Raw genomic sequence first — 144,179 nt, 5'->3', positions numbered from 1 at the left:
ATATGGTGCGTTTTTGTCCTGTGCCTTTTTTCGAGTGACAGTCCCTACAGTTTCCCCTTGTTAACATGTAGGAACAAATTTTGTTATTCTGATTATATGTTTATGCTTTGCATACTCTCCTGTGGCCCCTCCTGTACATATGTTTTCATGGTTGTGAGCCCCTTTTGCTTCTGTTGTTTTTATTCTTAATTGTATTACTTTATTTTTCAATTCTTTTCTTATTTTTTCTTAATTTTTCCTCTTTGTGCATACATAGTTCTTTTTTCTGTGGACCCTATATTTATTGTGAAGCCCGCTTCCTATGATATCCTCCCTCCCGCTGATAAAAATCGGAGATAAGGAAATGGACGGATTACTGACATCTTCGGATACTGTTCTCAGATTGCCTTTATGTCATGGACACTTCTACCTCCTCCCTTTTTATATATGCATCTATTATTCCCATGTATTTCAATTGGTATAATTGTATTCATCTATATATGCTTTATGTGACATCGCTCACACTTGAAGAGGATGTCATTATGGATATGTGGACATGGACATTTTGGTATACATATCTGATCTTACTGCCTGGCGGTGCGCATGCTCGGGGCTACTCACCTTCCTGGCTTCCCAGGCGTCTGTCTCCATGGTGTCGGCGCTACCCCGGACTTTGCTCTTCAGCACTTCCGGGTTCGTGCCGACGTCATGACGGGCGTTTTGGGGGCGGGACGGCCTGACGATCCCCGCGCATGCGCCGTTCACGCCTTCCGGTTGGCGGCCATCTCCTTCCGGCCAAAGCGTTCACATGTGATCCCTTTTTGGGGGGATATTTAAAAAGACGCCGGTGCTATCACTGCTATGCCTCTTGATAAAGCAAACCTGCGAAACGCGCGTCGAGGCCCGCAGGTCCCACATTGGTTTGCTCCTGCTGTGTTCCCTGACCCCCTCCTTTAGCGCCCCTTGGTGGCCTTATTGGTGAGTGCATTCTGTAATATGGTCTTTATCTATTCTGCCCCCATTTGGGGGAAATATGGGACACATACCCACCATTATTTAATGCTTGACATCCTCCTATAGATGCCTCTCCTATCTTGTCACTTTGTGCATATGTTGCCTTGGGTCGCCCCTTCCCCCCTCCCCTTATTCTCTCTTATACCATTCTACCATATTGGCTAGCTGTGGTTAGCTGCTATGTGCCCCCGTGGTTCTGTACTGTCTCCCTCTTGTATTTATTCACTATATATAGGGCTACAGATACTCACTGTGCTGTTTGGTGACATGGTGTGTACCACACTCAACATGGACCAGAGGAATCAAAGGAAAGAGTTGTCTCAGGAGATTAGAAAGAAAATTATAGACAAGCATGTTAAAGGTAAAGGTTATAAGACCATCTCCAAGCAGTTTGATGTTCCTCTGACTACAGTTGCACATTTATTCAGAAATAGTCAACCTCCCTGGACGTGGTCCATGACAACATCCGGGTCACCAGACAGCAGGAAGATATTTTGGTCATGCGCAGTGCATAACCAAAGTATCTTCCACATCTGCAGCCCTGAAAGTCTGTATAGCTGTAGCATCGGCGTCTCTGCCCCATTCCAGGCAGAGACGCCGTCCCTCTCACCTCCCCGCTCCTGGCGCGGCGTCCTCCAGCGCTGCTCTCCCCGCTGCTTCCGGCGCGCGCTCCTTCCCCGGCAGTGTGCTTAGGGCGCGCGCGCGCGCGCTCCCCCTCTCTTAAAGGGACCGCGCGCGCCGTCCTAAGGAGTCCCCGGCCAATTGCCGGAGGACCTCCCATATAAAAGGCACCTCCTCCAAAATGGAGGTGCCCGAGCAATGTTGTAGCACAGTTCACTACTCTGCTTCAGCCCTCAGGTCCCGTTGCCAGTTTCCTGCCAGATTCCTGCCAGCCTGCTGTCTAACTCCTGCTTGATTTTCCTGCTACCTGCCTGCCAGCCTGAGGTCCGACGGTCTGCCTTCCAAACTCCTGTCAGTCTGTCTAAGGACCAGCTTGCCCGCTCACCTGGGAGCGCACATCTTCTACCTGCCTGCTTACCTGAGGTCCGACGGTCTGCCTACCAACTCCTGTCAGTCTGTCTAAGGACCAGCCTGCCCGCTCACCTGAGAGCGCACCCCTGTTACCTGCCTGCTAGCCTACCCGGAGGCTCCGTCGTCACGTGCTGTGACCACCTGCCATTCCAGAGACTCCTGCCCGCTCACCTGGGAGCGCACACCTGGTACCTGCCCGCTAGCCTACCTGGAGGCTCCGCCGTCACGAGCTGTGACCACCTGCCATTCCAGAGACTCTCGCTTGCTCACCTGGGAGCACACATCAACCATCTGCCTGCTAGCCTACCTGGAGGCTCTGCCATCACAGGTCGTACCTAACCTTCATCCAGAGACTGCCCCGGTCACTTGCCGTGACCTCCTGCCCGTTCTTCCAGAGACTGCCCCGGTCACTTGCCGTGACCTCCAACCCGTTCACTCAGAGACTGTCCCGGTCACCTGCTGTGACTACCTGCCCGTCCTCCCTGGTCGCCACCCGCTCCCTTACAAGGACCGCCCCCTTGTATAGTAGCTCAGAGGTTCCGCCTCCCAGACCCGTTACAATAGCACAGGGATGGTGCTTCATCCCTGTGCTATACAGGCGATCAGAATAAAAAAAAGTGAAAGTCTCATAGTGGGACACAGAATAAAAGTCCAAAAAGTGTTAAAAAATGAAAAAAAATTGTAAAAATATAAAAAAAAATAAATAAATAATCCACCAAAAATAAAAATATAATGTACCCATCAATAAATATTATTATGAAAAAAAACAAAACAAAACAATAAAAAAAAAAATATTTGGTATCGCCGCGTCTGGAACGACCTAACCTATAAAACTGTCCCACTAGTTAACTCCTTTAGTGAACACGGTAAAAAAAATAAAAAAAAACGAAGCAAAAAACAATGCTTTATCATCATACTGCTAAACAAAAAATGGAATAACACGCGATCAAAAAGACGAATATAAATAAAAATGGTACCGCTGAAAACGTCATCTTGTCCCACAAAAAACAAGCCACGATACAGCTCCATCAGCTGAAAAATAAAAAAGTTATAGCTCTCTGAATAAAGCGATGCAAAAAAATATTTTAAAGCTACCTTATCAATTTTACCACACGCGGTACAACATAAAAAAAAAAAAAAACGGAATTCCTTGGTTTTGTTTATTCTGCCTCCCAAAAATCGGAATAGAAAGCGATCAAAAAATGTCAAGTGCCTGAAAATGGCAACAATAAAAACGTCAACTCATCGCGCAAAATACAAGCTGTCACATGACTCTGTGGGCCAAAATATGGAAAAATTATAGCTCTCAAAATATGGAGATGCAAAAACTAGATTTTACAAAAAAATGCATCTTTCAGTGTGTGACAGCTGTCAATCATAAAAACAGGATATGATTCTGGTATCGCTGTAATCGCACAGACCCGAAGAATAAAGTTGTCTAGTCACTTATACCGCACAAGGAACGGCGTAGAAAATAAACTCTAGGGTTAGGGTTAGGGTTGGGGTTAGGGTTGGGGTTGGGCTAGGGTTAGGGTTGGGGTTGGGATTTTTTTCAAAAGTAAAAAAAAAAAAAAGATGACAATATGGCGACCAGTGTTGAGTGCAAGTGCTCGCTACTTGAGTTTGCATCGGGTGCTCGGGTATGCACTGAGTATCGCGGGTGCTCGAGTGACATGCTTGAGTCTCCGCCCCATATGCTTCATAGCCAAAAAAACATTGCTGGGATTGCCTGCCATGCACGAGCGATCCCCGCATGTTTTTTTTGGGTGTCTAATAACCGTGGAACATGCGAGTGGGGACTCGAGCAAGTCACTCGAGCACCCGCGATACATGGTGCATACCCGAGTACCTGATGCAAACTCAAGTAGCGAGCACTCAAGACTAATGACGACTTATTCAATATGATGACCTAATGTTATCAAATTTTGTGTCGTACCTCTGTGTTCAAAATGTTCACTATACCCCTTGATAAAATCCCTGAGGGGTGTGCTTTCCAAAATGGGGTCACTTGTAGGGGGTTTCCACTATTTAGGCACATCAGGGGATCTCCAAACGTGACATGGCATCCGCTCTCATTTCCAGCCAATTTTACGTTTAAAAGGTCACACAGTGCTCCTTCCCTTTTGAACTCTGCCGTGCGCCCAAACACTGTATTTTCCCCACATATGGGGTATTGGCGTACTCAGGAGAAATTGCACAACAGTTTTTGGGGTCCATTTTCTCCTCTTACTCTTGTGAAAATAAAAAAAAATTGGGCTACAACATCATTTTTGTGGAAAAAGTTAGATTTTTTTTATTTTCACGGCTCCATGTTATAAACTTCTGTAAAGCACTTGGGGGTTCAGGGTGCTCATCACACATCAAGATAAGTTCCCTGAGGAGTCTAGTTTCCAAAATGGTGTCACTTGTGGGGGTTTTCCACTGTTTAGGCACATCAGGGGCACATTCACTAATTATTCAAGCAAATTTTACATTCAAAAAGTCAAATGGCGCTCATTCCCTTCTGAACCCTGCCGTGCGCCCAAACAGTGGTTTTCCCCCACATATGGGGTATCATCTTACTCAGGAAAAATTGCACAACAAACTGCATGGTGCAATTTCTCCCGTTACCCTTATAAAAATGCAAAATTGGAGGCTGAAAAACATTTTTGTTGCAAAAATGTGAAAATTTTATTTTTACAGCTCAATGTTCTAAACTTCTGTGAAGCACCTGGAGGTTCAAGGTGCTCACCACACATCTAGATAAGTTCCCTGAGGGGTATAGTTTCCAAAATGGGGTCACTTGTGGGGGTTTCCACTGCTTAGGCACATCAGGGGCTCTCCAAATGCAACGCTAATTATTCAAGCAAATTTTACAATCAAAAAGTCAAATGGCACTCCTTCCCTTCCGAACCCTGCCGTGCGCCCAAACAGTGGTTCCCCCCCCCCCACATATGGGGTATCTGCGTGCTCAGGGGAAATTGCACACCAAATTTTGGGGTCCATTTTTTCCTGTTACCCCTGCAAAAATAAAAAAAAATTGGGTCTAAAGTAACATTTTTGTGAAAAAAGTTAAATGTTATTTTTTTTCTTCCATATTCCAAAAATTCCTGTGAAGCACCTGAAGGGTTAATAAAGTTCTTGAATGTGGTTTTGAGCACGTTGAGGGGTGCAGTTTTAAGAATGGTGTTACTTTTGGGTATTTTCTGTCATAAAGACCCCTCAAAGTGACTTTAAATGTGATGTGGACCCTAACAAAATGGTTTTGTAAATTTTGTTGGAAAAATGAGAAATCACTGGTCAACTTTTAACCCTTATAGCTCCCTAATACAAAAAAAAATTTGGTTCAAAAATTGTGCTGATGTAAAGTAGACATGTGGGAAATGTTATTTATTAACTATTTGGGTGACATATCTCTCTGATCTAAGGGCATAAAAATAAAAATTTTAAAAATTGCAAAATTTTCGCCAAATTTCCGTTTTTTTCGCAAATAAACGCAAGTGATATTGAAGAAATTTTACCACAATCATGAAGTACAATATGTCACGAAAAAACAATCTCAGAATCAGGGGGATCCATTGAAGCGTTCCAGGGTAATTACCTCATAAAGTGACAGTGGTCAGAATTGTAAAAATTGGCCTGGTCATAAACGTGCAAACCACCCTCGGGGGTAAAGGCGTTAATGGAGTATACTCTAGTTAATGCGTTTTTTTCCACGTTTTTTTTTTTTTATACCATAGGCATCTAAATAGGATTTAAAAAGGTAGGAATAACATGTTTACAAAAGGACACTGAATAATGTTAGTAAAATCATTGTTACAAAGTTACATAGGTTGAAAAAAGACCTAGGGCCATCAAGTTCAATCTTCCTCCACCAATTGTACATTTTGTCACTAAATTATTTATAACCCACAATGTTATGTTTTCTGAGGAAATCATCTAGCCCTTTTTTTAAAAGCTGTTATAGTGTAAAAAGCATTTTTATGCAAATGCCAGAAAGTGGCATTATAAGAAAGGTACCTAAGGGTTACACCCCTCCGAACAACTTTAGACTTGAAATTAAGTTATTAAACTTGTACTGAAAGTGTGTTATGCAACATATTAGATAACTCACTATGTGTTTCACAACATATTAATTATGAGAAATTACATCAATTACAAGAAACATCCTAAACCTTTAAATAAGATCAATAGCGCATGTCACAGCTTAAACAGGAAGCGGCATTAATGAGTAAAAAGAACATCAGTTCCAGGGAATGTACTATGACTTCAGTTCCACAAAAACAGAATTCAGATCTCTCAGGTGAAATTTAGGATACACATTAGTCATATTTTATACATCTGTATTCAAATATAGCTGGCAATAACCATAAGGCAAACTATTTATGGACAGCTGTGCCCTTTTTTCAAGTGTTGAAAATGGGGTGTGCTTATGATTTTTACACTAGGTCACTAAAGTGGTTATCTGGGGGCGGGGGAATTTGTGTCTGATGGGGTTAAGAACTTGCCGTCAAGTAGTTGAGAACAACCTGACGGTTCTGCCTTGTGATCATCTGTTCAGGTTTAGAGTGGTCACAGACCTCTCCTGCCGGCGATTCTTAGGCTTCTGGTGGGTGACATCACGTTGACAGAGCAACTCCTTCTCTTTCGCTCTGCTCTGTCAACAGGGCCTTATTGCCGATGTTATGCTGATTGACAGCTGGCTTCTTGCTGCCTAAGTGCAGGAAGACAGTCAATCCACATGGCGTCGGCAAGAATGACCGTCAACAGAGCAGAGAAAGAGCTGCTCTGTTGATGTGAGCTCAAATGAAGCCAGAGAATTGCCACCTGAGCTGGGAGAGATGTCACAGGGCAGAACAGGAAGGTAATGAGCAACTACCTGTAAATTCTTCGCCCCATCGCAAAAAAAAAAAGGTCCCAGTTAACCCCTTGAGGTGAACTGTAGAATAAAATACAGCGCTCCACTAAGGTAATATTGTATGGAAATGGAAAGTTGCTTAATAGGTTTCTACTGCTGGGTATCAATTTTCGGCGGAGTTTGACCCACAGTTGGTAGAAATGTACCGATTCCTACTTCAACTTCAAAATATTTAATATTATATGAAGTTAAAGTATTTGGATCACAAGAAACTTGTAAAGCTTGCTGAACAGAAAAAGATTCACCTGTACTCATAGGAAACAACGTAAGTACATTGTCACATCGTTTTTTAATCACACTATAAAGAATAGAACAACTTAATCGTTCATCAAAACGAAGGAAATGTTCAAACCACTGCAAATTTTCCAGTGTTGATTTTGACATAGATCTGTGACAAATGTAAATTAAACTAGGTATCAAAATCTGCATGTACAAATCGTACTCCATCGTAATCGTAATCGTACTCCAATAAAAATTATTTGTATTCCATTAGTAGCCCGATGATTTAAGTGATGGTGATGGAACCTAATGTTTGGATTTTCCCATAGTAAATTGATTATTATCAATTATTAAACACAGGCTATCTATGGAGAAGCTACAGTTGGAGAAAGAATAGAATCAGTCAAAAATGTAGTTTGCCAGCTGCAAGGCCCTGGAGCCAGCTGACCTGTTCTTATCACTTCTGGCCACAATAACTGAAGATTCTATCTGTATGAGAGTCTGCCAGAACAGTCAACGTGAAGGGTTATGTTCTGCATCTGCAGTTCCCTGTCATTTGAGCTGGTTGCATGTCGTAGCTCTATATTCCACTTCTGCTGGCATCAATGTACATTGGCAGGTAACATTTAACCTGCACGTTGGCAGGTTGTGTTGTTCCTTGTAGTGTCCCATAGAATATTAACCCTAGAGTCAAACTGCATGACTAGCTATAGATATAGCAGGCTCTATACTTGTAATATACTGAATTGAATTTAAAGGGAATCTGTCAGTAGATTTTTGCTATTTAATCCGAAAGCACTATAATGTAGGGACAGAGAGTCTGATTCCAGCATTTTGTCACTTATTAGGCTGTGTGCTGTAGTTTCAATCTAATCAGTGGTTTATGAGCAGGAGGTTATACACAGCTCACCATTCCGACAACTGCTACATTAGAAGGGAAAACAGGGATTCTATCACAAGTACAGCAAGCAGTCCAGTAAGTAACACATAGCCGGAATCAGGGTCTTTGCCCCTACATCATGCTGCTCTTAAATTATATAGCAAAAACTTGATGACAGAGTCCCTGTAACAAACCCTCTGTTTTCACCTTTATACCCTCTCAGGATTACAAGTATTAGTTGAGAAAATAACAGCTTTCTAAGCCCTAAAATTAAGACTTGACTAGATATGCACAATTATTACTGCAGAACTGGGCAAACTTGCCAATCTGGGTGAGCTAAGAAAAAACTGGAGGTGTAATGGCAGTCACACTTACTGGGCATCACCCTGATTTCTCAGAAACAGCTCTAACTAAATCCCATTTACATGTAACAATAATTGTTATGGTTCCAGGTAATCAGACCTATTAATGCATAGTGTAGATGAATATATTATTGTTTATTGCTATTCTTAATAGTATCAATAAGTGTTATTTATTCAACATGAATGATACATAGATGATAGATAGAATGCTATGATAAAGCTTGCCTCCCATATATTACTCAACATTACAATACCAAAAAGGACAAGCTTTAAAGTTATGCAAAACGAGGACATGAAGTTTCGCTAAGATCTGCAAATGATCAAAATTTGAAGCACATATCTCCAATTTGTGGCATATGGGAGGGACATATAGCCATATTGAAATCAATTTTTTAGACACATGAAATCACAAAAATCAGATCAAGTCTTGTGGGATAACTGTGCTTTGCCTCTTGTTCGTTGACGTGCCAGTTATCACCACTTATCACAAACTGAAATCCTTGAACTGGTTGACCCTGGTTTATTATTCAGCAAGATCGCAAAGGGCATAGGCTGAAATGTCAGCACTGTTCAATGTTGAGCGACCCAGTGGATGGGAGAACAACTACAAACTGGAATGACAGTAAGAGGTGCACAGAATTGAACCTGTGCAAGGACGCTTTGTCAAATTAGAATCGTGCGTAGTGATCCATTCTGTCCTGCAAGTGTTATTGGACATCACATATCAAGTCGAAGGCATCAAAAATGTCTACACAAGCCATCAAAAGGCATTTATATAAAATTGGCCTATGAGCATGATGTCTGGCTATAAGAGTTCCATTGACCTCACACCATTGTTCTTGTAAGCTATTATGGTGCAGAGCAAGACGGCAATGGAAGTCTATCCACTTTAGCCATGAATCCCATGAGTTCCGCCTTTGTCTTGGATGCAATTATAGCCAAATATTGGTCTGGAAACCACGTGGGCAACACCATGAAGAGGACTTCAAGAGGGAACGTTACACTGGTTCTACTCCCAGGATTTTGGTGTTGGGGTGGCAATGTATGGTAGCCTGACTCCTTTATTCTTCATTACAGGTGCACTAATAGCTTGGTGTTACATTGATTTGGTCATGAAACCAGTGATACAGCCTAATCTCCATAGTATCCCAGTAGCTGTTTTTCAACACCACAATACCAGGCCACATGTTGCTCATGCTACTGAGTACAGCTTGCATGCACTAAAAGTGCTGCCATGGACAACAGCATCTCTAAACTTGTCTCCAAGCGAGCATACCTAGGATGTCATTTGTAGGAAATTGGAAAGGGAGCTGCCAGCAGCGGATCTTAATGACTTGTATGTTGAAGTGCATTCAGCGGGTCAGAACATTCTTTAGACAACCAGTAATAACCTCATTAATAGCATGCCAAAGCACATAAATGTGTGTATTTCTGAGCATGGAGCTCATACTGATTGAAATATTTTGAAAATGTTTTTCCTATTTTTTATCATTTGCATATAATTAGTATGTCTATTGCTCCTGTGATATCCATAATTCCAAGACTTTTCTTTCTTGGTGTCGTAATTTCAACATTGAGTGTATGTATTATAGCAAATCCAGGTAGAACTAGATTAAATCCTAGCATTGCAGGATATGACTAGATGCACCTGCCTAGCTTTTCATTAGAAGCAGGGCCTGTGGTCACTAGGTGTGTCAGGCTGCTGAATGAAGCAGAGTCGAGTGTGCTGCTGGGGAGTGACCAGCCAAAATGTGAGCTGTAGCTGGGAGAGAGAAAAGCCATGAATGGAGACTGCATGGGTAAGCTTGGAAAGTTGAGCAGTCTGTATGTTGGAGCCTGTTCAGTGTGGACTATGCCCGCAGTTGAATACTTCTGTTTGGCTCCAGGCTGAAGGGGATATTGAGACTGGTGGGATGGGGCCTCTTCTGTGTATGAAGTTTGCTCTGGAAGAAAGGACTGTAATCTGTTCGGGGGGAGCCTGCGTTAACATTTGTGCCCTGCTAAATAAACTGTTTATTTTCTGTGATACCTTTGTGCCCAAAAAAGGCTGTTTTTGATTTTGAATTCCTTGGAGTTTTATAAAAGCAATAAAAGTGCACTTGTTTGGACCAAACCACATTGACTGTGTGAATGTTACCTAATGCCTACTTGACAGAGTGAATCCCTACAGTATGATGAATATATTGATCAAGATTTTTGAAGATACATATCATTCAATGCTGGTTTGAAATTTTGTCATATGTACCCTTGAACTCTAGGGCAACAGCTCCAAATCACCTGCAGAGGCATATTGCTGGGATGTGTCACCACTATATCATATGGGACCCACACCGATCCTGAGAATGAAAGGGATACAGCACCAGTTTAGCAAGGTGCTACCTTTAAGTTTTTACTTACATAGCACCCCTCTGGGTATCTGGCTGTGAATGGAACTGAAGTCGTCCCTATTCACTTGAAGAGCGTTGCTTTGCAGTTCCTATTGTACAAGGAAAAACAATGAAGAGATAGCAGCACAAGCAGTGCTGAGTTCCCATGATTAAGTAAGGGTTATAGAGGACAGATCTCAACAAATTATAAAGTGATGGCATATACCAGTTATATAAAACCATTAAAAAATTACAATAACACTGCCTGTAGTCACCAGCACAGATAGTTTATATAATAATAACAATTTTTATTTTCATAGCGCCAACATATTCCGCAGCACTTACTGCATTAAAGGGAATCTGTCACCCCCCTGGGTGATATCAGACCTCTACTATGGCCATAGAGGGTATTTAAAAGTAAATCTATACATACCTGTATGGCCCATAGCAGAGGTCTGATTGCAGAGAAAAGCGCTTTAATCAGTTCTTTTTTCCACATCCTTTAATCATTTTATGGTTCCCAGGACGGCTTCAGCTCTGCTACATTGACAAGACAGGCTGGATCACAGCAGAATGCTGCCATCCAGCTTGCCATGCCGCAGACACTGAGAAGCTCCTCAGTGTCTCGCTGTGACGGCATCCAGATGAGCCGAGTGCAGGCATTGCGCTCCGCAGTGTCTCTGAAGGATGACAAGCTGGATGGCAGCGTTCTGCTACCATCCAGGCTGCCATCTCAATGCCATCCCAGAGTGGGAGAATTCTCCTGCTCACGCGGTGACGTCATTTGCCGGCACCGCATGCGCAGGAGAATTCTCCCACGCTGTCAGTGACGTGCATGAGGTGAGCTGAGTTCATTGGACATGAACTCGGCTCATCTGGACGCCGTCACAGCCAGACACTGAGGAGCTTCTCAGTGTCTGCGGCATGGCAAGCTGGATGGCAGCGTTCTGCTGCGATCCAGCCTGTCATGTCAACGTAGCAGAGCTGAAGCTGTCCTGGGAACCATGGAAAGGTAAGGATGAGGTTGGTTTATTATTTTACTTTTATTGCAGAAGACATTGGCTTCAGCTGGAATGGGCGATACGGTAAGTAGAGTTTAATTTAGAACATTAAAGGAATGTGTGTTTATTTCAATTAAAGGATTTTATTCTGGCTGTTTGTGTTTTTTTTCACTTTCACTATGGGGTTAGTAATGGGGGCGTCTTATAGAGGCCTCTCCATTACTAACCTGGGCTTGATGTCAGCTGGCATTATAAGCTGACATCAACTCCAGCCCTATTACCCCACTGCCACCGCTACAGGGCAGTGGGAAGAGCGAGGCTAAGTGCCAGAATTGGCGCATCCTATGGATGCGCCATTTCTGGGGCGGCTGACGGCTGGTGTTTGTAGCCTGGGAGGGGGCCAATATTCATGGCACCCTTCCTGGGCTATTAATATCAGCCCCCAGCTGTCTGCCTAGCCTTTGCTAGCTATTAAAATAGGGGGACCCCACGTCATTTTTTTGGGTCCCCCATTTTAATAGCTAGTAAAGGCTAGGTATTCAGCTGGGGGCTGATATTAGTAGCCTGGGAAGCTCCGTGGGTATTACCCCCTTTCCAGGCTTCATACATCTGCCCCAGCCGTCTGCTTAACCTCCGCTAGAGACTAAAATTACGGGGGATCCCACGCCAATTTTTTTTTTAATAAATCCTTTATTTTAACACTAAATGACAAGTACAGTAACCAACACTGTCACTGTACTTATTATATATGTGACTGACTTGTTTCTATCTATCTAATCTATGTGTGATGCTCTATTCTTTCTGTTCTAAATTGTCGGGTACCGGTGTATGCCGCTGATGAATTGCCGGCCGGCTTTTTTAAAGAGACGGGTGCATGAAAATCGGAGGGCACTAGTGTGTTCCAAGTGCCCTGCTATGTTTTTCATGCACCCTCCTATATACCCTGCCTGTCTGCCTACAGTGGTGGCCAAAAGTATTGGCACCCCTGCAATTCTGTCAGATAATACTCAGTTTCTTCCTGAAAATGATTGCAATCACAAATTCTTTGGTCTTATTATCTTCATTTAATTTGCTTGCAAGGAAAAAACACAAAAGAGAATGAAGCAAAAATCAAATCATTAATCATTTCACACAAAACTCCAAAAATGGGCCAGACAAAAGTATTGGCACCCTCAGCCTAATACTTTGTTGCACAACCTTTAGCCAAAATAACTAAGAACAACCGCTTCCGGTAACCATCAATGAGTTTCTTACAATGCTCTGCTGGAATTGTAGACCATTCTTCTTTGGTAAACTGCTCCAGGTCCCTGATATTTGAAGGGTGCCTTCTCCAAACTGCCATTTTGAGATCTCTCCACAGGTGTTCTATGGGATTCAGGTCTGGACTCATTGCTGGCCACCTTAGAAGTCTCCAGTGCTTTCTCTCAAACCATTTTATAGTGCTTTTGAAAGTGTGTTTTGGGTCATTGTCCTGCTGGAAGACCCATGACCTCTGAGGGAGACCCAGCTTTCTCACACTGGGCCCTACATTATGCTGCAAAATTTGTTGGTAGTCTTCAGACTTCATAACGTCATGCACACGGTCAAGCAGTCCAGTGCCAGAGGCAGCAAAGCAACCCCAAAACATCAGGGAACCTCCGCCATGTTTGACTGTAGGGACCGTGTTCTTTTCTTTGAATGCCTCTTCTTTTTTCCTGTACACTCTATGTTGATGCTTTTTCCCAAAAAGCTCTACTTTTGTCTCATCTGACCAGAGAACATTCTTCCAAAACGTTTTAGGCTTTCTCAGGTAAGTTTTGGCAAACTCCAGCCTGGCTTTTTTATGTCTCGGGGTAAGAAGTGGGGTCTTCCTGGGTATCCTACCATACAGTCCCTTTTCATTCAGATGCCGACGGATAGTACAGGCTGACACTGTTGTACCCTCGAACTGCAGGGCAGCTTGAACTTGTTTGGATGTTAGTCGAGGTTCTTTATCCACCATCCGCACAATCTTGCGTTGAAATCTCTCGTCAATTTTTCTTTTCCGTCCACATCTAGGGAGGTTAGCCACAGTGCCATGGGCTTTAAACTTCTTGATGACACATGGAAGACACAGGAACATTCAGGTCTTTGGAGATGGACTTGTAGCCTTGAGATTGCTCATGCTTCCTCACAATTTGGTTTCTCAAGTCCTCAGACAGTTATTTGGTCTTCTTTCTTTTCTCCATGCTCAATGTAGTACACACAAGGACACAGGACAGAGGTTGAGTCAACTTTAATCCATGTTAACAGGCTGCAAGTGTGATTTAGTTATTGCCAACATCTGTTAGGTGCCACAGGTAAGTTACAGGTGCTGTTAATTACATGAATTAGAGAAGCATCACATGATTTTTCAAACAGTGCCAATACTTTTGTCCACCCACTTTTTTAGGTTTGGTGTGGAATTATATCCAATTTGGCTTTAGGACAATTCTTTTTGTGTTTTTTCATTGAAGAAAAATTAAATGAAGATAATAATACCAAAGAATTTGTGATTGCAATCATTTTCAGGAAGAAACTGAGTATTATTTGACAGAATTGCAGGGGTGCCAATACTTTTGGCCACCACTGTATATAATCTGCCTGCCTGACGTTTAATTGAGCACTGTTCCCATCGATTTGGGCAATTTTTGACCTTCTGCAGACCACCAGGGGGGACTGCAAAAAAAATGCTCGAGTTTCCCATAGACTTACATTGGGCTCCTTGCTCGGATCGAGCACCCGAGTATTCCAATGTGCTCAACCCGAGCTTCGAGCACCCGAGCATTTTAGTGCTCGCTCATCACTACTCAGCTACATCTCTGGTAGAGATTCTCTACCAGAGATGTAGCTGAGCTGTGCGGCCGTGGGAAAGTTGATGTGAGTTCATGCAGTCAAGCATGAACTCACATGAACCCTCTGAGGGCACCGCGGCTACTTCAAATGAACAGCTGATCAGCATCAGCTGATACCTCAGCTGTTCATTTGAAATAACCGGCGGGAAAGCCGGCATTTAAAAGACTTCACCGCCGGCTTTCCCGTTTGGTGCTGCGCTCCCCGCTCCCTGATGTACGCTCCCCGCCGCCTCCCATCCCGATCCTAAGTTAGGACCAGGTGGGGAGCGAAGCACCAGGGAGCGGGGAGCGTACATTAGGGAGCGGGGAGAGCAGCACCGAACGGGAAAGCCGGCGGTGAAGTCTTTTCACTGCCGGCTTCCCCACCCGGGTCCTTTGCGCCCCACTCCTAACTTAGGATCGGGATGGGAGGCGGCGGGGGAGTGAAGGATCGGGATGGGAGGCTGCGGGGAAGCGAGTATGGGGCTGAGTGATTGTTTAAAAGCTGGTGGCTTTTTACGGCCGGCTTTTAAACAATCATGCACCCATTTCAGCCTTTTCCTCAGCCCCCAGACCGCTTTATAGGTTCCAGCAGACAATTACTCGGCTTATTCACTTTTCCCATTGACTTACATTGGACTCGCAACTTGTAACGAGTACCCGAGTATTGGGACCTACTCGTTACGAGTATAGCAAGTCCGATTATTTCACTACTCGCTCATCCCTATCTTTAACCATTAAAAAGATAGCTTACATGGTTTCCATGTTTATGCAAACAAAGCTAACAGATCAGATTCACTGTGGGTCATTATCATAAGAAAAAAACATTGCAAAGCACCAAACAAGCATTAAAAGCTGCTGTCTTTACTATGAAAATGACACATTGATATAAGCGCACCCTCCACCACCACCAACAACATTGTTGTTAGAAATTGGGCATGCTAGTCTCCCAAGGCTTTATAATTCTGTTACTGTAACCACCCAGCTCTTCAAAAGATAGCAGGCCCTTCCAGGTAACTAGCACAGGGGTGTAATGGAACATGCCTTCTGAAAGTAACACCATCAGTATTATTAACACACTGTGCAAGATCAAAGGGGTCAATTGTAGACAGATAGAAAATCCAGACTTCTTGGGAGAGATTGAAAAGATAATCAGTGAATCCTCTGTAGATTACAGTTTGATTCATTTACAAAGTGAAGACTAATTGACAGTCAGACTAAATAATTGTTGCAGTGCTCTCTTGTACCAAACTCTGTGACTCTGACCACGCAAAAGTCCAGCTGTTATCTGAGAAAACAAGATATATGCTGTTACCTTTTGCCCTTTTTAGGTCTTTTAAGGTCATGCATGACTGCCTCTGTTATTCTGACATATACAGTTATATACACTTGTTCTCTTCTCAAAATAGGACACTAGTCCCCCAAGAAAAGACCTAAAGCGAGTATTTCAACCATAAAATCCATATTTATTGACACATTTTAAAAATGCAGTGAAATAAAACAAATCACAGTGCTTCAAAAATACGAATGGGCAGACATTGGTATTAAATCCTACTGATACTCAAGGTATACTGTGTTCCGGTTTATGGCATAAGGCTCACAATCGTTGCCTATTGCTATCCCCTCATAGTGAAATGTGTAATGATAATCAATATTACTTATAGCATATTTCTGTCCCCACATATTATAATAAATTGTGCAGTGATAATCACTATTGATATAACGAAGATGCTATTAATTACACACATGGAGGGGCTGCTGTGGTTAAGGTTATGAACCCATGGGGAAGTGTCCCGAAAGAATAAAGCATGGAAACCAACTATCCGCAACCAAGCAGCATAAAATGGAGCCAAAAGTAAGAAGGAACCGAATAAAGTACCTGAGTCAGAGTAATAATGCTGTCGCCCATCCGTGACCCCGACGTACGTTTCAAATATTCTTCTTCAGGGAGTTGAGGTTTATCGGTCGCGTGGTGGTATATATATATAGGCCAATCTCAGGTAAATGTGTGCGTTGCTGTTTCCGGTCCTCTTTGACCTCAAATGACGCATGCGCATAAGTGACAACCTCCTTAATGGAACTTCCGTTATCGGCCGGTGAGACGCAAGCTGAAGGTTGCCACGCAACACTTACACGCTCGCGGGCACGGAGGCCAGGTCAGGAAGAAACCAGGAAGTGGCCCTCATGCGCATGCGTACCGGTCCAGAACAGGGTAGGTGTATACGGAGTTCTCAATGGGGTGCTTTGGGCAATTGAATAAGTAAAGCCTGAACAAATGGGAGGTGCGAACATGGTGTGTGTGGTGTGTTGGAAAGGATAATATCGAGACAAAACTGAAATTGTGTGATGTGTGTAATGTATAACGTGACAAGTGTAATACGAGTCTGAGATAAAAAGAAGAAGTGTGTGAGTTTGGAAATGGGGATTTTCTCTATGGTGTTATGTGAAAGGTAGGTTGTGTGCAAGTGAAAAGGATTAATAATGTGAGTGTATGTATGCACGACAGATGTGGTCCAAATGAGATTGTGAGATGAAAGAGGAGTGTATAAGTGTGAGAATAAGGAAAGTGTTGTGTGAAAGGTGCATTGTGTGCAAGTGAAAAAAGTTGAAAATGTGAGTGTGTGATATGTGAAATGTGCGTAAAGAGTGTTGGAACAGGATATATAAGAAGGTTAAATTGATATGAGTGATGCTTGATGCATGTGTGCTGGATAAATATGTGATATAACTCACGATATCCATGGTACCAGATTATATATTAAACGGTGAAATAAAATCCTAGTGTCACGTGATTTCATACCACTAATAAATGTGTAATAAGCACATATATATATTGGACTCACAATATTATGATAAAAAATTACATATACAACATTAGATATTAGATATGAAGTACAAATGAAATTTTCATGATAAAAATTTTTAAATATTAAATATCAAAATATTAAATATTAGATATTGAAATCCAGTCCAAACATCATCGACTTGAATATTGTACCAATAATGGGTGCTTGTCAGCTCAGAACTGCCATACACCGACATAGATGTTCCTGAAGGTTGATTTGAATGAAGCTTCATGAATATCAACAGCGTCACAGTCTGTGATGGGTTCCCACCAATCGTATGTGATCAAATATATGTACATCTGTGTGAAACAAACTGAAGTTAAAAACACATAAAAACAGAAAACGACAATAAAAACATAACTCAGAACGGTGAATTGTAGAAACCAATACCAAGCTTCACAGAAAAGAACTAAATCCAAAGTTCTCGTTTAGTCCGTATGGGGAAATAGTATTAAGGCGATATATCCACCTGCTTTCTACCTGTGCCAAAGTCCTGAATAAGTCACCTCCTCTGATACCCAACGATACTCTGTCAATAGCTTTCATCTTAAGCCCTGTTGTATCAGAGTCGTGAAATGCTTTGAAATGCCGCGGAAGGGTTTTAAGATGTTCAATGTCTACGGCATTTTTGGACTTTTCGATATCCCGTACATGTTCTCGCACTCTAACGCGAAACTCTCTAGTAGTCATGCCCACGTAAATCTTATTACATGGGCATTCCGCTATGTATATCACTCCTCTAGTGGAACATGTAAGGAATTGTCTAATTAGAAATTCACGATCTCTTGCTGCATTGTGAAACACCTTACTTCTAACCGTGTTAGTGCAGGCCTTGCACTGTCCACACGGACAAAAACCCTTTATTTGATCCCTAAAGGATGCTGTTTTGTTTATTGTTGGTTTGTATTGGCTCCTCACCAGGAAATCTTTCAAGTTCTTAGATCTTTTTGCTGTGATACATGGTTTTGATGGTAAAATTTTACCAAGGATAAGATCCGTGTGGAGAATATTCCAATGCTTATGAATAATTTGCTGGAATTTATTCCATTGGCTATTATATGGGGTGATTAATCTGATCTGATTATTCCCCTGATTATATTCAGATTTCTTGTTGGGATAAAGTGTCTGATCTCTATTCAGAGCTTTGGCTCTCTTGTAACCCCGTCTAATCTGCCTATGTCCATAACCGCGTTCTCTAAAACGGCTATATAGGTCAGTGGCCTGCCTTTCAAAGGCTTCTTCGGTTGAGCATATCCTCCTTGCTCTTAGATATTGGCCAGTGGGTATACCCCGTATAGTGGAAGGTAGATGCGAAGAATCGGCTCTCAAAATGGAATTCGTAGCCGTCGGTTTACGGAATATATCAGTTTTGATCATTCCGTCCGGTGTAATCTCAATATCAATGTCAAGAAAATTGACTCTGCGCCCATGTTGGTAGGTCAATTTGATATTTAAATTGTTATTGTTGACATTGTGCATAAATTCATGAAGCTCCAATTCCGAACCCTCCCATACAAAAAGGATGTCATCAATATATCTTATCCAATTGTGGGCTTTCTCAATACCCTCAATTGGAGAGCATTGGAAGATGTCCCTCTCCCATGCTCCCAGAAATAAGTTCGCATACGATGGGGCACAAGCTGCACCCATGGCAGTTCCCTGCATTTGTAAAAACACCTGATCCTTAAAAAGGAAGCAATTGTGAGATAGGACAAATTCCAAAAGTAACACCAGTAATTCAGTGAGGTCATGATCAAGATTACTGTTCTTGAGGAACCACTCTACGGCCCTCAAACCATGTCTATGCGCAATGGAAGTGTAAAGTGCCTCTACGTCTGCGGTAACCAAAACCATGTTGGAATCAAGATGCAATTGATCTAAGCATCTCAATGCTGCCGCAGTGTCTTGAATATGTGAGGGGAGCGTGGCTACAATAGGTTTTAAGTAGTAATCGATTAATAGACAAATAGTTTCACATAGCCCACCATTTCCTGAAATGATAGGTCTACCGGGGGGGTCCAGCGGATTTTTGTGAATTTTAGGAATGAGGTATAGGGTTGGCATGCGTGGCTTAAGTTTTATAATATAATCCAAAAATTTTTTAGGTATTGTTCCCTTTTCATGCGCAACTTGCAAAATATCAATGAGCTCCGATTGAAAGCTCAAGGTCGGATTATTAGTAAGTTTTTTATAACATTTTTGATCGGATAAAAGTTTGAATGCCTGTATTTCATATAACGTATTGGGCCAGATAACCAAATTGCCCCCCTTGTCTGCCATTTTTAGGACACAATCGTCCCATTCAGAGATTTCTTCAATTATTTTCTTAAATTGATTCTTGCCATAGTGTCTGTGAGTGTCCAATTTCAATTGTTCAATATCTTTAGTCACCATTTTCACAAAAACATCAACAGCCGGACAGGTGTTGATATTCGGAAATTTTTTTGATTTATCAATCAATTGCATTGGAAATGTACTCACCACTGTGGTAGGTTCATCTTCAGCCAAGGATTCAAGAATAGCCAAAGTGGCTTTTTCTTCATCTGAGTCTAGAGTAAGACCCAGATTAGATTTTTCATGGAACCTTTTAAGTATTAATTTTCTGGCGAAAAGATGAACGTCTTTCACTGCCGTGAAGGAATCTATGGGTTGGGGAGGAGAAAACGTTAAACCTTTCTCCAAAAGATTCTTTTGTTGTTCTGTTAGTTCGTGTAAGGATAAATTGATTACCTTAGGGTTATCAGTACGTTTAGAACCATGAGTGGAAGTATAATCATGGTGCCTTCTTCCACGCCCTCCATACCTAGTTCTGATGTATTGGTTTGGAACAGGTTCATTCTCCAAATCAGAGGTAGTTCCACTGGAGAGGGATGATACTGATAAGACGGACCTAGTGCGCTTTGAGATGGTAGAATCCTTGTCCTTTTTATATTGCCATCGATATATCTTTTTATTCTCATAATCTCCTACATCCCTTACATATTTTTTCATTTTTGTTTGGCTGATAGACTCCTCCCATTTTTCCACTTCCTTATTCATGTCCTGGAAAATTTTTTCAAGTGATTGAGAAGACATCTCTTGCGACATCTGCCTGTGAGTAGTTTCCAATTCTTGATCAATCTCACTCAGTATATTAGCATTTCTCTCATTAATGATATCCATGAATGTTAAAGAGCAGGTAGATGCTGCCACCTCCCATTTTTTGCTTAATTCACCATCATCAAGTCCAAATGTGGGATATAATTGGATCCTTAAACCCCTTGGAACAATTTTCTGTTGCACATAGTTCTCTAGTGAAGCTTTGGTCCACCAGATTTTAGTCTTTTTATGCAATAAATTCTTATATTTCATACACATTTCTTTATGTTCGTTCTGAGAATTATTAAAACCACCTGAAGCACTTGATTTAAATAAATTGGAAGCTTTATCCTGCCAGGACTGCATCCTGGCTTTGAGGTCCATATTTCAGGAATTAAATCTGTTATAAAGAACAGGACATTAATGTTACCAACACAGTTCCACAAATGGAATCCTGAAAAATATTATCGGTAGTTAAACTCATATACCATATACACTTGTTCTCTTCTCAAAATAGGACACTAGTCCCCCAAGAAAAGACCTAAAGCGAGTATTTCAACCATAAAATCCATATTTATTGACACATTTTAAAAATGCAGTGAAATAAAACAAATCACAGTGCTTCAAAAATACGAATGGGCAGACATTGGTATTAAATCCTACTGATACTCAAGGTATACTGTGTTCCGGTTTATGGCATAAGGCTCACAATCGTTGCCTATTGCTATCCCCTCATAGTGAAATGTGTAATGATAATCAATATTACTTATAGCATATTTCTGTCCCCACATATTATAATAAATTGTGCAGTGATAATCACTATTGATATAACGAAGATGCTATTAATTACACACATGGAGGGGCTGCTGTGGTTAAGGTTATGAACCCATGGGGAAGTGTCCCGAAAGAATAAAGCATGGAAACCAACTATCCGCAACCAAGCAGCATAAAATGGAGCCAAAAGTAAGAAGGAACCGAATAAAGTACCTGAGTCAGAGTAATAATGCTGTCGCCCATCCGTGACCCCGACGTACGTTTCAAATATTCTTCTTCAGGGAGTTGAGGTTTATCGGTCGCGTGGTGGTATATATATATATAGGCCAATCTCAGGTAAATGTGTGCGTTGCTGTTTCCGGTCCTCTTTGACCTCAAATGACGCATGCGCATAAGTGACAACCTCCTTAATGGAACTTCCATTATCGGCCGGTGAGACGCAAGCTGAAGGTTGCCACGCAACACTTACACGCTCGCGGGCACGGAGGCCGGGTCAGGAAGAAACCAGGAAGTGGCCCTCATGCGCATGCGTACCGGTCCAGAACAGGGTAGGTGTATACGGAGTTCTCAATGGGGTGCTTTGGGCAATTGAATAAGTAAAGCCTGAACAAATGGGAGGTGCGAACATGGTGTGTGTGGTGTGTTGGAAAGGATAATATCGAGACAAAACTGAAATTGTGTGATGTGTGTAATGTATAACGTGACAAGTGTAATACGAGTCTGAGATAAAAAGAAGAAGTGTGTGAGTTTGGAAACGTGAATTTGGAAACGTGACAAGTATAATACGAGTCTGAGATAAAAAGAAGAAGTGTGTGAGTTTGGAAATGGGGATTTTCTATGGTGTTATGTGAAAGGTAGGTTGTGTGCAAGTGAAAAGGATTAATAATGTGAGTGTATGTATGCACGACAGATGTGGTCCAAATGAGATTGTGAGATGAAAGAGGAGTGTATAAGTGTGAGAATAAGGAAAGTGTTGTGTGAAAGGTGCATTGTGTGCAAGTGAAAAAAGTTGAAAATGTGAGTGTGTGATATGTGAAATGTGCGTAAAGAGTGTTGGAACAGGATATATAAGAAGGTTAAATTGATATGAGTGATGCTTGATGCATGTGTGCTGGATAAATATGTGATATAACTCACGATATCCATGGTACCAGATTATATATTAAACGGTGAAATAAAATCCTAGTGTCACGTGATTTCATACCACTAATAAATGTGTAATAAGCACATATATATATTGGACTCACAATATTATGATAAAAAATTACATATACAACATTAGATATTAGATATGAAGTACAAATGAAATTTTCATGATAAAAAATTTTAAATATTAAATATCAAAATATTAAATATTAGATATTGAAATCCAGTCCAAACATCATCGACTTGAATATTGTACCAATAATGGGTGCTTGTCAGCTCAGAACTGCCATACACCGACATAGATGTTCCTGAAGGTTGATTTGAATGAAGCTTCATGAATATCAACAGCGTCACAGTCTGTGATGGGTTCCCACCAATCGTATGTGATCAAATATATGTACATCTGTGTGAAACAAACTGAAGTTAAAAACACATAAAAACAGAAAACGACAATAAAAACATAACTCAGAACGGTGAATTGTAGAAACCAATACCAAGCTTCACAGAAAAGAACTAAATCCAAAGTTCTCGTTTAGTCCGTATGGGGAAATAGTATTAAGGCGATATATCCACCTGCTTTCTACCTGTGCCAAAGTCCTGAATAAGTCACCTCCTCTGATACCCAACGATACTCTGTCAATAGCTTTCATCTTAAGCCCTGTTGTATCAGAGTCGTGAAATGCTTTGAAATGCCGCGGAAGGGTTTTAAGATGTTCAATGTCTACGGCATTTTTGGACTTTTCGATATCCCGTACATGTTCTCGCACTCTAACGCGAAACTCTCTAGTGGTCATGCCCACGTAAATCTTATTACATGGGCATTCCGCTATGTATATCACTCCTCTAGTGGAACATGTAAGGAATTGTCTAATTAGAAATTCACGATCTCTTGCTGCATTGTGACAAGCACCCATTATTGGTACAATATTCAAGTCGATGATGTTTGGACTGGATTTCAATATCTAATATTTAATATTTTGATATTTAATATTTAAAAGTTTTTATCATGAAAATTTCATTTGTACTTCATATCTAATATCTAATGTTGTATATGTAATTTTTTATCATAATATTGTGAGTCCAATATATATATGTGCTTATTACACATTTATTAGTGGTATGAAATCACGTGACACTAGGATTTTATTTCACCGTTTAATATATAATCTGGTACCATGGATATCGTGAGTTATATCACATATTTATCCAGCACACATGCATCAAGCATCACTCATATCAATTTAACCTTCTTATATATCCTGTTCCAACACTCTTTACGCACATTTCACATATCACACACTCACATTTTCAACTTTTTTCACTTGCACACAATGCACCTTTCACACAACACTTTCCTTATTCTCACACTTATACACTCCTCTTTCATCTCACAATCTCATTTGGACCACATCTGTCGTGCATACATACACTCACATTATTAATCCTTTTCACTTGCACACAACCTACCTTTCACATAACACCATAGAGAAAATCCCCATTTCCAAACTCACACACTTCTTCTTTTTATCTCAGACTCGTATTATACTTGTCACGTTTCCAAATTCACGTTTCCAAACTCACACACTTCTTCTTTTTATCTCAGACTCGTATTACACTTGTCACGTTATACATTACACACATCACACAATTTCAGTTTTGTCTCGATATTATCCTTTCCAACACACCACACACACCATGTTCGCACCTCCCATTTGTTCAGGCTTTACTTATTCAATTGCCCAAAGCACCCCATTGAGAACTCCGTATACACCTACCCTGTTCTGGACCGGTACGCATGCGCATGAGGGCCACTTCCTGGTTTCTTCCTGACCCGGCCTCCGTGCCCGCGAGCGTGTAAGTGTTGCGTGGCAACCTTCAGCTTGCGTCTCACCGGCTGATAACGGAAGTTCCATTAAGGAGGTTGTCACTTATGCGCATGCGTCATTTGAGGTCAAAGAGGACCGGAAACAGCAACGCACACATTTACCTGAGATTGGCCTATATATATATATACCACCACGCGACCGATAAACCTCAACTCCCTGAAGAAGAATATTTGAAACGTACGTCGGGGTCACGGATGGGCGACAGCATTATTACTCTGACTCAGGTACTTTATTCGGTTCCTTCTTACTTTTGGCTCCATTTTATGCTGCTTGGTTGCGGATAGTTGGTTTCCATGCTTTATTCTTTCGGGACACTTCCCCATGGGTTCATAACCTTAACCACAGCAGCCCCTCCATGTGTGTAATTAATAGCATCTTCGTTATATCAATAGTGATTATCACTGCACAATTTATTATAATATGTGGGGACAGAAATATGCTATAAGTAATATTGATTATCATTACACATTTCACTATGAGGGGATAGCAATAGGCAACGATTGTGAGCCTTATGCCATAAACCGGAACACAGTATACCTTGAGTATCAGTAGGATTTAATACCAATGTCTGCCCATTCGTATTTTTGAAGCACTGTGATTTGTTTTATTTCACTGCATTTTTAAAATGTGTCAATAAATATGGATTTTATGGTTGAAATACTCGCTTTAGGTCTTTTCTTGGGGGACTAGTGTCCTATTTTGAGAAGAGAACAAGTGTATATGGTATATGAGTTTAACTACCGATAATATTTTTCAGGATTCCATTTGTGGAACTGTGTTGGTAACATTAATGTCCTGTTCTTTATAACAGATTTAATTCCTGAAATATGGACCTCAAAGCCAGGATGCAGTCCTGGCAGGATAAAGCTTCCAATTTATTTAAATCAAGTGCTTCAGGTGGTTTTAATAATTCTCAGAACGAACATAAAGAAATGTGTATGAAATATAAGAATTTATTGCATAAAAAGACTAAAATCTGGTGGACCAAAGCTTCACTAGAGAACTATGTGCAACAGAAAATTGTTCCAAGGGGTTTAAGGATCCAATTATATCCCACATTTGGACTTGATGATGGTGAATTAAGCAAAAAATGGGAGGTGGCAGCATCTACCTGCTCTTTAACATTCATGGATATCATTAATGAGAGAAATGCTAATATACTGAGTGAGATTGATCAAGAATTGGAAACTACTCACAGGCAGATGTCGCAAGAGATGTCTTCTCAATCACTTGAAAAATTTTTCCAGGACATGAATAAGGAAGTGGAAAAATGGGAGGAGTCTATCAGCCAAACAAAAATGAAAAAATATGTAAGGGATGTAGGAGATTATGAGAATAAAAAGATATATCGATGGCAATATAAAAAGGACAAGGATTCTACCATCTCAAAGCGCACTAGGTCCGTCTTATCAGTATCATCCCTCTCCAGTGGAACTACCTCTGATTTGGAGAATGAACCTGTTCCAAACCAATACATCAGAACTAGGTATGGAGGGCGTGGAAGAAGGCACCATGATTATACTTCCACTCATGGTTCTAAACGTACTGATAACCCTAAGGTAATCAATTTATCCTTACACGAACTAACAGAACAACAAAAGAATCTTTTGGAGAAAGGTTTAACGTTTTCTCCTCCCCAACCCATAGATTCCTTCACGGCAGTGAAAGACGTTCATCTTTTCGCCAGAAAATTAATACTTAAAAGGTTCCATGAAAAATCTAATCTGGGTCTTACTCTAGACTCAGATGAAGAAAAAGCCGCTTTGGCTATTCTTGAATCCTTGGCTGAAGATGAACCTACCACAGTGGTGAGTACATTTCCAATGCAATTGATTGATAAATCAAAAAAATTTCCGAATATCAACACCTGTCCGGCTGTTGATGTTTTTGTGAAAATGGTGACTAAAGATATTGAACAATTGAAATTGGACACTCACAGACACTATGGCAAGAATCAATTTAAGAAAATAATTGAAGAAATCTCTGAATGGGACGATTGTGTCCTAAAAATGGCAGACAAGGGGGGCAATTTGGTTATCTGGCCCAATACGTTATATGAAATACAGGCATTCAAACTTTTATCCGATCAAAAATGTTATAAAAAACTTACTAATAATCCGACCTTGAGCTTTCAATCGGAGCTCATTGATATTTTGCAAGTTGCGCATGAAAAGGGAACAATACCTAAAAAATTTTTGGATTATATTATAAAACTTAAGCCACGCATGCCAACCCTATACCTCATTCCTAAAATTCACAAAAATCCGCTGGACCCCCCCGGTAGACCTATCATTTCAGGAAATGGTGGGCTATGTGAAACTATTTGTCTATTAATCGATTACTACTTAAAACCTATTGTAGCCACGCTCCCCTCACATATTCAAGACACTGCGGCAGCATTGAGATGCTTAGATCAATTGCATCTTGATTCCAACATGGTTTTGGTTACCGCAGACGTAGAGGCACTTTACACTTCCATTGCGCATAGACATGGTTTGAGGGCCGTAGAGTGGTTCCTCAAGAACAGTAATCTTGATCATGACCTCACTGAATTACTGGTGTTACTTTTGGAATTTGTCCTATCTCACAATTGCTTCCTTTTTAAGGATCAGGTGTTTTTACAAATGCAGGGAACTGCCATGGGTGCAGCTTGTGCCCCATCGTATGCGAACTTATTTCTGGGAGCATGGGAGAGGGACATCTTCCAATGCTCTCCAATTGAGGGTATTGAGAAAGCCCACAATTGGATAAGATATATTGATGACATCCTTTTTGTATGGGAGGGTTCGGAATTGGAGCTTCATGAATTTATGCACAATGTCAACAATAACAATTTAAATATCAAATTGACCTACCAACATGGGCGCAGAGTCAATTTTCTTGACATTGATATTGAGATTACACCGGACGGAATGATCAAAACTGATATATTCCGTAAACCGACGGCTACGAATTCCATTTTGAGAGCCGATTCTTCGCATCTACCTTCCACTATACGGGGTATACCCACTGGCCAATATCTAAGAGCAAGGAGGATATGCTCAACCGAAGAAGCCTTTGAAAGGCAGGCCACTGACCTATATAGCCGTTTTAGAGAACGCGGTTATGGACATAGGCAGATTAGACGGGGTTACAAGAGAGCCAAAGCTCTGAATAGAGATCAGACACTTTATCCCAACAAGAAATCTGAATATAATCAGGGGAATAATCAGATCAGATTAATCACCCCATATAATAGCCAATGGAATAAATTCCAGCAAATTATTCATAAGCATTGGAATATTCTCCACACGGATCTTATCCTTGGTAAAATTTTACCATCAAAACCATGTATCACAGCAAAAAGATCTAAGAACTTGAAAGATTTCCTGGTGAGGAGCCAATACAAACCAACAATAAACAAAACAGCATCCTTTAGGGATCAAATAAAGGGTTTTTGTCCGTGTGGACAGTGCAAGGCCTGCACTAACACGGTTAGAAGTAAGGTGTTTCACAATGCAGCAAGAGATCGTGAATTTCTAATTAGACAATTCCTTACATGTTCCACTAGAGGAGTGATATACATAGCGGAATGCCCATGTAATAAGATTTACGTGGGCATGACCACTAGAGAGTTTCGCGTTAGAGTGCGAGAACATGTACGGGATATCGAAAAGTCCAAAAATGCCGTAGACATTGAACATCTTAAAACCCTTCCGCGGCATTTCAAAGCATTTCACGACTCTGATACAACAGGGCTTAAGATGAAAGCTATTGACAGAGTATCGTTGGGTATCAGAGGAGGTGACTTATTCAGGACTTTGGCACAGGTAGAAAGCAGGTGGATATATCGCCTTAATACTATTTCCCCATACGGACTAAACGAGAACTTTGGATTTAGTTCTTTTCTGTGAAGCTTGGTATTGGTTTCTACAATTCACCGTTCTGAGTTATGTTTTTATTGTCGTTTTCTGTTTTTATGTGTTTTTAACTTCAGTTTGTTTCACACAGATGTACATATATTTGATCACATACGATTGGTGGGAACCCATCACAGACTGTGACGCTGTTGATATTCATGAAGCTTCATTCAAATCAACCTTCAGGAACATCTATGTCGGTGTATGGCAGTTCTGAGCTGACAAGCACCCATTATTGGTACAATATTCAAGTCGATGATGTTTGGACTGGATTTCAATATCTAATATTTAATATTTTGATATTTAATATTTAAAATTTTTTATCATGAAAATTTCATTTGTACTTCATATCTAATATCTAATGTTGTATATGTAATTTTTTATCATAATATTGTGAGTCCAATATATATATGTGCTTATTACACATTTATTAGTGGTATGAAATCACGTGACACTAGGATTTTATTTCACCGTTTAATATATAATCTGGTACCATGGATATCGTGAGTTATATCACATATTTATCCAGCACACATGCATCAAGCATCACTCATATCAATTTAACCTTCTTATATATCCTGTTCCAACACTCTTTACGCACATTTCACATATCACACACTCACATTTTCAACTTTTTTCACTTGCACACAATGCACCTTTCACACAACACTTTCCTTATTCTCACACTTATACACTCCTCTTTCATCTCACAATCTCATTTGGACCACATCTGTCGTGCATACATACACTCATATTATTAATCCTTTTCACTTGCACACAACCTACCTTTCACATAACACCATAGAGAAAATCCCCATTTCCAAACTCACACACTTCTTCTTTTTATCTCAGACTCGTATTACACTTGTCACGTTATACATTACACACATCACACAATTTCAGTTTTGTCTCGATATTATCCTTTCCAACACACCACACACACCATGTTCGCACCTCCCATTTGTTCAGGCTTTACTTATTCAATTGCCCAAAGCACCCCATTGAGAACTCCGTATACACCTACCCTGTTCTGGACCGGTACGCATGCGCATGAGGGCCACTTCCTGGTTTCTTCCTGACCCGGCCTCCGTGCCCGCGAGCGTGTAAGTGTTGCGTGGCAACCTTCAGCTTGCGTCTCACCGGCCGATAACGGAAGTTCCATTAAGGAGGTTGTCACTTATGCGCATGCGTCATTTGAGGTCAAAGAGGACCGGAAACAGCAACGCACACATTTACCTGAGATTGGCCTATATATATATACCACCACGCGACCGATAAACCTCAACTCCCTGAAGAAGAATATTTGAAACGTACGTCGGGGTCACGGATGGGCGACAGCATTATTACTCTGACTCAGGTACTTTATTCGGTTCCTTCTTACTTTTGGCTCCATTTTATGCTGCTTGGTTGCGGATAGTTGGTTTCCATGCTTTATTCTTTCGGGACACTTCCCCATGGGTTCATAACCTTAACCACAGCAGCCCCTCCATGTGTGTAATTAATAGCATCTTCGTTATATCAATAGTGATTATCACTGCACAATTTATTATAATATGTGGGGACAGAAATATGCTATAAGTAATATTGATTATCATTACACATTTCACTATGAGGGGATAGCAATAGGCAACGATTGTGAGCCTTATGCCATAAACCGGAACACAGTATACCTTGAGTATCAGTAGGATTTAATACCAATGTCTGCCCATTCGTATTTTTGAAGCACTGTGATTTGTTTTATTTCACTGCATTTTTAAAATGTGTCAATAAATATGGATTTTATGGTTGAAATACTCGCTTTAGGTCTTTTCTTGGGGGACTAGTGTCCTATTTTGAGAAGAGAACAAGTGTATATGGTATATGAGTTTAACTACCGATAATATTTTTCAGGATTCCATTTGTGGAACTGTGTTGGTAATATACAGTTATATGAAAAAGTTTGGGCACCCCTATTAATCTTAAGCTTAATGTTTTATAAAAATTGGTGTTTTTGCAACAGCTATTTCAGTTTGATATATGTAATAACTGTTGGACACAGTAATGTTTCTGCCTTGAAATGAGGTTTATTGTACTAACAGAAAATGTGCAATCTGCATTCAAACAAAATTTGACAGGTGCATAAGTATGGGCACCTCGCCAGAAAAGTGACATTAATATTTAGTAGATCCTCCTTTTGCAAAAATAACAGCCTCTAGTCGCTTCCTGTAGCTTTTAATGAGTTCCTGGATCCTGGATGAAGGTATTTTTGACCATTCCTCTTTACAAAACAATTCCAGTTCAGTTAAGTTTGATGGTCGCCGAGCATGGACAGCCCTCTTCAAATGATCCCACAGATGTTCAATGATATTCAGGTCTGGGGACTGGGATGGCCATTCCAGAACATTGTAATTGTTCCTCTGCATGAATGCCTGAGTAGATTTGGAGCGGTGTTTTGGATCATTGTCTTGCTGAAAGATCCATCCCCTGCGTAACTTCAACTTTATCATTGATTCTTGAACATTATTGTTAAGAATCTGCTGATATTGAGTGGAATCCATGCGTCCCTCAACTTTAGCAAGATTCCCGATGCCGGCATTGGCCACACAGCCCCAAAGCATGATGGAACCTCCACCAAATTTTACTGTGGGTAGCAAGTGTTTTTCTTGGAATGCTGTGTTTTTTTGCCGCCATGCATAGCGCCTTTTTGTATGACCAAACAACTCAATCTTGGTTTCATCAGTCCACAGGACCTTCTTCCAAAAAGAAATTGGCTTCTCCAAATGTGCTTTTGCATACCTCAGCCGACTCTGTTTGTGGCGTGCTTGCAGAAATGGCTTCTTTCGCATCACTCTCCCATACAGCTTCTCCTTGTGCAAAGTGCGTTGTATAGTTGACCGATGCACAGTGACACCATCTGCAGCAAGTTGATGCTGCAGCTCTCTGGAGGTGGTCTGAGGATTGTCCTTGACTGATCTCACCATTCTTCTTCTCTGCCTTTCTGATGTTTTTCTTGGCCTGCCACTTCTGGCCTTAACAAGAACTGTCCCTGTGTTCTTCCATTTCCTTACTATGTTCCTCACAGTGGAAACTGACAGGTTAAATCTCTGAGACAGCTTTTTGTATCCTTCCCCTGAACAACTATGTTGAATAATCTTTGTTTTAAGATCATTTGACAGTTGTTTTGAGGAGCCCATGATGCCACTCTTCAGAGGAGATTCAAACAGGAGAACAACTTGCAAGTGGCCACTTTAAGTAGCTTTTCTCATGATTGCATATACCTGGCTATGAAGTTCAAAGCTCAATGAGCTTACAAAACCAAAAAAAGTGCTTTAGTACGTCAGTAAAAAGTAGGTAGGAGTATTTAAAACAAGAAAATGATAAGGGTGCCCATACTTATGCACCTGTCAAATTTTGTTTGAATGCAGATTGCACATTTTCTGTTAGTACAATAAACCTCATTTCAAGGCAGAAACATTACTGTGTCCAACAGTTATTACATATATCAAACTGAAATAGCTGTTGCAAAAACAACAATTTTTATAAAACATTAAGCTTAAGATTAATAGGGGTGCCCAAACTTTTTCATATAACTGTATATTACTGATCAGTCAAAGGTAGACATGGATTTTTATCTGAAAGTTTAAAAGAATGTTAAATCACAAGTGAAGATCACAAACATACCTTTACTTACCAAAAATATTAACAATACTATTAAAAAATTGTTGATCCCCAAAACTAAAAAAAATCTATACATATTCTTTAATAATAAGTTATATTCGTTACTAATATGATTAAAAAAGGTTAAGTGCCTCAATCATCTGCTGGCAACGACATCCTCCGCTTCGCTTTCCAGTCCTGAGATTGTTTCCTGTGATGGCATGTGACTTTTAAGCAGTGAGTGAATGGGGCTGGCAGACTGCTTATTTCTACAGCTAACCCAGCCCGTATCTCTGGCCTAGCTGATGCATAGAGAAAGAAGGGTGCTGACTTAAAAGGGTTCACTACTAGGACAACCCCTTCTCTATCAAAATGTTTGGCCTCGATAAAATAAAAAACTATACTCACGTCCCGTGCTGGCGCTGTTCCCACGGTGTCAGCACTCACTCTACCGGGGCTGCCGTGCTGTTGTTGTGACACATGACGCCGGCGCCCAATCAGCATAGGCATCACTGTCTCTGCCTTAGGGCAAACTGAACATGAAGAGGAAGTTCGGGCACCAGCTGATCCTGGACTTCCTCTTCATGTTCAATTCGACAGGAGGCGGGGACAGTGATGCCAGCGCTGATTGGGCGCCAGTCTCACGTGTCACAACAACAGCACAGGAGCCCCGGGACTGCGAGTGCCGACACCGTGGGAACAGTGCCAGCATGGGAGGTGAGTATAGTTTTTTATTTTATGGAGGTCAAGCATGGGGTATGAACAGAGGTTGTCCAAGTAGTGGACAACCCCTTTAAAAATAACCAGTCAGCCAGCCCCCTTCGTATGCTGCTTTGGTCATTTTTCTACACTAGAAATACTGTGCCAAAAACATGACTGAAAGAGAAGAGGCCAGAGCTTGGTCTTGAGCGGCTACCAGAGGACCAGAGCACTTGGCCAAATTGAATTATATTAGTAGGATGAAAAAACATACTATACTAAAGGAATGTTCTCAAGTTTAATCTTTGGGAGCACACTGCTCCCAGCCTCTTTGTGGAGGGCGGTGTGCTCTTGAAGATTGACAGTTTGGACCAGTGGCATAGTTGTGTCGCCGTACACCGGGTCAGTAAATCTGGCCAGATCATGTGCTCCGATGATCCAGACAGCATTATATCAGTGCTTACAGGGTTATATTGAAAGGAGCAAGTAAGAACTGCACATGCTCGGCCACTCTCCTACACTGTGGCAGTGGTCAGTAACCTACACGAATAACATTAAACAATAGAATTAATAATTCGTTCTTGAGCATAGAGAGGATTTTTCATATGATTAAAATTGCAAAATTGCCTTTTTTTTACAAGCATTTTGCAATTTTAACCATCGTTGATGGTTTAAGTTTATCAACTTTTTAGCTTCTTTTTTGGCTGCAAAATCCCTATAATACCATGTTTTACTATTTGTATAACATCAACATGTTTCACAGTGCTGTCAAAAGAATGAATTCAGATGTATCCTTATGGCCAGTTGGACTCTGAATCTAATTTTCTTATCACACATGCATGGGACAATTTCATAGGAGGAAACCTATGCAAATACTAGTGGAGTATGCAAAACCCATGCAGATGTTGCCCTGGTCGGACTTCAGGTAGCATTGAGCCACTGTTATGGGTTATTAGTAGTGTTGAGCGATACCTTCCGATATCGGGAAATATCGGATCGGATTGGATCGGACCGATACCCAAAAATTATCGGATATCGCCGATTCCGATACCGGAAACCAATGCAAGTCAATGGGACACAAATATCGGAATAAAAATAAACCCTTTCTTTCCTTGTAGGTTAATTCTACATGAAGGAAAACAACTAAGAATAATGTAGAATGTATTACATGAAAAGCCGGCAATTCAGCAGCGGCATACAGCGGTACCCGACAATTTAGAACAGAAAGAATAGAACATCACACATAGATTAGAAAGATAGAAACATGTCAGTCACATATATATGAAGTACAGTGACAGTGTTGCTTACTGTACTTGTCATTTAGTGTAAAGGATTTATTCAAAAAAATAACAGTGTTTTCATGCACCGTCTCTTTAAAAAAGCCGGCCGGCAATTCAGCAGCAGTACCCGACAATTTATAACAGAAAGAATAGAGCATCACACATAGATTAGATACATAGAAACATGTCAGTCACATATATAAAAGTACAGTGATAGTGTTGATTATTGTACTTGTCATTTAGTGTTAAAATAAAGGATTTATTAAAAAAAAAATTGGCGTGGGGTTCCCTGTAATTTTAGTCTCTAGCGGAGGTTAAGCGGACGGCTGGGGCAGATATTTGAAGCCTGGGAAGGGGGTAATACCCACGGAGCTTCCCAGACTACTAATATCAGCCCCCAGCGGAATACCTAGCCTTTACTAGCTATTAAAATGGGGGACCCCCAAAAAAATGACGTGGGGTCCCCCCTATTTTAATAGCTAGCAAAGGCTAGGCAGACAGCTGGGGGCTGATATTAATAGCCCAGGAAGGGTGCCATGAATATTGGCCCCCTCCCAGGCTAGAAACACCAGCCGTCAGCCGCCCCAGAAATGGCGCATCCAAAGGTTTGTTTTATCCTTTTCCAGCGCCTTATCCAGTTTCTAGAGCCCCACTGACCACTTCAATTTGCACACATTGACATGACAGGCTGGACCGCAGCAGAACGCTGCCATCCAGCTTGCCATGCCGCACACACTGAGAAGCGCAGGCATGCTTGCACTCCTCAGTGTCTCGCTGTGACGGCATAAAGATGAGCTGAGGTCATGTCCAATGAACTCGGCTCACCACATGCACATCACTGACAGCGTGGGAAAATTCTCCTGCACTCAGCGCTTCAGCAGGAGAATTCTCCCACGCTGGGATGGCATTGAGATGACAGGCTGGATCGCAGGCTAAGTGATGGATCTTTCAGCAAGACAATGATCCAAAACACCGCTCCAAATCTACTCAGGCATTCATGCAGAGGAACAATTACAATGTTCTGGAATGGCCATCCCAGTCCCCAGACCTGAATATCATTGAACATCTGTGGGATCATTTGAAGAGGGCTGTCCATGCTCGGCGACCATCAAACTTAACTGAACTGGAATTGTTTTGTAAAGAGGAATGGTCAAAAATACCTTCATCCAGGATCCAGGAAATCATTAAAAGCTACAGGAAGCGACTAGAGGCTGTTATTTTTGAAAAAGGAGGATCTACTAAATATTAATGTCACTTTTCTGGTGAGGTGCCCATACTTATGCACCTGTCAAATTTTGTTTGAATGCAGATTGCACATTTTCTGCTAGTACAATAAACCTCATTTCAAGGCAGAAACATTACTGTGTCCAGCAGTTATTACATATATCAAACTGAAATAGCTGTTGCAAAAACACCAATTTTTATAAAACATTAAGCTTAAGATTAATAGGGGTGCCCAAACTTTTCATATAACTGTAACTCTTCAGGTGCTTCACAGGAATGTTTGCCATGTGGAAGAAAAAAATTAACATTTAACTTTTTTCACAAAAATGATACTTTAGACCCAATTTTTTTTATTTTCGCAGGGGTAACAGGAAAAAATGGACCCCTAAATGTGTTGTGCAATTTCCCCTGAGCAAGCAGATACCCCATATGTGGGGAAAAACCACTGTTTGGGCGCACGGCAGGGTTCGGAAGTGAAGGAGCGCCATTTGACTTTTTCAATGTAAAATTTGCATGTATAATTAGCGGACGCCATGTGGCGTTTGGGGAGCCCCTGATGTGCCTAAACAGTGGAAACCCCCCACAAGTGACACCATTTTGGAAACTAGACCCCTCAGGGAACTTATCTAGATGTGTGGTGAGCACATTGAACCCCCAGGTGCTTCACAGAACTTTATAACATAGAGCCATAAAAATCTAATTTTCACATTTTTCCCACAAAAATGTTTTTCAGCCTCCAATTTTACATTTTCATGAGGGTAATAGGAGAAATTGTACCATGCAATTTGTTGTGCAATTCCTCCTGAGCACGCCGATGCCCCATACATGGGGGAAAACCACTGTTTGGGCGCACGACAGGGCTCGGAAGGGAAGGAGCGCCATTTGACTTTTTGAATGTAAAATTTGCTTGAATAATTAACGGACGCTATGTTGAGTTTGGAGAGCCCCTGATGTGCCTAAACAGTGGAAACCCCCCACAAGTGACACGATTTTAGAAACTAGACCCCTCAGGGAACTTATCTAGATGTGTGGTGAGCACCTTGAACCTCCAGGTGCTTCACAGAAGTTTAGAACATTGAGCCGTAAAAATAAAATTTTCACATTCTTGCAACAAAAAATGTTTTTTAGCCTCCAATTTTGCATTTTCATAAGGGTAACAGGAGAAATTGCAACATGCAATTTGTTGTGCAATTCCTCTTGAGTAAGCAGATACCCCATATGTGGGAGAAAACCACTGCTTGGGCATACGGCAGGGTTCGGAAGGGAAGAAACATAATTTGACTTTTTGAATGTAAAATTTGCTTGAATAATTAGCGCATGTGCCCCTGATGTGCCTAGACAGTGGAAAACCCCCACAAGTGACACCATTTTGAAAACTAGACCCCTCAGGGAACTTATCTAGATGTGTGGTGAGCACCCTGAACCCCCAAGTGCTTTACAGAAGTTTATAACATGGAGCCGTGAAAATAAAAAAATCTAACTTTTTCCACAAAAATGATGTTTTAGCCCCAATTTTTTTTATTTTCACAAGAGTAAGAGGAGAAAATGGACCCCAAAAACATTTGTGCAATGACTCCTGAGTATGCCTATACCCCATATGTGGGGAAAATACAGTGTTTGGGCGCACGGCAGAGTTCAGAAGGAAAGGAGCACTGTGTGACTTTTTGAACTCAAAATTGGCTGGAATTGAGAGCGGACGCCATGTCGCGTTTGGAGAGCCCCTGATGTGCCTAAATAGTGGAAACCCCCACAAGTGACCCTATTTTGGAAAGTACACCCCTCAAGGATTTTATCAAGGGGTATAGTGAACATTTTGAACCCAGAGGTAAGACACAGAAATTTGATAACATTAGGTCATCATATTGAGTAAGTTGTCATTAGTCTTGAGCGCAAGTGCTCGCTACTTGAGTTTGCATCGGGTACTCAGGTATGCACCAAGTATCGCACGTGCTCGAGTGACATGCTCGAGTCCCCGCCTGCATGTTTCACGGTTATTAGACACCCAAAAAAAAACATGCAGGGATCGCTCGTGCATGGCAGGCAATCCCTGCGAGGTTTTTTTGGCAGCGAAGAATGTCACTCGAGCACCCGTGATACTCAGTGCATACCCGAGTACCCGATGCAAACTCAAGTAGCGAGCACTTGTGCTAAACACTAGTCGCCATATCGTCATCTTTTTTTTTTTACTTTTGAAAAAAATCCCAACCCTAATACAACCCCAACCCTAACCATAGCCTAACCCTAACCCTAGCCCAACCCTAACCCCAACCCTAGCCTAACCCTAGCCCAACCCTAACCCTAACCCCAACCCTAACCCAACTCTAACCCCCACCCTTACCTTAGCCCAACCCTAACCCCAACCCTAACCCCAGCCCAACCCTAACGCTAACCCAACCCTAACCCTAACCCCAACTCCAACCCTAACCCTAGCCCAACCCATTCCTAGCCCAACCCTAACCCTATCCCCAACCCTAACGCTAGAGTTTATTTTTTACGCCGTTCCTCGTGCGGTATAAGTGATTAGACCTCTTTATTCTTCGGGTCGGTGCGATTACAGCGATACCAGAATCATATCGGGTTTTTATGATTGACAGCTGTCACACACTAAAAGATGCATTTATTGTAAAATCTAGTTTTTGCATCGCCATATTTTGAGAGCTATAATTTTTCCATATTTTGGCCGACAGTCATGTGACGGCTTGTTTTTTGCGGGATGAGTTGACGTTTTTATTGGTACCATTTTCAGGCACGTGACATTTTTGATCGCTTTCTATTCTGATTTTTGGGAGGCAGAATAAACAAAAACCAACAATTCAGGAATTGTTTTTTTTTTTTATTTTTTTTATGCTGTTCCGCGTGTGGTAAAATTGATAAGGTAGCTTTATTCTTCGGGTCAGTACGTTTACAGCGGTATCACATTTATATCGTTTTTCTATGTTTTGGCGCTTTTACACAATAAAAGCTATTTTATAGAAAGAAATATTTTTTTCCATCGCTTTATTCTGAGAGCTATAACTTATTTATTTTTCGGCTGATGGAGCTGTATGGCAGCTTGTTTTTTGCGGGACAAGATGACATTTTCAGCGGTACCATTTTTATTTATATTCGTCTTTTTGATCGCGTGTTATTCCATTTTTGTTTGGCGGTATGATGATAAAGCATTGTTTTTTGCTTCGTTTTTTTTTTTTACCGTGTTTACTAAAGGGGTTAACTAATGGGACAGTTTTATAGGTCAGGTCGTTCTGGATGCAGCGATACCAAATATATCTACTTTTATTGTTTTTTTTATAATAATATTTATTGATGGGTACATTATATTTTTATTTTTGGTGGATTATTATTATTTTTTTTAAATATTTTCTAAAAAAATTTTTTTTTCATTTTTTAACACTTTTTTTTTTACTTTTATACTTTGTCCCACTATGGGACTTTCACTTTTTTTACTCTGATCACCTGTATAGCATAGGGATGGAGAACCATCCCTGTGCTGTACAGGCTGTCAGCACTGCAGATGCAGAAGATACTTTGGTCATGCACTGCGCATGACCAAAGTATCTTCCTGCTGTCTGGTAACCCATCGAGTCGTCATGGCAACATCCGTGAAGCTGTGGCAGACAGCGTTGGACGCCGGCAGGAAAGGTGAGCATTGCGATCACCTCCCCTTGCCCCCGCAATGCTGCGATCGACTTCAATCGCAGCATTGCGGGGGTTAATGTGCCGGAAGCAGTGCGGGACCATTCCCAGCACATAGCACCGGGTGTCAGCTGTGACAATCAGCTAACACCCGGCGGCGATCACGCCTGCACAACCTGTGTGGGGGCGAAATCTACAGGGCGTACTAATACATACCTGGCTCTTAAAGCCCAGGTACGTATTAGTACGCCTTGGGCTTTTAAAGGGTTAAGGGGGGCAAACTGTGAAATTGCTTAAGGCCCCCACTCTCTTAGGGGCTTCAAGCTTTTTTATTTTGAGGTTAAGACTGCTTAAGGGCCTTTGGTGACATCACAGTCATGTGACCATGATGTCACCAAAGGTCCTTTAACTGTGGGAGTCTAGAGAAACTGAAGAGGAGACAGGCTGGTATGCAGGGCTGGCGTTAGAGGAAGGGAAAGAAAACTGGGCAATTTCTATTCCGAGGTTAAGGCAACTTAATGACCTTTGGTGACATTACGGTCATGTGACCTTGATGTCACCAAAGGTGCTTTAACTGCAGGAATCAAGAGGAACTGAGGAGGAGATGGGCTGGTATCTACTGTATTTGCAGTGTGTACATGTGTATGTATGTGTACATGTGTATGTATGTGCAGTGTGTGTGTATATGCATGTGTATGTGCAGTGTATTTATGTGCGTATACATGTGTATGTGCAGTGTATGTATGTATGTGCGTATACATGTGTATGTGCAGTGTGTGTATGTATGTGCGTATACATGTGTATGTGCAGTGTGTATGTATGTGTTGTGAGGCAGTGACCGGGATCATATACGAGGGACGTTATATATCCCCAAGAATATGTACAGAGACCTATTAAATCCATTGGAGTGCATTGCAGTCACAGACACAGCTGCTGCTGCAATGCAGGAATGAAGGTGAGCAATGACCTGGTCAGACTACCTGGCTAAGGCAGATTAAGTAAAACCCGGCATGGCCTTCATTTCTTGGAGGAGGTCACAGGAGGCAGTGGGGCGGCCTCCTCCCTCCAACCCGGGTTTTCCAGTGGCTTTTGCCACAGGTCCTTTAAAATCCCTGCACTAAGGATTAGTGGTGTTCTATGTTGGAACCTGCTTGAGCACACAGCGGAGCGGGAAAACCTACCGACCAGCCAGTGGGCAGAAGTGGTGGCTCCGTTTCTGGTTGGCGATGCCCAAAAGGCCTACTTCGACCTAAGTCGAGAGGACGCCCAGGACTACCAGAGGCTCAAAGGTGAGATCCTTCCCCGGCTGGGGGTCAATACATACGTGAGGGCTCAGGGTGTGTTTTCGTGGGCCTATGTGGAGACCCGACCCGCCCGGTCTCAGGCTTATGACCTCCTGCAGCTGGTAAAGAGGTGGCTCCAGCCTGAGACTTTGTCTCCAGCCCAGATGGTGGAGAGGGTGGTGGTTGACCGGCTGGTGGGGACTCTGCCAGCCGCTATCCAACGTGCTGAGCGGCGTGTGCGTGTGATTCCACTGGACCGTGCCGGAGAGTGAATGCCTGGAGGGGCGTAACTAGGTATTCACCCGATCCGACCAGGGTCGCACGACGGCATACGACGCCAGTCCACCAAGGAGGAACCGAGCAGAGGGACCAGGTGCTACTCCAGGACAGACCCCGGACACGGCTGTTGACCCACACAGGGGAATACAGGAACAGACTGGTTAGGCTGGCACACAGACTGGTGGGAATAGGCAGGCACGACTGGTATGCAGGCAGGTGGGTATGCAGGCAGGGGGGTACAGGCAAGCACGGCTAGAGTGCAGACAGGAAGGCACTAGAAGGTAGGAACACAGGCGGGATAGGACCCAGTACACACTGGGACTCAGGAACAGAACCACAGATGTGGCGGACAAACACAGCAGAGTGAGGCCGCCCAGAGAGGTGAGCGAGAGCAGGGCAGGACGAGACCGCCCGGAGCGGTGAGCAAGAGCAGGGCAGGACGAGACCGCCTGGAGCGGTGAGCAAGAGCAGGGCAGGACGAGACCGCCTGGAGCGGTGAGCAAGAGCAGGGCAGGACGAGGCCACCTGGAGCGGTGAGCAAGAGCAGAGCAGGACGAGACTGCCTGGAGCGGTGAGCAAGAGCAGAGCAGGACGAGACCGCCTGGAGCGGTGAGCAAGAGCAGAGCAGGACGAGACCGCCTGGAGCAGTGAGCAAGAGCAGAGCAGGACGAGACCGCCTGGAGCGGTGAGCAAGAGCAGAGCAGGACGAGACCGCCAGGAGCGGTGAGCAAGAGCAGAGCAGGACGAGACCGCCTGGAGCGGTGAGCAAGAGCAGAGCAGGACGAGACCGCCTGGAGCGGTGAGCAAGAGCAGAGATGGACGAGACCGCCTGGAGCGGTGAGCAAGAGCAGAGCAGGACGAGACCGCCTGGAGCGGTGAGCAAGAGCAGAGCAGGACGAGACCGCCTGGAGCGGTGAGCAAGAGCAGAGCAGGACGAGATCGCCTGGAGCGGTGAGCAAGAGCAGAGCAGGACGAGACCGCCTGGAGCGGTGAGCAAGAGCAGAGCAGGACGGACAGGGCTCTGTTCACACGGAACCGACAGGAAGGGAAAGGCAGAGCCAGATACCCACAGGGTACTTGCAGTGAAGTAGCGAGTGGACCACAAACTCACAAACGGGAGTACAGAGACAACAAGCAGGAGTTAGGTACGAGTTCAGACTCTGCAGAAAAAGGAAAGGAACGGACATAGAGGCAAAACAGGTAAAGGATAGGAGAGAGTTCAGACTGGAACTGAGTGTACGGAAGAGACCGACACTGCAGCGGGATACAGGAGCGGGTCTGGGAATACGGCCCCCAGAGAGGCGGGACGAACAGGCAAGGAGCGTGTTCAGACAGGACAGACAAGATACAGGAGCGGGTCTAAGTAATCGGCCCCTAGAAGGCGGGAGGAACAGGCTAGGAGCGTGTTCAGACAGGACAGACAAGATACAGGAGCGGGTCTAGGTAATCGGCCCCTAGAAGGCGGGAGGAACAGGCTAGGAGCGTGATCAGACAGGACAGACAAGATACAGGAGCGGGTCTAGGTAATCGGCCCCTAGAAGGCGGGAGGAACAGGCTAGGAGCGTGTTCAGACAGGCCTGGAAATACAGCCTCCAGGATAGGCAGACAAGAGAACACAGAACGGGACCTGGCACCTTCAGAGTGCAAGCACACACTGAATGAAACACAATGCTCAGGCAGGGATTGATTGGAGCAGCTGGGTTATATACCAGGTGACAGACAGCAATAGGCTGAGGACGCACAAGGGGTGTGACCCACAGCAGGTACAAAAAGCAGGAAGTGATCGGGCGCCGCCCTTAAGCAGCAGAAACAGACACAAACAGACAGCATGGAGGGAAGCCAGAGAGACATTCTGGACTGGAGATCAAGTGCGCGCTCTTGCACAGTGGGAGATGGACCACCATGCAAGGGCGCCGCCAGGTATGTTACAATATGTCTTATATTCTAGGTTCTTCAAAGTAGCCACTTTTTGCTTTGATGACTGCTTTGCACACTCTTGGCATTCTCTTGATGAGCTTCAAGAGGTAGACACCGGAAATGGTCTTCCAACAAACTTGAAGGAGTTCCCAGAGATGCTTAGCACTTGTTGGCCCTTTTGCCTTCACTCTGCGGTCCAGCTCACCCCAAACCATCTCGATTGGGTTCAGGTTTGGTGACTGTGGAGGCCAGGTCATCTGGCGTAGCACCCCATCACTCTCCCTCTTGGTCAAATAGCCCTTACACAGCCTGGAGGTGTGTTTGGGGTCATTGTCTTGCAGAAAAATAAATGATGGTCCAACTAAACGCAAACCGGATGGAATAGCATGCCGCTGCAAGATGCTGTGGTAGCCATGCTGGTTCAGTATGCCATCAATTTTGAATAAATCGCCAACAGTGTCACCAGCAAAGCATCCCTACACCATCACACCTCCTCCTCCATGCTTCACGGTGGGAACCAGGCATGTAGAGTCCATCCGTTCACCTTTTCTGCGTCGCACAAAGACACGGTGGTTGGAACCAAAGATCTCAAATTTGGACTCATAAGACCAAAGCACAGATTTCCACTGTTCTAATGTCCACTCCTTGTGTTCTTTAGCCCAAACAAGTCTCTTCTGCTTGTTGCCTGTCCTTAGCAGTGGTTTACTAGCAGCTATTTTACCATGAAGGCCTGATGCGCAAAGTCTCCTCTTAACAGTTGTTGTAGAGATGTGTCTGCTGCTAGAACTCTGTGTGGCATTGACCTGGTCTCTAATCTGAGCTGCTGTTAACCTGCGATTTCTGAGGCTGGTGACTCGGACAAACTTATCATCAGAAGCAGAGGTGACTCTTGGTCTTCCTTTCCTGGGGCGGTCCTCATGTGAGCCAGTTTCTTTGTAGCGCTTGATGGTTTTTGCAACTGCACTTGGGGACACTTTCAAAGTCTGCCCAATTTTTCAGACTGACTGACCTTCATTTCTTAAAGTAATGATGGCCACTCGTTTATCTTTACTTAGCTGATTTTTTCTTGCCATAATACAAATTCTAACAGTCTATTCAGTAGGACTATCAGCTGTGTATCACCTGACTTCTGCACAACATAACTGATGGTCCCAACCCCATTTATAAGGCAAGAAATCCCACTTACTAAACCTGACAGGGCACACCTGTGAAGTGAGAACCATTTCCGGTGACTACCTCTTGAAGCTCATGAAGAGAATGCCAAGAGTGTGCAAAGCAGTCATCAAAGCAAAAGGTGGCTACTTTGAAGAACCTAGAATATAAGACATATTTTCAGTTGTTTCACACTTTTTTGTTAAGTATATAATTCCACATGTGTTAATTCATAGTTTTGATGCTTTCAGTGTGAAGGTACAATTTTCAAAGTCATGAAAATACAGAAAAATCTTTAAATGAGAAGGTGTGTCCAAACTTTTGGTCTGTACTGTATGTGTATGTGTAGTGTGTGTGTGAAGAAATGATTATATTTGAATAAATGTTGATTTTTTTGTTCAAGATTAAATGTGGATTCTTGTTCATAAAAAAAGTAAAACATGCCCTGTAAACAAGCGAACCCATCTTTTGATGCAAAAAATAATCTATAACACTATCTTCAGTATTTTAATTTATGGGTTATCATATAGAAAGCACAAAATATAGTATACATAATAATCATACACTATAGGATCACAGAACATTTTCAAAAGATAATTATTATACATTTTGATAGGACCTTACTGCTTTATTATTGAGTTTAAGGCTGCGTGCCCACTATGCGTTTCTCATGCGTTTTTGCCACGGAATTTCCGTAGCGAAAACGCTTAAAATACGCTTGATAATACGTGCCCCATGGTCTCCAATGATAACCCGCAGCATGTCCATTAATTTTGCGGACACGCAGCATAATTGCCGCCATTGACTTGCATTGAAACGCTTCATATCTGCATCACTACATGTGCACATGCGGATATGAAGCGATTCAATGTGTGGATGGTACCCGGGTCTGAAGAAGAGGAGACTCTCATCCAGACATGGTTACCATAGTACTTGTAAAAAAAATAATTTAAAATAAAAAATAAAGATTATACTTACCTTCCAATGGCCCCCGGTCTCCTCAGCGATGCTTGCGGTGTGTTGGGCGGCTCGCGGTGGTGTGAGGACCTGACATGACGTCATTGAGTCATGTGACAGGTCACGCGACCGCTGACGTCGGTGGTCGCGTGACCAGTCACATGACTCAATGACGTCATGGCAGGTCCTTTTATACAACCGCGAGACACGGGGAGACCAGACGGAGCGGAGAAGGAGACCGGGGGCCATCGGAAGGTGAGTATAATGTTTATTTTTTATTTTTCACCATTCTTATTCTTTTTTTTAACTATTACCTGCTCACACTATATAAAGCCATGCCGGTTGCATGGATTTATATAGTGTGACCAAGTTGTCAAGCACTTTTCCAAGTGATGCTAAAATCGCTTGGAAAAGCGCTTGATAACCCGCATGCAGAAATGCATGCAAAAACGCTTGACAAACGCTTCTACCTGGCAGGAAAAACTCATGTAAAATCTGCATGCATTTTTCCTGTCCGGGAGAAGCGGAAAAAATATGCAGCATTTCTGCATCGTGGGCACTTAGCCAAAAGCAATAGTTGCCTACAGTAAGGTGCTCCTGAGCCCTCCCTAGTGGTTACTGCTGGCAGGCAGAATAGTTTTGTTTATCTCTATTTCCATGCAGGAGCTTTGGAGCTCTGTGTCAGAAAAGCGGACTGCTAATAAGATATAATGAGACATTAATCAACATTGAAAGTAACTTGTACTGTGTAAGTGCCAAAGTAACCCCAAACTCCCACACACAGTATGTGAACATGAAGCGTAAAAACTAAGCTGAAGAACGGCCTTAAAAATCCTCATTAAAACACAATGAAATCCCCAGGAGGAAAATCTGAATGTTATTTTTTGATTTTGGTACAAAATTTAGGCAGAGTATCACTTATTGCATTGAAGTGATAGGAAAATTCAAAACATTTCTGTAGCAGATAAGTAATTCTGCGCACTGTATAGCCGGTCTGTCTGGAAGCTCTCCTCATATAGAGCTCTCCTCATATAGCGCTCTCCTCATATAGCACTCTCCTCATATAGCGCTCTCCTCATATAGAGCTCTCCTCATATAGAGCTCTCCTCATATAGAGCTCTCCTCATATAGCGCTCTCCTCATATAGAGCTCTCCTCATATAGAGCTCTCCTCATATAGAGCTCTCCTCATATAGCGCTCTCCTCATATAGAGCTCTCCTCATATAGCGCTCTCCTCATATAGAGCTCTCCTCATATAGAGCTCTCCTCATATAGAGCTCTCCTCATATAGCGCTCTCCTCATAGAGAGCTCTCCTCATATAGCGCTCTCCTCATATAGCGCTCTCCTCATATAGCGCTCTCCTCATATAGAGCTTTCCTCATATAGAGCTCTCCTCATATAGAGCTTTCCTCATATAGAGCTCTCCTCATATAGAGCTTTCCTCATATAGAGCTCTCCTCATATAGAGCTCTCCTCATATAGCGCTCTCCTCATATAGAGCTCTCCTCATATAGAGCTCTCCTCATATAGAGCTCTCCTCATATAGAGCTCTCCTCACATAGCGCTCTCCTCATATAGAGCTCTCCTCATATAGCGCTCTCCTCATATAGAGCACTCCTCATATAGCGCTCTCCTCATATAGAGCTCTCCTCATATAGAGCTCTCCTCATATAGCGCTCTCCTCATATAGCGCTCTCCTCATATAGAGCTCTCCTCATATAGAGCTCTCCTCATATAGCGCTCTCCTCATATAGCGCTCTCCTCATATAGAGCTCTCCTCATATAGCGCTCTCCTCATATAGAGCTCTCCTCATATAGCGCTCTCCTCACATAGCGCTCTCCTCACATAGCGCTCTCCTCACATAGAGCTCTCCTCACATAGAGCTCTCCTCATAGAGAGCTCTCCTCAAATAGAGCTTTCCTCATATACAGCTCTCCTCATATAGAGCTTTCCTCATATAGAGCTCTCCTCATATAGCGCTCTCCTCATACAGCGCTCTCCTCATATAGAGCTCTCCTCATATAGCGCTCTCCTCATATAGAGCTCTCCTCAAATAGAGCTCTCCTCATATAGAGCTCTCCTCATATAGAGCTCTCCTCATATAGCGCTCTCCTCATATAGAGCTCTCCTCATATAGAGCTTTCCTCATATAGAGCTCTCCTCATATAGCGCTCTCCTCATACATCGCTCTCCTCATATAGAGCTCTCCTCATATAGCGCTCTCCTCATATAGAGCTCTCCTCATAGAGAGCTCTCCTCATATAGAGCTCTCCTCATATAGCGCTCTCCTCATATAACGCTCTCCTCATATAGAGCTCTCCTCATATAGCGCACTCCTCATATAGCGCTCTCCTCATATAGAGCTCTCCTCATATAGAGCTCTCCTCATATAGCGCTCTCCTCATATAGCGCTCTCCTCATATAGAGCTCTCCTCATATAGAGCTTTCCTCATATAGAGCTCTCCTCATATAGCGCTCTCCTCATATAGTGCTCTCCTCATATAGCGCTCTCCTCATATAGAGCTTTCCTCATATAGAGCTCTCCTCATATAGCGCTCTCCTCATATAGCGCTCTCCTCATATAGCGCTCTCCTCATATAGAGCTCTCCTCATATAGCGCTCTCCTCATATAGCGCTCTCCTCATACATAGCTCTCCTCATACAGACCTCTCCTCATATAGCGCTCTCCTCATATAGCGCTCTCCTCATACAGAGCTCTCATCATACATAGCTCTCCTCATATAGAACTCTCCTCATATAGAACTCTCCTCATATAGAGCTCTCCACATATAGCGTTCTCCTCATATAGCGCTCTCCTCATACATAGCTCTCCTCATACAGACCTCTCCTCATATAGCGCTCTCCTCATATAGCGCTCTCCTCATATAGCGCTCTCCTCATATAGAGCTCTCCTCATATAGCGCTCTCCTCACATAGCGCTCTCCTCACATAGCGCTCTCCTCACATAGAGCTCTCCTCACATAGAGCTCTCCTCATAGAGAGCTCTCCTCAAATAGAGCTTTCCTCATATACAGCTCTCCTCATATAGAGCTTTCCTCATATAGAGCTCTCCTCATATAGCGCTCTCCTCATACAGCGCTCTCCTCATATAGAGCTCTCCTCATATAGCGCTCTCCTCATATAGAGCTCTCCTCAAATAGAGCTCTCCTCATATAGAGCTCTCCTCATATAGAGCTCTCCTCATATAGCGCTCTCCTCATATAGAGCTCTCCTCATAGAGAGCTCTCCTCATATAGAGCTCTCCTCATATAGCGCTCTCCTCATATAACGCTCTCCTCATATAGAGCTCTCCTCATATAGCGCACTCCTCATATAGCGCTCTCCTCATATAGAGCTCTCCTCATATAGAGCTCTTCTCATATAGCGCTCTCCTCATATAGCGCTCTCCTCATATAGCGCTCTCCTCCTATAGAGCTCTCCTCATATAGAGCTTTCCTCATATAGAGCTCTCCTCATATAGCGCTCTCCTCATATAGTGCTCTCCTCATATAGCGCTCTCCTCATATAGAGCTCTCCTCATATAGAGCTCTCCTCATATAGCGCTCTCCTCATATAGCGCTCTCCTCATATAGAGCTCTCCTCATACATAGCTCTCCTCATACAGACCTCTCCTCATATAGCGCTCTCCTCATATAGCGCTCTCCTCATACAGAGCTCTCATCATACATAGCTCTCCTCATATAGAACTCTCCTCATATAGAACTCTCCTCATATAGAGCTCTCCTCATATAGCGCTCTCCTCATACATAGCTCTCCTCATACAGACCTCTCCTCATATAGCGCTCTCCTCATATAGCGCTCTCCTCCATAGAGCGCTCTCCTCATACATAGCTCTCCTCATATAGAACTCTCCTCATATAGAGCTCTCCTCATATAGCGCTCTCCACATATAGCACTCTCCTCATATAGAGCACTCCTCATATAGCGCTCTCCTCATACATAGCTCTCCTCATATAGAGCTCTCCTCATATAGTGCTCTCCTCATATAGAGCTCTCCTCATATAGCGCTCTCCTCATATAGCGCTCTCCTCATATAGAGCTCTCCTCATATAGCGCTCTCCTCATATAGCGCTCTCCTCATATAGAGCTCTCCTCATATAGAGCTCTCCTCATATAGCGCTCTCCTCATATAGAGCTCTCCTCATATAGAGCTCTCCTCATATAGCGCTCTCCTCATATAGAGCTCTCGTCATATAGCGCTCTCCTCATATAGAGCTCTCCTCATATAGCGCTCTCCTCATATAGAGCTCTCCTCATATAGCGCTCTCCTCATATAGAGCTCTCCTCATATAGCGCTCTCCTCATATAGAGCTCTCCTCATATAGCGCTCTCCTCATATAGAGCTCTCCTCATATAGCGCTCTCCTCATATAGAGCTCTCCTCATAGAGAGCTCTCCTCATATAGCGCTCTCCTCATATAGAGCTCACCTCATATAGAGCTCTCCTCATATAGCGCTCTCCTCATATAGAGCTCTCCTCATATAGCGCTCTCCTCATATAGAGCTCTCCTCATATAGCGCTCTCCTCATACAGAGCTCTCCTCATACAGAGCTCTCCTCATATAGCGCTCTTCTCATATAGAGCTCAACTCATATAGCGCTCTCCTCATACATAGCTCTCCTCATATAGCGCTCTCCTCATATAGAGCTCTCCTCATATAGCGCTCTCATCATATAGCGCTCTCCTCATATAGAGCTTTCCTCATATAGAGCTCTCCTCATATAGCGCTCTCCTCATACATCGCTCTCCTCATATAGAGCTCTCCTCATATAGCGCTCTCCTCATATAGAGCTCTCCTCATATAGAGCTCTCCTCATATAGCGCTCTCCTCATATAGAGCTCTCCTCATAGAGAGCTCTCCTCATATAGAGCTCTCCTCATATAGCGCACTCCTCATATAGCGCTCTCCTCATATAGAGCTCTCCTCATATAGCGCTCTCCTCATATAGAGCTCTCCTCATATAGCGCTCTCCTCATATAGAGCTCTCCTCATATAGAGCTTTCCTCATATAGCGCTCTCCTCATACATCGCTCTCCTCATATAGAGCTCTCCTCATATAGCGCTCTCCTCATATAGAGCTCTCCTCATATAGAGCTCTCCTCATATAGCGCTCTCCTCATATAGAGCTCTCCTCATAGAGAGCTCTCCTCATATAGAGCTCTCCTCATATAGCGCACTCCTCATATAGCGCTCTCCTCATATAGAGCTCTCCTCATATAGAGCTCTCCTCATATAGCGCTCTCCTCATATAGCGCTCTCCTCATATAGAGCTCTCCTCATATAGAGCTTTCCTCATATAGAGCTCTCCTCATATAGCGCTCTCCTCATATAGTGCTCTCCTCATATAGCGCTCTCCTCATATAGAGCTTTCCTCATATAGAGCTCTCCTCATATAGCGCTCTCCTCATATAGTGCTCTCCTCATATAGCGCTCTCCTCATATAGAGCTCTTCTCATATAGCGCTCTCCTCATATAGCGCTCTCCTCATATAGAGCTCTCCTCATACATAGCTCTCCTCATACAGACCTCTCCTCATATAGCGCTCTCCTCATATAGCGCTCTCCTCATACAGAGCTCTCATCATACATAGCTCTCCTCATATAGAACTCTCCTCATATAGAACTCTCCTCATATAGAGCTCTCCACATATAGCGTTCTCCTCATATAGCGCTCTCCTCATACATAGCTCTCCTCATACAGACCTCTCCTCATATAGCGCTCTCCTCATATAGCGCTCTCCTCATATAGCGCTCTCCTCATATAGAGCTCTCCTCATATAGCGCTCTCCTCACATAGCGCTCTCCTCACATAGCGCTCTCCTCACATAGAGCTCTCCTCACATAGAGCTCTCCTCATAGAGAGCTCTCCTCAAATAGAGCTTTCCTCATATAGAGCTCTCCTCATATAGCGCTCTCCTCATACAGCGCTCTCCTCATATAGAGCTCTCCTCATATAGCGCTCTCCTCATATAGAGCTCTCCTCAAATAGAGCTCTCCTCATATAGAGCTCTCCTCATATAGAGCTCTCCTCATATAGCGCTCTCCTCATATAGAGCTCTCCTCATAGAGAGCTCTCCTCATATAGAGCTCTCCTCATATAGCGCTCTCCTCATATAACGCTCTCCTCATATAGAGCTCTCCTCATATAGCGCACTCCTCATATAGCGCTCTCCTCATATAGAGCTCTCCTCATATAGAGCTCTTCTCATATAGCGCTCTCCTCATATAGCGCTCTCCTCATATAGCGCTCTCCTCCTATAGAGCTCTCCTCATATAGAGCTTTCCTCATATAGAGCTCTCCTCATATAGCGCTCTCCTCATATAGTGCTCTCCTCATATAGCGCTCTCCTCATATAGAGCTCTCCTCATATAGAGCTCTCCTCATATAGCGCTCTCCTCATATAGCGCTCTCCTCATATAGAGCTCTCCTCATACATAGCTCTCCTCATACAGACCTCTCCTCATATAGCGCTCTCCTCATATAGCGCTCTCCTCATACAGAGCTCTCATCATACATAGCTCTCCTCATATAGAACTCTCCTCATATAGAACTCTCCTCATATAGAGCTCTCCTCATATAGCGCTCTCCTCATACATAGCTCTCCTCATACAGACCTCTCCTCATATAGCGCTCTCCTCATATAGCGCTCTCCTCCATAGAGCGCTCTCCTCATACATAGCTCTCCTCATATAGAACTCTCCTCATATAGAGCTCTCCTCATATAGCGCTCTCCACATATAGCACTCTCCTCATATAGAGCACTCCTCATATAGCGCTCTCCTCATACATAGCTCTCCTCATATAGAGCTCTCCTCATATAGTGCTCTCCTCATATAGAGCTCTCCTCATATAGCGCTCTCCTCATATAGCGCTCTCCTCATATAGAGCTCTCCTCATATAGCGCTCTCCTCATATAGCGCTCTCCTCATATAGAGCTCTCCTCATATAGAGCTCTCCTCATATAGCGCTCTCCTCATATAGAGCTCTCCTCATATAGAGCTCTCCTCATATAGCGCTCTCCTCATATAGAGCTCTCGTCATATAGCGCTCTCCTCATATAGAGCTCTCCTCATATAGCGCTCTCCTCATATAGAGCTCTCCTCATATAGCGCTCTCCTCATATAGAGCTCTCCTCATATAGCGCTCTCCTCATATAGAGCTCTCCTCATATAGCGCTCTCCTCATATAGCGCTCTCCTCATATAGAGCTCTCCTCATAGAGAGCTCTCCTCATATAGCGCTCTCCTCATATAGAGCTCACCTCATATAGAGCTCTCCTCATATAGCGCTCTCCTCATATAGAGCTCTCCTCATATAGCGCTCTCCTCATATAGAGCTCTCCTCATATAGCGCTCTCCTCATACAGAGCTCTCCTCATACAGAGCTCTCCTCATATAGCGCTCTTCTCATATAGAGCTCAACTCATATAGCGCTCTCCTCATACATAGCTCTCCTCATATAGCGCTCTCCTCATATAGAGCTCTCCTCATATAGCGCTCTCATCATATAGCGCTCTCCTCATATAGAGCACTCCTCATATAGCGCTCTCCTCATATAGAGCTCTCCTCATATAGAGCTCTCCTCATAGAGAGCTCTCCTCATATAGCGCTCTCCTCATATAGAGCTCTCGTCATATAGCGCTCTCGTCATATAGCGCTCTCCTCATATAGAGCTCTCCTCATATAGCGCTCTCCTCATATAGAGCTCTCCTCATATAGAGCTCTCCTCATATAGCGCTCTCCTCATATAGCGCTCTCCTCATATAGAGCTCTCCTCATATAGAGCTCTCCTCATATAGCGCTCTCATCATATAGAGCTCTCCTCATATAGAGCTCTCCTCATAGAGAGCTCTCCTCATATAGCGCTCTCCTCATATAGAGCTCTCCTCATATAGCGCTCTCCTCATATAGCACTCTCCTCATAGAGAGCTCTCCTCATATAGAGCTCTCCTCATATAGAGCTCTCCTCATATAGCGCTCTCCTCATAGAGAGCTCTCCTCATATAGCGCTCTCCTCATATAGAGCTCTCCTCATATAGCGCTCTCCTCATACATAGCTCTCCTCATATAGCGCTCTCCTCATATAGAGCTCACCTCATATAGCGCTCTCCTCATATAGAACTCTCCTCATATAGAGCTCTCCTCATATAGAACTCTCCTCATATAGCGCTCTCCTCATATAGAGCTCTTCTCATATAGCGCTCTCCTCATATAGAGCTCTCCTCATATAGCACTCTCCTCATATAGAGCTCTCCTCATATAGCACTCTCATCATATAGAGCTCTCCTCATATAGCGCTCTCCTCATATAGAGCTCTCCTCATATAGAGCTCTCCTCATATAGCGCTCTCCTCATATAGAGCTCTCCTCATATAGAGCTCTCCTCATATAGCACTCTCATCATATAGAGCTCTCCTCATATAGCACTCTCCTCATATAGAGCTCTCCTCATATAGCGCTCTCCTCATATAGAGCTCACCTCATATAGAGCTCTCCTCATATAGCGCTCTCCTCATATAGAGCTCTCCTCATATAGCGCTCTCCTCATACAGAGCTCTCCTCATACAGAGCTCTCCTCATATAGCGCTCTCCTCATATAGAGCTCACCTCATATAGCGCTCTCCTCATATAGAGCTCTCCTCATATAGCGCTCTCATCATATAGCGCTCTCCTCATATAGAGCACTCCTCATATAGCGCTCTCCTCATATAGAGCTCTCCTCATATAGAGCTCTCCTCATAGAGAGCTCTCCTCATATAGCGCTCTCCTCATATAGAGCTCTCCTCATATAGAGCTCTCCTCATAGAGAGCTCTCCTCATATAGCACTCTCCTCATATAGAGCTCTCCTCATATAGCGCTCTCATCATATAGAGCTTCCAGACAGGACGGCTATGCAGTCAGTGCTCATAGAACCAGATGTTTGATAATGTGCAGTGCAGGAGTGAGGTGGCCGGGCATTGAGCTACTGCGCAGGCTCTAACTATATGCGCTACTGAGAATAAGGCCAGTGATCATGATAAACTCCTTACTGACTGCACAAGCGCGGCCAGGAACCCCATAGTGGTCGTAGCAATGAATACCTAAATGACTGCGATACCCTGCACATGGGATAAGCAATACAACTAAAAAAACTACACAGAATATCTAATTGGAGGTAATTAGTAATATTATTAATAATACACCATGTACATATTGAAATAAGATCTTTAAGATGGGAATACCCCTTTAAGTAAACCTCTATCTATCTATCTATTAATCACGTATCTATCTATCTATCACATATCTATCTACTGTATCTATATATCTATCACATATCTATCTATCTATCTATCTATCTATCCCATATCTATTTATCTATCTATCACGTATTTATCTATCTATCTATCCCATATCTATCTATCTATCTATCTATCCCATATCTATCTATCTATCAATCTATCTATCGATCTATCTATCACGTATCTATATATCTATATATCTATCACATATCTATCTATCTATCCCATATCTATCTATCCCATATCTATCTATCCCATATCTATCTATCCCATATCTATCTATCACATATCTATCTATCCCATATCTATCTATCACATATCTATCTATCCCATATCTATCTATCTATATATCACATATCTATCTATATATCTAGGTTCCAGAAAAATAGAGGCAGCACTCCAAAGTTACAATTTCAATGTGCTTTTATTGACCCATTGTTACGGGTCAGGGTGGTGGAACCTCTGTGCCGCGGTGCAAGGAGGGACCCAGAGGGGCGTAACTAAGTATCAACCCGAACCGACCCTGGTCGGAGGGTGGCTAACGACTCCGTCACCAGGGAGGATCTGGGCAGAGGGACCAGGTGCTACTCTGGGGACGACCTTGTAAGAGAGCAGGTGGCTCCCACGGGTCAGATGGCTGGGACTGACCGGTATGACGGATGGACACAGCAAGCAGGGAGAAGTCTCTGGCATAGCTGACAGGTGGTCACGGTACGTGACAGCAGAGCAGGTAGTAGTCTCTAGGTTTACCAGGCGAGTAGTCACGGCAAGTGACGGCAGGAGCCTCCAGGTAGGCTATCAAGTGGTCACGGCAAGTGACGGCCAAGCAGGGTAATGTCTCTAGGCTAGCAGGCAGGTGGTCACGGCAAGTGACGGCAGAGCCTCCAGGTAGGCTAGCAGGTAACAGACGGGTAACAGGCGAGCGCTCCCAGGTGAGCGGGTTAGCAAGCACGGCAGGTGACAGGCAGGTGCTTCCTGGTAAGCAGGTGGACTTGCCCATAGACAGACTGTCGGATGACCGGAGACAGACTGTCGGGCTGGAGAGTAGACAAGCTGGCAGACAGGACTGGTAGTCAGGCTGGCAACGGGACCTGAGGGCTGAAGCAGAGGTAAGTATACTTGTGCAACAACTTTAGCTCGGGTGCCTCCATTTTGGAGGAGGTGCCTTATATATGGGAGGTCCTCCGGCTATTGGCCGGGGACTCCTTAGGACGGCGCGCACGGCCCCTTTAAGAGAGAGGGAGCGCGCGCGCGCTCTAAGCACAGTGCCCGGGAAGCTGTGCGTGCCGGCAGCAGGAAGAGGAGCGCAGGAGGACGCCGCGAGGTGAGAGGGACGGCGTCTCTGCCTGGCAGGGGGCAGAGACGCCGATGCTACACCCATCATGTCAGAGGTGGCAACGTCTCGTCCCTTAGTGAGGGACTTTTTCAAGCAATGTGACACAGTGATACAAACATATATATAGGTATCTCATTTACATATCAATTCATCTTAAAAAAATCATACAAAGAATTTATATAAATATAAATTTGGTATTGCCTGTGAGGTTTTGCACCCGCTTATATTTTTTTGCCAATTGCTGGTGCTGCACCTTGATTTTGCCATTTATCTAACTATCACATATCTATCTATCTATCTGTATAGCCATATATCTATCTATCAGCATGGTGGCTTAGTGGTTAGCACTACAGCTTTGCAGTGCTGGGGTCTTGGGTTCAAATCCCACCAAGGAGCAACATCTGCAAGGAGTTTGTATGTTCTCCCCATGTTTGTGTGGGTTTCCTCCCACACTGCAAAGGCATACTGATAGGGAATGTAGATTGTGAGCCCCAATGGGGACAGTGATGATAATGTCTGGAAATTGTCTGAATTGTAAAGCGCTGTGGAATATATTGGCGCTATATAAATAAAAAGATTATCTATCTGTTTTACAATTCTTCAGGCATTTAATGAAGTGCAGCTTGCACAGCCAGCGAGTTCACATAACATCCACAGTAACCTAATAGGTATTTATCTTTATAATCTTGACCATGCCATGTTATTATGCTGACACCTGGAAATGTTTTACTTTGTAGATATATGCACTACTGATCTCCCCAGGGGGATAATAAATGAGGAAATGTGTTATTTAGTAATAAGATGGAACCCATGACTGAAAATTCCACTAAAATAAACATAATGCAAATCTTTAACCCATTTGATAAGCGGCCTGGCCTGGGAATGCAAGGGCTCTTTGTACTCCTTTGTTTGCATGATCTCATGTACAGCCCAGAACCTTGGTAATGTCACACGTTATTGTGACGATAGGATGACAGGAGCAAGGCTATCAGTAAATACAGGCTACTTGCTTTGCATACGGCTAATAAGGGCAGAGCGGAGGCCTTGTGCTGCATTTCCAGTGCCATATAGTGATTTTAGGCTCAAGAGTGCATGTATTAATGGCCATACAGTAGGCGACGAAGGACTGACGACTAGCAGAAGGCCTATAAGCCTACAGGAGCATTAATCACTATATTATCCCTAGTTCTGGAGGATTATTATAATTCTAAGCTAAATATGGTTTAATTAGTCTTTAAGTTTTTAGTGCTATGTTTTTGCTCCAGTTGGATTTCCCAAGCAATTAATGCCCTCGTTTCAGGCAGGGAGAGAGCTCGGCATCCATATTTAAAAACGCTTAGGATTGGAATTGATGGGAACAACCTCATTGCAGCCCTGTTTGTGGAGCGAAAATAAAAACAAAGGGCTAATCATGTTCTGCTTATTAGAAATAAGTCTGCTCTGCTGCGAAATCTTCCAGTCATTTAAAAGCACATAAACTATATGTCATAGAGCACATTTCATAGAAGCTGCTGGCAATATACCAGTAAGACGTATTTTGGCAGGACATACAGAGTGCATGCAATTAGTTGACATTAAAAGAAAGAAGTTGATAGACTTTTAGCCATTCATACTACAGTCACAGAATTATTTGCAATAGCTTGGATATACAGTGCTGCTGACCATTATTGACACCCCTTCATTTATTTTCATAAACTGTACAATATCTATAGAAATAAATGGAAATGTACCAAAGTTATATCCTCAGGATTTTTTAATTAGTGGCCCAAAGTAATACAACATTGTTTTTCAACTTCCATGTTGCAATTTCAAAGAAAAAACAGAATAAACAGCATGTGCAGAAATAAAGGCACCCCTAATTAATATTTGATTACATACCCTTTAGCATTGATTACAGCCTCCAAACGTTTCTTGTAGCCATCTATAAGCTTCTTGCACTTTGCAGCTGCAATTTTCTCCGACTCTTCCTTTGCAGTCTGTTGAAGCTCTTGAATGTTTGCAGGGTTCTTTATCCCAATGGCAGATTTCAGCTCACCCCAAAGATTTTCAATGGGATTGAGGTCGGGACTCATTGCTGGCCATTTTAAAACTATCCATTTTTTCTTTTTCAGACATTCCTGTGTACTTTTGGATGTGTGTTTTGGGTCATTGTCTTGCTAGAGGATCCATGATTTTTGACTCAAACCAAGTTTGCTTACACTGGGTAGGAAATTTTGCTCTAAAATCTCTAATCTCTTGTTAATTCTCTGATTTCATGATTCCTGTGATAAGGTCAAGGCCTCCAGTACCAGATGCAGGAAAGCAACCGCACAGCATTATGGATCCTCCACCATGCTTAACTGTTGGTAATGTGTTATTTTCCTTATAAGCTTAATTGTGCCGTCTGTAAACAAACTGTTGCATTGCATTGCCAAAAAGCTCTATTTTTGTTTCATCTGTCAACAGAACATTTTCCCAGGAGGATTGTGGTTTGTCAAGGTACTCTTTGGCAAAGATCAGTTGTTCCTTTTTATGTCTGTTCTTAAGCAATAGTTTCTTCCTTGGCCTTCACCCATAAAGCTCTGCTTGGTTTAGTGTGCGGCATATGATACTTCTTGAAACCATGAACCCAGACTGTTCCAGGTTGGCCTTCAGGTGGACGTTTGACGTGGTGCTTTTTCCACCATTCACGCCAACCTTTGAAGACATCTCTTGGCAATTTTTCTCTTTACCTCACATCCAGGGAGGTTCTTGACGGTTCCATGCTTGGCAAACTTCTTAATAACATTGTGCACTGTTGAAACTGGAATACCAAGGTCTTTGGAAATGGACTTATACACTTTGAAATTCTTGTGTTTGCTAATAATAGCAGTGCTGATGTCGTCAAACAGATCCTTTGTCTTCACCATTGTGACAAAAGAACAGGGCCTACCATGTGGCAACACTGAAGTCATCATTCATTGGATAATTCATGTCACATGGGCACCGACAATTAATCACAGGTGACTGTCTTTTGTTATTTACCGCAGGCGAGTCAAATTGTTTTTCCATTCTAAATTAAGGTAAAGGGTACCAATACCAGTGACCCAGCAAGTTTTATGTTTTTCTATTTTCCCTCCCACTGTTTTATGTTTTAAATTATTGATTATCATTTGTTCTTTTGTATTTAACACGAGTGCTCTATACAAAAAACTGTTTCACTGGATTAATTTTTTCAGGTGATATTCCACATTATGTACTTAAACTTCATGGGTGCCAATAACGATGAGCAAGACTGTATATGTATGGCTGATCAGTTAGTACTCCCGCATTATGGTACTAGGATTATGGGTTTAAAGACACTCTGTCAGCACAAAACGACTGTTAAAACCAAGCACAGGTTGTCAGTGCACCCTTGGCGCCGTTAAAGAGTTCAATGCACCTTCCAATTTACTTGTTTTCCATCTATCACCGACCTCCTTTGTCCCCTCTAATGCCAGAGCTGTCAATCAAGGAAGAGGAGAGGGGAGGTAAAATGATAGCAATTAGGTGGGAAGATGCACTGAACTGTTTGGCCACACTAAGGGTGCACCAAGAGCCTCTGCTTGGTCCCTTAAACCTGATGAGGCTGCTGTAATAGCTTTTAAAGTCATGTCTGCCTTGTTGTTTATTCCATTTTTGAAGTTTTCACCCTAGCTATTAAAATTAGAATTTTATGAGGAGATGTAGCTGCATTCCACAGCCAGTCTGATATTGATTTTCAAAAGTAAGTACACCAGCCTCATCGTGTCTAAGGGATATATTTATTAATGTATGCAGTTTGTATTTGGAAATCTTGAGATAGATTCACTTTAAAAAGAATTTGTCAGCATAGAATAACTGTTCAAACCAAGCACAGGCTCATGGTGCACCCTTGGTGTGGCCAAACAGTTCAGTGCATCCTCCCACCTATTTGCTTTCATTTTACCTCCCCTCTCCTCTTCCTTGACATCTCTGGCATTAGAGGGGACAAAGGAGGTCGGTGATAGATGGAAAACAAGTAAATTGGAAGGTGCACTGCAAGGTTTGTGCATGTTTTCCCCATGCTTGGTCTGGTTGCTTCTGGGTATAAAAATCATGTATTTTTAACCTCTGTTGTGCTGGAATATATCAGATTATCTTATTTTTTTTACTGTATGGAATGACCTTTATTAATAAAGCATATACTTTGTAATATACTTCTCATTACAGTGGAAACCTATGGGAAAGGTATATGTTGTGAGATCCTCCTGATCTAAAAACACAATGTGAAAGGGCCTTTATTCATCAAATATGTCAGATTTATTCCTGAGATATTCAACTTTCTGATGAAATCTAAGGCATCCATGAGTTAGGCCACATTCAGACAGCCATCTTTTGCATATGAGTGCTATTCGTGTTTTTCGCATGGTTTTTACGGATAGCACACAGCCCTACAATAGTGAATGGGGGGCATTGACATGTCCATGATTCTCCATGTATCAGGAGGCCCGTGCAAAATCATGGATACATGTCCGATTTGATCCGAGTGTCGGAAGAAAATAGGCAATGCAAGTCTATGGGTTTGTGAAAACCAGCGAACAGCACTCGAGTCCGGTATAATTTTCATGAACTGCTAGATAGGAAAAAAAAAATGAGAATTTTTTTTCTTTTCAAGTACGAGAAAACCTGATGATATTTGGACTAAAAACTCATTCCGTTTTTCTCGTACTTAAAAAGATGTCTGAATGAGGCCTTAGTGTAAATCCTCATTCAGGCGTCCGATTTTCGCGTGCGAGTGCTATCCATGTTTACCTGTGATAGTCTATGGGGTGGTTCACATGTCCGTGAATTTTCGAGAATCGAGCAATCCAGGGAAAATCACAGAGACATGCCTGATATTGATCTGAGAATTGGATCAAAATTAACAATACAAGTCAATGGGTTTGTGATAAAACTGGACCACACTCGCATGCCATCCAAATGCGGCCCAGTCTTCACAGAGTGTCACATAGGAGAAGGTGGAGACATTTATTTTCTCCACGTAGGAGAAAAACAGACGTTTGAATGAGGCCAAAGAAGAAGTGTCCAACAAACCTAGCGCCTTGTTCCAATTCACTCGTGGCTTATGCAATGTTTTCAGGAGTTTGAATAAGAGTGTCCCAATTACCGTTACTATTCTCTGGGGTCTGTCCAGACCCCGAAGAATTACAAACGGAGGGAAGGGGTTAAAGACAATAAGGTCCATCATACTCTCCTGTCCTCACCCATGTCTCCCCTATGTGACCGTGTGGCGCCAATCACTGGTAGAAGGCGAAGGCCAGGCGCTGCCGTGACGTGTGGGCAGGTGAGTGACATGACGTAACCCATTCCCATCCCCCAAAAGAAGACGACACTAATGATGCTGAACTTGTGCAAAATGTCAGTCACCAGAAATGTGGGGGATGTGTAAGAATTTGGGGGTCTGGATGGATTTGCTCATCCACAATCCCTTCAGCAGGCGGTAACGCGCCCACAGCCTTTATATGGCGCCCCCCAGGGTACAGTGTGGGCATGCTGGGCAGGGAATGAGGAGTATAGCCTGTACAACTCTGGGGAATATGTTGGCGCTATATATAACTACTGACAGACAGCCCCCCTCACAATAACGGTAGGGTGGAAGCTGCAGGGGTCGTCCCGGCACGTAAGACGCTCGCTACCCCCATACACCGCCCAAAGAGGCTCCAGCACATAGCTCAGCGTTATAAACACACACACGCCGCTTGACGCTCTTGGCTCCACGTTACTTTGATTGACAGTCAGGCAGCTACTTCTCCATCTCACCGCCCTTCCCTCTCTGCCTGCCACTAAGCTCCTCCCCAGTCCGCACACTATTGGCTGTTCGCTGCGCCCTGCAGTCCGGGTGGAAGGCTTCCCCAGGAACGACAAGGGGAGAGCACTCATTGGCTGTGGTGTGTAGTACACGTCATGACCCCACGTTGGGCCAGCAGTGATGCGATTGGCCGAGATGCGCCGAGCCTAGCATGGTCTGGGCGGGGCTGGATGCTGGTTAGCTGGAGGAGTGTGAAACCGCGTGTTAATGTAACCAGTTGTGGAGAGGCGAGGGCGGCCCGAGTCGTTTGCGTCCCGTCTCCGCCGAGGCCTGGATCCCGTGTTCGGCATCTCGCCTGCACCGCGCCCGCCCGGGTCCATGTGTTGTGAGAACTTGTGCGGTTTCCGGGGCCGGGCTGTTCCCGGAGTCTATCTGGATGTTTACGGATTGCTGCTGCATCGTCTCGCCCCCAGCCCCCCGCCGTGTGCACTGCCCCCGGGGCTGCTGACCCCCCGGTAGTTGGGGACCCCCGCCTTGTGGATCTATCCGCTCAGAATTTCCCCGGAGATCGTTGGAACTTGGCCCCGGAAAGTTTGGAGAGCCGTGCGCCCCCGGGCACTGCCCCAGACAAAGGACGCGGCGCTAGGATGCTGGCGGGCTGGGCACGGTGCATGTAGCTCTCCGCCCGCGCACTGCTGCCGCCGGCTTCTTCCTGCCATCACTGGAGTTGGGCACAGGCGTAGAGAATTGAGCTGCCAAGGGGCAAAGCGGCGGCTGGAAGAGCCATGTTTCCCCAGAGCAGACACCCGGTGAGTGCGAGCCTCATGTCTGCCATCTGCTGTGCGGGGCACCGGGGGCCGCAGCCCACCCGCCCATTACTGAACTTTCTGCCCGGTGCACCATTGTGCTGCCAATTAGTTGGGACTTCCTGGTTGGTGCACGGTGGGTGCCAGGCTCTCCCTCTCTGTCCCCACGTGGGGAGGGCTCAGCCCCCTGTCTCACTGCTGCCCCCTGGCTGCCGGCTGCGGTGCACATCTCTCTGCTGATGTATTGATCATATTCGGGGCAGTGGCTGCCTGATTTTATTATTGGGCTACCAGTCCTAACACTGCAGTCGCCCCCAAGGCCTGGTGGCTGCTTCCAGAGAACAATAGACTGCAGGGCCCTTTGTGATCCACTTGGTACTTCTGCCTAGTGTGTGGGTCACCTTGTGCCTCCAGTGTGGATTTACACCCTGACAATCTGCTGTGATGGGAAGATGCAGCCCCCCTGCCAGGGGTCCTGCTGCTGTGTGGTCCTCTGTGGGACATGAGGCCTAGCAATGCCTTCTGGGGCCCCGCAGTGGCTGTGCGTGGGAATGGCTGTGTGCACTCTTCTATGCGTAGATATTTAGGATGGGGATGACTTCTTCTTCCCTTGTAGACAAGGCCTCTCGGCAGGGTCTTCTCACGTTCAAGGCCCCCATAGGCATTAAGACCGATGTCAGCCAAACTTGCAAATATCAGGGTCTGCCCGTCATCAGCCTATGGTGTATGAGGGACCTCCTGACTCGGGGAGATAGCCTGAAAATTGACATGTCAGATAGTTATCAATCCTTTTGTTTTCTTGGAGATGAGCCCCTGCCAGAGGAGTCTGGCAGAGTCTCTTGTGGAGGATGCAGGGGTCCAGTGATGGAGCAATCTGGAGAGAGCAGCCATTGCTCATCTATTGTCATGCTCAGTGTGCTTTTTTTATTACATTTCTCACACAAAGCACAGGAGGATAAATGCAGTGGATGCGCTTCTGCAGTAGTCCCAGGCACTTCTTGTCACCGCATGGATGTGTGACTTACTGAGACCTAGCAGGGTGGGGGCTTCAGCTATTTATATCCTGCAGGTGTGGTCTTGGCTGGGGGGCTGGTACAATGTGTCACACCTCTTCCTTCCGCAGAACAATATTGGCTATGTTTGCTGGGAATATATTCCTTCTGGTGTTGGAGGAGTTAATCAGCATTCTTGCTTTGCTTGGCAAGTCATATGGAAACATTTCTTGGTGGCTTCTGAGACGTTGTGGGAATAAGACTGCAGGGTATTATGTCTGCGTTGCCTCCAGTATCGTTCAAGTGGAAGCTGTATTGCAGTTTTTGTTTTAATATTTAATTTAATTCCTGTCTTTTGGTTCCTTAGACACCGCACCAGGCCGCAGGCCAGCCTTTTAAATTCACCATCCCAGAGTCTTTGGACCGGATTAAGGAGGAATTTCAGTTTCTCCAAGCGCAGTATCACAGGTGAGTATCATTCTAAAGGGAGGCAGAAGGGTCTTCACCTTGGTGTGAACATGATCCCCCGCATCAACTCTTTCTCAACTGGACAGCTCAGTGTTGGCAAATGTCTTAAATAGCTGAAGCTAATGTCCTTTTAGTGGAAGAAGTCTTTTTTTTCGTAAAACAATATATTTTTTTATTCTGTATGCATAGAGATCCCACCTCACACTGAGGTCCCACAAAGGTGATGCTGTAATGTCAATCTAGATGAGATGTCTTGTAGCGTTATTACTCTGGTCACATGGTGGACATTGGATCCGTGGAATCTGGATAGTGGGGTTTTAGCAGCCGGGCACAGGAGGAATTTGAGAAGTGTTGAAATATTTGATTTGTCAGTTATAACACATGTATCTACAATGGTATATGTATAGAGGTTGCAGAGGTCATTCACTCCTTAGGTACTGTGCTGGAGAGGTGGTCCAAAGGTGTCTGCCATAAAGTAGGGCGGCTGTACTGTATCTCTGCTAGAAAGCAATCTTGTCATACAGATCTGCACAATGAGTCATTGGAAGTACAAGTTTGTGGTCCTGGTAGAGATGTAGTCCTAGGCCTGAAAACCTAAAGTTATACTTGTAGAAGCAACTTGTAGCCAACGATCTGGTGTGTATAGGAGGTTTTCTGTCCTCTAATGCCAGGTCTTGTGCAGTAGCTCGGGGGGAAGTTTGGGTTGACACTACCGATCATGTTGTTCTCAGGTAAGATAAGTTGCTGTCACTGGTGTCTAGTGGTGGTTTACTGCTCATTGCATTCTAAGCTGGTGTGAATGGATTTGCAGGATGCGGGCTATCGACCATGTTGTCATTCTGTGGTCGCTGGTCTGGAGCCCAGAGAACCTCCTCTTACCTGTCTGCATCCACAGCTCTTCTTGTGACTAGCTGTTGTGGCGTTATTCAATTTGCACCAAGTGTGCACTTTTGTGTTTTTTTGCAAAAAAAATAAATAAAAATTTGCTGCCATCCAAACAAGTGTTTTGTCGACTGCCATGTAAAGTGTACAGGCTGTTTTAGGGAAACATTCCTATATTTTCTCAACTTAGTAAAATAAATCACTACTATTAATGCAATCCTAGTAAAAATGGCCAGATGGGCATCCGTTTTCAAGCACTTCTAAATTGCTACTTGATTTCCAGTTTTCCCTCTTGCTTCATTCATGACGTGTAAATGAATGCTGCAGTTCTCTGCATCCCCAGTAGGTGGCGATGCTCGTCAGTACCATTGTTTTCGGAATGGTTTGTCCTGTACAAATAAAGTTGTCTCTCTTCCCCTGTGCTATGTGTTTTCTACCTGCCTGAGAATTGTCAATATTTGCTCTTCATTTTGTAACAAAATCTTGCCTTGAAAACAGCAGATGAGTCTGAGCTGTTTACCTCCAGGAGCTGCTTAGCAGTAATAGGGCTGTGTTTAAATAGTAAATTAGTTACTGTGTAGAAAACTGTCTGCTGCACATGCAGGCGGAGAGGGAAATAGCAGCTTAGTCTGCAATAATTGTCACAAGTCTCGCTACCCCACTTCTCAGCCATCCTGTGTTCCCAACCATTAGGATTTGAGTCTTTGCTGTTGTAGCATTTTTGCTATAGGTTATATACGTTTTTATTTTTTTCCAGTGCATGTTTTTACATGCATTGTTTTTGTCTTTGTCAGGTTTTAATAAAGTTGCTTTGTTTTTGACACTTCCTGTTACTGTATTTGCTTTCACAAAACTTTCGTAAAGAGGTCGTCACAGTGACCTGTCAGAGGCCAGAGATAGGAATACATAATAACACATGCATATCAACTGAAAATAAAGATGATAAAAGAACCACTGGACTGATTTCATCAACAAAGGTATCATTTTACTCAATATAACGGCGCCCACCTGACAGTGGATGTGGTTCACTAAACACAATCCTGCTTTTTAGTGTTTCCGCAGTGGAAGCACACTAAAAAACCCATATGCATTTTATACCAGTGGATTCTTCACATCTAATACAATTCTAAAAGAAATCCTCATAAACTGCATACTCAAAAGAGAAATTGACACATGTCGGATTTCAAACGCACATCTGAGATCACTTTAGGCTACATAAACAATAAATCACAAAGGGCCGGAGATTTCTATAAATCCCATCCACTTTGCTGGAACTATAATGGCCTGTTTGTGTTTTTCTGCGTTTTTCACTTGTTTTTGCCCTGAAAAAAGCAAGTGTTTCACAATACCATCGAAGTGAATGAGATTCCTGATGTCTCCTGCACATACTACTTATTTTTTTCCCTTTCAGATTTGAAGCCGTTTTTAATTAGCATCATGTGAATTTTTTGGCATTTTTGTATCATTTTTCACCCATTCTTATGAATATGGGAAAAAAGCATGCAAAACTGCATTTTTTTTTTTTTTTTTTTTACACAGAAAATATGCAGCCTCATCGTGGTAACTTATTCTAACTTAAAAATATTTTGTACAAATGTTTGAATGTTTGTGACGCCCCTCCCCCCACCCCCTTTATTTGGAATGGGCTTGCAGAAATCCCTGCACATGCTGCAGAATAATAGTTTTCTTAATGATTTTGCATCATTGCTTGACCGCTCTGCCTACACTGTGCATAGACTGAGAACTGGAAATTATGTGGGGATGGGGAAAAAGTGAACGGCTGGCCAGACCTCATAAATTTGACAGTACTGCAGTTGCAGGCATTGTCCCACCTTTATGCAGTTTTCAGATGGGGCAGTAAAAACCTGGTTATCTAGACTTATGTACATATCAGCATTTACTTCTTCAACTCTTGCTTTATTTCTAAGTATTTTTTTCTTTTACAGCCTTAAGATGGAATGTGAAAAACTGGCAAGTGAAAAGACAGAGATGCAGAGGCATTATGTGATGGTAGGTTGCCTTCCATTAGTGGATTTCTTCTCCTGTTGCTACTTAGTTGTTGTAGTAGCATTCATTCTTTCTTTGCTTTTCCCCCCACAGTACTATGAGATGTCCTATGGACTGAACATTGAAATGCATAAACAGGTAGGTTATTTAGTTGGTTTGCCGTTGTCTGCCGTTCGTACAGTGCTTTTATCCGAGATAGATACTGCTGGTAGGGAAATTGTTTGAGATCATTTATGGAAGACCTTGTTAGGCTTTTATCTACTTTTTTTTTTTTTTTTTTAATTCTTAATAGCCTTCCCTTGCAGTTTGGCCCCATTCACACATCTGTGAAGCACAGGTCTCCTGATCCAAACTCGCCAGCCTCTTGGGCACTTATAAGATTGTCAAGTTAGTCATGAGAACTTTGGTATCCATGGTTACGACCACTGATATAGTGAGTTAGCTAGTTGGTAGTGGTCATAACCATGGATACCTAAGGTCCTGCCATGCCTGCACATGAAGAAAGATAGCGAATCAGAAAAACTATACTACATTTCTAATTGGAGGCATTTGCTAATATTACACCTACTACAAAATGGGATAGGATCTTGGAGATGGGAATACTCCTTCTAAGGACACACCTGTATGACAAAAATAAGAGTTGACAATTTATTCATAAATTTATAGGAGTGATAACTGTTAAATGGTTCTTGAAAATAAGTCCTAGAATAGCTTTTATTGGTGAAAATAAGAAATTGAAAAGAAATATGTACAGGGATATAACTTTATCCGCATGTATTGCTGTTGGAATGGAGTAAGTTTGTACTTTGCAGAACATGTGACATATATCAAGCTTTTGTGAGTTAAAGAATGGATGGCACATATAGGAAAGTCATTGGGCTCCTTAAAGGGGTTGTCCTCTACTCTGACAACCCCGTCTCAATCAGCATGTTCGTCCCCAGTAAAATAACACTTATACTCTCCTCCGGTGCTGTTCCAGCGATGTCGACTCTCTTCTGTCAATTGTCACATGAGCCCTTCGCCCAATCAGTGCTGGCTTCTCTATCCCAACCTTTGGACTAATCTGACATCAAGAGTAAGTCAGTTGAGGCTGGCTGCTCACATCCTCTTTGATGTCTGAAGGTGGTAATAGAGAAGCCAGCGTTTGATATTTGTCACGCGAGTCCTGCATCCAATGTGATGTGAGCCCTGGGAGAGCGAACGGCGTCTTCACCGGAGGTGAGTAAAAATATTTTTTACTGGAGTCAAACATGCTGATTGAGATGAGGATGTCAGAGTAGTGGACAACCCTTTAAGGTAGCAAACATCGATTCATGTCTGCTCTTACCTGATAACTACTTAACATGCTGAACTTGATACATCAAGGAAGCGGCTGCTAACTTACTAAGTGTCTGCACCAGAGAAGTACAAATAGGTCATTGGAATTGGAAACTTGAGGTATAAGCTTATGGTTTGCGTATTCCCATAAAATTCTCACTTATGACCACGATAATGGTGAATAAAGAGAGTATTGAACTGGAACAAGGCACTAAGGGCCTCATAAGAGAAGAGCGGCTAAATGATTGCTCAACCCAGAGGACCCTCAATTGAGCTCGTATTGTCTGCCAAAGAAAGCATTAATGGCAGGGTGTAAGTATTCAGCAGATATGCTGACGCTCACTTTTTCATCAAGATGATGGTACAATAAGTCTTTAAGAAATCGATTGCCTCTTAAAAAAGATTATCATTAGATGAAGTTGCACAGTTGGACACATTTCAAAGTGCTACAATACACTTCGTGCTTGATGTATATGTGCTACTCCGTCTAAAATTCTTGTTTCATTAAATTAAAGAGCATGGCTGACCGACCAGGGCACAGCAGAGAAATTGATTAGTTCAGGCTTCGGGTCTTGACTATATTCAAAGACCTTTAGCAAGCAATTGTAAGGAGCTGAGTTACGGTAGGGGGGGTTTCTTAGTCTATATGTGCCTGTAGGGTAGACATTAGCATTCACATGTCTGCTGTAAATTGTTCCAAGAAAGCTGCTTTGTTCATTGCTGAAGGTCACGTGGGTTCTTGTGGAAAGGATTGTGTTTCCTCCTGTGTGCGTTCAGTGTAACACGTGTGCATCTTTATAGGGAGAGATGAAATCTATTTTCATTGGCGATGGTTTTGTATTGGTGATATTCTTCATGGTATGACGCAGTGCTTAGATCTTAATTGGGTCACAAGGTCTGCTATTTTAGTGCCTGGTGTAATAACCAATATTCCCAAAGTGCGCTCTGCTGACTTGTGCATAGTGGGAATATCCAGCTCTTTAGTGGTCATTTATACCTTGCCGCGTGTTCTGCACACTGAACTCTTATACTGAAGGATTTTGACTTGGCGCTCATCAATAGTGGCAGCTTTTACCTCTCTATCCTTCAAAAACTAGTACTTGAGATGTTTTCTTCGGTTGCAGCCATTAATAATTGTAAGGAGGTATTTGGTAGCTAGTAATCATAATTCTTATTAAAACTGGTGACGTGTAGACCCCAGGGTGCAGGCAGGCTCAAATTGATGCTTTTTGCTGACTGATCACCAGCATGGCCTAAGTGCTCATTATGTTGTAGAGAGGGCCTTTGGAGCACTCATTACGTTTGACAGGAATTCTCTCTAGGGGAAAACTGGGCATTAGCTAGACTCCTGACAGGCTGAAATTATTCCTGCTTTATGGCTTATAACCAAATGGTAGCAAGGAATCATCTGGGGACGCAAAAAAATGTCATTTCTGACAACATCTTTGTTACTGGGAGATGGGAAGAGGGGCAGATGAAATCCGTAGAGACAGCGTTAACATTCTTCCGCCCTGGCTGCTGTCATCTCTTACCACTGTGATGTGTGAATGGTATGTGTGCAGATATATATATATATATATATATATATATATATATATATATATATATATATATATATATATATATATATATATATATAATATATATTCCCTTCGCCAGCTGGTTTCCTTGAATGTGCTTTACAATGGCGATGCACATTGCGGCCAGCATTTGTCTGCAGTGAATGGTGTTTGTGCCTGCAGGATTATATAGTGCCTGTGTAATGCCTCATCCTGAAAGAGGCTTTAGTGTAAGATGAGATCCCCTCCTCCTCTGTGGTCAAGTAACCCCCAGGAGATTGATCACAGAGCCTATTGAGGAACCGTAAAATTGTCCTTGGAAACTGTATTCTCTCTTGCTGAAGTGATAGGCCAGGTCTTTGTTTCTCTCTCTGAATAGGGATAATGTTTAGGACCTGCCCTGTAATGAACGTTTTACATGTCCCTGTAATTTTGACCCTCTAACCACCTGCTTTTTTTTTTTTTTTTTTTAAGCCTTTTCTGCCATGGACAGGCCAGTGCAGAATTCTCTTTTTTTACATTTTGCCTACTATAGGCTAAGTAATTGTTTAAGTTGGTTACATAAAATAAAAGGACATTGCCAACCCCCCAGAAACAGCACCATGGAGAGCTGTCCATGGACTGTATCTGGTATTGCAGCTTAGGCCCATTGAATGTTGCAGGGGAAATGTTACTTTTCCACAGTCTGATCCCCTTTTATAGAACACAACTCAGCATTTTATATGGGGAAATTGTGGTTCATTTTTACACATGTAGAAATTCTAACATTTTGGGTTTGAGTTGCTTAGCGTCAACGTTTATGGTCAAAATTTGCTTCAGAATGCAATTTTGGTGCCTCTCCATGCAGTTTTCAAATGTTAGGGTAAGTATTAGTTTATGGTTTACTGATTAAGTCCTTAAAGAAGTTGTCCACTACTTAAACAACTCCTTGTGATACCCCACGCTTGGCCCCAATAAAATAAAAAAAGCTTAGTCTCCTACCGTGCTGGTGCCGTTCCAGCGGTATCAGCACTCAGGGTACTGGGGCTGTTGTGACATGTGACGCCGGCGCCAATTCAGCGCTGGCGTCACTGTCCCAGTCTTCGGATAAATCAAACATGAAGAGGAAGTGAGATCAGCTGTAGCTCTGACTTCCACTTCATGTTCGATTTGTCCGAAGACTGGGACAGTGATGCCAGCGCTGATTGGGCGTCACATGTCACAACAGCACGGCAGCCCCGGGACCGCAAGTGCTGACACCGCTGGAACAGCTCCGGTACAGGAGGGGAGTATAAGCTTGTGGATCAAGAGGGGGTTGTCCAAGTAGTGGACAACCCCTTTAAGTGTATAACTGGATTATTTATTCTGAAAGTGTTATGGTGCTTGTTCTTTATTCCATCTATTACAAGAAGTTAGAAAGGTGAGCTGTCAATTTATTGAAGAATGTAAGGAAATAAACGCATTAGTAGGGAAAGCTATTGGGATTTTCAGCCAATAGATTGGAGCACACGAGCAAGTTGCTAATACCACTTGTTTAGCAGTTTGAAAAATCCATACCAGTCCTGTCTGTGCGCTGCTAATTTCTTGGCATGCCATATCCGTAATATTAGCTTTCCATCCATAAGAAAATGAAGATTCATTTAATGTAGGCAAAAACAATTTTTTTTTTTTTTTTTTTTGTTTCATGACTGTCGTTCTATAAACCAGTAATCTTTCTTGAGTACCTTACTTGAGTAGGATTTTTGGGAGGCGCACGCTACGCATCTCAGATTCATGAAGAGGTGTGGACCTCTTCATGAATCAGGAGTGTCTGACTCCAGCAAGCACCTTCATCAAGACCAGCGTGAACAACATTGGTCTTGATGAATCGGACCTATGGTGTTAGTATAAATTGTGTTTAAATTAGCTTACTGGAGAAGCGGCTAAAGGGGGAAAATGAGGTTTCATTCTACCTGCTGCCGACTGCTTCCATTCATCGGGCCAGCAATTATTCACTATACAGTGAGCACATTATAATCACTCCTGCACACGGACAGGTTGCTCTGCAGCTGGAGGTGACAGGTTCCCTTTAATGATGCATTATAGACTTTTTAAAATCACATCTGGCACGATTAAAAAAAAAAAAAAAGTATCAAGTATGGATGAGGTTTTATGTAGCACCTGCTGAAAAGTGTATGTATTTAAAAAAAAAAAAAAGAAAAAAAAAAAAATTGACCATCGCTGTGGTTCAGAAATATCACTGGGGCTTTCACCCTTTGCGGTTCAATGTGCAGCCCAATTTCACCAATTCAACAATATTGGCAGCCATTTTCTCACTGCAGGAATTCGGTGGAAATGCCATTTGGCAAAACTTCATATAGTATTTTTCAGTTTACGCTTGTCCTCATGGAAGGTAAATGGGGACTACTTATGTAAAAAGCAAATACAGTGCTAAATGGCTTCCTGTCTGCCTTGATGATAAACTTGTATTGGCACCCTTTAGTGAGCAGTTATCCAAATAACGTGTTGGGGTATGGTGCCATTATTTGTAAGTTCAGCTGTCTACTGGAGAGCAGTTAAGCGCTCATTATCTTTATTGGTTTGTGTGGATTGTTTGGTCTCCACCACTTGGTGTGATTGCCAGCCTCTTATTAATGGTAGTATTCTGGTATGTGCTTGCTCTAGCTTTTAACTTAAGTAGTCATGCTATCATCTGTTGCTAATTGTAGCCTGTAGTATTTTTATGCCATGACTGATGTCTATGAGCCAAAGGTTCACTTTGTGACAGCATGACACCTGCTTGATTGCTGACATTTTCATGTGCTCAGTTAGTGAAAGTATTTTGAGTAATGCCAAATTGGCTTTTTTTTTTTTTTTTTTCTCCCCTGACCCTCACAAAGTTTGAGCTCTATATTGTGAAAACAGTGTGATGTCTCACAGACGTGTCAGGCACTCAAGGGTTATGTTTCAAACTATGGTTAAAAGTTCTGACATGCTAAAGATGTACAAGAGCAGAACTCGAGAGCTTGACAAGGGTCTCCTGCTGCCAATTGGCTTCATGTCAGCAGCAGTTACAGCTGCTAGTGAGCCGGACATCATGCTCTATAATGCTGGAAGAAGTGCTGTAGACCACATTGGGACATGCAGGCTGAAAGACGCCCAGACTTCATAGTTTTGCTCTGTGTAATTTTATTTAAGAAAGTTTTTTTTGTTACGTATTCTGTTACTTTTGCTTCAGTATTATTGCTGTCAAAGTTGACCTACAATCATTACAAAATGGTAAAAAGCAGTTTTACATCTGGGTGAGCTTCTGTACTAGATAGTCTAGATAGTTTTTTAATTTATTTTCGTCTGCCAAGAGTCTTGGGACTTGGCAGCATCCACAGTTGTAATTGTCAGTGTACGTTATTGGTTGTCCAAAGTTCTTAAAGGGATTATTCCAAGCGCAAAATACATTTTAATCAATCGTTCTTGAAATAATTAGTTCTATGATTGGATGTATTAAAAAAAACAATGTTGCTGTGCAGAGAGAATGTTATACATAGGCCCCTGCTATGTACTGTGTAATGACTGCATCTGATCATACCACATCTCCTGGGCAGAAGAGGAAGCAAATGAGTATACAGACTGGACAGCCGATTCTGTGAGAAAACATTTCTCTACCTGCTTTATCATATGTGAGTGTTTCTGCCACATCTCCAGCTCTCTGAGCTAACTCCTGTGATAAAACAGGCAGGGAAATGTTGACTCCACAGAAAGCGGCAAACTACTACTGTCTCATTTGTATAGTGAGATATATTATATTTTATATTATATAATATAATTATTATTTTAGTGGTATATGCTGACCATGTTCCTGCATTGGTCAGACAAAGGGGAACATTTATAAGATTCAAAACACAGAACATTATTATATATATTTTTTTAATTCATGCAGTTGTGGAACTTATTATTCAAAGAACTATGGATTAGAATGTACTGTACTTTATTCCCGGGACTACCCCTTTAAGTCTGTTGGTTGTTTTTAGAGGAAATATGCTTTTTATTTCATAAAGCCAGCCCAGAATGTTGTATGTGCTAGAAATGCTGCAGAAGTTTGTGTATTATGATAGAAAAGCTACAGGGACTATACCTGTGGGCATTATGGGTGTGCTATATTGGTACATGAATGAAACAAAAGTATGTAGGAAGGGCATGCAGAGATAACTGCTGCTAATCCCACATGCTCTTTGAGAACCAGCCTCTGCAGTTTGTCATATCCCAGTTAATATGGCAGTAAAGAGGAGATGAATGTGGCTACTTTCCTAAGCCTTTTACTCAGGAGACCTGTAAATTTGATTGGCTGCTCCAATTCCAGCAGAATCATTCGATTTGAGAGCAATAGAGAGATAAGATATCCAATTACCCAAATGATTTGCAGGGTTGGCCAACGTTGTCATGGAGACACGAGTTGGAACAAATTAAATTTTGAGCAATAAAATAATTTTAAAGCTCATTTGGGATCAGAGAAATTTGGCAGTGGCATATACCTGAATTGATTCTTAGCTTGACATGCTGTTTGACATTGATATACTATAGGGACCGCGGCTTCCAGATCCATATGATTTTGCTTTTAAATGGATCACTCCTTACTACTTCACAAATGTGCCTGTCAGTCACCTTTTTTAGAAAGTTTATTTTCTAATGCCAAAGTAAGTTTTGTTTAATGTATCATTTGACTGCTTTAAATATTCATGGCCTGCCTTTTAAAAACTGTTTGGGGGAGGGGCGACACTGCTGTGTTTGTGTGGTTTCTTCTTAACCAATCAATTAATGGATTCCTGGTTTACATAATGAGTGCCAAGCATTTAAGAAGAGTGGCGTGGATTTAAAAAGGAAGAACGCTCAAAGCAGAGAGCATTTTTCCCCCTTTCCCATATGTCTGCTGTTAGACAGATGGAGATGAAAATTGCTCTGAGGTCAATAAGCCATTTGCAGCGTTCTCGCTGCCTTCGATTTTTCTCTCATCCGCCACACAGATTATCTCAAATGATTCAGTAATGACAAAAAGTGCAACATTGACCTTTATTCCTTTGTGGTTTACAATGTTGCATAGTATAAATGGCAGGAAGTCCATTTTTATGTCTAGGAAGACTTTTGAGCTCTTGAGCCAGGCCTTTTAACCCCATGTCAGTTGATGAAGGCTTGTTGTGCCAGTATTAGATGTAGGTAGAGGTGATTTTCACCCACCCTATCAAGCCTGGGCATTGTCAGTTGAGTTGTGGTAACCATCTTTCTCTCGTGTATTAATAACATTACTTTTACTGTTTCAGGACATTGTCAAACCAGATGGTGTGTTTTTATTTTTTTTATTTATTTTGATAAACCATCAAAATGTAATCCGTGGGGCTGCGGCACCCGTCACCCCCGATCAGCAGTTACAGGTGCTGGATAGAAGTTCTCGGATTCTACCTTAAAATTGCAGCTCTATAATGTCTATATAGTGGCCACGGTTTGATCTGTAGTATTTGGCTGTGGCCACTTTGGAAATGACAGTTGCTTTGTGTTTTCGTAGCATCCGAGAACTTCCGTCCGGCGCCAATAACAGATAATTGGCCAGGGCACCGGTTCTTGCCTCCACCGATGATATATTGAAGGCCTTTCTAAGGATAGGACATGAATAAAGACTAGTGGCCACTCATTTAAGTTTCTGGTATCTAGGGGACATCTAGTGGAGATTGTGGAACGTTTTATCCATTGGTGGCACTGTAAAACATACATTACACTACTGGTGGCTCTGTGCATAGGACTCCCTGGACAGGTCCTGCGTAACCTGGCCATGTTTGGGAACAGTTGGGTTGGCAGCATAGTGAATGGTTGTGGGTGGCTGTGATCGGTGTTATCCACCAACAATGTTTCAAGCAACGACTGTGTATCACTTTGTGTTGGTTAGCAGTGTAAAAAGTGTGCATAAAACTGTGGTAACCAGTACCAAATAATTGTATTTTTACATGCATATGCTAGCATTTTTAGTTCATAGAGAATCTGACAAAAAAACTTTGTCATCCCCAAAAATTGTGGTAGGTTCAATACGGCACTATGAACTGAGTGTCATAATTCTGTTCCAGAGGTGGGTTGGTACTGTAATTTGTCCATTAGGCCGTGGGGAGAAGGGACTGTGCAAAAACTTAATTCTTAGTGATGCATGCATTTCTTGACTGTTTTCTTTGGCTGCTTTGACATGTATAATATCCTTTTAATAGTCAAATTAAAACCTTACAGTCCTAAGTGACAGGTCAGGGTTGTAATATAACGTTTGCCAAGAGTAGGCACCAAGCTTCCATTTAGGGGATGCCGTGATTTCTTCTTGCTAATTTCAATGATGCTTAACATAGGAGGACAGCTCTTGAATGGAGGGCACTGCTACCATGCTTGTCATTTGCAAGTAAACCGTGGTCCTCATTCAGATAGTGGGAACCAATGAGCGAGGTTGCGTTGCGGTCCTTTGATAGGCTGTACACTTGAGCCAGCTATTAAAAATGAACACACTTGAGAGAGAGTCGGCATTAAGAACATAAACAATTAAGGGCTCTTGAGGAGTTCTGAGAGCTGCCATACAGATACAAGAGCCGTTTTCCTGACATTGTAGGCTGTGGTTTACAGTGCCAAAGAACTTGGACAATTATTACTATTCTGTCTGCCAGAGCTGCTTCAAGCATGAAGGATTTGGTTTATCTTGATTTGCAGTGCAGGGTTGAATATACACATTACAGAGTTGTACTCTGGATGTAAAAACCACTCAAAATGCAACAGATACATAATTGCTGGTATCCTTGAAGCATTGCACTTGACTATCTTTTTGCAGACACTTTGTAACCGCATTTTGTCCTCTATGCATATGCTGATTTGTTTTGTATCCCCTCTACATGCTTTTAATATTGGGGTAGCTTAATCAGGACCTGGCATTAGGTCACAAATGCTTTATTTTATTTCCACTGCTCCCATAATTACTCCGGGTTTACAGTATATACTTTTTTTTTTTTTATATACAGTTTTACTTTGTTTAGTGCAAATTGTTATGGTCTTTATGGTAGCTGCAATCACAGGGTAATGATGCAAAGCAGCGCAAAGATGTGTCCCCAGAGAATCCGGTGAGCCACACCCCATTGGTAAAGACCATAAAAATTTAGCACTAAATTAAAAAAAAAAAAAATTCTGTAAACTTATGGTGAATGTTTTAAAAATAAAAAAGTTATAGATAGAAAACCAACTTTTCATATTTTTTTTTTTTAGAACTAGATCTGTGAATGTGTTTACAGTGTTAATATTCTCTCCTACCAGTTTTCACCAGCAACCAGGGCCATTCTGCTCCTCTTCTGAGTGACGTCACTCTTCAATACAAATATCCAATAATAGTTACTTTAATACATAGGCATTTTTCCTTTTTTTTTTTCCTTTTGTCTTTTGCTTTAATTTAGAATTTTTCCCTTTTTCTTCACCACAGACAGAAATTGCCAAGAGACTGAACACGATTTGTGCCCAAGTCATCCCATTTCTTTCTCAGGAAGTAAGTAAAATGCTGGCTGCTAAAGTGCAATTATGCTACTTCTGTTTGCAAATTAGTCAGCTTTACAATGTTAATTTTATTGCGTTGCATAAGTGTGAAGAACATCTGTTCTAGTTATGGTGTGTGGAGCCCCCTGCTTCTTTACCGAACAGATTGCAAGGCAGGCGATGGGAATGGAGAATACGGGCGCTTCATATATTATCTAGTGCACTATTCTAATTGCTTTACAAAAGCAAGTGGGAATGGGGCAAACTTGAGGAATGGGACTTGTACGGATAAAAGACTAATGCAAAACTTTAATGATTATTTAAGCTGTATGTAACAAAATAGTGTAGCTGCCCAACTCATTGATTATCATTTTTCGATATCTCGCTGAAAAGAGACCTATGTATATAACTTCCTATTCAGTTTAAAGTAAAAAAAAAAAAAAAAAAAAAAGAGCATTGGCCAGTTTCCCATGAAAATAAGGGACCTGAGTCCTCATTGCATTGATTCCAATTTATTGCCGTTGGTCACTTTGATTTGCAACAAATTCATCAGACAATTTGCAACTTTTTTTTTCAAGTTTGTTTAGTTTTCTTATGTGGCCTTTCTGGATTTTTTTACACTGATTCATGAAATATGACTTTTTGAAAAAAGTTGAAACTTTTCTCCAATAACCCCCCACGACAGCACACAGGAGGCTGTAACCCCACCCTAATAGAGACAGGAAATACGAAGAGGTTTAAATAGCCCCTCCCACATTCTCCCTCCAGTATTACTTCCTGTCCTTATCAGGGATGAAAAGGTCATCCCCGGTGTGCTGGGCCGGCGACAGGCACTGGGGGAAAGCTACTAGCCAGGCAGCAGAGGATCAAGCGGTCTTTACCTCTCCTCCTCAAGGCGCTGCTCCCGTCTCCTCCGGATTCGGGACCCCCTCCTGCAGTCCGCACTCTCGGGCAAGGTCTGCAGGATCTTCTGACTGGAGGCCTCTGAGCTCTCCGGTCCATCTCCTCCTCCTCTCCCCCCGCTGGATGCGCGAGCGATGCCGGCTCCAGGATGTAGAGCGCACGCCACTGCGCCGGAAGTGACGCCGGGCGGTGGATGATGACGTCACTTCCGGCAGTTTGCGTTCCACTGTGGACCGCATCAAAAAGCTATGGGGGGAAAAAGAGCGGAATGCCGCCAGTGATCAGAAATCTTCACCTGGACACCAGGGGAGGAGCCCTCTAAACAGAGGGAGGCGCTGGTCCGGTTGCCCGTAAAAGGAGCCCTGGACAGGAAGACATCTACAGGTAGGACAAAACCATGTCTGTTGAAGCTTCTCGCTCTGCATCTGTAGGTCCCAGTAAGTATGGCACTGGTAGTCCATCTCCCAAATGCAGGAAATAGTGATTATAGCTCCCCTCCCCTTCTCCCCTCTCGTAGGGGGACAAGGTACCTGCATCTGGAGAAAGTTAATGCCGTCACGCAGATGTCTCATCTGTACAAAAAAACTATCGTCCTCCCATAGAAAGCCCCTATGCAAGGACTTTACGGAGAAGATTATCAGGCAGGAACAACTTTCCTTAATGGAGGAGATAAAGGGGATTGTATGTCAGGAGATGAAATCCTCCTTAGCCTCGGTCACTCTCCCTACGCCCTCACCTAGTCAGGGTTCTACATCTACTCCCTCAGCAGCCAAAAAGAGGAAAATTAGCCTGCCAGAGGGAGGGGAGGAAAACTCTCAAGAGGAGATGTATATCTTGGAAGATCTTCCAGAGGAAAGTGAACTAAGTCCACCCCTTGATAACTCCCAACAAGCGAGATATTACTTTGCATCAGATAGCGTGGAGGTCAAGGAAGAAAAAGCGCCCCAAACCGTACAGGATCAGATGTTTGGGGGGCTATGTTCCAGGAAAAAATTAGTGTTCCCTCTACACCAGAGTATTAGAGATTTAGTCTTAGAGGAGTGAGAATCTCCAGAAAAGAAATTAAATACCTCTACAGAGTTAAGGGATAGATTTCCTGTAGACAATGAGATGGCAGAATGCTGGTCTGAAGTCCCAAGAGAGGATATCCAAATTGCACGAGTAGCAAAGAAAACTACACTGCCCTTTGAAGATTCCTCTCAATTAAAAGACCCCTTGGAACGCAAAATGGAGGGACTACTCAAAAAATCCTGGGAGACCTCGGCAACACTATTAAGCACCAACGCATTCTCTATGGGTGTAGCTCGATTAATGGCTCTTTGGCTAGATCAACTGGAGGAACGCCTAGTTTCATGCACCCCCAGAGAAGACATCTTTGCATCCCTACCGCTTCTACAGAAAGCTACGGGGTTTTTAGCAGATGCCTCTGCAGAATCCATGAGCGTGGCGGCAAGGGCATCTCGGCTATCAAACTCTGTAAGAAAAGCCCTATGGTTGTAATCCTGGAACTTCGACGTGGCATCAAAAATGAAGTTGTTCCATCCCCTTTAAGGGGAAATACATGTTCGGGCCAGCCCTAGATGATCTTCTAGAGAAGGCCTCAGACAAGAAGGCCCTCCCAGAACCTAGGAATGTGAGGAAGAGGCCCTTTCGTCCCTCCCAAGAGCAGACCCCTCAATATAGGGGTAAAGGCAAAACAGGACGATGGAGCTACCCAAAAGGTAGAGGAGGCAAAAATCTTTCTCTCCCAAAACCAACGTCAGAATAGACTATGACGTCAGGACAGTCGGGGGCCGCATCTCGAGTTTTCTCCCTCAGTGGAAAGAAATCTGCTCAGACCCATGGGTCCAGAGGGTTGTCGAGTTCGGAGTAAAAATAAATTTCTCCTCCTATCCTCCAGAGAGGATAAGGTCAACACCGCTCTCCTCTCAGTCGTCAGGCCACCCTGATATCCGGTCTTACAGACCTATTGTCCTCAGGGGTGATATCCCTGGTTCCTACAAGAGAGATGGGCACAGGACATTATTCCAGACTCTTCCTAATGAAAAAACAAATGGCTCACACAGAGTTATAATCAATCTAAGGCCACTGAATCAGTATATCCACTACCAACGATTCAAGATGGAATCCATCTGGTCGACTGTCTCCCTGATAGGACAGGACCATATCAGGGGGGTCAGAACACTTCAATAGTACCATGCCTCGACGACCTGTTATTAATCGGGCCCTCAGTACCAGTACTCCGAGAACATCTACAGTAGACCACTCCGATCCTTTCGTCTCTGGGCTGGTTAGTGAACCAGAAAAAAATCAGATATGGTTCCCTCCATGACAAAAACATTTCTAGGAGTACTATTGGATTCCCACAGCCAGATGTCATTCCTGCCCAAACAAAAACAGGTCATGATAAAAGCAAAAATCAATGTCCTAAGGAGCAGAAGATTAGTATCATTAAGAGACGCCATGTCGGTCCTCGGGTCTGACATCCTGTATTCAGATGGTGGCCTGGGCTCAGGCACATACCCGAACATTACAGACCCACATCCTTACGAATTGGGATGGATCCCCACGGTCTCTGAACAGGAGAATCCCTATACCACCACGAGTAAGGACCTCTCTATTCTGGTGGCTGAATGGAAAAAATCTGAACAGAGGAGTACCATGGATCCAGAATCCGCTGGTAACCATAAAGGTGGATGCCAGCAAAAAGGGATGAGGAGCCATGGTCTCCCAAGAGCTATTCCAGGGTATATGGACCAAAGAGGTGAGCCAACACTCATCAAATTTCAGAGAACTAAAAGCCGTAGAGTAAGTCCTCAGAGCAGCAGAGCCTCTGGTCCAGAAATCTCACATTCAGATATTTTCAGACAATATCACCACAGTAGCCCACCTTTGTCATCAAGGGGCACAAGATACAAAAGCTTAAAAGCAATCTCTGCAAGAATATTCTTCTGGGCCGGAGAACATCTTCAATCCTTCTCGGCTCCTCATATCTAAGGTTCAGTCAATATCCAGGCCGACTTCTTAAGCAGAACAAAGATTCATCCAGGAGAGTGGAGCCTAAACCCAGACTTCTTCCAGATGTTAGTCGAGAGATGGGGCTATCCAGAGGTAGATCTCTTCGCCGGACACCAGAACGCGAAAGTACCTCAATATTTCTCCCTGGATCCAAACGGCCCTTGCGTGGACGCATTCGCTTACAAATGGGAATTCAAACTAGCGTATGCCTTTCCCCCACTACCTATCCTTTCAAAAACCTTACAGAAGATAAGGACCAAAGGGACCAGAGTAATCCTAGTGGCCCCTCGCTGGCCAAAAAGAAGTTGGTTTGGAACGTTAACCAGTCTGCATGTGGAGAGCCCTCTAAACCTTCCTCCCATCAAGGATCTCCTTCTCCAGGGACTGATTCACCATCCGGATCCTGAGAGACTACACCTTACTGCCTGGCTTCTGAATTCCTGTTATTAAAAACAAGAGGCCTCTCAGAGAAAGTCATCAAAACTCTCCAAAGAGCAGGAAACCTGTAACGAACACCATTTACCATAAGATCTGGAAAACCTTCTTAAGGTGGTGTGCACCCACTCGCCCAGACCCTCATAGGGCTGATGTGGCTCAGATTCTAGATTTTTTTACAAGAAGGTCTGGACAAAGGTCTCAGACCTAGTAATCTTAAGGTCCAGGTAGCGGCGTTAAGTTCATACTTCGATCGAAGACTAGCGGAACATCAGTGGGTGAGAAGATTTATGACAGCAGCCACCCGCATCCACCCAAGAGTAACAGACCTGGTTCCCCCCTGGGACCTTAACATTGTTCTGAAAGGGTTAACCCTTCCACCCTTTGAGCCCTTATCAACCATAAGACTGGACAGGCTGACCTGGAAAACTGCTTTTCTGGTGGCAATAACTACAGCCAGAAGAGTGTGTGAACTACAGGCCCTTTCTTTCAACGAACCCTACCTGAAAATCCTGGAAGATCGTCTAATTTTCCCAATTGACCCTTCATTTCTACCTAAGGTGGTCTCAAATTTCCACAGATCTCAGGAGATAATCCTTCCATCCTTTTTGTGACAACCCAAAAGACAAACAGATGGAATTCCACACTCTGGACGTTCGGAGAATAGTGCTGCACTATCTTCAGGAAACAGAAGAAGGAAAGACCAGAACCTATTTGTCCAAACAGAGGAAAGAAAGCAGAAAAATCCACAATAGCCAACTGGATTAAGAGGGCGATTACGGAGGCTTACCAGATCCAGGCTCTACCTCCTCCAGCAAAGCTCAAGGCCCATTCTACAAGGGCGATATCTGTCTCCTGGGCTGCAAAAGCCAGAGCATCCATCGAACAGATTTGCAGAGCCACCACATGGTCCTCAATTCATACTTTCTCCAAACAATACAGACTAGACCTCATGTCTGTTGGAGATTTAGCCTTCGGAAGGAAGGTCCTTCAGGTTATTGTCCCTCCCTAGTATATCTTTGGTATACCTCCTGTGTGCTGTCGTGGGGGGGTTATTAGAGAAAATAGAATTAGACTTACCGGTAATTTGGTTTCTAATAACCCACCACAACAGCATGGGTAATTCCCTCCCCCTCGCTTATTGTTTCTACGACAGCTTGATCAGTAGAAATAAAAATTAATTTGAAGCATCTATACTCAAATACTTTTGTAATAACACTGGAGGGAGGATGTGCGAGGGGCTATTTAAACCTCTTCGTATTTCCTGTCCCTATTAGGGTGGGGTTACATCCTCCTGTGTGCTGTCATGGTGGGTTATTAGAAACCGAATTACGGGTAAGTCTAATTCTATTTTCTTCAGTTTCCCCCCTGAAGTGAGTTTATGCACTCCAGATTGAGCCCCATTTTTTTTGACTTTTTGCAAAATGTGCGACTTTTATGCTAAAAAATAGTTTTTGTTTTTTATACAAACTGTTGAAGGCAGAACAAAAATTGGAGGGCTTTGGCCAAAAATCATGAATTTTGTGCACCATTTTGATGCTTTTTTTTGCAAAAAAAAAAAAGCCAGTGAAAACCACATGTCAAAAAAGAAAAGTGACTTAAAAGAAAAAAAAGTTTGCATTTGTGCCCCCACATTGAGAGTTGCAGCCAGATGCTATAGATGGTGGTTCCTGTTCCAGCATGACTAAGATCGTTGTATTTGTTTCTATGGTTTTATTGGGTTTTCCACTGTTAGAACAGTGGGCTCCAGCAGATATCGGTAATGTAAAATAAAGCTCTTGGTTGCAGCAGTGATGTTACTTGGACAACTCATCACTATTGCAGCTAATTGCTGTGCTCCGGGTCTTGTGCAGACTACATCACCAGACATTAAAGGGAATCTGTCACCCCCTGGGACTTATCAGACCTCTGATAAGGGCGTACAGGTGATAGAAATGTGAATCTCTACTTGCCTGTATGCCCCATATTAGTGGGCTGGTTGCATTGAAACGTCTTATTATTCAGACCGTTTACCCGTTCTTGGGGGAGATGAGAAGAAATCCCTGCCTACTTTGCTATTTACAATATCCCCCCTCCCCCTCCACGTCAGTGCCCTGTGGCGCTCAGTTTCGTCTTTCAGATCCCGCGCATGCGCAAATCGCCTATAACGCAAGGAGCACTTTTTTTTTTTTCAACAGTGATCTTGTACGCAGGCGCCGGGGAGTCACTATTAGGAAAGCTTATTGGGTCTCTTCACTCATTCCAGATATATTACACACTTTATACTGTCTCTAAATCATGGCAAAAACTGCAATATGGGCACTTTGTGAATAAACCTTAATAAAGGTTAAAATTCTTTGAACTAGAGCATGTAAATTTACTTCGTTGTTTTGTTTGTTTTTTAACGTTCTTAGTTTTTTTAAAATATTATTTCTCTTCCCCGCAGCATCAACAACAGGTGGCTCAAGCTGTAGAGCGTGCCAAACAAGTGACCATGGCAGAGCTGAATGCCATCATCGGGGTACGTGGCCTTCCAGGTCTACCTCCTACAGTGTGTATAACCAGCTTTCTTTACTCATTTAGTATGTCTTATGTTCTGTTTGTCTTATTGCATAGGGACTCCTAACCCTTTTCGCTTAACTTTTTTTTTTTTTTTTTTTTTAGTGTAGTCCCCATACAGTTCATTCGGTGTAACGTATGGTTTAATTACTACCTGTGTGTTCTGGTTTACTTCCATGGACTTGAGTACATGCTCAAATGTGTCATTTAGGAGTTAGAAGTGGGGTCATTTAACTTTTAAAGGGCTATCCTTATTTTTTTATGATTATGTTATGACTTGAAGATGTGGCTCCCACTTTTTTGGGACCCCCTCAAGATCCCTGTTCTAGAGATCTCTAGAACAGGGCTCTTGACCCCTATCTCTACTGGTAAAGCCGCTAATGGCCTTCACCCTCATGTAGAGAATGAATGGAGAGGTGGTGACTTTCTTTTCACTTATGTAGGAGTTAAAGGGGTTGTCTGGTCTTATAACAAGTCTCCAGTCAGACTGCACACTTCGGAATCCTTACAATGCGTACCCAGCATTCTGTCAGAGTTCACCAGGATTGCTGCCGAGAGCAATTTGCATGCTTCCATCCATATTCTGACTAGAATGTGGCTTGAATTGGTCAAATGGTATACTTGCAGTCCCATGACCTTACTGGCATTACCAGAGAATCCGGACTGCATGCAGTGTGCACACTGTAAGCATTCAGAAGTCTGCAGTTATTCTGTGACTGCAGACTTTTAGCAGAAAACCCCATAACCTCTTTAAGTGACCAAGCTTGCTCAGTCATTTTGTCATACAGCTGCCCTACTCACTGAGGGGGGGATGGGGTTGGAGAAGACCCATTCTGGTAATGAGTTTGGGTCCATGGATATGCCAAAAAATGTCTAAAATCAGAATACTCTCAGGAGTTCTTATCTTGGCTGCCATTTCAACATTGTTTGATTCCTAAATGTGATTATGAATGCACTAGAGGATTTAAGGCCATTGTTGACACATTTAATTTGTGGCCAACTTGACTCCTCTCTCAAAATGTTCCTCAGTGGTACAGTGAATGGGATAATGAGGGGGCTGTCCTGATACAGGTATTTAACCAAAGCAAGAACTAGATAGGGAAGGAAATTGTATTTAAAAAAAAAAAAAAAAAAACTAAAAAAAACCCCTTTTTAATCCTTCACTTTTTTAGCTTGGCTTTAAAAACTGCATTTGTGAGAAGGCACTCAAGTGTGAGGACTGTGACTTTATTTATCATAAGATTGTGCCAAATTATTTGCCCTGCATACTGTGTCCAGTGTTATGGATAGTAATGATTGAATGTTGCAGCTTTCTATGCGGTGGTTGTTGTTTTAAATGGATTTCTTTCAACTTAATCCCTTTTAAAGCAGTGGAGTTGACCAGGTTGGCTTGGGAATATTATATATATATTTTAGATGGCTTCAACCCTTTTCAGGAAATTCATAAATGAAAGTAACTAATTTTTACCTTTTTATTTAATAAATCAATAAAACACAAGATATATTACAAAGTTGCTTATTTGTATCAGAGAAATCTGCTTCATTCTCTGCCAGGGCTGATCATTCTCAAGTAAAATCTGTATACAGTGAAGACAGGTTTTACTGTACTGTGAAGATGGCAGCTGCTACTGATTCTCAGAGAGGAGAGACTGACTCTCTAGTGCCCCTCTTCTTCTCCTCCCTGCTTGTTCCTCTCCCTTCTACATAAAATCTTATCAGTATTAGCTATCCTCTCTTATCTCAGTAATGGAATAGTCTGCCTGCATTGAATACAGCTTTTACCCATGAATTGAGAATGAATGATCAGTGTATACTATTGATTTATGAAATCTTCTTTACTGTTCTCACCATAGACTCCCATTGTCGTTTGAGTCATAGGAGCCCCACAATCTTCCATCGACTTTGTTAGCTTTAAAGAGTAGATTGGCGGCGTCCTCATATTGAGCATCAGTGCCCGTGACATGTGCCACAGTTACATAAGCAGAGATCCCATCCACATTGTGTCCTAGGCCTACCACTAAACCCCCGCTGTGCTGCTGGTTCACGCACAACCAGCAGATTTGATACAGTAATTTCATCTGAATGGACTTTTAGTTGGGAAATCTTTTTGGGAATTTTACCTTACTAGTAACAAAAAAAAAAATCCGCAACCTGCTACAGTAAGATTAAAAAAAAAATAGATTTCTTACTTCCAGGAGATTCGAACCTTATGGTAAACCTTTCTTAAGCAATTTAATGTCCTTTTTATTGTTAACACTCGCTAATGGCCAGGAATGTTTGGTTGTGGGCAATTAGGATGGGACTACAGAGCCCTGATCTCAAGGTTCCAGGACCCTGATCTCGGAATTTCTGGACCCCCAAAGATCAGCAAGTTGTTCCCCCATCCATTAAGGGGTAATTTTTTTTTTTTTTTTTTTTTTTTTTATTGTGGTGGAGGATGTGGGTGGTAATCCAAACTTTTAGAAAGGCGCCAAGTTCTATTTACAGCCCAAGATTTTCAACTAAGTATATACGCAAAATAGTTACTTTTATTTGACTAGACCATTAAAAACCTGACCATTGCTGGCATAGGTAAAAACCACCCCTTAGTGGGAACTGTATAATGGGCGCAACCCAGGAATTAAAAAACTGTTTGAGTGAGAGATCCAATGAACATAATAAATGTCTTTGTCATCTCATTTGAGGACCCCATTATGTATAGGTGACACAGTGCAGAGTGTTAAAACTCCCCTTTCAATGACAGTGCAAATTGTTCCCCTTGGTTGATAGAAATTGTTGGTCAAACCCCAAGGGGCTATTACATCAATGTCCAGTCCTGAAATCTAGAGCTGGATTGAGCAGCCGGTCTGTGCTTATATATTTAATTGCTTGACATGATGGTGTCTTGCAGGTTTTATTGGGCGCTTTTTCCCAGTCTTTGTATCCCTGCTTTTTAATCTGTTTATTGCTTAATTCTGCCTCCGTGAGACTGTCAATCAGCAGTTATTTGTTAGGGCGTTAATGAATTCACTGAACCATGCATTCCTCCCTCTGTGTGAATTCAATTATTCCCGCCACATAGTCTAGAGTATTTCTGCCGGGTCTCTGGCCTCCCAACGCAGGCAGAAAGAAGTAGCCGAATCAAGGAGCTGTCCTTTCTGATTTTATTCATGTGAGCGGCTTGAGCTGATTCAGATTACTCATTTATCAATTTATGTTAATTGCTTGTGAGAAGATGCCCTGCTGGTCTTTATGGTTCCCTCAGACACTTTGTAATGATAATTAGACATGCTGCTGTATGGATTAACAGTGCCATAGTCCGGTGACGTCTGCAGACAATGGGACCAGTTAATCCATCTGTGCTTAAAATTACATCCCAACTGGAGACTGAAGGGAAAAAAAACCCTAAAAACGCGGGAGGATTAGTGCTGGTAAAAGAATGAGTCTCAGCTTGAAAACTCTCCTTTCATCAGTTTCTCAATTGCAGATCTGCAGTTGCTTTGCCTGTGGTAAGCCATTGGCAGTCAATTAGGTGAAATAAACTGGGAGGGTGACCTTCATTTCCTTTTAATAGCTTTTTCCTCCCTGAAATGGGGAGCTTCAGTGGATTTTCAGCTTACGTTTTATTCAAGCCGCTTTATTACACTTGACAGCTTAGCCTTGCATAAACATTCCCTCCCCTAACCTTCTTCACTCCGCCACCCCCCCCCCCCCTTAGCACCGCTCTTCATTTACATCGCCCACTCCCCAAATGGTGAGCTTACTTTACATCTGAAGCGCTGTGGAGCAAATTTAAATCAATATACGTAATCCAATCTGTGTGCAGGAAGATCCATTTCATTTATTCTGCATGAACACTAGTATTACGGCGCTGATCATCCTCTATTAATACTGGCATAGTTTAATCTTTGCCCTATTTAAATATGATTTGTCAATTTGCATATGTTAAGTGATCAATAACTCTATGGCGCCACGCTGTAAGTCTCATTTTCCGGCATATGCTTTCCTTGCTTCAGAGTCTTTTGTGCTTCCTGCAGAGTCACAGGAGCATAAAATTGGGTTGACAATTCGCTGGACCTTTGCTCCCCTTCATTGAAAATGCAGTGTGTCAACCTGTATCCCTGGAGGGGAGGGGATGTGAGGAGCCTCTGTTGCTAGAAGCAGCAGCTGCATTGGAAGTATGCACTGGCCGGTTTGATAGCAGCTGTCAGTATTGTTGAGCAGGCAGACTTAGCAGACAGAACAATGGAGGGGGGGCACGCTGCCGAGGAGCGGTGTCTTTCACGCCAGAAAAAAAGAAATAGTAATTTAACGGTTTAGACACCTATTAGGAGTGTGAAAGATCATGTGTTTTCTCATGCAAATAAGTCAGACCTAATTCTCTGATCAAGTTAGGCTCTGCTTCCCAGCAGCAGACCATTTGTAATGACTATTTCTGCAAGGCAACCTCATTTTTATTCCTTTCCTAAACATTCATTACAGGATATAGAAATATTGATATGCGCCAGGGCTTTTAGCTACTTATATTTTTTATTTGTTAAATATTGTTCTTTGCAAAAAAAAAGTGCCTTCTAGCTGGCAATCTATGCAGCAAATGAGGTCGAATAGGTTTGCTGGCACCGGCCCTTCGGCAAGCTGTGATCATTTCTTACATAATGTATTATGATTGAGCATTCTGTCAAGTGTGTTTGCCTGCACTGAGCCAGCATCGGCGGATTGAGTTGTCTGTCGCCTAACAGGCTCGCTTTGCATGAGGTGATTGGCTAAAGGATTAGCAAGATGCTGGTTTATGTCGCTCCTTGGCTGTGGTTGCCAGCTATATCTAGGATTGTAGTGTGTGAAGCTTAAGAGGATGAGGTTAACCTCTTGAGGGCTTATTTGTGTGAGTATCTAGTTAATCCTTGGAAAGCCTATAAATAACTAGGTTGCATATATTGTATTACATGAGGAATGGAATAATATATGGCAGGTGTAGTAACGCTCCCACCAAGTTTAAAAATTGATTCCCCTCCCCCTTCCCTTTAGATCCTATTGTTGAAGGCCTCTTATTAATATGGAAGGTTTGAAAATGCCGTTGTCATCTGTTAAATTTAATCCCGGTCTGCTTTCATCTTTTCTCCAGTTTGTAATCTGTTGGCTTTAGTCTCCAATCCCTAGATTTAGTATCAGCTATCCACTGCAGACTGGTTCCAGAGCGCGGTCTCAATATTGGGTGTAGTATTACATGTTAAATTAAGCTCGATAATCTGTTCCCTGCGACTACTACATACTGTACATGGAATTCTGATCAATTGTAGGGTCTTCAATTCGCGTAGTATTTTTCTAATGGGTTTGCTGTTTATAAATTTGGCTGTATAGAAACTATTGCACTTCCTGTGCGATCACCACTTTTTACTAGTGATCTCTTGATGAGTTTTCTCCTTGCTGGTCTATGTGGGTGGGGAAGGTCGTTCATGTGGTTAGAACATTGTGGCTGTTTTTGCCTGCTGCAATAGTCCATTACTCTTATTTGCCTTGTTGATGCAATTGTATTTGAGATTTGTGACAATTAACTAACCTGCTGTTTATATATTTTTATACCAAACGTGTTGCTTATACAATTGCTCAGCAAATGACTGGTTTAAAGGTTTCTTTATGTACACTTAGGTGGCAAATGTACCAGTTTTATCTGCTCAACATCTCAGCCGGCTCAGCCAAGTTGGTAGTTTTTTAATATATTTTTTGTGTACTATCTGTTTGCATTCATCTTCTGATATATTGTATGGTACTCCATTGCATACACAGCTATTCTGTTTTTTTTATCTGAGTGGTTGCCTGAGAGCAGAGAACTTGGTTGTGTTCTTCCTGAAATGGCGCTATCTTGGCCATATGTGGAAATTGGTATTAAAACTTTGCCCAATTCACTTGAATAGGTTTTAGCTGCGATACCGGATGCATCTCATAGACAAGTGTGGTTTCTGAAAGAAAGCAGCCATATTTCTTCTAATCTCGTTTTAGTATGGACGAATTGACCTTTTTTAGTTTACATTCCCACAAGGAGCTTTTGATGAGTTTTTGATGATGCAGATTTTCTGCACCCATTAAGTAAAATGGATTGTTTGAATTTTTTTTTTCAAAAATACTCAGCATAGAAAACTCATCATGAGAACGTAGCCTTAAGGTTGGGTTCACATCACCTTTGGAACACATGTTCATGACCCTTTTGGGGGCTTCATCTGAACCCTTAAATCAGTGTTTGGATGTGTCCGCGATGGAGCCATAGACTTCAAATATCACAGTCCTAAACATCTAACTTGAGATGTAGTTTGGGGTTTTATTTTTTTGAGGGGGCTATAACTGTGCTTTAGTTTCCAACGTCATACGGAGTCCAGAGTTGCATGTTTTGGACTCCATTGGATATTTTAAGTCTGTGGCCCTATCCAAATCCAATAGTTGCAGGGGTTCGGAAAGAACCATTGACTGAGTCATGAATGTGGGGATGAAACATGTGAATGTACCTTTTTAGGTGTATATGGAATATATCTAATAAGTACTAACTTGCTTGTTAATCCAGTTTGTGTTCTCCACAATGCGTTTTGTCCTTTCCGTCTAACTCTTGTTTTTTTTTCCATTTCTCCTTGGCAAACCCATGTGTGCTACGAATCTCTACAACAGCAGCAGCAGCTACAAGCTCAACATTTGTCGCATAGTCATGGACCACCAGTGCCTCTAACTCCACATCCATCAGGACTCCAGCCCCCTGGGATTCCACCTCTAGGCAGCAGCGCCAGCCTTCTTGCCCTTTCTAATGCACTTGGAGGGCAATCTCACCTTGCCCTAAAGGATGACAAGAAGCATCATGACTCAGACCACCATAGAGGTGAGAGGCATGGCAAGCAGTTGTAGGATTTTTTTTTTTCTTCAAAGATTCTTTATTACCATTTGCATTTTTTTTCAACCTTTTTTTGCTAGATGATCCTCAAAAGGAAAATTATACAATGCACTGTGTAACTATGCTATTCCATAACTGACTATACCAACCTAGTCGCATATTTCATAGCACTTAAAAGTAATGAGCAACATAGCTCTACTTTGAGAATGAAATACTGTGGATAACTTGGGCTGCAAGTTGTTTGTACGGGATGTAGTAATCCCAATTTAAATTGATAGTTTGTATAATCGATTTAATAGAAATTGTAAAATCTGCAAATGTATTTGCATTGTTATCAAAAAAATCAATTTTGTTCAATTTATTTTTGTCACACTTTTTTTCAAACTGAACTGCAGCAAAAGCTACACCATATTGTCTGCAGTGGAACAGGCACAATTGCACTTTTAATTCTTGTTTGGCTGTCTATGTAAAATGTAAATGTGATTTATAAATGGATAATAAAACGCCCTTTAAAAACTTCTATGACTTCTAATTTGTCGTTTCTTTTTTTTTTTGTTTGCGTTATGCTTCTTTACCACAATGGACATGTCTGCATTTCTGGGTTTCCTCATGAGCAGAGAGAGAGCCAGGAACAGTAAGTAATGCACTTCATGCTTACATGCTCAGTCATCAAGGGGTGGCCATTTAAAATGATGGGTATCGACGTCTAAATGGGTTTTATTTGGTTTCTTTTTGTATAGAAAAATAAATTTTTATTAGAAGAAACTGATAGCTTTAGAATGAGGTACAGAACATGGTGAGCCCAGGTTCACACAGGCATCATGGGTGCCACTTTTCAATGTCCGTAGATCAACCTCACCTTCTCATGGGTTCTTCTAAACTTGAGTCGAAATCACCATTGCGTTCTGAGCTTTGTTCTGTTCACTAAAACTGCTGGTGCAATATGGCTGCCGAAAAAAAAACAACTGTTTTTTTAGAGAGGACTGGAACAAGTTTAACTTCATGGGTGTATTCCACGATTGCTCTCTATTTTTTTTTTTTTTTTCCTCACCTTTTTCAACATGGATGTTAATTATGAACGTGGAAAAGTGTGTTGCTCCTTTTATCGTTCTATTTTAGAAATTTAGATGTCAGTCTGTGCAAAATGACTTCAAGGAGCTTTATAAAAAATACTGTATTTTGCTACCATCAACCACGGCTAAACATTTTACCAACTGTAGATACTTCCACTTTCTCTAATTTCACCAAATCTGCTCTGAAGACTCCTACTGGTGAACAGGCCACTACTCTTTTTCACAAAATGTGGAGGTTTTAAGTGGTTTCATAACAATTCTGAAATATGTTACTCTTTGAATGGAGTACATGAGATACCTAAAAATGCCAAAGATTTAAACTTTTGCCTTTTTTAAGAGTTATTTGAGGCTTGGAGTTTGGGTTAAAAATGGGTGAGAAAGCAAGAACAATCAGTTAAAGAAATTCACACTTAATTTATTAGTTTTGCAAAGGTCCTTTAAAAGCTGACACTTTTATAGGTCTTCCACATCTCTGTTAGGAGTTAGTATCCCTTTGAGCTGGAGAACCTTTTGTTATCAACCATATTTCAGTCTTCTGATGACTGAAAACTAGTGAGAAGCTCATTTACCTGTTTTATGATGGTTACCGTCAAACGTAAAAGGGTTGTAAACTTTTATCAGTTTGTCCCCCGTCTCCCTTGGATATTTATATTCCTTGTGAAGCTATGGAAGAATCTTCCCAATACCAATTCATTACAATAGTTCTTGTGAGGTTACTGATGCAACTGAGGGGAGATGGTTTACTTCAGCCATTGGGTGTAAGCGTGCAAAGTAAGGACAAGGCCTCAAAGATCAAATGAGGTGTACAATTTTCTCTTATGAGGTCTTTATGTATTGATGTCTGATGGATCTTTGTAGCATACCATCAGAGAAACAGTAGGTTGTGTATTCTCATGACCAATGTGCCCAAGGCACTTATCCCCCTACCTGTGTGTGAATGCCCCCTACACGTTAGGGAAGGATGATGGGGTAGAGGAAGATCTGGTCTGGAAGTTTAAACTGTGGATCCTTTTGTCTGGCACAGTTTTCTTGCAGTGGCTCTCTCATCGAAAACACAGGATTGTTCACACGACCCAAGCATTTCTGTGACTGGAGTATTCAGGAGAGAGGTTGATGTAATTTATGTGGGACCCTTGACCCTATGACTCTCCCCATTCTGAAGGCATACAAAGTATGCATGCACACGAGGGTTATAAGAGTTTGAGTTTGGCTGATAGTTTGTGTATAGGCCCTTTCAGACCATTTATTCATTTGTCTTTAAACTTGAATTACAAACTGATTACGGGTCATCGTTATTGAAATTGCCTTTGTATTAATAACTTGCGCGAGTTTTCTAATCCTCTATTAAATGGATGCCCTTTTAGACGACAGACATTTTTAAAATGGTTTCATCCTTTAATAGCTATTCACAAACTGAGAACTTTCCTCCTTGTATGTTAGGGCTTTCTTCTAAAAGTAAGATGGTATTGTGTGACTCTGAATTCTTAAACCAGTAAAGGTATTTGTCATCAACCCAGCTGCTTTAAGGGGCTATTCCCATTTAGACTACATCCACAGAATATGGTATGTGTCTGATGGGTGCAGGTTCCAGAGTTTGGACCCACTTCTATCCCCTACTGTCGAAGTGGCCACTAGTGGTGGCTAGACTTTACTCCGCTCTCAAATTATATCTATGCGGATTCTGAAAATGGTCGCTAAGCCATAAACTGCCAAGATGGGAGTTGCTCTTACATTTCTCTATAATCCATTGACTTAATGTAGTTGGTCTTATGTTCCATGACCATTGGTAACCATCTTGGAATATCCCTTTTGCCTGTGGACTGATTGGCATTCTTGGCTTTGTGTGTCGGAAGATGCTTGATATGCTGGATAAGTAATTCCAGTACGGAGCTCAGATTGCACAATAATATGGACCCCTGTAGAAAAATGTGGCAATCTGGAAAAAGCAGAGCTACCTTGATTTTCACACTTCACAAGCTGTGATTTTTTTTTTTTATCCCCCCCCCCTCCCCCACCCCCAGAATCCTTTACTATAAATGTATGGAAATGTGTCTTTTGTAGACTTGTGACATGTTTAATGATTTTTACAATGAACTCCTATTTCAAGTTTTTTATTTTTTCCTTTTTAGAGTAATTCTTTACTGGTTTCTGACGGCCTTCGAGCATCAGATAAAAGGAGAAATGGCCCAGATTATTCTCATGATCTGAAAAAGCGAAAAGTAGATGACAAGGATTCAAGCCACTATGTAAGTGAATGGAATGACCCTGTACGGTTGCATTCCCAATAACTGTCGTGGATTACGTTTTTTGGATTATTTCCCTTGTCTAAAGATTTATTTTTTTTTACTGCTGGCTGACTTATTCTTTTATTTTATATGTTGTAACAATGAACAAATTGTTTTTGTGGCTGAAGTTATAAATGTTTAACATGACCTTGACCACAAAGGTGATTTACCACCTACGTTTATAGGGGAAAAAATACTTAATTTGACAAAAGGCTGTAAATGGTCCCATACATCCATGCCAATTCTCTGATTTCAATACTCTCGTCTCTGAAATGAAGTAAGACATGGGCTAGATGCTAGGGATGTGCTGTCTGACAACCCCAATAAAGACTTATTGCTTAGGCAGGTTTAGACTGGTTTCAAATGTTTAAGCTGGAAATGCACTTTGATTGCAGAAGAAAAGGAATTTTTTATCTCGTGATTATTTTTTTTTTTTTTTACCAAAATCTATCTTTAATGTGAAGACTGCAATTTTATCTTGTATGGCCACTTAAATGCCATTCTTGATGTAGCCAAATTAATAGAATATACTTTTCTCAATCCAAGAGGAATTTGAACGTTAGGCTGTGTGCCCACTATGCGTTTTTTTTAAGTGTTTCTGCAGCGGCAATTCTGCCGCGAAAACACTTAAACGCTTGGTAGAAGGTCTACAATGGTCCTCAATGATAATCCACATGTGCTGTACACATGCTGCGGAAATTTCTGCTGCGGATTATCATTGTGGAAAAATCCGCAGCACTTCAATTTTGTGTAATCGCGCCTTTTTTGCCACCATTGACTTGCTTTGAATCGCTTAATATCCGCATGACTACATGTGCACATGTGGATATTAAGCGATTCACTGTGCGGATGGTACCTGGGTCTGGAGAAGAGGAGATTTTTATCCAGACCTGGGTACCATAGTACCTGTAAAAAAAAAAAATAAATAAATAAATAAATTACTCGCCTTCCGATGGCCCCCGGTCTCCTTCTCCGGTGTCTTCGGCGGTCGCGTGACCTGTCACATGACTAAATGGCGTCATGGAAGGTCCTTTTATACCATCATGAGCCGCCGAAGACGCTGGAGAAAAAGACCGGGGGCCATCGGAAGGGGAGTATGTTTTTTGTTTATTTTTTACCATTTTTATTCTTCTTTTTTTTTTTAACTAACTTGGTCACACTATATAAAATTTATGCCGGTTGCATAGATTTATATAGTGTGACCAAGTTGTCAAGCACTTTCCAAGTGATGCTAAAATCGCTTGGAAAGCGCTTGACAGCCCGCATTTGAAATCGCATGTGCAAAACGCTTCACTTCCGCTTGTCCCTGGCTGAAAAAAACACATGTACAATCCGCATGCGTTTTTTTCTGCCAGGTGAGATGCAGAAACGCTCAGGAATAATCCGGAGCATTTCTGCATCGTGGGCACTTATCCTATGACTTGCTTGATTTTCCATTAGGGGGCTTGCATATACTAATGATTCCTACTTCAGAATCTCTGCCTGCGACGCGTTGGGAAAGCCAGTCTTCTCTTCAGTGGTATGACTATGTGCAGTACAGGCTAAGGCTGCTAAAGGAAATGGAAATACTTGGCAGCACACTTAGGAGATGTGCTCTACCCCCCTGATAACCCTGTCTCACAAAGCAAAGTTATTTCCTGTTTGTCTTTCAAAAAGCCAGACACAGCGAACAGTCTCGGTTTTCCGGTTAGACACTCAAGCATTTCCAGTAGTTTCACAGAGTCTTGCGCAGATGACAAAACATTCAGTAACCGTGGGGTTTCACATTTCTGGAACCTTAGATATGCCCTCAATATTGTTTTGTGCAGTCCTAAATATAAAATGTGATTTTTAAAATCTTTCGGCATCTCAATGTGGTTTGTTCAATTTGCGAATTGTCGTTGACACAAGGCAGAAGTAAAACGTTTCGGGGCTGTTACTTCCTATAAATTTCAGCATTTGTAATTTTAATTACTTATTAAAAAAATATCTACCCAAAAATAAAGCTTTTTTTTTTAAATTTATTTACAGGATAGTGATGGGGACAAAAGTGATGACAATTTGGTAGTCGATGTCTCCAATGAGGTGAGTTCTGGTTGTTGGGGTTTAGATAACCTGTCCCTTTTTAGCTTGATGTGCATGGCATGCTTGACATAATGCATATTGTACCACAGAATGTAAAACTGTATCTGTTTGCACATCTGAAGGACCCTTCTTCCCCAAGAGCAAGTCCAGCTCATTCACCACGAGAAAATGGAATTGATAAAAGCCGGTTACTGAAAAAAGATGCATCGAGCAGTCCGGCATCTACTGCTTCATCGGGGAGCTCCACGTCATTAAAATCAAAAGAAATGAGTATGGTAGGTAAATGCTAAAATGATTCTGGCACCCACTATGTAACAGAGGTGCTTGGACGGTGTAACAGTATTTTGTAATGTAGAGGATGACTAGCTGGCCTTTACAAGTCAGAAGAGGTCCTTGATGGTCACGTACTGTTGGAGTACCACTTTTTTCCAAAGTTCATCTGAACACTTTTCCCAGTTATTTCTATACTTAAATTGTAATGCGTCCTTCAGACTAGGGAATAAAAAATTTAAGGGTATGTTCCCATAAAGCAAACACACAGCTGATTTTCCAATGCAGATCTGCATGCATAAAATCTGCTGCAAAATACGGTAGCAGTGTTGTGAATGAGTTTTCGTTAAATATCAATCACATACTGTGGAGAAAATCCATAGAGTAAATTTAACAGGCATCGAAGATTTTAACTTGCCAATTATTGCTGTAGAATTCGCTTCACGTTCCAAAGGATAAAATGTGAGACAAATTAAATTTTCCAGAAAGAAAGCTGCCTTTATTTTTTCTGCTGCAGAAATTACACAGCAGAAAGGTCTAGTGCAGACATCCTTTTAAATCTGTCATCAGGTTTTTGCTACCTCATCTGAGAGCAGCGTAATGTAGGCGGAGACCATGAATCCAACGATTGATCACTGAGTTTACTGGGTGCAGTGGTTCTGACAGTTAGATTTAGCAATGCAGCAGAGCTGAGAAAGCTAACCCTGCCCACAGCAGGCTCTATGCATAAATTTTAGAAACAGTAGGCTGCTTATCACAGGAGATTGCGGAGTCTGAGTAGTATGCACTGCTGTAGCTTATCTAGTCCAGACAATGATAATCACCAGGTGATAAAACTTTCAGAATAAGTAAAGAGCACACAGCTTGATATGTGACACAGTGCTGAATTCAGTGTTTTAACTTCTACCTCGTGCTGTCCTCAGGTTACATAACAAAAACCCGTTGACAGATTCCCTTTTAAGGATGAATTCCCATATTTCATATTATGTTGCAGAAATTTCTGTTCTTGAAAATCTATACCATTCATTTGAATGCAATTGTCAGATCATTGCACAGATGCAAAATTTTCCGCAACTAAATTTGCAGAAAATAAGCAACAAGAGAACAGACCCTAAAGCTTTTGCAAGTGCTGAAAGTTGTCCTATTAGCACCATTGAAAAGACTGTTAAGGCTGTGTTCAGACACAGCAGCTGTACTGCGCTACAGCTCTGAGCCACTCTGGTCTTTTAACTCTTTCTTGACATTGGCTGCTGCGCCGTACATAAAAGGCTAATGTGTTACCACTGTACGTGTAGGGCATGATGATGAAGCCGGATTCATTAACAGCTGGAGTCGGCTATATATTATGACTGACACCCTGCTGTGATTGGTGCTAGTATAAGCAGGGTTTAACGGTTTAACCGGCCTCCTGTCAGTGTTAAGCATAAGTATTACAGGATAGTAGACCAGTGATCAGACTAGTGGGAGATCAAATGCTGTAGTGACTAGACATTGTGTGTAAAAAAAAAAAAAAAAAACCTTTCGGTGCATTTTTTCTCAATACCGCTGTTGAAATGAAACCTTTCTAAGGCTAAATTAACATTCTAGTTGCTAAATATGTTTTCATTGCGCTTGGCATTAATTTCCGTGACACACCTGAACAGAAACTCCCTGGATGAATTTTTTTTCCATGTTATCACCTTTGGGGGGTATTCAGACACGGGCCTTTCAAAGTCATTCTAAACTTGGTAGATCTGGTCTGTTTGCAGTTTTTTAAAGAAAAAAAAATCATGTGGATATTAAGTAGACCCGGGAATTATTACCTATTTTGTGTAGCATAACATGAAAATTTAAAATGGTTTCAAAGTTTTCTCCAATTTTCGGATCTTTAAAAAAATTGACACGAAAAATCTTTACGATTGTGATAGCTCTACACTGTGCAGAATTATTAGGCAAATGAGTATTTTGATCAAATGATACTTTACATGTTGTCCTACTCCAAGCTGCATAGGCTTGAGAGCCAACTACCAATTAAGTAAATCTGGTGATGTGCATCTCTGTAATGAGGAGGGGTGTTGACTAATGACATCAACACCCTATATAAGGTGTGCTTAATTATTAGGCAACTTCCTTTCCTTTGGCAAAATGGGTCATAAGAGAGATTTGACGGGCTCTGAAAAGTCCAAAATTGTGAGATGTCTTGCAGAGGTCTTGAAATTTTCAAACTTTTGAAGCGTGATCACCGAACAATCAAGCGTTTCATGGCAAATAGCCAACAGGGTTGCAAGAAGCGTGTTGGCCAAAAAAGGCGCAAAATAACTGCCCATGAATTGAGGAAAATCAAGCGTGAAGCTGCCAAGATGCCATTCGCTACCAGTTTTGCCATATTTCAGAGCTGCAACGTTACTGGAGTATCAAAAAGCACAAGGTGTGCGATACTCAGGGACATGGCCAAGGTAAGGAAGACTGAAAAACTACCACCTTTGAACAAGAAACATAAGATAAAACGTCAAGAATGGGCCAAGAAATATCTTAAGACTGATTTTTCAAAGGTTTTATGGAATGATGAAATTAGAGTGACTCTTGATGGGCCAGAGGCTGGATCAGTAAAGGGCAGAGAGCTCCACTCCGACTCAGATGCCAGCAAGGTGGAGGTGGGGTACTGGTATGGGCTGGTATCATCAAAGATGAACTTGTGGGACCTTTTTGGGTTGAGGATGGAGTGAAGCTCAACTCCCAGACCTACTGCCAGTTTCTGGAAGACAACTTCTTCAAGCAGTGGTACAGGAAGAAGTTGGTATCGTTCAAGAAAAACATGATTTTCATGCAGGACCAATGCTCCATTACATGCATCCAACTACTCCACAGCATGGCTGGCCAGTAAAGGCCTAAAAGAAGAAAAAATGACATGGCCCCCTTGTTCACCTGATCTGAACCCCATAGAGAACCTGTGGTCTATCATAAAATGTGAGATCTACAGGGAGGTAAAACAGTACACCTCTTGGAACAGTGTCTGGGAGGCTGTGGTGGCTGCTGCACGCAATGTTGATCGAAAACAGATCAAGCAACTGACAGAATCAATGGATGGAAGGCTGTTGAGTGTCATCATAAAGAAAGGTGGTTATATTGATCACTAATTTTTGGGGTTTTTGCATGTCAGAAATGTTTATTTCTAAATTTTGTGCACTGATATTGGTTTACCTGGTGAAAATAAACAAGTGAGATGGGATTATATTTGGTTTTTATTAAGTTGCCTAATAATTCTGCACAGTAATAGTTACCTTCACAAACAGATATCCTCCTAAGATAGCCAAATCTAAAAAAAAACCCTCTCCAACTTCCAAAAATATTAAGCTTGGATATGAGTATTTTGGGTTGATTGAGAACATAGTTGTTGATCAATAATAAAAATAATCCTCTAAAATACAACTTGCCTAATAATTCCGCACACAATGTATGTGAAGTACAAAGTGTCACAAAAAAAACAATCATTTGGGCTTGGGAGAAGCATTCCAAAGTTAGAGACAGATTTGAAAAAAAAAAAAAAAATAAAAAAAAAAAATGGGGCCCTGCCAGGAAGATATAAGATGGCATTGGCGGTAAGGGGTTAAATGCCCCCTTTTGTCGGATCAGCCATTTCTCTGAAAAATTGAGTGGTTGTAAAAATACAGCAGTGCAATAACAGCATATGAACAAAGTCTTAGCCCCCTTTCATCAATACTGGCGATTTTTCTGGTGGTTAGAAGCTCCAGATTCATGAGTAGGTGCACGCTTCTTAATGAATCTGGAGTATCTGACGAGTGGAGTGTACCATGCCAGAATTCTTACTAGTGAGATTTGTGGAGTGCAGAACGCCACCGCTAGTCATGAATTGGACAAGCTGTGACGTCTCTCCTCCGTCACTCCCCAGCTCCACCTATTTAGGCAGTGCTGGGCAACCATGCCAACATTTTGCAACTAATTCTCACAGCTTTTAGGCCACCTTTTGGCTTAACCACTTTACAGCCTGTGCCGTATTTGTACGCACAAGGCTGTAACCCCCTGTTCAGTGAGGGCTCCGGCGCTGAGCCCGCACTGAACCGGGCACATGTCAGCTAATTATTACAGCTGACATGTGCCCGCAACAGCTGTGGGTGGAATCACGAACATGTTAAATGCCGCTTTCAATCTCTGACAGCGGCATTTAACAGCGCCTCGCCGGAAGCGCGTCACTTACCCCGCCCATCGGTGACCCCTGCCACGTGATCGCGGGTCACCGATGGGTGGTCATGACAACCCTGGGTCTGCAGCAGACCCCAGTGGTTGTCATGAGCTGATCGCTATGAGCGCCACCTAGTGGTCGGTGCTCGTAGCACAGGAGCATTTCTGCTACATAGTGGTGATCTGCTGCTACCACTATGTAGCAGAGGCGATCAGACAAGTGCTGCTTCTAGTCTCCTATGGAGACTATAGAAGCAAGCAAAAAGTGAAAAAAAAATGTTATTAAAAAAATCTAAAAGTTTAAATCACCCCCCTTTTTGCCCCATTCAAAATAAAATAATAAAAAAAAAACACATACACATATTTGGCATCGCCGCGTTCAGAATCGCCTGATCTATCAATATAAAAAAAGAATTAATCCGATCGGTAAACGGCGTAACGAGAAAAATTCTAAACGCCAGAATTAAGTTTTTTGGTCGCCGCAATGTTTCAAAATGCAATAACGGACGATCAAAACATCAAATCTACTGCAAAATGGTATCAATAAAAACTTCAGCTCGGCGCGCAAAAAATAAGCCCTCACCCAGCCCCAGATCCTGAAAAATGGAGACGCTACGGGTCTTGGAAAATACCGCTTTTTTTTTTTTTTTTCAGTACTTAAATAAAAAAGACCCTATACATGTTTGGTGTCTATGAACTCGTAATGACCTGGAGAATAATAATGGCAGGTCAGTTTTAGCATTCAGTGAATGTGGTAAAAAAAATAAAAAAAACATCTGTGGTATTGCACTTTTTTTTTTGCAATTTCACCACACTTGGAATTTTTTTCCCGTACACGATATGGTAAAACCAGTAATGTCGTTCAAAAGTACAACTCGTCCCACAAAAATTAAGCCCTCACATGGCCATATTAACCAAAGAATAAAAGCGCCGTGGCTCTGGGAACAAAAGGAGCAAGAAACGAAAATGCAAAAATGGAAAATCCCAGGATTGCGAAGGGGTTAAGCCTTGTGGAATCAGACTTAATGTATTTGGGGGGTTGTCAAATTCCTACATTGTTTTGGCTGGATAATGGTAGTTGTCAGATCCTCTTTAAACTTTGTATTTTATAAATGTGTGTGAACTTTGCTTGTTAGAAGTTAAATGCAAAGCAGTGGAAAAATACACCCCACAGAACATGGCGTTTGGCGCCTGTTTCTGCATTAAGTGATGGCAAATTCACGAGGCCTGCGTTTTTCACGAGCTTAGTAGGCCAATTGTAAGCATTTTGGATGCAGAGGGCTTTTTGTGCCAGATAGTCCTTAATTTGTCAAGCTCTGTGAAAAGACCACATTGAGGAAATTATATGCAGGCTTAGAAATGAGTTTTAAACAATCTCCTCTCTGCGGCTGTAGCTAGAAAAAAGAAATGTGTAACACTTTCTACAGATCTGAGATTTCGTCTTGGCAGTAGAATTAAAGGTCAACATTTCTTTCTCACAAGTTAATGCTGTCAACATTGTGTGGATTTATGAAAATTGGCTGAAGGCGTGGGTATTAGATGCCCAGTATCCCAGCTGCTGTTGTGATAAATTGTGTAATATGGCTTGGATTAAAAATAATACTCATTTAATTTGTTTAATAATACTAGCATGAAAAAGCCAGCACGCCTGTCCTGAAATCAAGCACGCCAACTCCTCGTAGCGATGTACCGACTCCCGGCACAAGTGCTACATCAGGCCTTCGTCCGGGACTTGGCAAGCCTCCCTCCATGGATCCTCTGGTTAACCAAGCTGGTGAGAATTCCCTTTTTTCTTCTCGGCTGTTTACATTGCATATGTTACGTACATAATACCCTATGAATCTTAAATATGTTTTTCTCCCCTTTCCTCCCATCAAAGCGGGCTGATGAATAGCAGATGTTTGCACTCCATTTTCAGCAGCTGCACCACTTTCCGTCAGACTGTTTACACTTGGCTTTATTTTAATTCCAAATACTCCAATTTTCAGAAAGGCAGGCGGGAGATATCCATCTACGTAGTCTCGGTGTAATGCTGTTCTCAAACCCATAATTCCCTTTTCCAGTTGGTTAATATTTGCTATATGCATACAGCAAATGAACGCAGCAATGTTTACTTTCGCAGGCAAGTCCTTTCATGTAAATCCTTGAAGAAATCTATTTTCCTTTTTGTGAAGCGACTATTAAAATTCAGGAGTCTGGCCTAGAATAAGATTAATTCCAGATCCCCTCAGCCTTTATCTTTCAGTTTTGGCACGGGCAAATATATTGTAAACAGAGATCAGGCAATGTAAAAGAAGGGTGAAATTCCATTACAGTAAAACGCAAGTCTGCAAAGGAGATGACAAAGCCGGAAAGTTTCGCTGCATTTTTATTTATTTTTTTTTCCTTTACTCTGCAAATGTCTAGAAAGGATGTCATATTGGAAGTGTATGTGCACCTATCCCTGTGTTTGCTGTTTTCCAATGCATTCTAACCTATAATAAGCACTTCTTCTTTCATTGCAGCTGCTGCTGGTTTGAGGACACCATTAGCGGTTCCAGGTCCCTACGCTACCCCATTCGGAATGGTACCTCATGCAGGGATGAATGGTGACCTTACCAGTCCGGGAGCCGCATACGCGAGTTTACACAATATGTCTCCGCAGATGAGTGCAGCAGCTGCAGCAGCTGCCGTTGTGGCATATGGCAGGTCACCAATGGTGAGGGCAACATTTTAGTAAAAAATAAAAAAATCCCCCATGTCCTTTTTTTTTTTTTTTTACTTTACTACATGCAAATTAGTTTTGTGATCAGTCTTCAGCTGTATTGCTTTATGCCATGTTTTGTTTTTTTTTGATAGGTGTTTTGCACCCTAAATGAGGATATACAGTGGCATGTAAAAGTCTAGGCACCCCTAATCAAAATTACTGTTGTGAACAGTTAAGCAAGTTGACGATGAAATGATCTCTGAAAGGTCTAAAGTTAAATATGACACAATTCCTTTATATTTTAGGCTAAAGTCATTTTTTTTTTAAATTACAATTAAGAAAGCCAATGCAAAAGTTTGGGCACCCTTGGAGATGTGTGCACCGATAACTTTGACCAAGGTTTCAGACCTTAATTAGCCTGTTAAGGTAATTGCTTGTTCACTAGCTCATTTCCCAGCTTTATAAAATCCCAGCCTCCTCTAACCTTGTACCCAAAAACAGCAGCCATGGGTTCTTCTAAGCAGCTGCCTAGCACTCTGAAAATGGTGGAGGCCCACAAAACAGGAGAAGGCTATAAGAAGACAGCAAAGCGGTTTCAAGTTGCCCTTTCCTCAGTTTGAAATGTAATTAAGAAATGGCAGTTAACAGGAACAGTGGATGTCAAGATAAGGTCTGGGAGACCAAGCAAAATTTCAGTGAGAGCTTCTTGTATGATTGCTAGATGGGCAGATGAGAGCCCCTGCTTGACTGCAAAAGACCTTCAGAAAGATTTGATACTCTGGAGTTGTGGTACATTGTTCTATTGTTCAGAAAGAGCTGTACAAATATAGCCTTCATGGAACAGTCATCAGAAAAAAACCTCCTTCGTCCTCACCATAAAATTCAGCATCAGAAGTATGCAAAAGAACATCTAAACAAGCCTGATGCATTTTAGCAAGTCCTGTGGACCAATGAAGTTAAAATAGAACTCTTTGGCCACAATGATCAAAGGTATGTAGGTAGGTGTGGAAAAAAAGGGCACAGAATTTCAGGAAAATAAAATCTTGCCAACCATTAAGCATGGGGGTGGATCAACCATGCTTTGGGGTTGTGTTTCAGCCAATGGTATGAGGAACATTTCACGGGTAGAGGGAAGAATGGATTCAATGAAATTTTCAACAAATTCTTGATTCAAACATAACACCATCTGTAACAAAGCTGGATAATGATCCTAAACAAACGTTAAAATCCACAATAGACTACCTCAAAAGGCACAAGCTGAAGGTTTTACAATGGCCCTCACAGTCCCCTGAGCTGAAGAGCATTGAAAATCTGTGGCTAGACCTCAAAATAGCAGTGCATGCAAGACGACCAAGGAATCTCACAGAACTGGAAGAACTTTCCAAGGAAGAATGGATGAAATGCCCTCAAACAAGAATTGAAAAACTCTTGTCTGGCTACAAAAAGCATTTACAAGCTGTGATACTTGCAAAAGGGTGTGCTACTAGGTACTAACCATGCAGGGTGCCCAAACTTTTGTGTCAGACCATTTTCTTTTTTGTAATTTTTTTTAAAGTTTAAAATGAAAATATGTGCATGTGTATGAATCTTTTTTTCTCTAAAATACAAAGGAAATGTGTGATCTTTAACTTTAGCCATTTTAGAGATCATTTCATCTTCAACTTGCTTAACTGTTCACAATAACAGTAATTTTAACCAGGGGTGCACATACTTTTACATGCCCCTGTCAGTGAACCTAGCCTGATGATGAAGGATCTGTTATATCTCTGTAGGCTTTTGTAATGGCTGCTTTTAGTGGTTGAGGTAGGAACCTCAGCACAACAAAAGAAAATGACTAAGTCTTGCTACTGTGTAAATTTATTTTGATCAGACAAGGAGTCAAAAACAGATATGGTCCAACGTTTCGACCAGTAGCGTTCTTTGTCAAGGACATCTTTTGCGGATGTAGGTAGGCAGAAATCTAGTAGAGCAATAACTTAAACTGTAAGATCTCTCATGTCAAGGAGGACCTGTGTAGAGCACGACCTGGAAATGCGGCCTAGACCCTGCTTGCCGCATTTCCAGCTCTTGTTCCACACAGGTCCACCTGCACCCGCAACAGATGTCCTTGACAAAGACTGCTCCTGGTCGAAACGTTGGACCATATCTGATTTTGACTCCTTGCTGGATCAAAATAAACTTGCACTACAGCAAGACCTACAGTCTCATTTTCTTTTGTGGTGCTGATTTTCCTACCTCAATAAGTGTGGACCACGGGTCCCTTCCTCAACACAGTTATTAAAAGGACAGTGCACCGGTCTTTCTCCTTCTAATTTGCTTTTAGTGGTTTTCACCCAAGAAGCCAAACGTTAACGGTAATTTCCTCTTATTTTCTTCAGGTTGGCTTTGAAACTCCTCCTCATATGCGAGTGCCAGGAATCCCCCCAAATCTAGCTGGAATCCCTGGAGGAAAACCGTACGTATATATTTATTCACCCTCCTGTACCTTGCCAAGTGGTTTTATCAATGTACTTTACATTCATGTCGAACACAGCCCGGTATTGATGGCAGCTGGTAATAGAGCAAAAAAAAAATTTTTAAAACCCTTTTTAAATCCCTTCTCTTTTTTTATGGCTCCACAGTACTGTCTGTGGCCAAGATGAGCAACTGTCTGTCTCTACCTGCACTCTTAATAAGACGTGTAGCTGCCACGCTAAAGTCTATCGTTTTGACAACTCCATCAGTTTGGAGTAATGTCTGTGTGAGTTTACGGGTATTACTGATGTTTACCTGCCAAACTGGATGGACTGTGTGCGTGCACGATTTCCATCTTGATTCTTAAACGTTCAGTCTATTCCAGAAGGGGGCACAGATGGCGCCTCCTGGTGACCTTGCTTGACCCTACCGCATTGGTTGTCTTCTTTGGACAGGCTCTGCCTTGTATTTCATTGATTTTTGCACATAATTATCACCTCATTCTTCTTTCTAAAAGTAAAGCTTACTGTAATAAACTGGAATTGATCAAGTTTTACCACCATTTAGGCATCATTCAAACGTCTTTGTTGCCTGTACGTATTGTATCCATTTTTTTTCAGATTGCACACTTACCCATTATCTACAATGCTATTCGCATGTCCGTGTTTTTCAGACAGTGTTTGTGCAAAACACATGGAGACGTGTTTTTTTCTTTTTTTTTTTTTTTTTTTTTTTTTTTTTTTTAATTCCGGCAGCACGGATGATGAGGGCCAATACAAGTCTATGGGTCCATGAAAAACGTAAAGCACATGGATGGCAACTGTGCATATGGCCTGTCCATCTTTAACATTGCAAAGTATTTATCCATCAGTGAAAAACACAGACACAAGGATGTCACACTGACACCTCTATCCTTCTTCTTTCATGTATGTGTTTAAACACGGACGTGTGAATGAGGCCTTAGATGAAGTCATGTAAGGTTAAAATACATTCTTTTGCCTCTTACACACGTTGGGCCCTTCTGCTTTAATGCACACTTGTCAAACTCCGGCCAATGGGCCAAATCTGGCCCAGAGGGTGGTTTTATTTGTAACTGTATGGAGGACTATGTGGGGTCGATTATTCAGTGAGGGGGGTTGTGTGGGGCCTATTCAGTGTGGGGGGGCTGTGTGGGGCCCATTATTCAGTGTGGCGGGCTGTGTGGGGCCCATTATTCAGTGTGGCGGGCTGTGTGGGGCCCATTATTCAGTGTGGCGGGCTGTGTGGGGCCCATTATTCAGTGTGGCGGGCTGTGTGGGGCCCATTATTCAGTGTGGCGGGCTGTGTGGGGCCCATTATTCAGTGTGGCGGGCTGTGTGGGGCCCATTATTCAGTGTGGCGGGCTGTGTGGGGCCCATTATTCAGTGTGGCGGGCTGTGTGGGGCCCATTATTCAGTGTGGCGGGCTGTGTGGGGCCCATTATTCAGTGTGGCGGGCTGTGTGGGGCCCATTATTCAGTGTGGCGGGCTGTGTGGGGCCCGTTATTCAGTGTGGCGGGCTGTGTGGGGCCCGTTATTCAGTGTGGCGGGCTGTGTGGGGCCCGTTATTCACTATACCGGGGGGCTGGGGTGGGGCCCGTTATTCACTATACCGGGGGGCTGGGGTGGGGCCCGTTATTCACTATACCGGGGGGCTGGGGGGTGGGGCCCGTTATTCACTATACCGGGGGGCTGGGGGGGGGGGGCCCGTTATTCACTATACCGGGGGGCTGGGGGGGCCAGTTATTCATTTGCATGCTAGAAGAACAAGGCTATTCAGTGTCACAGGTTAGAAGTACAATAACTGGAAGCCCAGATGTTTTTGTGCGGATTTTGGCAGATGTACAGTATGTCAAGTAAGAAAACAGTACTATGTTTATAGGTTTCAACTTCTATTTGTTTTCCAAGCTTCAGGCCAAATCGGAAACTATATTTAATCAATGTTAAGTGTTTTCCTGCTTACTGCATAACGTCTGTGTCCTCATGCAATTATTACAGCTCACATTGTAGTGCTGCAACCGAGGTGTTCCTTGCATCATTGTTTAATGTCATTTTGTCCCCTAGGGCTTATTCATTTCACGTTACTGCTGACGGCCAGATGCAGCCGGTCCCATTCCCTCCTGATGCTCTGATCGGCCCAGGAATCCCTCGGCACGCGCGGCAGATAAACACACTAAATCACGGGGAAGTGGTTTGTGCAGTTACCATCAGCAACCCCACTAGACACGTGTACACCGGTGGAAAGGGATGTGTCAAGGTCTGGGACATTAGCCAACCTGGCAACAAAAGCCCGGTCTCTCAGCTGGACTGCTTGGTAAGTGGAGCAGGAACTTGTGTTCTAGGTAATTTCTCCTTGGAGAATGAACAAGGAAATGGTTTTCTGGTCTATCGCTTGTGTTGTCTTAAAGCCTTGAATACTGCCAAACAAATTCTCAAGGTTTTCTAATGAGTACTGTTATTTTGGCACAGGCCAATTTTTTTTTTTTTTTTTTTTTTTTTTTTTTAACTTTTCCTCCAGTGATGTGTATTTTAGAAGTGCCCTTGGTTAATATTGCTTTTGACAACACTTCCTCTTAAAATTACCAGGTATGTTCCTGTGGCAAAGTATAGTGTGCCTAGCAGTTCATCACTTTACACACTGGCTGCTGCGGATCTCTTAGCTTCATGTTCAGCTCCACCTCAGTACTACTTCATTGTATGATGGTTGAAAGCATTGATTCCCATGCCGTGTGGGCCGAGCCTCCGTCATCTCCGCTGTGTGTGTTTACTTTGCTTGTTTGCCAACTAGGTGGTTGGAAATTGTTAGATGACGGTTATGAAAAATAATCTTCGAACTTGGCGTTGCTCTGAGTGTATACGTACAAACCGCCTTTGTCATTTGTTTAATGGAATGTACCTGTGCAAATAATGGTGCACTATTTATAACACTAGAATAGTAAATGAAGTGTTTAAGTTGCATCTAATCACAGAAATAGTGGCCCATACCGTAATTTTCATGGGTGGTTTTAGATTTCCACAAGTTTACAGAACCACTGTTTCACATGTGATTGTCTGTAGTGGAGCAGGCTGTTGGCATTTGTGGAATACCTAGGCAAAATGCAAAAATCATCATTTTAGATTATCTGTTTTGTATAGAATCGAGATAACTATATCAGGTCATGTAAATTACTCCCTGATGGATGCACTCTGATTGTCGGAGGGGAAGCCAGCACGTTATCCATATGGGACCTGGCGGCTCCTACCCCACGTATAAAAGCAGAGCTGACATCATCTGCTCCTGCCTGCTATGCCCTGGCCATCAGCCCCGATTCCAAAGTCTGCTTCTCCTGCTGTAGTGATGGCAACATTGCCGTGTGGGACTTGCACAATCAGACCCTTGTAAGGTAAGTCATACCATCTCTTATTAATATTGCAAGTAAGTTCCAGGTTTAGTGGGGATACAATCTAGTTATAATATTGGTTCCTTCTGTTTATCATCGGGACTATGGATAGCAAAATTTATTGCAATTGCATCTGAAAGGCTGCATTGGAGCTTTGGGGTTCGCTATAAATACTTCTACTTTTACACAGGTCTGTGGAGTTGGTAAGCCAAACCTCTGACTCCCGACTCCTCAATTTCCCTGACTCACGACTCCACACCCCGGCCTCATTACTGAGCGTGTACATAAAGTGCAGCAGAGATTCATCTCACTGCCTCACTACTGAGCATGTACATAAAGTGCAGCACAGATTCATCTCACTGCCTCACTACTGAGCATGTACATAAAGTGCAGCACAGATTCATCTCACTACTGAGCGTGTACATAAAGTGCAGCACAGATTCATCTCACTACTGAGCGTGTACATAGTGCAGCACAGATTCATCTCACTGCCTCACTACTGAGCATGTACATAAAGTGCAGCACAGATTCATCTCACTACTGAGCGTGTACATAAAGTGCAGCACAGATTCATCTCACTGCCTCACTACTGAGCTTGTACATAAAGTGCAGCACATTCATCTCACTGCCTCACTACTGAGAGTGTACATAAAGTGCAGCACAGATTCATCTCACTGCCTCACTACTGAGCGTGTACATAGTGCAGCACAGATTCATCTCACTGCCTCACTACTGAGCGTGTACATAGTGCAGCACAGATTCATCTCACTACTGAGCGTGTACATAAAGTGCAGCACAGATTCATCTCACTACTGAGCGTGTACATAGTGCAGCACAGATTCATCTCACTGCCTCACTACTGAGTATGTACATAAAGTGCAGCACAGATTCATCTCACTACTGAGTATGTACATAAAGTGCAGCACAGATTCATCTCACTACTGAGCGTGTACATAAAGTGCAGCACAGATTCATCTCACTACTGAGCATGTACATAAAGTGCAGCACAGATTCAGCTCGCTACTGAGCATGTACATAAAGTGCAGCACAGATTCATCTCACTACTGAGCGTGTACATAAAGTGCAGCACAGATTCATCTCACTGCCTCACTACTGAGCGTGTACATAAAGTGCAGCACAGATTCATCTCACTACTGAGCGTGTACATAGTGCAGCACAGATTCATCTCACTGCCTCACTACTGAGCATGTGCATAAAGTGCAGCACAGATTCATCTCACTGCCTCACTACTGAGCATGTGCATAAAGTGCAGCACATATTCATCTCACTACTGAGCATGTAAATAAAGTGCAGCACAGATTCATCTCACTGCCTCACTACTGAGCATGTACATAAAGTGCAGCACAGATTCATCTCACTACTGAGCATGTACATAAAGTGCAGCACAGATTCATCTCACTACTGAGCGTGTACATAAAGTGCAGCACAGATTCATCTCACTGCCTCACTACTGAGCGTGTACATAAAGTGCAGCACAGATTCATCTCACTGCCTCACTACTGAGCATGTGCATAAAGTGCAGCACAGATTCATCTCACTGCCTCACTACTGAGCATGTACATAAAGTGCAGCACAGATTCATCTCACTGCCTCACTACTGAGCATGTACATAAAGTGCAGCACAGATTCATCTCACTGCCTCACTACTGAGCATGTACATAAAGTGCAGCACAGATTCATCTCACTGCCTCACTACTGAGCATGCACATAAAGTGCAGCACAGATTCATCTCACTACTGAGCGTGTACATAAAGTGCAGCACAGATTCATCTCACTGCCTCACTACTGAGCGTGTACATAAAGTGCAGCACAGATTCATCTCACTGCCTCACTACTGAGCGTGTACATAGTGCAGCACAGATTCATCTCACTGCCTCACTACTGAGCGTGTACATAGTGCAGCACAGATTCATCTCACTACTGAGCGTGTACATAAAGTGCAGCACAGATTCATCTCACTACTGGGCATGTACATAAAGTGCAGCACAGATTCATCTCACTACTGAGCGTGTACATAAAGTGCAGCACAGATTCATCTCACTACTGAGTATGTACATAAAGTGCAGCACAGATTCATCTCACTACTGAGCGTGTACATAAAGTGCAGCACAGATTCATCTCACTACTGAGTATGTACATAAAGTGCAGCACAGATTCATCTCACTGCCTCACTACTGAGCGTGTACATAAAGTGCAGCACAGATTCATCTCACTACTGAGCGTGTACATAGTGCAGCACAGATTCATCTCACTGCCTCACTACTGAGCATGTGCATAAAGTGCAGCACATATTCATCTCACTACTGAGCATGTAAATAAAGTGCAGCACAGATTCATCTCACTACTGAGCATGTGCATAAAGTGCAGCACAGATTCATCTCACTGCCTCACTACTGAGCATGTGCATAAAGTGCAGCACAGATTCATCTCACTACTGAGCATGTACATAAAGTGCAGCACAGATTCATCTCACTACTGAGCATGTACATAAAGTGCAGCACAGATTCATCTCACTGCCTCACTACTGAGCGTGTACATAGTGCAGCACAGATTCATCTCACTACTGAGCGTGTACATAAAGTGCAGCACAGATTCATCTCACTGCCTCACTACTGAGCGTGTACATAGTGCAGCACAGATTCATCTCACTGCCTCACTACTGAGCGTGTACATAAAGTGCAGCACAGATTCATCTCACTGCCTCACTACTGAGCATGTGCATAAAGTGCAGCACAGATTCATCTCACTACTGAGCGTGTACATAAAGTGCAGCACAGATTCATCTCACTACTGAGTATGTACATAAAGTGCAGCACAGATTCATCTCACTGCCTCACTACTGAGTATGTACATAAAGTGCAGCACAGATTCATCTCACTACTGAGCGTGTACATAAAGTGCAGCACAGATTCATCTCACTACTGAGTATGTACATAAAGTGCAGCACAGATTCATCTCACTACTGAGCGTGTACATAAAGTGCAGCACAGATTCATCTCACTACTGAGCGTGTACATAAAGTGCAGCACAGATTCATCTCGCTACTGAGCATGTACATAAAGTGCAGCACAGATTCATCTCACTACTGAGCGTGTACATAAAGTGCAGCAGATTCATCTCACTGCCTCACTACTGAGCGTGTACATAAAGTGCAGCACAGATTCATCTCACTGCCTCACTACTGAGCGTGTACATAGTGCAGCACAGATTCATCTCACTGCCTCACTACTGAGCATGTGCATAAAGTGCAGCACAGATTCATCTCACTGCCTCACTACTGAGCGTGTACATAAAGTGCAGCACAGATTCATCTCACTACTGAGCGTGTACATAGTGCAGCACAGATTCATCTCACTGCCTCACTACTGAGCATGTGCATAAAGTGCAGCACATATTCATCTCACTACTGAGCATGTAAATAAAGTGCAGCACAGATTCATCTCTACTGAGCATGTGCATAAAGTGCAGCACAGATTCATCTCACTGCCTCACTACTGAGCATGTGCATAAAGTGCAGCACAGATTCATCTCACTACTGAGCATGTACATAAAGTGCAGCACAGATTCATCTCACTACTGAGCATGTACATAAAGTGCAGCACAGATTCATCTCACTACTGAGCATGTGCATAAAGTGCAGCACAGATTCATCTCACTGCCTCACTACTGAGCGTGTACATAGTGCAGCACAGATTCATCTCACTACTGAGCGTGTACATAAAGTGCAGCACAGATTCATCTCACTGCCTCACTACTGAGCGTGTACATAGTGCAGCACAGATTCATCTCACTGCCTCACTACTGAGCATGTGCATAAAGTGCAGCACAGATTCATCTCACTGCCTCACTACTGAGCGTGTACATAAAGTGCAGCACAGATTCATCTCACTGCCTCACTACTGAACGTGTACATAAAGTGCAGCACAGATTCATCTCACTGCCTCACTACTGAGCATGTGCATAAAGTGCAGCACAGATTCATCTCACTACTGAGCATGTAAATAAAGTGCAGCACAGATTCATCTCACTGCCTCACTACTGAGCATGTACATAAAGTGCAGCACAGATTCATCTCACTACTGAGCGTGTACATAAAGTGCAGCACAGATTCATCTCACTTCCTCACTACTGAGCATGTACATAAAGTGCAGCACAGATTCATCTCACTGCCTCACTACTGAGCGTGTACATAGTGCAGCACAGATTCATCTCACTGCCTCACTACTGAGCATGTGCATAAAGTGCAGCACAGATTCATCTCACTGCCTCACTACTGAGCGTGTACATAAAGTGCAGCACAGATTCATCTCACTACTGAGCGTGTACATAAAGTGCAGCACAGATTCATCTCACTGCCTCACTACTGAGTGTGTACATAAAGTGCAGCACAGATTCATCTCACTGTCTCACTACTGAGCATGTACATAAAGTGCAGCACAGATTCATCTCACTACTGAGCGTGTACATAAAGTGCAGCACATTCATCTCACTGCCTCACTACTGAGCGTGTACATAAAGTGCAGCACAGATTCATCTCACTGCCTCACTACTGAGCGTGTACATAGTGCAGCACAGATTCATCTCACTGCCTCACTACTGAGCGTGTACATAGTGCAGCACAGATTCATCTCACTACTGAGCGTGTACATAGTGCAGCACAGATTCATCTCACTACTGAGCGTGTACATAAAGTGCAGCACAGATTCATCTCACTACTGGGCATGTACATAAAGTGCAGCACAGATTCATCTCACTACTGAGCATGTACATAAAGTGCAGCACAGATTCATCTCGCTACTGAGCATGTACATAAAGTGCAGCACAGATTCATCTCACTACTGAGCGTGTACATAAAGTGCAGCACAGATTCATCTCACTGCCTCACTACTGAGCATGTGCATAAAGTGCAGCACAGATTCATCTCACTGCCTCACTACTGAGCATGTGCATAAAGTGCAGCACATATTCATCTCACTACTGAGCATGTACATAAAGTGCAGCACAGATTCATCTCACTACTGAGCATGTACATAAAGTGCAGCACAGATTCATCTCACTGCCTCACTACGGAGTATGTACATAAAGTGCAGCACAGATTCATCTCACTGCCTCACTACTGAGCATGTACATAAAGTGCAGCACAGATTCATCTCACTGCCTCACTACTGAGCATGTACATAAAATGCAGCACAGATTCATCTCACTACTGAGCATGTACATAAAGTGCAGCACAGATTCATCTCACTACTGAGCGTGTACATAAAGTGCAGCACAGATTCATCTCACTGCCTCACTACTGAGCGTGTACATAAAGTGCAGCACAGATTCATCTCACTGCCTCACTACTGAGCGTGTACATAGTGCAGCACAGATTCATCTCACTGCCTCACTACTGAGCATGTGCATAAAGTGCAGCACAGATTCATCTCACTGCCTCACTACTGAGTATGTACATAAAGTGCAGCACAGATTCATCTCACTGCCTCACTACTGAGCATGTACATAGTGCAGCACAGATTCATCTCACTACTGAGCATGTACATAAAGTGCAGCACAGATTCATCTCACTACTGAGCGTGTACATAAAGTGCAGCACAGATTCATCTCACTACTGAGCATGTACATAAAGTGCAGCACAGATTCATCTCACTGCCTCACTACTGAGCGTGTACATAGTGCAGCACAGATTCATCTCACTACTGAGCGTGTACATAAAGTGCAGCACAGATTCATCTCACTGCCTCACTACTGAGCGTGTACATAGTGCAGCACAGATTCATCTCACTGCCTCACTACTGAGCATGTGCATAAAGTGCAGCACAGATTCATCTCACTACTGAGCATGTGCATAAAGTGCAGCACAGATTCATCTCACTACTGAGCATGTAAATAAAGTGCAGCACAGATTCTTCTCACTGCCTCACTACTGAGCGTGTACATAGTGCAGCACAGATTCATCTCACTGCCTCACTACTGAGCATGTGCATAAAGTGCAGCACAGATTCATCTCCCTACTGAGCATGTAAATAAAGTGCAGCACAGATTCATCTCACTGCCTCACTACTGAGCATGTGCATAAAGTGCAGCACAGATTCATCTCACTACTGAGCGTGTACATAAAGTGCAGCACAGATTCATCTCACTGCCTCACTACTGAGCGTGTACATAAAGTGCAGCACAGATTCATCTCACTGCCTCACTACTGAACGTGTACATAAAGTGCAGCACAGATTCATCTCACTACTGAGCATGTACATAAAGTGCAGCACAAATTCATCTCACTACTGAGCGTGTACATAAAGTGCATCACAGATTCATCTCACTGCCTCACTACTGAGCGTGTACATAGTGCAGCACAGATTCATCTCACTACTGAGCGTGTACATAAAGTGCAGCACAGATTCATCTCACTGCCTCACTACTGAGCGTGTACATAAAGTGCAGCACAGATTCATTTCACTACTGAGCATGTACATAAAGTGCAGCACAGATTCATCTCACTACTGAGCGTGTACATAAAGTGCAGCACAGATTCATCTCACTACTGAGCATGTACATAAAGTGCAGCACAGATTCATCTCACTACTGAGCATGTACATAAAGTGCAGCACAGATTCATCTCACTGCCTCACTACTGAGCATGTACATAGTGCAGCACAGATTCATCTCACTGCCTCACTACTGAGCATGTGCATAAAGTGCAGCACAGATTCATCTCACTACTGAGCGTGTACATAAAGTGCAGCACAGATTCATCTCACTGCCTCACTACTGAGCATGTGCATAAAGTGCAGCACAGATTCATCTCACTACTGAGCATGTAAATAAAGTGCAGCACAGATTCATCTCACTGCCTCACTACTGAGCATGTACATAAAGTGCAGCACAGATTCATCTCACTACTGAGCGTGTACATAAAGTGCAGCACAGATTCATCTCACTGCCTCACTACTGAGCATGTACATAAAGTGCAGCACAGATTCATCTCACTGCCTCACTACTGAGCGTGTACATAGTGCAGCACAGATTCATTTCACTGCCTCACTACTGAGCATGTACATAGTGCAGCACAGATTCATCTCACTGCCTCACTACTGAGCATGTGCATAAAGTGCAGCACAGATTCATCTCACTACTGAGCATGTAAATAAAGTGCAGCACAGATTCATCTCACTGCCTCACTACTGAGCATGTACATAAAGTGCAGCACAGATTCATCTCACTGCCTCACTACTGAGCATGTGCATAAAGTGCAGCACAGATTCATCTCACTACTGAGCATGTACATAAAGTGCAGCACAGATTCATCTCACTACTGAGCATGTACATAAAGTGCAGCACAGATTCATCTCATTACTGAGCGTGTACATAAAGTGCAGCACAGATTCATCTCACTACTGGGCATGTACATAAAGTGCAGCACAGATTCATCTCACTACTGAGCGTGTACATAAAGTGCATCACAGATTCATCTCACTGCCTCACTACTGAGCGTGTGCATAAAGTGCAGCACAGATTCATCTCACTGCCTCACTACTGAGCATGTACATAAAGTGCAGCACAGATTCATCTCCCTACTGAGCATGTACATAAAGTGCAGCACAGATTCATCTCACTACTGAGCATGTACATAAAGTGCAGCACAGATTCATCTCACTGCCTCACTACTGAGCATGTACATAAAGTGCAGCACAGATTCATCTCACTACTGAGCGTGTACATAAAGTGCAGCACAGATTCATCTCACTGCCTCACTACTGAGCATGTACATAAAGTGCAGCACAGATTCATCTCACTACTGAGCATGTACATAAAGTGCAGCACAGATTCATCTCACTACTGAGCGTGTACATAAAGTGCAGCACAGATTCATCTCACTACTGAGCGTGTACATAAAGTGCAGCACAGATTCATCTCACTACTGGGCATGTACATAAAGTGCAGCACAGATTCATCTCACTACTGAGCATGTACATAAAGTGCAGCACAGATTCATCTCACTGCCTCACTACTGAGCGTGTACATAGTGCAGCACAGATTCATCTCACTACTGAGCATGTACATAAAGTGCAGCACAGATTCATCTCACTACTGAGCGTGTAAATAAAGTGCAGCACAGATTCTTCTCACTGCCTCACTACTGAGCGTGTACATAGTGCAGCACAGATTCATCTCACTACTGAGCATGTACATAAAGTGCAGCACAGATTCATCTCACTACTGAGCATGTACATAAAGTGCAGCACAGATTCATCTCACTGCCTCACTACTGAGCGTGTACATAGTGCAGCACAGATTCATCTCACTACTGAGCATGTACATAAAGTGCAGCACAGATTCATCTCACTGCCTCACTACTGAGCGTGTACATAGTGCAGCACAGATTCATCTCACTACTGAGCATGTACATAAAGTGCAGCACAGATTCATCTCACTACTGAGCATGTACATAAAGTGCAGCACAGATTCATCTCACTGCCTCACTACTGAGCGTGTACATAGTGCAGCACAGATTCATCTCACTACTGAGCATGTACATAAAGTGCAGCACAGATTCATCTCACTACTGAGCGTGTACATAAAGTGCAGCACAGATTGATCTCAACTAACAACCGAGATCCTTAGACCAGGGACTAGAACAGACATTTATAGGACATTTCATAACTTTCCCAAATTCTTCTGAAAAAATATTCAGCACATCCTGCATTGTACTACTGTACCCAATTTATTATATATTATCTACAACGCCGACTCCACAGCCCTGCTTCTACATGTAGTTTTGTAACAGAAGCTTTAAATCGCAGCTGCTTTGTTAGTGCTTCTGGAATCGCATGATCACTTGGATTTATAACTGGCAGCTGCGATGCCACCAATTGTAAATATACACATGAATATACATGGGATGTGTGTGTATATGTATGTATATGTGTTTTTAGATGAGTGCACGAAGATGGTGTTCCATGAATTAAAGCGTCCAATCATTGGTGGAAAAATGAAAAGCTGCTTTATTGTTCCATGTACTGGAACATTTCGACCTACCATAGGTCTTTCAAGTACGGTAGGTCAAAACGTTGCAGTACACGGTGGAATAAAGAAGTTTTTGAATTTTTTTCACCCATGATTGGACGTGGTCTATCTAATTCATCTGTGCTCTCGCCTTTCTTGCCTTGTTAATACCTAGTATATAATATTGCATTGCTACCTAGGGATCTGACGTGGTTGTCAGATTTTAGCCAAAGTAGTAGACTCCCTTTTAGTTTTCTCTTTAAATAATGACCTCTCTTTTGATGGCTTTCCTGGAGGGTAATGTCATTTTATTATAGAGAAATGCTGACGCAAAGTTCTTGGGAACTGACCTTTTGCATTTTATGTTCCATGACCCTGGCAGTTGGAATATCTTAATACCAGCAGCGAATGCCAAAAGGGTTAAACAAGGCTTAGCAGGGATTTTTATTTAATTGCTCTTAGAGCTAGGTTGTATGTAGCTCACATCTTTCTGAATCCTATTAGGTTGGCAAACCTGCTTGTATAGGAGGCCAGCAAACTATTCTGTCTGGAATAAATCCATGAGGCTTTACAGGCTGTTTGGCAGGCACATGACAGATTTGGGACTGATAATTCTCCTCTCAACCTTCAGATGTAATTTTTAAGCAAGCCCAGCCAGTGTCCTCTTTCCCTTATCCACCCACCCCTCCTCGTCAAATGCTCTGGATCTGTTAACCACTTGTACATGTCTCCTACATGAAGAAAAATGTGAGCTATAAAAACTTGGATAATCTGCTTTACCCATATTGATGATTTAATATTTTAAAGGGGTAGTTCATCTCGTGCATATTTGGCATTCACCGGATATATCTTAAATAAATTATAGATTTGTCCGTCTGCTGAACTGTAAGCCATTATGGACCATGTTGGGGGTGGGGGTAGCTACACATGTGCTACTCCTTCATTTATTTTCATTTATTTGTATGAGTAACGATAATTGCAGAGTACATTTACTATAAAAGTGCCTTAAGTGTCCAAGATGAGAATACCCCTTTAATTAGTACTGTTGTGCTTTAAAGCAATTTAATTTGTCTAGTTTTATACATAAGCTGCCATCTGCCCTCCAAAAGGGTAGGCTCAAAGTTCCAAGAATTTCAAATAGATTTTTGATGGTACCAGAAATTGTGACCGATAAGGTTTTGGAAACTGATTGGTGCCTTTCTTGCGGTATTCTATTTAGACAGTAGCCTTTTGAACTTGCTAGAATAATGCTAGCAGCTTGAACCTGTGGTTGTAGTTTAGATTTGTTAGTATGGGAGGAGTAGTGTTCCATTTCACTGGATTTACAAGAGATGACACATGTAGGGAAAGTCCAAAGCTAACAATGTAGCAATGTTTACCTTGACTACTGGCAGGAAATCATTATTCAATCTTGTTTGTCTTATCAGGCAATTCCAGGGCCACACAGATGGAGCCAGCTGTATTGACATTTCTAATGATGGTACCAAGCTCTGGACTGGAGGTTTGGACAACACCGTGCGGTCCTGGGATCTACGTGAAGGCCGACAGCTCCAGCAACACGACTTCACCTCACAGGTAACTGGTTTATACTTGGAGGTAGCTTTTGTTTCACCCTCTCTTTGTTTGTTCTAGCCACATAAGCTTTAGCTTTACATGGCCTACAAGCCATGCTTTGGGCACCTGCTCATGTTTCTTGGTTTCATGATGACATCTGTTCTTCAACCAGAGCAGCCCTTGTTTGCTTTATGTTGTGTTACTTGACATGGCATTGACTTACTATAGTTTCCCTTCCCACTCTGTTGTTGAAGGTTACATTAACGAAAAAGAAAATGTTAAATTTCCACTAACAGCTGTTAACTGTAGATCTGCAAAGCATATCTTCAGGAGCGTGTAACACTTGTGCTTTTAAGACTTCTTAACTCGGGTCTAGTACCTGTAGCTCTTATGGATTTAAATGGAACCTGTCAGGCGATTCATGCTGTCCAAGCCACAGGCAGCATGAATTTCCACTTGGTTACATGATTGCAGCCAAGTATATTCTCTGAAATGCTGAAATAATATACTTTGTAGATCCCATCAGAGGAATAGGAAAAGACTTAAACTAATCTGGCTCTGCCACTGTGTGGCCATTCCCAGCACCATTAGAGATGATTGTGTGGTTTCTCTGACCAGTCAGTCACCTGCAAAAGCGCTGTCAAGAGCCATAGACAGAGAGCAAATGAGTTTAGCTGCCAAAACTTCCAAAGCCTTTCAGAGGACGATATACTAGGCTATAATACAGCCAGGCTGTAATTAATGCTGCTTGTGGTTTGGGCTATATGAATTGCCTTTTAAAGGACCAGCTGTTCCATGATTTTGTCTCACTAGTAAGGTGGCTTTGGTTACAATTCATCTAAATTATTTGGAAATGGGGAAATGCACTCCAACATTGAAATTTCAATACCAAGGGAAAAGTTGTGGAATGTAAATGAAATTTTGAAAATTATTTTTAAATCTCAACTTATTCTGTTTTGATTGTGTCACACACAGGAATAAATGCACTTGCATGCCTTGGCATCCTATCAATGAGGTTGTTAATGGATGTCTGACGAATGTTCTGCCACGCTGAATGCATTTTGCATTTGGGAATGCAAATCGTTAAAATCCACTGCTGACAGCTCCCTTTACAATTGCCAACCAGTGACATCCCAAATTTGCTTGATGGGAGACAAGTATGGAGATGCTGCAGGCCATAGTATCACGTTGAGGTCACACAGGCTGCTCCACAGTACAGTAGCATAAGTAACATGGGGCCTGGAGTTGTCATGTTAAAAATCTGCTCATGGGCCACAATGGAGAAATGGCCTTACCACTAGTTCCACAACTAAATCGGTGTAATGCTGAGCGGTTAGCATACTTGGAATGAAAACTGGGTCTGGCTACCATATATGATCACCCCAATGCCATAATACTGAGGGTACGACTGGTGTGATGTTCCCTTGTGAAGGCCACTTCATGGTTTTGCCCATGTTGTCTCCAGTCCCATCTCCAGCTATTGTTGCATCCAAGACAAAAGCGTGACTCTTCGCTGAAAAGCATAGAGCTCTATTGCTGTTTTTCTCTGCACCATGATAATCTTTTTGAGGGCGGTGGCATGAGAACACCTTTAGCTGGACATCTTATTTGCAGCCCAATGTCGTGCAAACACCTTCTGATGGTTTGTGTAGACCAGTGTTTCCCAAACCCCATCCTCACGGCCCCCCACAGGTCATGTTTTCAGGATCTCCTTAGTATTACACAGGTGAGCGAATTCCTGATGCCTTGATGATACTTCAATCATCTGTGTAACACTAAGGAGATCCTGAAAACATGACCTGTGGGGGGCCGTGAGGATGGGGTTTGGGAAACACTGGTGTAGACACTGTTTGATGCCTTAGGCTTGCTATGTGATTTCCCTTGCAGTACAGTAGATCAATTATGGAACCAGTGGTATGGCCATTTATCCAGTGTATTCCAGAAGGCATTTGTCAACACGATCCTGCCTGGCAGCAAGTAGCTCATGCAACTGTGAGAACCTTTTGTGGCCTAAATGTACTACTATGGCCTGCAGCGTTCTCCAATCTTTTCTCCCATCAAGTACATCTGAGACGTTACTGTTTAGCAATTACAAAGGAAGCTGCCTGCAGCGGATCCTGATAATTTGCGTGCCCAAATGCATTGTGTGGCGGAGCATTCCTCGGATTACCATTAGAGAGGTTTTACCATGAACAAAGTACATTTTAATTAATAGATCTTGGAATAAAAATAAGTTCCACAATTGGATGTGTTAAAAGAAGAAAATAAAAAAAAAAAGACCCTGTGCTTGCTGAGATAATCTTATAAATTTGCCCTTGTTGTGTACTGTGTAATGGCTGTGTCTGACCGTGCAGGAACATGGTCTGATCATACCACATCTCCTGGGCAGTGGAGGAAGCAAAAGAGTATACAGCTATTACAGCTGGGGATCACAGCTGATTCTTTCTGTGAGGTAAAACATTTCACTACCTGTTATTAAGCAATGTTTTACCTCAAGAATCAGCTATGATCCCCTGCTGTAATGTCTGTATACTCTCTTGCTTCCTCTTCTGCCCAGGAGATGTGGTATGATCAGACCATGTTCCTGCACGGTCAGCCACAGCCATTACACAGTACACAGCAGGAGCACATTTATAAGATTATCTCAACACAGGAATTTTTTTTCCTTTGCCCCATGACGGCACCATACGAGAGAGGGGAATTCACACATCAATGACAGGAACCTACTGAATAAAAGGGTGGAACCTCTCCCACACATCAGTTGGTTTCCTGTCGTTGAAGGGAACCTGTATCTAAATAATCAGGTGCAGAAAGGAACAGATGAAGACTTACCCAGGTCCAGCCCAGTTGCTTGGAAAAACGCCTTCTTGCTTGTAGCTAAGTTGTCTGGTCCTGGAGGTGCCACCAAAGGACCAGTGGGGCTCGTGTGGACACGAGCGGTAAAGACTTCGTATCTGCTGGCCGCCGCGTTGTCTTGAGTCTGAGCATGCGCGAGGTGCACTGTAAGTTGCTCGCCCTGATGAAAAACGCGCCAGTGACTTCTGACCTGGAAGTGGTAACTTCACTTCCACCCGGTCCGGATGATGCATCAGTGTAGCAGGAGATGCTGTTGGCCAGTCCCTCATTTAAAATTGGGTATGACCCTCAAAGAGCGAGTTTACTCTGGCTCTCATTTCCCCTGTGGTTATAGAGGAGCAACAACAGCAGCGCCAGCATATGAGTAGGCGCAGTAGTCGCACGAATGACAGAAGAAGCGACCGTAAGGCCAGCCAGAGAAGCAGAGTGGATCATGGATACAGTCTCCTGAGGAGAACAATCATGTGATTTAATCCAGCTTCCAAATCTGATATCCTGATTGAGTGGTGAGTAATCCTGTGAAAGTTCACCATGGTAATTAGGTCCTTTTTCTTTGTTTAATTACTAGGAAACACCTAAGAAATGTAGCTCAGTTTAAAAATAAGGACACTGTTTTTTTAGGGATAAGTTACCCTTCTCATGGCAAAAGAAACTCTGCTCTGCATGGATCCAGAAAACTATTTGTGAGTAATCTTCAAATTTTGCCGAGCATTGAACAGCGGTTATTAGGGCAGAAGTTAAAGATTCCCTTAAGACCTAACTCTGTAAAGAAAATGATTGAAAGAGAAAAAAAAACTGATTCGGATGAATCGGTGAAGTCAGAAGGTGAATGTGGATCTGATTCTTCTTACTTTTCATCCTCTGATGGCGGTACAGGGGGTAGACCGTGCTTCCCTGAAGAAGATAGCAGACATGGACAGATTGGTCAAGGCTGTATGAGCTACCATGGGCATCATAGATGCTAAAAAACCCAAATCAGTACAGGATGTTATGTTTGGAGGGTTAGAGCAGAAGGAGAGGCATACATCTCCAGTAAATGAGAAAATTAAAGGGGTCCTTAAAAAAGGATTGCTACCCTCTTCTTCAAAGAGAAAGAACCCCTTTGATAAGGAGGAGACAGCCCTGTTGGATTACGTTCCAAGGATAGATGTAGCAGTGGCCAAATCGTCCCGAAAATCTATGTTGCCCTTTGAAGACATGGGTATCCTGAAACCTCTGGAAAGGAAGATTGATGGCTACCTAAGGCATACCTGGGAATCCTCGTCGGGAGCCCTGAAACCAGCTTTCTCTGCGACCTGTACAGCCAGTTCTATGATCTGGATTGAATAATTGGAGTGTCAACTAGGGGATAATGTTCTAAGAGAAAAGATCCTGGAAAATCTACCATTGATCCAGGAAGCAGCAGGTTTCTTGCAGATGCCTCATCAGACTCAGAGGCCCACTGACCTGGCCACCAACTTCACAAATGCCGCTCGTAGGATGCTATGGATCAAATATTGGCCGGGGGATAACCTGATTTTAGACTGGACATGTTCCATTCAGTGTGATGGAGAGCGTCTTTGTCCAGGATGGCATCCAAAACCTTACCAAAGTTTGTGATAGAAGAGATTTCCCAGTTTGTCCATACCGGAGTATAAAAGGTCCTTTGATTCCAGGTTTGGCTGGAAAAGACTTACCTGGGATAAATAAAAAGGCAAGAGGGGGAAAAAAAGAGCATTCATGTTTGGGTGTCACTCCTCGGGCGAAAGGAAGTCTTCCCAGTGATGCCATTTTCTGGCTAAGGGAAAGGCTCTCCATCTTTCTCCCTGCCTGGGCAAGAATTTCATCCAATGACTGGATTCTCTGTATAGTTGAATCTGGCTTGAGGTTGGAATTTCAGACTTTTCCTCCGAACATTCACAGTGACATCCTCCTGGAAATCTTGGGAGGAACAGCCCTGAATGCAAAGTTTTGAATCTAGTCAAGAAACAGGTTCTCAAATACCAGTGGAAGAGGGAAAAAAAGGATTCTATTCCCCCTTTTCTTGATAAAGAAGCCAGATGGCACCTTCAAAACCATCGTAAATTTGAAAAATCTGAAACACATTCCTGATATATCAACCTTTTCAAAATGGAGTCAATAAAATCTGCTCTAAAACTTGTTTCTAGGTTGTTACATGAGTGTGCTGGACCTGAAAGATGCATACTACCATGTTCCAATCCGTGCAAGAGACAAATTCCCAAGGGTGGTCCTATTTATAAACCGAAGGGTCAGGCATTTTCAGTTCAGGGCCTTGCCTTTCGATCTGTCCATGGCTCTGAGAGTATTTACGAAAATCGTAGTAAAAATAAGAGTGCATGTTCGGGAGCAGGATACTCTAATAATTCAATACCTGGACAATTTCCTGATTGTTAGATCAGTAGAACACTGCAACTTACAGCTAGCAAGGATCAGAGCCATCTTGGAGGAATTGGGTTGGCGCTAATTCCATCAAAATTTGGGTTTTTTGTTTTTTTTATTCAAAGATCTATTGATTAAAATTAACTTTGTTCATGGGAAAACCCCTTTAATAACCTCATTGATAGCATGCCAATGTGTGTAAGTGCATGTATTTCTGCTTGTGGCACTCGTACTCTATACAGAATAAATTGAAATGGGTTTAAAATTGTTTCCCCTTTAGGAGTAGGTTACACCGGACAGATGGATTAGAGAGATCAGGGAAAAAAAAAATCATATTATAAAATGATATATATATTATGTCCATATGATTTTTTTTTTTTTATACTGGTCTTTACATGGGGACATGTCTCACAGAATCCTGCGAGGCAAAGAACTACAAGCTGCTCTGCATTATTACCTATGAGTAACGTCCCCTTGATAAAAACCATGAAGACCCATATGTCTGGAACTGTATGGTTGATTTTAAGAAAAAAACATAAAACTCAGGTGAGCTGTGTGAATAAGGTACAAATAAAATCTGCGTCCTGACCTGGCAAAACAGTTAGAAACACTACTGTTGCTAAACAGTAGGGTCTCGTCTGATTACCACCTGTAGGGTTGTACGAAAGGAATGCCACTTTATGTATTTTACTCTCTTATATAGCGCCATTAATTCTACAGCGCTTTACAGACATTATGGGCACTGTCCCCATTGGAGCTCATAATCTAGATTCCCTATCATGTCTCGAGTGTGGGAGGAAATCATAGTACTCTGAAAAAACCCACACAAACACGGGGAGAACATACAAACTCCTTGCACTTATTGTAATATACCACTAACAATCTGTCCTTTGGGACCTAAGGAGGTGACTTAACCTGCTTGATGCTTGCATACTTTCTAGATCTTCTCTCTTGGATACTGTCCAACTGGTGAATGGCTTGCAGTAGGAATGGAGAGCAGTAATGTGGAGGTTCTGCATGTTAATAAGCCTGACAAATATCAGCTACACCTTCACGAGAGCTGTGTGCTGTCCTTAAAGTTTGCCTATTGTGGTAAGTAGATTTCAAGACAGATTCTGTTAAAATACTTCATGTTTTAAGATGAATTTCTGGATGAAAAGGGAGCACAATCCTGACAGATCAGTGAAAATAACGGTTATAAGGCAGGTGGGGGTGGGCTTGGTTTCAGTAGCTGATTAAGTTTGGGCATCGCCTTGGCAATGGCCCCAGCCAGCAGTGGTGTGACGCTAGCAGCTTAAAGGTCTGATGGGGAACACGGTGACATTGTCCCCTTCTGGCTAGTCTCTCTAAGCTGTAGCTCAGGGCCAGACTAGCTTTTTATAGCGTAGCTGCTTTTTAGTTAGACCACAGTGAATGTGTGCTGAAAGCCACAAACACCCCCAACTTCAATGTTAGCAAGTTATTTTATTAGTGCCTTGGACAATCCTGTGCCAAGCTTGTGTTGGAGATCATCCAACACTTTACTTTTCCTTAGTGTGAGGTTGGGTGGCTAACCAATGCTGTGTAATACATTTTTAGGCCAGATTTATGCTGTCGCATGCAGCCGGACTTTAAAAACTGCCAGATTTTCATTCTTTTAGTGTGAGCTGTTAAAGGAAAGTTGTAAACATTTCTGTATGACTTGATGAGCCATTAAGTATGAAAATTGTTGTAGGCCCCCAGACTGGGATCACACAGGTACTGGTGTGCTCGGATGCAAAAATGCACTTGTTTGGCAGAAGTTGCCTAATGTTAAATATTGGATGGCCACTAGCTACAATGAAGAACCCTGTCTTTTCCTGCTCAGATTAGCAAAAGCTTGTTTACAGGGGATAATAATTGGGGACCAGCGTTTTATGAACCTTCATTGGGCAATTGTCTTGTCTGAATAGGCCTCTAGTTGGCCCGACATCCAAAAACGCTTCTATTTCCATCTCTTGCTCTTTTCTGAACATTCTATATTCCCTCATTGTTGGCATTTGCCAGCTGCCTATGTCATGTTGCATTATCTGTCCTTCCCCAGTTTGTTGCATATGACTGCCCTAATAACATGCTGATGTTCGTGTATTGGTTGTAGGTAGTCTTTCAGCCATGTTCAATGTATTTGCTCTGAGGAATTCCTGAGGACTGTATTCCCCCTGATCATTACTTTTTCACAACTTGAGTTCTGAAAATCTCCACATGCACTTGTAAACAATACTTGCAGCTCATATATATATTTTTTGCTTGTATTGTGCTTAAACTGGTGCTTTGGGAAAATAAAAATCTAAAGTATATCCTTGAAATCCTGCAATAAATGAGTAATTTTCCTTACTTTAAGTGACTTTTTTTTTTTACTTTAACACAGGTAAATGGTTTGTGAGTACAGGGAAAGACAACCTTCTTAATGCCTGGAGAACTCCATATGGAGCCAGTATATTCCAGGTAAGTTTTTCCATTTAATTTTATTACTTTAAGGCTATGTTCCCACAATATTTATTTGGTGAGCCTTTGATGTTACAGAATTTCTGCACCACTTATGTTATTTTTTTTTTCATTTAATTATTTTAAGTGAATTTCTACATAATTTTTATCACATTTTTTGTCTCTTTGGTATGTCATGTTTTATATAAATCAGCTTTTATTTTTGATACTTCCTGGCATTTGGCTTTGGCAAAACTTTGTTGGTCATATGTGGGTTACAATAGTTTTTATTGTGTTTCCAAAATAATACAATTTTTACCTGTGGATTTTCAGCATGTACTAAATTTCTGCAAAAAATGTACATGTTGCAGATTTGAAAAACGCACCGCAGGTCAGTTCATGCACCTCTTTTTTTTGTTATAAAAAAGTGGGTATGACATTTCTTTGAATCCCATCCACTTTGCTGGAACTGTAAGACTCTACACGTTTATTTCTTGCTTTTTTTTTGCTCACTAAAAATACGCATCAAAAACTCAATGTGGGAACTAACTTTTTATATACTCATTTATGTATTTTAGAGTTGTGAATTAATCCCTTAATTCTTTTCTTCCCACAGTCCAAAGAATCCTCATCTGTTCTTAGCTGTGACATCTCTGTGGATGACAAATACATTGTCACTGGATCTGGGGACAAGAAGGCTACAGTCTATGAAGTAATCTACTGAAAGTGACGGATACCATATTATTCGAAAGACTATCTTGGCCAAAATCTGCGGGTTTGTGTAGTAGTAGAAAGACTGTTCTAACAGAAGAGGAGAATGGGATTTTAACTTGGATTTTAAACTCTACCTGTGCATACAAACAGACTTGTATCCATATATATTGTGGGTTCAGTAATGGCTTGGAACAAATTGGAAGTCAAGAGAAGATGGACGTCAAGAGAAGATGGACATCAAATGTCTTAATGTGTCTGCTGAATTTTTTTCTTTTTTTTTTGGTGACTCGTGCTGAGGCACAGATATCCTGAAGATGGGTGACTTACGAGATTCTTGAAATACAAGCTCCTAAATATTGTTGTCCATTTCTTTCCTTTTTTATTGTATTTTTTGTTGAAGTTTTTGTATAAAATGTAAATATATTTGTTTTCCTACAGTAAAGGCTTTAGTACCAACAGCATTTTTTTATTGTCAAATATGTAAATTGATACCCATGGTGTATATAGCATTTGTAATTACTCGGTCAGGTTGTCAAGGTCTATTTTACTTTTGGTACACTGTAGTAGGTATAGTGAAGTTGTAAATGTTGTAAAATGCAGCTGCAATGACTTGTCATCAGGGTACTAGGCTGCTAGTTTAATGACCTATAGTCTATAGCTCATACTTTTTTTTTTTGCCTATCTGATTCTGCTTGTAACGTCATAAATGACTTTACCTATGATGGGGGTCTTCCTGTTACCTCTGACATTCAGAAAACACTTTTTTGCCCAAAACTGAGAGCCTGAATTTTAGACTGGGTACAGACCAGTGTATTCAACGGTCCGTGTACCGGCCAAAATCGCCGAACTGAAGGCAGACCTACAGCATATGTGACTATGAAACGCTTCATTTATGGGTAAAATGTCTTCTGTGAAGACTGATTTTTTCATTACTGAAATGGGAGATGAGTTAATACTGAAATTCTGTATAGATGAGAGGTAGAGGAGATGATGTGGGCACAAACAGAAGAGGAGGGCCCCTTTGCAAGAGTAATATATGGGCCCTTTACAGTCCAATAGCTCATCATGATGCACAATTTCACTTGCTTTAGGGGTGGAACTGGGCCCCCACTACCTCCTGGGGCCCCCTGTACAGCTGCACAAGTTTTAACAACTGGTAGGAAGAGCTAAAATCAGAGCTTATCCTCCCCTTTAATCTACATAAGAAATGGCAGTTAAGACTTTCTCAGTAATGTAGAAATCCATTTTCACTGAAGACAGATCTTACCTGTGATTTGAGAATTTTGAAAATGGTTAGTCCTGGAGTAGAGAAGCAGATTTCTTTGAGATATATTATGAAATGTCTTCCATGTGTACTATTGATTTTATGAAATAAAGTTTTTTTTTTTTTTTTTTCATTTTCAAGTACGGATGGGGAGACCTGTTCTTGTCATTCCGATCCATATGCGGACCTTGAAATATACCTGTCTGAGGCCTGCCTTAAAAGGGGTATTCCCATCTCCAAGATCCTATCCCAATTTGTAGTAGGTGTAATAATAATGTTAGCAAATGCCTCCTATTAAAAATGTAGTATAGTTCTTTTGATGCGCTATGTCGCTTATTCCATGTGCAGGCGTTGCAGGACCTTAAGTAGCCATGATTACAATCACTGATATAGTGACAGCTAGTTGCTAGTGGTCGAAACCATGGATACCTAAGGTCCTGCAATGCCTGCACATGAGGAAAGAGACATAGCGAATCAGGAAAAACTATACTACATTTCTTATTGGAGGTATTTGCTATTATTACACCTACTACATATTGGGATAGGATCTTGGAGATGGGAATACCACTTTAAGCCAGTCTGTGTGCATACACAAAAAAAAAAAAAAAAAAACATTTTTAAGATTAGAAATGTACCCTTTTTTTCTATATTGTTCTTGATGTGGACAGCTTAGATGGGTATATTTATTTAGTGACATCTCAAGGCTCGGGTTCATATTCAGCTTGATCTTTAAGTTGCTTATTTAAGCCTAAAGTACTTTCTCGACCTTCTCTATGGTATGATATAAATTGGTGTTCATGCCTTTATAGAGGCGGCATGCAGAATATCGTGTTCTGTTGCGGTAGTCTAAAATGCAGAACAGGAACTTGCACCTGTTCTATACCATATTTCATAGATGCATGGATAGATTGCCACCTGCAGATCTTGGAATATATTCTTTAAGGCTAGGTCCACACAGGACTGGATGTATAAGACTCCTGCATGCAGTTGTGCTACATTGTAGCATCTAGGCCGTAGAAATGTGGAAGCGATGGTTGTTTTTGCTGGCACAAAACATTGGTTGTAATCTTGCTGAAGAAAAGCTTACTGTCATGAACTAAGCCTATATGGTAAGATAATTTTTTTTTTTTTTTGGTTCTTTTTGTAGGAACAAGACCATGTATTTAATGCGGTGCAGGCTTTTCAACTGATTTATTTATTCTGAACACCCTATTTAGTGGTCAATACGCCTAGTACCATTTCTGCTTCCATTGAGTTAGGATGAATCATTCAATGGTTTTAAAGAGTAACTTTTATGTTGATGAAGTATAAACTTCATTAGTATGTCCGAATAAACTTTTATACACTGTATACTTTTTATTTTCTATTTTTTATACATGTTCTCGTCAGTAAGATTGATAATTCATGTTTTGCTTTTCTGCTTTCATCAAAAGATTTTACGTACTCTTTTGTTTGGAAACTTCTAACATTGGAAAGTTAAAAATATATACATTATGCTTTGTTTTTCTGCATTTTCTGTAAAAACCCCAGCAATTTAAAACTTGTTCTCTTTACAAAACTTGCATGACGCACAACAAAAATGGTGTGCGTTGCAGCCAAAAAAAAAAAAAAGTTTTCAGATGATGTAATAAGACCTTATTTTAGATCCGCTTTACAGCCACAATAATTAGACTTCCCACAGTGCTCCTGAACCAAACCAGGATCACAAGAAGTTTATCTTTTATGGCTTATCTATAGTGTTAAATGGTTTTCCAGTATTATTCTATTGTTAAAGGAGCACTCCTAAGAATTTTTTTTTTGCCTAATTGTATATGTAATGTAGTGTCGGTGCCATAAAATACTTACCGATCGTAGTCTTCCCCTATTTCCAGTGTGGCTCCGGTCCACTTCTCACTTGCGTGCCTTCTATTCCAACTCGCCGGTGGGGTTAATATATGATCCAGAAGTCGCTTTTACAATGCTAGTCCATGGATCCTAATTCTGATGCTCCATTGTAAAAAGCCATTTCCAGTTGACACACAAATTCCTGTGTGATTTGGCAAGTCTGAATTCCAGTCACATGAGTAAGAAGAGGACTAGAGTGCTGCTGGTAACCGGGGAAGACTGCAATCAGTAAGTATTTTGCTGCACTTACACTACATTAAACCTGCCGTGAACATGTACGTAGAGATTAAACAAATTCTTTCACGTTCTTCACCCACCCAGCAGCCGTAATGGACCTCTTTATGGCAACCAGGTACTTTGTGAATTTATACTAGGGATTGACGTTTAAAGATGACTTTCCTACAACACTGCCTTTGTCTTTAAGTTCTGTTTTGTCCACTATATAACAGTTTGCAGCCTATTCTATTTAATAAGAGCTTTTGCGTTCATAATGTTAAACCTTCCACAGACCTAGATGTTTGTTCCAGAGAATGGCAAAACCACTCCTCACCTATTATGGCTAATTTTCTGTAATGGCGTAATCATGAAAATCACTTCTGTGAATCAATATCGCCGCTGTGCATTGCTCAACAATCTCAAGCTTGAAAACTAGACCATATGACTCAGCAGGTTCATTTTAATGGTTAGGTATGAGAAGTATGCAGATGCAGGAGCGTAGAGCTGACTCTGTAATAAACGGCCTCAACCTTGTTTGTCAAACAGTTTTCTCTTTTGTGCCAAAACTTGATACTTAACATTGCTGTCTTACATTTAGACATCTTAGAAGTAGGCCAAGCCGGCTGCTGATGCTGCCATTAATGGCGTGCACAGTAATATATTTGGTGTATCTTGCAGGCCTGTCACTTTTAATTACGCTAAGTCATGGGTTGCTCACTTTTCACTTTATTCTCCTCCAAAGGGATGGTGCATGTAGGTAATTTGTTGTGCCCCCTTTTCTAGTGATTTTATTAAATTGTCTTGTATTTTAAAGGGAATCTGACAAGTTTTTGCTATTTCATCTGAGCGTAACATACCAACGCGAACACTTACTGGGCTGCTTGCTGCAGTTTTGATAAAATCACTTGCATCTGCTGCAAATCTAGCAGTTCTCTGAATATTGGGCTCTGTCTGGCACCAACCATACCACTGACTGGCAGCTTTCTGAGTACATTGTCCATAGGAAGCTTCCAATCAGTGGTGGGGACAGGGTTATACAGAGATCATAAATATGGAGAACTACATTGCAGCAGTTTTACTAGGCCTCTACTGACCTGCTAATAAGTGATTTTTATCAAAACTGCACCAAGAGGCCCAGTAAGTGATACATTGCAGGAATCTGGCTCTGCCGTTGCATTATGGTGCTCTCAGATTAGGTGGTAAAACTTGGTGACCGATTCTCTTTGAACACTATGATGTGAAGAGTGGAAGCCAGAATGGGGACTCATTTTGCTTAAATAGTAGTGACCTTGGCCACCATGAAAAAGGTGTGCGCTCAACACTCTTATTCACCCATCTTTCCCAAACTATTTTAATTACGAGGGACGTCTGGTTTCCTTTCAATTCCCTAGATCAGATGAGGCCTGGGGACCATCCAAATAAGGTACACCTTTATATGGTTGAATTATTTTTTTTTTTTGATAAATTACAAAGTACCTTAAGTTTATTGGCCTTCAGGTATTAACTTCTGATTGAGAACACTGCAATAAGTGATCTCAAGCGATTAAACAATAATCTGATGTTCATCCAGGGGGAAAAAAAAAATTGTCATCTGTATAGTCATCAATATGCAATCCTTATTGCATCCACTTTTATAAATCTGCACCGATGATCCATATGGGAGCAGATTTTCTAGGTCTAGAAGAAAGTGCATGCTGTTTTTTGTTTTGTTTTTTTTTTTATTAAAAATCTCACTTTCCATATAGACATTCGGTACATGGGTCAAAACTATCACCTGAACAGCCCAATTGATTAACCTTGATCCAAGTGATTTCTGAGGTCTGTTTGTTTGTTTTTTCTCCCCACTGACAGCATGAGGACCAAAAATATGATTGTGTACGGTTACTCTGTTTTAAGAGTACCACATAGACAATGTTAGTCTACAATACTAGTGCCGCTGATTGAGCTAACAAGGTTGGACCTACCATTGGTGTAACGTGTGCAGCTGCACTGAGGCTCAGCAGATGAGGAGGCCTACTATCTGCTAAAGTAGCAAGCCGCTTCTGTCACTGTTGTGATGAGCTATTGAACTGTAAAGGATCCATAACCGCTCCTCTTCTGTCAGTGTCCACCCCTACGTGTTATACTTATTAGTGCATTGGCTTTGGGACACAGAATTTTGGGTTCAAGTAACATCAGCGAACAGTTATTTTTTTTTTTTATTATTACAGTTGTCAGTCGCTCGTCAGACAGGGTATTTAGCCTCAAACTGACATCATTCTGAGGTTTGATTTTGATATCTGATCATGTCCTAAAATGGACACTGTACGTCTGCATGATTTACAGCTGTAAAACGGCCTCTTCACATTTTGGGATTACCTGTTTGTTAGGGAATCCTCGCATGTGTTGAGGCAGTCTTACAGCTGTAAATCATGCAGGCGCAGGGACTCTAACATATACGAGCGCGCCGAAGATGCTCGGCAAGCACCCGAGCATGCTTGATGAAAGTGTTAAATGAGCATGCTCGCTCATCACTAGTCTGCAGTCTCTCTGACTGCAGGCTTCTGAATTCTCACATTCTTCACACTGAGGTTTCTTCAGGAGAGCAAGTCAAGTGATTTGCATACTTCCGGCCACATTACAGCTAGAGGTGTCCAACTTTGCTCAGTTTACTAGTCGGCACATGACTGCATATATGCAAATCACCCGTTCCCAGGGCCGACATTGGAGAATCCTCAAAATGTGAGGATTTAAAAGTCTGCAGTCACTTTTTTTCAATTTTATGCTGCTGTTTATTTCTTTGTATATTTGAAACTTTTTTTTTTTTATATGTAACTGCATTACTAATGTATTTTAATGTGTTAATATTAATAGGACAAAGTAGACACCATCTAGTTTGATCCATTTTACAATTTCTAAAACACATTATATTACAATTGAAGCTATGCCTAGAAAGCAAATTGGGCCATATTCAAACAGCCATCGTTTGGGCGCTTTACTGCCTGGATTACTAACTGGAACTCACGGCAGAAAATTCCTAGATAATCAGTTCAATTTCAGCACCACCCTGCCGACTGATGACTGGACATTTTGCTTCTTTCACATACACTTTTAACACTTGAAATTGAAAGGGGTATTCCCATCTCCAAGATCCTATCCCAATATGTAGTAGGAATAATAATATTATTAGCAAATACCTCCAATTAGAAATGTATAGTATTTTTGATTTGCTATGTCTCTTTCCTCATGTACAGGCATTGCAGGACCTTGGGTATCCATGGTTATGTCCACTGGTAAAGTGACAGCTAACTGCTAGTGGTTGTAACTATGGATACCTAAGGTCCTGTACTGTCTGCACATGAGGTAAGTGGCATAGCAACTCAAAAATATTATACATTTCTAATTGGAAATATTTGCTGATATTATTACACCTACTACATATTGGGATAGGATCTTGGAGATAGGAATACCCCTTTAAGTATTGTCCAGGCTAATGATCCTTTGGATAGAATTTGACTGTGTCGTGGTCTTTAGTGAAGAATTCCTTCTGAGCTTCTATTTTACAGCAGGTTATAACATCTGATCTGTTGGGGTGCCATTTGTTGGATCTCCTCTGATTTGATATTGATGAAATATCTTATGGACTAGTATACAATGTAATTGTCTGGATAACACCTCTAAGTTACTGATTTAGTACATACAATTTTTTTTCTTTTAGTTGAATTTTTATCATAAATCATGTGCTTCTTCATGGAATCATAGGAGTAGGAGTAAATACAGCCAAAAAGGCAAATCACATTTCAGCAGCAGATGGAAGGAAGGGAGACACAGTCATTACTAGTGGGTAGGCGGAGCCCACATAGGATAGAACACCTCAGATTAAAAAAGAGTGTTGTCCGGCCCCTCCAGCTTGGGCTCCTCCTACTCCAGCTCTCCAGTCTAAAATTTGAGGTCACAGAGGATGGTCGCTGCTGGAAGCAGCTCCTCAGAAAATTTTTTTTTTTTATTTTTATCGGACAGAGACTTGGACCCCCGTGGTCTTGAGGTCTCAGGGGTCTCAGCGCTGCTGGACCCCCACCCCTCCCTTGGCGGATCTGCATTACCCTTTGAGAGAGGTCCCTGCAGAACCCTGCCGGCCCCGGGGGATGAGGGATGCTTCCCTGGCGGGGACGCAAACCGCGCATCTGGGGTCACTGCGTTCTCCGCCCTGGGGGGAAGCTTGGGCACAGCGCCACAAATCCCTGGGGGTCCCTGTGGCGCTCAGCTGGGTGAGTACTCAGCATGTTAATGTGTTTTGAGTGCTTCAGCGGCTGCTGCGGCAGCCGCTGCTACATGTTTTCAGGTGGTGACTTGTGTTTTTTTGTCCGCAGGTGGAGGCCTGCAGGACATGGAAGCGGGGCAGGAGCGGAGAGCGGAGGAGTCGCGCGCGCTTTTTTTGAAGCCGGCGGGGGGCGTGGCTTCGCGCCTTCCCGGTCTTTCGCGGGCAGGAAGCTCTCTGAGCGCGCGCTTTCTCCTGCCCCTCCTCTTCCGGTTTCTCTCTCCTCACAGCGCGGCGGCCATTACTGAGGCCTCCATCGGGCTCCTCACTCTCCTCTCCTCCCGATAGACCGAAGGAACACTGCACCGCGGCCAGCTGGGTGAGTCGCTTCTGCCTGTCAGGGCAGAAGCTTAACCCCTCACCCCCTCAGCGCAGGGCACCTTTCTGAGGCACAATAAGGTGACAGACTGTGCTGTCCTGCAGCTATTACCTCATATAGAGGTCTCTTTTTTTGTCTGGGGCTCGCACATCCTTTTCATTTCACAGAGGTTGTGGGGAGTCTGCGACATTAACCCCTTATTAGGCGGTTATCCCTTAATTGGGGGTCAGCTGGGGTAGCTCTCTTTTTAAGAGCTTTAACCCTTCAGCTTTCTTTTAAGAAACCACACTGTCCTACTTACTGACAGGTTTATCCTGCCATACACTGTGTGAGGGCATGTCAGATCAGGGTCCAGGAGGTGTGGACCGTCTCCCAGGTCCGCTACAGGATCAGTCTCGCGTGTCTGACACGCAGGAGTCCTCGACGGCGTCAAGCGCAGCGGTCGGGGGTTTCGGTGATGGGGCAGTGGTCAAAATGGAAGGAGGATCGGCAGGGGCACTCTGCCTCTTTTTTAGGCCGTGCAGAGGCTTTTATTGGAGCCATGAGGGAGGCGTTACAGTTTCCGGAGGAGGTAACTAGACGTCCTGGTAAGTCGGCCCGGATGTTTCAGGAGTCGCATAGGTCGCGCTTGGCATTACCATCTCTGGATGAGCTTAATGGGGCAGTGGAGAAGGAACGCCTGTGTCCAGATAAACGTTTTCAGGGGACACGGTTTTTTGAGGCACTGTATCCGTGTTCCACGGAGTTGATTGATAATTGGATTCCTTCTCCTGAAGTGGATGTCCCTTTATCCCAACTTAGCAAATCCTCATTACTGCCTGTTAAAGGGAAGGCGAGTCTGCAGGATCCGCTGGACAGAAAAACGGAGATGGCGGCGAAATCCATCTACGAGGCCGCGGGTCATGGATTCAGAGCGGTGCTAGGATCCATGTGTGCTTGTAAAGCTTCCCTAAGCTGGTTGGACCGTCTACGGACGGCGTGGCAGGATGGATCCCCGCTATCCGAGGTAGATGGGCTTTTCAAGTTGTTGGAGGATGCGGCCCGATATGGCAGTGATGCAGGTTTGGATACCGCGTCACTGCTGTCCAGGGCGCAATCCTCGGCGGTCACAGTCAGAAGAGCACTGTGGCTCAGACAGTGGACCGGGGACGCGGTTTCCAAGCAAGGTTTGCTATCTTTAGCTTACAAGGGTGGTCAGTTATTTGGATCTGACCTCACGGAGCTGATTGTCAAGGCAAAGGCAAAAGAAGCGGCCTTACCACAGCGAAGAACTGTGGCTTCTGCGTCGGGCAGGCCTAGTGCCGGTAGTAGTCGGCGGCCCTTTCGGTCCAGGGGACGGTCCGGTCAGCCCTCTTGGGGATCGGGTCGTCCCTCTTTTTCAGGAAAAAAGGCTTCTCAGAAATCCCGCACTCCCTGGAAACAGAGCTTCCGTCAAGACAAGCGGGAAGCTGACAAAAAGCCCGCTAAGGCGGACTGACGCCAGGTTTTCTCTCGAGGGCTCTCGAGTGGGGGGTCGCCTGCTCCAATTCGAATCGACTTGGGCGTCCCGCGTTTCGGACGCCTGGGTGACGCGGGTTGTGTCAGCAGGCTACTTCATAGAGTTTCTTTCTCGACCCCCGGACAGGTTTTGTCGATCTCGCATTCCGAAAGAGACCGAGCTAGTTGCCGCTCTACGGCAGGAGGTCGATTCCCTTCTGCAGAAGGGTGTGGTGGTACCGGTTCCGCCGGAGGACCGGGGAAGAGGGTTTTATTCAAACCTCTTTGTGGTCCCCAAAAAGGAGGACAAATTTCGCCCCATTCTGGATCTCAAAAGATTGAATCGGCATGTCCGCACCCGGAAATTCCGCATGGAGTCGCTTCGCTCTGTTGTGGCGGCCCTGTCGCAGAACGACTTTTTGGTGTCAATCGACATTCGCGACGCTTATTTGCATGTTCCTGTCGGAAGGGCCCACCAACGCTTCCTTCGTTTTGCCATAGGTCAGGACCATTTCCAGTTTGTGGCCCTACCATTCGGGTTGGCCTCGGCGCCCAGAGTTTTTACAAAAATTCTGGCACCTCTCATGGCGATCCTTCGAAGACAGGGGGTTACGGTTCTTCCCTACCTGGACGACCTTTTGATTGTGGCGTCCTCAAAGGAGGAGGCGGTGACGGCTCGCAATCTATCCCTTCAGCTCCTGGAGGACTTCGGGTGGCTAGTCAATTGGAAGAAGTCGTCTCTGGAACCGTCGCAGTCAATCCTGTTTTTGGGGATGCATTTCGACACGGTACGAGCAGTGGTGTCCCTGCCTCCAGACAAGCAAGCAAGTCTTCTTCGACATGTACAGGTTATGAAGTCTTCGACAGCAATGTCCCTTCGAAGGTGTATGCGCCTTTTGGGTTTGATGGTGGCGTCAATGGAGGCACTTCCGTTTGCCCAATTTCATTCCAGGACTCTCCAAATGCTCATTCTGAACCGTTGGGATCGATCACAGGCTTCGCTGGATCGCAGTGTCATCATCTCCCACAGGGTGCGAGAGTCTCTAGAATGGTGGTTACGTCCGGAAGCGTTATCCCTGGGGAAGTCCTTCCTCCTTCCGAGGTGGTCGGTTATAACCACCGATGCCAGCCTGTCAGGCTGGGGGGGTGTCTGGAACGATCTCTGGATTCAGGGAGTATGGTCGTCGGAAGAGTCTGTCCTGCCGATCAACATCCTGGAATTGAGGGCGATTTTCCTTTGCCTTCAACACTGGACGGTCCCTTTAAACGGTCTGCCAGTCCGAGTGCAGACAGACAACGCGACGGCGGTCGCGTATATCAATCATCAAGGTGGAACGAAGAGCTCCAGGCTCATGATGGAAGTGTCTCGGATCCTGGTATGGGCCGAGGCCAAGGTGCCAGCCATCTCTGCGATTCACATTCCGGGAGTTCAGAATATCACGGCGGACTTCCTCAGTCGCGAGAAGGTGGATCCCGGAGAATGGAGTCTTCACCCAGAAATTTTTGCACAGCTGTGCTCCCGTTGGGGAACTCCTCAAGTGGATTTGATGGCATCAAGGTTCAACACCAAGTTACCGACGTTCATGTCCAGGTACAAGGACCCGAAGGCTGTGGCGGTGGATGCTCTGGTGGCTCCGTGGGACCAATTCGAGCTAATCTATGTGTTCCCGCCGATATCCTTACTTCCTCTGGTGTTGCGTCGGATCAGACTGGAAAGAGTCTCGGCTATGTTAGTAGCCCCAGACTGGCCAAGGAGGACGTGGTTCTCGACGCTGGTGTCGCTTCTGGCTGCGCCTCCACTTCCTCTCCCTCTTCGCCCGGACCTGTTAACCCAAGGGCCCGTTCGTCATCCGGACCTGAAGTCTCTGCGTTTGACGGCGTGGCTCTTGAGACCGAAATCTTGACTCGTCAAGGTTTTTCAGCCGAAGTCATTGCCACTCTGCGAGCTGCCAGGGGTCCTGCCACTACTAGGATCTATCACAAGACTTGGGAGGCCTTCTTTTCATGGTGTTCGGGTTCTTCAAGGAACCCGAGGATTTTTTCCATTCCCAATTTGTTGGCCTTTTTGCAGTATGGCCTGGACAAGGGTTTGGCAGTTAGCACTCTGAGGGGTCAGGTTTCTGCTTTGTCCTTGCTGTTTCGGAAGGCTATCGCCTCGCGTAGGGACGTTCGTTCCTTTTTTCGCGGGGTAACCCGTCAGTTTCCGCCGCGGAAGGCGCTTGTGTCCCCTTGGCGGCTCAATCTGGTCTTGGAGGCTCTTCAACATGGGCCTTTTGAGCCTATGGACTCTGTTAGCCTTTCTTTGCTTTCTTGGAAGGTTGCCTTTTTAGTGGCAGTCACCTCTTTGAGAAGGGTTTCTGAACTGGCGGCTCTTTCTTGCTCGCCTCCTTTTCTGGAGTTTCTCCCGGATCGCGTGGTGCTTCGCACACGGGGCGACTTTCTACCGAAGGTGGTGTCACAATTTCATGTTAACCAGGATATTGTGTTGCCCTCGCTCTGTCCGGAACCGAGGAATGCGAAGGAACGGGCCTTGCACGCATTGGATTTAGTGCGGGCTTTGAAGTTCTATTTGTCTATTACTCAAGGTTTTCGGAAATCGGACTCTGTTTGTGATTCCAGCAGGTCGTCGGCGTGGTCAACGAGCTTCCAAGGACACTATAGCTCGATGGATTCGGTCGGCCATTTTAGAGGCTTACCGACTCAAGGGCGAATCTTGTCCAATTAAGATTCGAGCTCACTCCACGAGAGCTGTGGGTTCATCGTGGGCTTTTCATCAAGGGGCCTCGGCAGCTCAACTCTGCCGGGCGGCTACCTGGCGCTCCGTCCACACTTTTACAAAGTTTTATAAGGTGGACGTCAGTGCTTCCGCTGATGCAGCCTTAGGACGTAGGGTCCTGCAGGCGGCTGTAGTTTAAGTTATCGTTAACTTGTATTTAGCGCTAGTTGCGCATTTTTTCTAGGTTGTTGGGATTCTGCCTTTGTTGGTTTTTTCCCACCCTTAATTTTTGGACTGCTTTGGGACGTCCCACTAGTAATGACTGTGTCTCCCTTCCTTCCATCTGCTGCTGAAAGACGGATTTTGGTAAGACCTTACCTGTAAAATCCTTTTCAGCGAGGGAAGGAAGGGAGACACAGCTCCCTCCCATGGCAGAAGTGTGTTGTTGTGTTTTCAGATGCAGCGTGACCCTTCTCTGATAGCGATTATCTGGGCTGAGGTCGGCGCGCTAAGGCTCTGTTCCAGCATTGCCAGCTCATCGCAGTGGTCAGGTCCAGTGAGTAGTACCTGGGACTGTGTGGTTTTTTCTGTTATATGCATAACCTGTCTCTTGTTTTTTCTCTGAAGTTCTTCAGAAGGGGTTATGTTGCTCCGCTGGTGATATTTGCTCTTCCTTAGCTTGTGTACGGACTGGAGAGCTGGAGTAGGAGGAGCCCAAGCTGGAGGGGCCGGACAACACTCTTTTTTAATCTGAGGTGTTCTATCCTATGTGGGCTCCGCCTACCCACTAGTAATGACTGTGTCTCCCTTCCTTCCCTCGCTGAAAAGGATTTTACAGGTAAGGTCTTACCAAAATCCGTCTTAAAATGAGTCTATCAGCACAGAATGACTGTTCAAGCCAAGTACAGGCACTCGGTGCACCCTTGATGTGGCAAAACATTTCAGTGCACCTTGTTCTCCCTCAATCTCCACCCCCTCTTCTTTGACTGATATCTCTGGACTCGTAGAGCCAGAAAAGGGCGGAGATAGATGTAGGTAGGAAGGTGCACGTAAATGGCCATACAAAGGGTCTACTGAGTGCAGTTACTTGGCTTCAACAGTTAAATCCTCATTCAGACATCTGTGATTTTTCATGCACATAAAAAAGGGTACGAATGTCAGTGTTTTGAATTTGTTTCTTCGGTGTGTCAGTTTTTTTTACCATCAGTGATTTTCATGTATGAAGAAATAAACTATGAAACTTCTAGCCATTGCAATGTTAATCATGAACACAGCACGGACTTCACACTGGTGCTGTCCATGATTTTCACGGAGCCATAGACTTGTATGGGTAATTTTCATCTGTCTCTGATATTTATCGGTCGAGCATGACAGCACCACGAGAGAGGGAATCCGCCCACCAAAGACAGGAAACCTACAGGCTTAAAAGGGGCGGCCCTCCCTCTCGCCTCAGTTTGGTTTCCTGTCCTTGATGGAGGAAGCCAGTCGCAGGCGAAAAACGTGGATGGCGACGGCTGTCGATCCTGCGTCCCTGTCTGGCCTATGATCCAGCGTTTGGCCTATGCTCGTGCGCCCCTATATGGGAGAGGCACAGCATCCTGAGGCACTGGGGGTTCCTTTTGCAGTGGGGATGCACCCCTGTCTGGGGTGGCATCCCCTTTTCTGCCTCAGCCAGGTGCGCCTCCCGTGGGAGTGTAGGCCCTGGCTGAGCCCCAAAAGTGCGGTGGGGTCTGCATTCCAACTGGGGGTGACAGCCCACCATCACCCTCCGTAAGTATGGGGAGGGGGGGGCGAGGGCCAAGGTGATTATGTCCCCCGCCCTGCCCTGGTTGAACGCAGCGCGGTGCCTCGCTAAAGCGCGGCTTACCAGAGGGAGCGCTGACGGCATGCGTCCTCGGGCGGTGCGTACTTCCGGGTTTCTGTAAGTCGCGGCCCGATGACGTCACTGCGACTCGGCGACCATGTGCCGGTGTCAAAAGAGCGCGAAATTAAAAAAAATAAAAATAAAAAAAGTGTGCTGATGTGCTGCTAGAGGGGAGGAGCCAATACCTATTTAACCTATCAGGTAACATGGCTTAGAGCTTCCCAAAGCTTCATTCTTTCATTATGGAGTCTGAAGGTGTCCAGTTGCAGCAGCAGCAGCAGGTTGAGCAGCTGCCATCCTCACCAGCTCAGCGGCTGTCTGGGGGGCCCCAAAAAAACGCATCACGCACGTGGTTCTGGTAGCCGGTCCTCAGGAAAACGGAGCTCGGGGTCCAGGTCTGGTCACCATACCTCTGGTAGAACGGACGAATCTGCAGCCTCTAGGGAAGGTTCCCCAGCTGAGAAGGGTCCTTCCTCCAATCCGGTACCAGCCGTTTTTTCTTCCTGAGCCGCCTGGGTAAGTGATCCTCGAGTAAGTTCACTTAGTAATATGGTATCCCTTCTCCCCTTCCAAATTTTAACAGGGGAAGAAATGTACCTCCCAGGCAAGGCATATACAGTGTGCGCTATGCAAGTCTCTTCTTCCTGACGGATACCCTAAAAAGCTATGTCAGTTATGCATAAACCAGACACTGGCAGAAGAGGGTCCTGCTCTAACTTCTGGTTTAAAAACCTTAGTTAAAACAGAGATTCACAAGGTCCTCCCCAAGAGAGTTAAAGAGAAAGTGAATTCGGACTGTGAGATCCCCTTAGTCTTGGATGACCCCCTATCCTCTCCCTATGAGTCGGATTCAGATGGTGCAGCTTTTTCCTCTGCTTCCTCCTCTGATAGTGGTGTGGGACAAAATTGCTTCCCCCTTGAAGTGGACGGATTGATTAAAATGGTTCGGTCCACTATGGGCATTACAGAGGCCAGGCAGGAGAAGTCAGTCCAGGACGTTATGTTCGGGGGGCTGGGTCAAAGGAAGAGAAGGAGTTTTCCGTTGAACGAAAAAATTCAGGGCTTAATCTTTAGTGAATGGGAAAAAACGGAAAGGAAGGGCGCTCTACCTCCATTCTTCAAAAGGAAGTACCCCTTTGAGGAATCTGCCTCTTCCTCCTGGGAAAAAGCCCCAAAGATAGATGTGGCCATTTCCAAAGCCTCTAAGAGTTCCTCCCTTCTGTTTGATGATATGGGAGCTCTTAAAGACCCCCTGGATAGGAAGGCTGATTCTTTCCTTAGAGGGACCTGGGAGACTTCGGCGGGAGCCCTAAAACCCGCGGTGGCAGCTACTTGTACCGCCAGGTCCGTAATGATCTGGCTGGACCAGCTTGAAGCCCATCTTAAAAACAATACCCCCAGGAAGGAAATCTTGGCAGACATATCTCTTCAGGGGGTGGCAGCCTTTCTGGCGGACGCATCGGCAGATTCTGTCAGATTAGCAGCAAGGTCGGCCGCCATGTCTAACTCGGCCCGGAGAGCCTTGTGGCTAAAATGTTTGCCGGGGGACATTCATGCGAGGACAAGACTATGCGCTATCCCTTGTGAAGGGGAACATCTTTTTGGGTCGGTTCTGGATGAACTACTGGATAGAGCAAGTGACACAAAAAGGGGCTTTCCTAGCCTATCTGCCCCCACGTACAAACGTCCTTTTCAGAAAAGAAGATTTCTACGTAATAAGCACCAGAAGGGTCAGGATAAATGGGAAGACCGTAGACCGAAAGGTAAAGGGCTCCTTTTCGGATCCTCTTCTACTAGCCAAGGCCCCCGAAAACCGAGCCAATGACTCGCGGCCCAGGTAGGGGGGAGGTTATTGGGCTTCTTATCTGCCTGGACAAATATCTCTTCTAATAATTGGATCCTTGGTTTGGTAGGTTCCGGCCTGAGACTCGACTTTCAGCGAGTCCCTCGTGGGAGGTTCGTTCCTGACCCCAAACCGTTCCTCAACACGGGAGCAGATGGCCCTACAAGTGGAGGTCCTGAATCTGGTCCATAAGGCCGTCTTAGTGGAGGTCCCGATAGCAGAGAAGGGACTGGGGTTCTACTCACCGTTATTTTTGGTCACTAAACCTGACGGATCCTTTAGGTGTATTATTAACCTTATGGCCCTGAATAAATTTTTGCTAATTCCCACCTTTAAAATGGAGTCCATTAAGTCTACTATAAAACTATTGTTTTCAGGCTGTCGCATGGTAGTATTGTGTCTAAAGGACGCATATTACCATATACCTATACACAGAAGCTTCCAAAAATACCTTAGAGTAGCCTTAGTCATAGGGGATGAAATCAAACATTTCCAATTTGCGGCCTTGCCATTCGGTCTCGCTATAGCCCCTAGAGTATTTACGAAGGTGATAGCGGAGGTGATGGCTCATGTACGGGAACATAATGTGTTAATTATCCCTTACTTAGATGATTTTTTGATCGTTGGAGACTCAGCCTCTCAATGTGTCTCCCATCTTAAATTGGTCTCTATTCTGGAAGGTCTAATGAGAGTGGCGGATCATCTCTTTCAGATCTCGGAACACCATCTCCTCTCTTTAACAGCCCTCCACATCAAAGGGAAAGAAAATTCAAAGGCACACTACTTAAGCCGTCATTTTTTAAGGCAAGGCGAATGGGAACTAAAACAGGAAATTTTTTCCCTATTAGTCCGGAAATGGGGTCTTCCGGTGGTGGATCTCTTCGCCACAAAGCAAAACCGGAAGACAAAGGATTTTTGCTCCCTAGATCCGAGAGAAAGGCCCCTGACACTAGACGCTCTCCAGATCCCTTGGAACTTCAG

General features: G+C 43.0%; 1 protein-coding gene across 7 annotated transcripts; it reads left to right on the top strand.

The window, feature by feature from the left end:
• The first annotated feature begins 60,899 nt into the window (after nt 1-60,899).
• LOC141253135 (transducin-like enhancer protein 1) lies at nt 60,900-129,900 on the top strand. 7 transcript variants are annotated; one of them, XM_073670903.1, is made up of 22 exons: nt 60,900-61,482; nt 62,839-62,939; nt 65,768-65,831; nt 65,922-65,966; nt 76,146-76,208; nt 82,977-83,081; nt 88,715-88,765; nt 89,723-89,927; nt 90,557-90,573; nt 93,142-93,258; nt 95,308-95,361; nt 95,484-95,636; nt 101,440-101,584; nt 102,315-102,508; nt 104,875-104,951; nt 107,032-107,281; nt 108,103-108,350; nt 118,802-118,949; nt 125,105-125,255; nt 126,550-126,626; nt 127,222-127,361; nt 127,410-129,900. In XM_073670903.1, exons 1-21 carry the CDS (start codon nt 61,459-61,461, stop codon nt 127,327-127,329), a joined length of 2,397 nt encoding a protein of 798 aa, XP_073527004.1. In that variant the 5' UTR covers nt 60,900-61,458; the 3' UTR covers nt 127,330-127,361; nt 127,410-129,900. The 7 variants fall into 7 exon arrangements, with proteins under 7 accessions (XP_073527004.1, XP_073527006.1, XP_073526996.1 ...); XM_073670905.1 differs by having other exon boundaries at nt 82,977-83,051; nt 127,222-129,898; XM_073670895.1 differs by having other exon boundaries at nt 127,222-129,898.
• Nucleotides 129,901-144,179: the final 14,279 nt, after the last annotated feature.

The sequence above is a fragment of the Phyllobates terribilis genome, unplaced genomic scaffold, assembly GCF_046119375.1.
Source record: "Phyllobates terribilis strain yellow unplaced genomic scaffold, ASM4611937v1 Scaffold_1__5_contigs__length_1240528914, whole genome shotgun sequence".
NCBI lineage: Eukaryota > Metazoa > Chordata > Amphibia > Anura > Dendrobatidae > Phyllobates > Phyllobates terribilis.
Note: the sequence above shows the minus strand (reverse complement) of the source record. Positions and strands in the feature narration are given on the sequence as shown.

Bases quoted from the DNA above. Each gene is read 5' to 3' on its own strand.
- LOC141253135 (XM_073670903.1), top strand. From the start codon at position 61,459: ATGTTTCCCCAGAGCAGACACCCG. The intron at 101,585-102,314 runs GTGAGAATTCCC...CTTTCATTGCAG, and splicing joins TCCTCTGGTTAACCAAGCTG to CTGCTGCTGGTTTGAGGACA. The intron at 102,509-104,874 runs GTGAGGGCAACA...TATTTTCTTCAG, and splicing joins CATATGGCAGGTCACCAATG to GTTGGCTTTGAAACTCCTCC.